Here is a 117,855-nt window from a genome sequence, read left to right on the forward strand (position 1 = left end):
GAAGCGATGGACTTTCTCCCGTCACTCTCTTCAATCTTGTGCTATCAAATCTCCTTTCTCCATCCAGTGACACAGGTGAGGCCGATAGCACAGGTTTCTGTCCCCTTTCAGTTATGAGAGCAGTCTTGTTTGATCATGGCTCTTTGGGTCCAGGTCTAAAGGTCCAGTGCAGGTCTAACCCCAGGCCCACATCTGAGCTTTCTTGCCTCACAGTCTCCTCCCTCCTGTCCTGGCTGCTCTGGGGGCAGGAGGGGCGGGGTGTGCACAGGCTGCGGAGGGAAAGAGGCACAGTCTCTGGAGTGGGACTGGATGGGTGTGAAGCGCCTTGGTGGGCAGGGATGGAGTGGCAGTGATGTGACAGGCACGAGCGTGGGATCTTTGAGGACCTGCAAGGACCTCAGCATGTGGGAACCCCTTGCACCCTGCCTTTCTCCCAACCCCTCCTCTGCTTCTCCCATTGGCCTCTGCCTCCACCTTTCTCCTGGTGGCTGGCTTCTCTTATGCCCCAACCCCTGAGGACAGAGGACAAACGGTCCCCACAGTGTCCTGATTGGGCAGCTTGCTGGGATCAGTGCCAGCTCCCCTCTCATGCACCTCTCAGTCTCTGCGAGACAGTCCCTCAGATCCCATCACTTGGCTAGACCTGAGGGGGCACCTTCCCCGATCCTCAAGGAGAGAAGGAAAGGACCCAGTCCCCTCCCCCAGGCAGATAGCACTCCCCTCAAATTCTCCCACTTCAAAGAACACTCTTGAACAACCAGTTTCTATTTTCAAGGCCAAGTCAGGTAGTGGGGGCAGGGTCCCTGGTTGGATTCCGTCCTCTGTGACAGGCCCTGCACAGGCCACCCGATGGCTCTGTGGTGCTCCTTGACCCTGAAGGTTCTTGTCATGTGCTTCTCTGGGCTGTGGGACTTCGGACAACAGGACCACTCTTCCCACCAGAACATGGCCAGGGTTGTGTCTGGAGACATCGTTTTCACTTGGGAAATGGATTGGAACAGCCGGGGGGTGGGGGTGGATGCTGGCTGGGCCTGGCCAGAGGACTGGAGGCTTTGTGCCTGGAGGCAGGAGTCCACCTAGAGCCCTTTGGATAAGCTAGGGGTGGGAGGGGCAGAAGAGGAAGATATAGTTCTGTTTTCCCTGGAATTCGGGGAAATTCCCAGTGTTCTAAGTGGCTCCAAGCCAGTCCCTGGCCCCTGTGTGGCCCAGATAAGGTGGCCCTACTCTGGCCCTGACTAACCTCCCCTTGCCACTTTCCCAGCCTCTGTCCTGGTTTCCTAGGTGTGCTGTGCACTCTGGGTCCCAGTCTGCAGCTCTCTAGGCCCTCCTTCACAAACAGGCACCTGTGAGCCCCTCTGAGGGCCCAGGTGCCAGGACGGGTCTCCAGTGCTGGGCCTAGTAGGTCCTAGTTCACAAAGCCCTTGTCCACCATCTCTCCTCTCTGTGGCCTGTGGCTGGGAGGGAGGAGGGGCAGGCCCAGTGGTTCCCATCTGCCCTCCCAGCCTTCCCTGCAGAGGAAGAGCCTGGGGCTCCAGGCCAGATTCCTATCTGCTGCCCACACCCCATGAGTGACCCTGACATTCCCTCCTCAACCTTCCCAAGGCCCAGAGGGCCTAGCAGGAGGCTGAGTCCTGTCCAGACACAGTAGGGGAGGAAGGGGAAATAGAGGCCATCGGGGCTGAGCGGGTCCCCAAGGTGGAGCAGGGCAAGCAGATGCTGATGACCATGTACATCCCTGGCGGCGTGCCCTCCACATTCTGACCTCACAGTGGCCATAGGACCATGCCAAGGGCTCTGACCTCATCCACATGGCTTCCCTGGGGCCACCAGAGTTGGGGCCCGAGAGGTCGGCCCTTCCCCTTCCCACGTACTGCATCCCGTATGTGTTTGCTCCCCCCACTTCCCGTCTGGGCCACTTGTGACCAGCCGGACGATGACGACAATAATTTCACAGAACTGATAATCATAAAATGATAGTAATAATAATGGCCAGGCCCACTTACTGAGCAATTCCACAGGCATCATCTCATGAGTTCTCCCCCTGCCTTTGAGAAACTTGTAGCAGCAGACAGCTCACACAAGCTCCTGCAGCCAGGAAGTGGCTGGGACGGATGTCAGCCCAGGCCTGACCAACCCGCAGGGCCCATGCTCCTGTCCCCCGCCATCCTGCCTCTCCTGTTATTCAGTCTGCTGGTGGGGGTGGTGGGTAGTGTGCGGCGCTGGGCCACTCAGGCCTGGCTCCTCTCCTTCCCAGGCCCCTAGCCGGCATGGACTTGAATGAGGGACTGTGAATGCCCTCCACAGCTTCTTCCTCATCCCTATAGCCAGGCTGTGTGCCTGGCATGTCACGGGTCTCCTCAAACCCTGACCCAGCCGTAGGAGGCAGCCCCATTGCTGTATCCGCTTTACAGAGGAGGAAACTAAGGCTCAGAGAGGCCCCCAGCTTGTGAAAGGAGCATCTGAGGTAAGTGTGCCTGACTCCAAAGCCCGAGCTTATCACCACTCCCCAGGACCCTGCTGGACCCCAGCCCTGCAGCGCCCACCCAGATGAGGCCCTGGGAGTAGCACCCCTGGGTGGGTTCAGCAGCTCCTGCTGAGTCTGGCCCCCTCTACAGCTGGTCAGGGGTGGGGTGAGGCTAGGAATACTGCCCAGTTCCCCACACTCACCTTTCACAACCCAACTGTTGGTGCCATGGAGCAAGAAGGGCGAGAAAGAGGCCACAGGAAGCAGCGACACTGTGGAGGGGAAGGAGGGGCGGGGAGAGGAGGCCGGCTCAGCAGAGCCTGTGACCAGAGGGCCGCACAGCTACAGGGCCAGTGTCAACAAGCTGGCCAAGGATGGTGACGCCCCGGGCCCTGGCCGTCCTGCTTCTCCTGCTTCTCCTGCACCTGGCCTCAGGTGAGCAGCTGGTTCCCTACCCGCTCCTGCCAAGCCTGGGAGACCCAGGCACAGAGACAGGGAAGGGTAGGGAGTGGGGGTGTCCAGAGCATGTCCTCTGAGGAGCCCACCCTGACAGCCTTAGCACCTTCCCTGACCTCTGGGTCAGTCCTGCTGTCCTGATAAAATGTGATCAGCACTGGGTCTTGGGTCCCCTTTGCTTCCCCACAATGCCCTGGAGGTGGGGTCCATGGAGACCGCTCCCCCACCCAGTCCCTCAGGCTGTAGATCCCTCACAGGCCTGGCTCAGGGTCATGGATGGGCCCCAGATAAGCTCTTCTTCAGCCGGCCTCTGGGCCCCCAGGGAAGGGGCTAGGGACCTTCTGGAGGCTCCCTGCAACACCTCCACCTGCCCCCCTGCCATGCGGGCTCTCCCTCCCTGTCCCCACAATGCCCTGCCTCATCCCTGCCGTCTTCAGTTACTCAAGCCAAGAACGAGACTCTTCCTGACCCTTCACTCTCGGCCACGCACGTGCCCATGTGGTGGTTCTCTAGGGCAGCTTGAGGACCCCAGGCCTTGGCCTTGCCTCTCTCTGGGGAAAGCTGTTCCCCACCCTGGCCCACCTGGCCAGCTCTCATTTATCCTTCTGGGCCGCTGGGTGTGCTGCCATCGGCGATGCTCCCCTCAGGCAGAGGTCGGTGCTCCCTCTGCGCTGCTCCCATCTCCGTGCCTTGAGTGCTCCTCCTGTTTTGCTCTTGATTCTGTGAGAAACTTTCATGCCTGTCCCCCACCCCCACCCCCTGTGTATGTGTTCAGCAGGGAGTCGTGTGGCTGTAGGCACATGAATCGACCTCTTTGGCCTTCAGAGAACCCAATTCCCTTCAAATGTTGGGAGACTCAGGGAAACACAAAGTTCAATCTAAGGCTCAAAAAGGCATGACAACCGGCAATGCCATCCTGGCAGTGAGGGGAGGGCCTGGGCACGGCAGGCCACCGGGCAGCCCTTGGTGGATTAATGAGCTTCACTACCAAGGGTGGCTCTCGGCCAGTCTCGGTGGGCGTCACAGGGACCTTGGTCCTTCACAAAACTTCAGATTCTCTGGCTGGGCCTTCAAGGCCTCCCCATGTGATGGAGTTTATCCTATGGTGACGTGGGTGCTCTGGTTCAGGCATTTGAATGGTGTGAGGAGCCCTGAGAGGTTTCTAGCTAGAGGTGAGTCTCCTTCCTTTGTGGAAGTTTATGGGTAGTTGCTGTGCATTCGTTTGCTCATTCATTCATTCATTTGTTCCAGAAGCACTGCTGGGGCTCTCTATGCAGTATCAGGCCCTGTGCTGGTACCATGTGGTCTCTGCCCTCAAGGGGCTCACAGTCTAGTACAGTGACAGGGGTGCTTCAAAGGAGTCCAGGGTGTGGTGGGGGCCCAGCAGGAGGCAGGCACACTTTTCAATAAAGGGACACTTTACAAGGGACACACCAGGACTGTCAGCAGGGAGAAGAGGCTGTGGCTGGTGGTAGAGAGAAGCAGGCCACTGGTGTTGAGCAGTAGTGATGGTAAGTACCGCCCTGCCCTCCTACCGCCCTCTGCCCTCTGGCCCACTCCCCATGTGAACCCAGATGGAGGTGGTCCTTGGAGTCCAGCCCCCGGGGCAGAGCAGGATGGAGACGTGCAGGGCGGGCCTGGAGGGGCGGAGGGGCACCATCTCGCACCCAGGGCTGGTTCAGGCTCTCCCTGTCTAGACTAGGTGCTGCTTCTAACATCTTCTGAAAGTAATGCAAATAAGATATTTCATAATCTCCGCACCAGGTACTTGCCAAGATCTTCACATATGCAAGGTCCTTGAAATTTCATGGCAGGCCGGGAGGGAGACTGTTTATATCCACAGGGTGCCCCCTGCACCCAGCGCCCGTCTGTAGCCCCCTCTGGCACGCAGAGGGCTAGGATTATAGAGTGGTACCTCCCCTCCAGCTGACAACTTCCTTCCCTCCTCTTCCTCCCTGCCCTTCTCCTGTCTCTTTTTCATCCTTCCCTCTTCTCTCTTGTCCTCCTTTGTTTAAAAAGCAAACATGCACCGTATTATATACATGCTCATCTATCAGATGCTTTTCCCATTAAACAATGTATCCTGAATATCTTTACAATCTAACAGAAAATTTAAACATTGTCACCTATAGATCTGATGTGACACGTAAAATCCAATCAAGAATGTTCCTTTTTTCCCTACATTTACTCTAATTTTGGTCTGCCATAATCTTTACCATGTATTTCATTAAAATTGAACTAGTTTCATCTACTGTGAAAATAATATTGCACATGATTTTTAAAAAATCAAACACTGGGGAAGGGTGTGAAAAAATGAAAATGTCTCCCTGCCCACCTCGCCCCCAGCACATCCCAGAGGTAGCCCCCCTCCACCCCCAGTTCCTGGTGTGCCAGTTGGAAACATAAAGGGGCAGATTGTCAATGACTCCCCACCCATAAAGGATATGACAAAGTAGCTCATGGAAAAAGACATATAAATTGATGCTCAAACTCCTTCTTAAATTAAAATGAAATTCAATTTTACCCCTCAGACTGGTAAAGATTTGAAACTCTGATAAAGTCTAGGACTATAAGCATGTGGGTAAGTAGTCATTCTTGCCCCCACTTATGGTGCAAGTGTAAATCGGGGTAGCCCCTTTAAGAAGGAACTTTGATGATAGCTAGCAATTTTTAAATGCTTGTACATTTTGATGCAGAGATTCCAAGGATAGGAATGTTTTCTATGAATTCTTAACATAAGCTGACGAAGACACAGGCAGCATTATTCAAAATAGTAAAAACAAGCAAAATAAACCCCTAAATGTCCATTGACAGGGGACCAATTGAAAAGTATTGCAACACGCATATACTGGAATAGTAGCAAATACATAAAGAATGAGATGGATTCACATGTGCTGCTGCGGAAAGCTCTTCAAGATGTATTGCTAAGGGGTCCCATTCATGTAAATTTTGTAATGACTTACATAAAGATACTTGCATATGCATAGCAATTTCCTGGAAAGTTGTGCAATAAATCATTGTAGACAGTGAGCTCTGGAGTGTGACCTGAGAGCTGCAGGGACTTTTACTTTTTACTTTATGTCCTCATGTACCGTTTAATTTTTTTAAAAAAACTCTGTGTATGTATTACTTTTGTTGAGAGATAAATATGTAGACACATCCATCCATCCAACATAAATACAGGAGTATTCACACAGTTTTACAATGCAATTCTCACCTCCCGGAAAAAGTAATCCTGGCTCTTTGAACACCTACAATGAGCTATGTCTTTAATGCATATGAGTTCTAATCCTCCCCACAACTATTTTTTAAATAACTTTCTTTTTTTTTAAATTTTATTTATTTTGAGGGGGAGGTAGGTTTACTTATGTATGTATGTACTTTTTAGAGGAGGCACTGAGGATTGAACTCAGGACCTCATGTATGCTAAGCATGTGCCCTACCATTTGAGCAATACCCTCCCCCCTTCTTCCGCAACTTGCAAGAAAGGTATTATCAGCCTCATTTATCAGAGAGTTTAAGTAACCAACCTGAGTCACACAGTTAGTAAGTGACCCAAAGCTTCCACTCCAACCCCTGTACCAGGTAAAAGGAGTCATGAAAGCTAATCTCTAGACCTGGAGCCTCCAACTAGCTGGTGACCTTGCTCAGTTGCTACGCTCCAGGGAGCCTCACTTTGTTGTATTCTCGACCCACTCGAGGAGGTAGCCTTGAGGATTGTACTGGGAATGTGGGAGAATGAGGCAAACTAAAACAGACTGTGTCCTAGTGTTATACCATGAGCCACAGTTGCAAGGGTTTGGAAAGTCTGATGTGGTACAACTGCAAAAATCCAGGCAGACTTCCTGGAGAAGGCACTAAAAGGGACCTGCACTAAAATGAAATCTTTTATCTACATAGCCATGTGCCAGACCTTTTGTACACTTTCCCCAAAGCATCCCACTGGCCCTGTGAGATGGGGGGAAGTATCTCCTTTCACATGGGAAACCGAGGTCTGGGGAGTGTATGAGTCCAGCTCAAGTTCACAGTTAGTGTGGATGGATGGAGCTGGGGATCTAGCCACACCACCAGACTCTAGATCCTGAGCTCCTTCCCCCCTACTCCCTACTCTTGTGGCCCACCCCCATGCAGCCCATTCACTTTCTGCATCCCTCCCTTAGGTGAGAAAAGATCCACAATCAGACATGAAATGCCACGAAATGTCTGCCAGGGGCGAATCAATAAAAACCGGTATGATGACTTCAGCCTTAAGGACACTGCTAAGTGCTTCCCAAAATGTACACAGTCGGGGAATGAATCCTGTAATCTGCGAGACTTGCAGAGGTAAAGGGCCCTCTGGACTGGAGAAGGGATGTGGGGCTCTGGCAGGGATGGGGTAGGGAGGCTGTTAGGAAGGGATAGCCCCAGAAAGTGCTGCCCTCATCTCACCCTTCCACCTTGTTTGACACCAGTGTTCCCCCTGACCCACCCACCGACCCTGTGGTCCAGGGGATGCAGACATGGGCTCAAATGATGATTTCCCTAGAGTGTGATCACACGTAAGGTGAACAAGATGCCAGTTTAGCTCAAAGGAGGGAAAACTGCTGAGGCTTCACAGAGGGGGTCACCCATGAAAGGGCTTTGAAGACTGCATAGGAGATCTCCAGTTGGATTCCAGCGATGTTAGGGGATACAGTCAGCAGAACTTCAGGGAGTACTGAGGGAGAACTACAGTGATTTGAACTGTGAAAGAATAAAGTGCTGGGGCTGGAGACAACAATGGAGAGATGGGGTGGGGGGTAGATAGGACTGGAAATATAAATGTGAAGGGTTGTGTAAGCTATAGCAATGCAGGAGGGACATGATTATTTTAAATAGGGGAAAAGCATAGTCAACTTTGAGTTTTAGAAAGGTTGCTCAGGCTTCGGGAAAGGATACGAGGGTGATGTTGTGGCCAGAGAGGTGAGCAGGTAGGATGCAATGGTCTGGGTAAGAGTGAAGTCTGAACCACCACCACCAACTGGCACTGTGCACCTGGATAGGAGGAACAGAGATGCTGTGAGACGTAGAATCAATGAAATTGAGAGACTGATAAAACCAAGAAACCAAGAGATATTGAATCGAGGGAGAAGAAATGGTTTAGATTGTTTACATCCATGAACCATCTCCAAAAATATCTTTGCCTTTCTTCCTTCCTCTCCCTTCCAATCAGTGCTCTTCTGGGATATTCAGAAAGGCTCATAGTTGGCACTCAGTACATAGTTGTTGGGGAAAATGAGTGAAAAGTTTACATTCCCAGACTTGGTATTAGGACAGCAAGTTGACTGAGCGGCATAATTTCAGTGGCTTGAAAATGCTTCCATCCCGACCTGAGCTCTAAGCAGCTGATCAGGAGGCTCCTCTTTGTGCTGCCTTACAGTGAGCAGAAGCACCTTGGCAAGAGTAGGGGCTCTGAGACGTGGAGGATGTAGACTCAGGTCCCAAAGCTATCACTTAACCAAGTTATCTCCTTTATTTTTACCATCCTATGAGGTAGGTCCTGTTATCAACCCATTTTTCAGATAAGAGAACTCCCATAGTTAAATAACTTGCCCACAGTTACCCAGCAGGTAAGCAGCAAAGTCAAACATGAACCTAGGTTTGGAGGGCAGTAGGTGGCGGTGTACTGGTGACTGCCAGTGCTCAAAAATGGAATCAGACTTTGGCCAGGTTGACTTTCCATGTCCTCATCTGTAAAATGAGGCTGAAATAACACCTGACTTCTGGAAATGTTGTAAGGATTAAATACATAATTCAGACACGGTAGCTATTATCATTGTTCCGCCAGCAATATCATTTTACTACTGTTCCAAAGCCTCTGGTCTTGATCTCTCTCCTATATCTTCCTCCTGGGCGATTGTTGAAATTAAAGGAAATAGTGCATGGAGGACTTATTAACAAATAGTAGGAACTTGATAAATTTGAGTGTTCTTTATTTTAATGACTTCTTCTGATTATAAAAGCAATTTATACTCCTCATGATAAATTTAGAAAGTGGCTTTAGAGAGGAAAATGGAAATTTCCCCTTCTTACTTTACAGAGATAATCATTATTTTCACACTGGTATATTTCTTTATATATAATTAAATAGACAGATAGATATGGATCGATATAGGTATAGATAGATTGTATAACTCATTTATCCATTCTACCATGCTAATGGGTATTTGCTCCAATCTCTGGCTCATACAAAAAGTGTTGCTATTAATATTCTTGTTCATGTATTTTGATGAGCATATGTATTTCTATAAGGTATATTCCTAGGAGTGGAATTGGTGGGTCATAGGATCGTCATGTGATTAGCTTTAATAGAAACTACCTAACAGTTTTCTAAAGTTCTTGAATGAAATTTCACTCCCACATTGTATGATAGTTCTAGTTGCTTCACATCCTTGTCAGCACTTGGTATTGTCTGCTTTTCCATTTTAGCCATTCTGGCAGGTTTGTACTGTATCATATGGTGATTTTAATTATATGTCCTTGATGACCCTTGAAGTTTAACACCTTTCATATGTTTACTGAACATTTTGATATCCTCGTTATGAAATGCCCTTTTTAGTCTTTGGCTTGCTGTTCTATGGGGTTGTTTGGATTTTTCTTAGTGATTTTTAGAGGTTCTTTACATATTCTGTATATGTGTCTTTGCAAATAGATACTCATGAATACATTCTTTCTCACTGTGGGTTACCGCTTCATTCTCTTAGTGCTGTCTTTTGACTAAAGACAGACATTCTCAATTTTAATGTAGCGTAGTATACCAGATTTTTACTTTATAGTTAATGCTTTGGGGTCTTATTTAAGAAATTTTTGCCTACCCCAGGATCACAAAGATACTCTTCTGTGTTTCCTTCTCAAAGATTTATTGCTTTCTCTTTCACGTTTGTCTCTATGAGCCACTAAAAAGAAGGAAAAAGACTGTGGAAAGCTCTACAGAGTTTCTGGCTTAGTGCCTCTCCAACCATAGAGTCTCAGAATTCTGAAAAATGTCTGGAGGAGAAAACAGCTGTACATTTGAGACCCTTCGAGTACCCAGGTTTATTTCTTCACCCTCCTCACCCCAACACCACCACTAAGACCCCCAAATGCTCTGCTTGTACTTGACAAAGCACTCTTGTGCCTGTTTGCCATCCAAACCTGGCTACAGTCAACCATTGATCTGCTCATCACTCTATAGGTTTGCCTCTTCTGGGCATTTTATATAAACGGAACCATACAACATGTTGTCCTTTGAGTTTGGCTTCCTTCACTTAGCATATTTTTAAGGTTCATTCATATTGTGACTAGCAGAGCATTTTTTGTGTGACCAGCAGTGACTTCTTATCCAGACGGAGCTCAAACTCCCAGCCTTTTGTCCATGCTTAGAATGAGCACATGTCCCCAGGGGAAAAAAAATCAACTGCAGATTTTCAGCTCATTTCTCTATGACTCTCCCTCTGCAGAATTTTAGCCCCTCTAGTCCTCACTGTTTCAGCAGTTCTCTGATGCCTTTAAACAAATTATTTCTGTATTATATCTAGCTTTTCTATGTGTCCTCAGTGAGAGCATTGATCTACCACAAATAACTCTACCCTACGCAGAAGCAGAAGTCCAAAGCCTGAACTTTTTTCTAAGAATAGCTATTTTGAGGTATACTATATATGACAACAAGATGCATACATCTTAACTGTACCACTTAATAAATTTTGCATATTTACATATGCATATTTTAACCACCACCTATATCAAGCTATAAAACTTTTCTAGCCTCCCAATCAATAGCACCCCATCATGGTAACCATTATCCTAACTTCTATAACAAAGTATTAGTTATACTTGTTCTCAAACTTAGTATAAATAGACTTGTTCAGTGCATACACTTCTGTGTCGGGCTTCTTTCCCTCATTCACATGCCTGAGATTCATCTGTTTCTTGTTTGTTTGTTTGTTTATGTATCAATACTTTGTCCTCATTTTTACCGTATAGAATCAATATACTGCTGTTTAGTATCTCTTCTACTGTCGAGCATTTCCATTGTTTCTGGTTTGAGGCTGTCTCAGTCAGTTCGGGCTGCTGTAACTAGTACCATCGACCAGCTGGCTTAAAAACACAGAAATTTGATGTTTGGGGGTTACATTCATATTTTAGCATGTATCAATAGTTTGTTCTTTTTTATTATTGAGTAATATTCCATTGTATGTACATACTACATGTTTATTCATTCACCAATTGATGAACATTTGTATTGTTTCCAGTTTGGGGTTCTTATGAGTAATGCTGCCATGAACATTTAAATTCAAGTCTTTGTAGACACACATTTTCATTTCTTTTGGGTAAATACCTGGGAATGGAATTGCTGCGAGATATGGTAAGTATGTTTAGCTTTATAAAAACTGCCAAACTGTTTCTTAAGGTGGCTATATCATTTGCTTTCCCACCAGCAGTGTAAAAAGGCTGTAGTTTCAATATATTTTTGCAGTATTATCAGTATTTTTGGTTATAGCCATTCCACTGAGTGTAGGTGATATTTTAATGTGGTTTTAATTTGCGTTTCACAAATGACTAATGATGTTGAGCACATTTTCATGTGCTTGTTAGCCATTTGTATGTTTTCTTTGGTGAAATGACTATTTAACTTTTCCCCTTTTTAAAAATTTGATTTGTTTTCTTATTATTGAGTTTTAAGAATTCTTTATGTAATCTGGATACAAGTCCTCTACCAGATGTATGATTTGCAAATATGCATTTGTTCCCCCAGTATATGTCTTGTCTTTTCATTTTCTTAATGGTATTTTTTTGACAATTAAAAGCATTTAATTTAGATAAAATCCAATTTAAATTTAAAGCATATCAAAGAAATGTTCATCTAGCTCAAGGTTACAACATTTTTCTTCTAAGTTTTCTTCTACAAATGTGTGGTTTTAGCTTTATAATTAGGTCAAGCATTTGGAGCTCATTTGTTGGGCACAGTGTGAGGTAAATGTCTAACTTTATATTATTACTGTTATTTTTCATTTGGATAGCTAGTTATTTTGGCACTATTTGTTAAAAAGACTATGCGTTCTCCACTGAATTGCATTTGGGAGAGCATTCCATTGAAGGGCTAAATGCAAGCTCCTGGAATGTCTTCTTCCCATTGAGATAGTTAACCAGAAATAAAATAACATCCTTGGGGGAAAATGTAGAGATTAATGCCACCATGAAAGGCTTGAAAGACAGGGGTGGTGGTGATACCTATCAGAACTCCATTTAAGTCACCAAAAGTCAGGTGGATCTTGGAGAATGACTGTGGACTATCATAAACTTGATCAGGTGTTGAGTTCAATTGCAGCTGCTGTCCCAGCTGAGTATGTTTACTCAAATAAATCAACGCAGCCCCTTGCAACTGGTAAACAGCTATTATATGGCTAAGGCTTTTTTCTCCATACCAACTTTCAAATCCTGCCAGAAGCAGTTTGCTTTTACTTGGCAGAGCCAGCAGTGTACGGCCAGGGCTTTCCTCAGGGCTATGTCTAGTCTCATCTTTGTCATAACTTGGTTATGAGAGACCTCATTAATCTTGACATTCTACAAAAGCATCACTCGAGTGCACTATATTAACAAGATTATGCTCATTAGATCTGATGAGCAGAAAGTAGCAAGTAGTGAAGATGCCTTAGGAAGACATACATGAACTAGAGGGTGGGAGATAAACCCCACGAGAATTGAGGGTCCCATCACCTCAGTGAATTTCTTGGACATTCAGAGGCCTGGAGAACATCAAGATATCCCCTCCAAGGTAAAAGCCAAGTTGTTGATCGCTTACATCACTTACAATGAAAAGACAGGCACAATGTGGAAAAATATGTATCATGCAAATATGAACCAAAAGCTATCTGAGTAGCTACATTCATATCAGACAAAGAATATCATGCAAATATGAACCAAAAGCTATCTGAGTAGCTACATTCATATCAGACAAAGAAAATGATCTTTAAATGGGTGTCAACTTTGTAATTAAAAAATCAACTGTACATCTATACTTTAGACTTTTTGAATATATGTTACTTTCCACAACTAAAATAATTTTTTAAAGTGTTCTGAGTACCAGATGAGGAAATCTTCCCTCAAGAAAGTAAATTCCTGGGCTGTTTTGTAAGGTCAAGGAATTTTTTAAGGGCATGAAGTGAGCTATGTGTATTGTGAAATTCAATTCACTATTTTTTTTTCATTACAATAAATATCACAATACTTCTTTGTTTAGTTTTTTTTAAAGATAAATAAAAGCTAGTATCAGTTGGTATAGCTCAATAAATTGATTTGGACAGTCTCATCCCACTGTTTCTGGCTGAATGTTGACCCATCCAAGCTCATTTGCACATATCTGCATGGTTACTTTTTATATTGTACAACTATTTTTTGTGTGGTTTCCTTGGGGATTTATTCCTTGGAAACTGTGACTGTTCAAAAATGGTGTCAAAACAAAAGCCTCACTTTTGTTTCCCTGGGAAGGCCCCCGTAGCTTCTCCTTTGCAACAGCCTTGACCTGGCTCTGTCTGCTCATGTTCACCTTCTCTCCCATTTCTACCTCAGCCCTCACCTGTTCAAAATTGCTTTTAAAAGGTGGACAACATGTCTTAGGACCCCAGGCTTAGGAAAAAGAACTCTGGTCATGGAGAAGTTTCAGTACCATGGAGAGCATGGGGGCAGGGATGAAGGTGGGAGAGGGGACTTGCCTCATCCTAGGTTTTTAGCTGATGGCAAGCGGGCTTCTGTAAAATAAATGACAATTAAATTTGTATCCAATGTGTTTCCAACACCAGCTCAGTTCCTGTAAGTCAGTTTGCATGCAACTCAGTTTTCAGTATTCAGTTAGCACTCAGTAAGTGTGACTTAGCCCTCACACTACACAATGATCATCTCATAGTTTAGAGTACTCAGAAGAATTTCTCCAAAGAAGATTTACACAGACCAACAAGCACATGAAAAGATACTTAACATCATTATTCACTAGAGAAATGCAAACTGAAACAGCAATGAGATACCACTTCACATCCGCTAGGATGGCTCCATTGCAAACTAACAAACAAAACAGAGTGAAAAATATCAAGTGTTGGCAAGGATCTGGAGAAATTGAAACCCTCAGACATTGGTGGTGGGAATATAAAATGGTGCAGCTGCTATGGAAAACAGTTTAGCAGTTCCTCAAGACATTTTTTAAAACTTTTTTTTTATTGAGTTATAGTCATTTTACAATGTTCTGTCAAATTCCAGTATACAGCATGATTTTTCAGTTATACATGAACATACATATATTCATTGTCACATTTTTTTCACTTTGAGCCAACAGAAGATCTTGTATATATTTCCCTCTGCTATACAGTATAATCTTGTTTATCTGTTCTATATATGCCTGTCAGTATCTACAGATTTTGAACTCTCAGTCTATCCCTTCCCACCTCGCTCCCCCTTGGCAACCACAAGCTTGTATTCTATGTCTATGAGTCTGTTTCTGTTTTGTATTTATGTTCTTCTTCTTCCTTTTTTTTTTTAGATTCCACATACGAGCGATCTCATATGGTATTTTTCTTTCTCCTCCTGGCTTACTTCACTTAGAATGACATTCTCCAGGAACATCCATGTTGCTGCAAATGACATTATGTTGTCGTTTTTTATGGCTGAATAGTATTCCATTGTATAAATGTACCACTTCTTCTTTAGCCAGTCATCTGTTGATGGACATTCAGGCTGTTTCCATGTCTTGGCTATTATAAATAGTGCTGCTATGAACATTGGGGTGCAGGTGTCTTATTGAAGTAGGGTTCCTTCTGGATATATGCCCAGGAGCAGGATTCCTGGGTCATATGGTAAATCTATTCCTAGTCTTTTGAGGAATCTCCATACTGTTTTCCACAGTGGCTGCACCAAACTGCATTCCCACCAGCAGTGTAGGAGGGTTCCCTTTTCTCCATAGCCTCTCCAGCATTTGTCATTTGTGGACTTTTGAATAATGGCCATTCTGACTGGTGTGAGGTGATACCTCATTGTAGTTTTGATTTGCATTTCTCTGATAATTAGTGATATTGAGCATTTTTTCATGTGCCTTTTGATCATTTGTATTTCTTCCTTGGAGAATTGCTTGTTTAGGTCTTCTGCCTATTTTTGGATTGGGCTGTTTGTTTTTTTCTTATTAAGTCATGTAAGCGGCTTATATATTCTGGAGATCAAGCCTTTGTTGGTTTCATTTGCAAAAATATTCTCCCATTCCATAGGTGGTTGTTTTGTTTTACTTATGGTTTCCTTTGCTGAGCAGAAGCTTATAAGTTTAATTAGGTCCCATTTGTTTACTCTTGCTTTTATTTCTATTGCTTGGGTAGACTGCCCTAGGAGAACATTTTTGAGATGTATGTGAGATAATGTTTTGCCTATATTTTCTTCTAGGAGATTTATTGTATTTTGTCTTATGTTTAAGTCTTTGATCCATTTTGAGTTTATTTTTGTGTATGGTGTAAGGGAATGGTCTAGCTTCATTGATTTACATGCTGCTGTCCAGTTTTCCCAACACCATTTGCTGAAGAGACTGTCTTTATTACATTGTATATTCTTGCCTCTTTTGTTGAGGATTAGTTGACCAAAAGTTTGTGGGTTCATTTCTGGGCTCTCTATTCTGTTCCATTGGTCCATATGGCTGTTTTTGTACAAATACTATGCTGTTTTGATTACTGTAGCTCTATAGTATTGTCTGAAGTCTGGGAGAGTTATTCCTCCAGCCTCTTTCTTTTTCTTCAGTAATGTTTTGGCAATTCTAGATCTTTTGTGGTTCCATATAAATTTTATTATGAATTGTTCTAGTTCTGTGAAATATGTCCTGGGTAATTGGATAGGGATTGCATTAAATCTGTAGATTGCCTTGGGCAGTATGACCATTTTAACAATATTGATTCTTCCAATCCAGGAGCATGGGATATCTTTCCATTTTTTAAAAACATCTTCTTTAATTTCCTTAATCAGTAGTTCCTCAAGAAATTAAACACAAAATTAGCCTATGACCCAGCAATTCTACTGCTAGGTATATATCCAAAAGAATTGAAAACAAATCTTAAAACAAAAGCTTCCATGTGAATACAAGCAGACCTTTTAACAATAGCCAAAAAGTGGAAACAAGTCAAATGCCTATCAATATCCATCAATGGATAAGTGTATAAACAAGATGCAGTATATGCATACAAAGGAATATTATTCATCCATAAAAAGGAGTGAGATACTTATACACACTACAACACAGATTAACCTTGAAAATGTGCTAAGTGAAAGAAGCCAGACACAAAAGACCAGATATATAATTCCGTTTATATGAAATATCCAGAATAGGCAGATTCATAGATTAGTGGCTGCCGGGGACTGGGAGGAGAGGAAATGCTTAATGGGTTCAGGGTTTCCTTTTGAGGTGATGGAAATATTCTGGAACTAGATAACCATGATGGCTACATACATTGTGAATGTACTTCATGCCACTGAATTGCACACTTTAAAATGGTAAGTTTTGTATTATATGTATTTTGTTACAAGAAAAGATAAACACATAAAATACACAGAGGGGCCACTGGCTGGAATCTCTCAGAACCAGCATGAATGGCTCCTGTGCCACCCCTCTTCTCCTGCAGTGACACCAGGGTCTTTCCTGTGATATTCTGGGTCACCCCTCCTACACCAAGAGCCTGATGATGGCTGCCCATGGCATGGCTCCTCCTGTCATCCAGGCGGGGGTCCAGGTAAGTGGGTAACTCAGCCTGTGAGACCCTATCTTGTCTGATCCTGGCCCTTTGTAGATACTGGCTGAACTTTGAGATCCATCTGGTGGAGGAAAGTCAAACAGAGACAGTGAATATGTCTTTTTTGAATGCTCTTGTCAAGAACATCAGCACGGACATCTTGGAAGACCTGCACTTCTCTCTGACCCCCTCTCAGGTGAAGGGTTCTCCCATCCCCATTGGCTGGTTCTGGCCCTACTTCCTCAGGCACATTCTTCTGGTCTGTGTTTGGTGCCTATCAACCCTCATCCTTCCCCTGTCTTGTTGGGAACAGGCCACTTGGCTAATGGGTGCTAGTGAGTTTACTGCATAAGTGGGTCCTGGTAACAGATTATCCAGGGTGCTAGGATGAGACACTTCGAAGCTCAGTGAATCAAAGGAGACTGAGTTCTAGCCCTGGACCTCCCACCACCTCACTAGGTGTTCTCCTTCTCCCTCTCTGTGCCTCTGACTCCTCATCTGTAAAATTAGCTCAAAGGCTGCTCCAAAGTCTGAGGTTCCCATGAGCTCTTCCACCCAGGGGATGCTTTAGAGACCAGGTAAACACAGACTTAGAGGTAATGCAAAAGGCCAAGAGGTAGAGTCTGGGTTTACACTGGTCTGGATTCAAATCCCAGCTCTGCCTCTTACCAGCTATTGTGATCTCGGGCAAATTACTTAACTTTTCTGAGCCTTGGTTTCTCTATCTGTAAAATGGGGACCACTTTCAAGGTCATCAGAGGAAGCAAATGAGATAATTCACAGGGACTGCTTGGTGCAGCGAGGGTACAGCCTCCCTTAAGGAGTAAAGCTGGTGGTGGAAATTTAGGCAACAGGCAAGTTGCTGTCATCAAGAGACTTAGGTCTGCCTAGAGAAGGGGAGGTGAAAGACAGATGGGGCCTTTCTCAGCCCTTTATCTTGTCACCCAAGCAGCTGAGCCCTCCACGTGGGGTGTGCACTGGCCTCCGAAATCACCCACATGTCTTTTTCACAAGGGTTTGGACTAGGAAGCAGAAAGTTGGGGCCCTCAGCTACAACTCTTAGGTCCCCCTTTTCTAATGCCCATGGGATGCTTTTGAGGCAGAACCAGGTGAGACCAGGCTGTAGCCCCAGGTCAACCGTGAGGTTGGAGGATGAACAAAACATGCTTGGAAGCTACTAGTGAAATTTATTTTCATATTTTGACTGTTCTTAGCTTTTAGAAAATGTGTTGTTGGGGGGAGGAGGCTCTCATACTCAGTGTGAATTCTTGTGTTCGCCCTCTTTGCCCTCGCTATCTCCCTTCCTGATGGCCTTACGTTTTCCGTTTATTCTTGAGTCAGAAGCCAGACAGACACTGTCACTACAGCCCTATGTAAGCACAGCGAGGGTCAGGACCCCAGCTGACCCTCCCTCACACTCGCAAATGAGCCTGTCCAGGTGTCACCCCTTCACACCCCACTTTCAGCCTGACAGGTGGCCACACAGGTGCCTTGCTAACTCCATTTTTATATTGGAAAAACAGAGGCTCCATGAGGGCCATCACTTGGCCAGGGGATCACAGCCTGGACAGAGCACAGCTTAGACTGTGCCTCCAGGTTTCCCACCTCAGTGCTAACATCGTCGGTGCTGCCCATCCCTGCAGCGTGCCTCAGTTTCCCCTCCCCCTCCCCCAGGGAGTGGCAGGACCTTTTGCTGGGGGCTAGAATCTTGGGTAAAGATGGGAGGGCTGGGTCTGTGGTTGCAGATTCCGATGCAGGTGACGGAGGAGGAGCACCAGCATCCTGACAGAGTCCGGCTGCCCAGAAGCCTTTTTGCATCCCTGCAGAGCCGGGGGCCAATGGTCCGGTTGGCCATAACTGTCTTGGACGTCGGTTCGGGGAATCTCTTCAAGGTGAGAAGAGGCCTAACGGTGGCTCTGAGGTTCAGTGCTCGGTCCGCCAGGCCAGGCTTAGGGATGGAGGAGGTGATTTTGGAGAGTGTTCCTAAAGCAGCCCGTGGTCACACCAGCCCCCTGTCTCTAGAGTCTGTGGATTGCAGGCTCACACTGATTATACACACTCAGCAATTCGGACCCCCACACCAGTGCCCTTGGGCTTGCATGTGTATCCTGTGTGTCCATGTCCCCCGTGTGTCCTTGTGCATGCACAAACATGCATACCCTTTCTTATTCCGGGTGCACACGTTATCACGTGTGTGCTGGTGTGACCATGTTCACACAAGGAAGTATGCCCAGATCCTTGCAAATGTGTACTGGTGTGTGTCCCCCTGTGCTTAAGGTGTGAATCACATTTGCTGGCCAAGCCAGGTCATGTGTCTGCTCTTGAGGCTGAGCTCACATGGGGACATGTATAGCCCTGAGTGTCGGTATGAGCAGGTGCTCACCTACCTGTGGGCACCCACTGCCCTCCATTTCGCAGCTGATCTTTCTTCTAACCCTGTGCTCCTCCAGTTAAGAGGGCAGAGGAGCCCCAGAGGCCAGCAACGAGAGCCATCAGGTACATGGCTTTGTGGGTAGTTCTCGTGGAGTGTAAGGGCTGCCCTGGCCTAGCCTGAGCGGGAGACTATGGGGAGCAGCAGGAAGAAGGTCGCTCATGACCCCTCACCCCTCTGGTCCTCTGGCCCCAGACTTGGCCCTCCAAGCAAGGGCCACGATTCTTAGAGGCTCCCGGGAGCCCCCACCAGTGTTGGGTTGGGCCAGCCCCTTGTGCAGCCTGGCCTCCCCACATCCCTCCACAGGGTCCCCGGATCAATCTGGAGGACGGCAGCCGCGTGTTGAACAGTCGCCTGGTGGGCTTGAGTTTGGGTCATATACCTGTCGCTGGCCTGGCTGACCCTTTGGAGATCACCTTCTCCCACCAGCATCAGCCTCCTGTGAGTTGCCCGCTCAGGCCTGGCAGTTACTGAGAAGCAGACACACACGAGTCTCTGCAGCCCCAACCCTTCCACATCCACCCGAGGGAAGTCCACTAATCCATGTGCCCGCAGACATCCGACTCTCCCACCCACAGCCCATACCTAGCCACCCCAACACGCTGACCCGGGATACATCAAAGCTTCGCGTTCCTGTGTGACCACTGGCTGAGCCTTGCCCTCTACCTAATGCACACAGGTGCTGAGACACGGAGCATGCTGTCCTCTCCCCCTCCCCTCCCCACTCTCCTCTCCCTTCTCCCAACCTCCCCTCCCTCTCCCCTGACTCTCATTCTCTGGTTTCAGAACATGACCCTCACCTGTGTATTCTGGGATGAGACTAAAGGTAGGGCCTGGAGGACCTTCTCTGGGTAAGATGAGGGGAAGGTATGGGTTCCTTAGGGGACAGGTCTCAACTGCAGGGTCCCTCCCCTTGGTCTTTCCTCTCTGACTCCCCCTCTTCTGTTTCCTTCCCCTCCCCTCCCCTCCCCTACAACCCATTCCCTCTCCTATGCTCCCCTCCCCTCCTCCCCAGGGTCAACAGGAGACTGGTCTTCCAAGGGCTGCTCCACAGAGCGCGGAGTCAACAGAACTGTCTGCCGCTGTGACCACCTGACTTTCTTCGCCCTGCTGCTGGTAACGGCCCACCTGCCCCGATCCCAGCAGTTCTGGAGGTGCCAAGGCTCCCGGCCCAGGGTCGGGGCCGCCTGGCAGGGGCCAGGGCCTTTGGGGTATGTGGGCCTGGCCTCCAACTGATGGGGCCCTTGTTCCGGACGATCACCCACAGAGGCCGGTTTTGGACCAGGCCACCGTGAAGGCCCTCACACTCATTTCCCAGGCTGGCTGTGGGACCTCCATGATCTTCCTGGCCTTCACCATTGTCCTGTACGCTTTCCTGAGGTAGGTCACCCCTGTCCCCACCCCGCATCTCCCTCCTGCCCTCAAGGGCAGCAGCCAGGCAGGGTAGTAACCACAAAACAGTGCTGCTGGTGCAGCCTTATACTGATATTTTCTCCAAACCTCAGTTTCCTCATCTGTAAAATGGGATTGGAGGCTGGAAAGTGCCTGGGCTATTTTAGTTACAAGTGGCAGAAACTCAGATTGGTTTAAACATAATAGAGAATGTGTGGTCCGTGCAATTGAAAAACCCAAAAACTTTGGGCGTGGTTGGATCCAGGGGCTCAAAAGATGTCCTTAGGACTTAGTGTCCCTCTGCCTCTCACAACTTTGTTTTCCCCTTTGTCGGTCATGCCAGGTAACTTCTCCACCCTCAAGGGCTTTGGGGAGCCCCAGGCTTGCATCGCAGCCTCTTAGCTGCCTAGACAGCTAATATTCTAAACTAAGCTCCAGAACTGAGGTCTCTAAATTTTTTTAAAATTTTGAAATAATTATAGACTAATAGGAAGCTGCAAAAATAGTACCTAGAATCCTAGGACTCCTGCATCCTGTCTCCCCAGCGCTGACATTTGCTGCAACTGCAGTGCGGGAGAAAAGCAGGAGGCTGGCGTTGGTACAGCGCTGCTGACGAGAACACAGAGCTCGTTCCATTTTCACCATTTTCCACACGCATTCAACTGTGTGTGTACGTGTACGTGTGTGTGTGTGTGTGTGTGCGCGCGCGCATGTTCACACACGCACACAGGACTAGCTATATCTTTCGTAGGGCCCAGTCCAAAATGAATATATGTGGCCCTTTGTTCAAACATTATTAAGAATTTCAAGATGGCGACAACAGAGCATTAAAACAAGCACTGAGCCCTTCTGAGTGCAGGGCCCTGCAGAGGTCACACACCCCAGGAAGCAAGCTGGCCGTGTGTGTGTGCACACGCGCAGTTCCATGCAGTTTCATCCCATGGATACCAGAGTCGGGTCTAACTAACACAACGTGCCCCTGGCTGAGCAGGCCACTGTGCTTAAGGTGTGAATCACATTTGCTGGCCAAGCCAGGTCATGTGTCTGCTCTTGAGGCTGAGCTAACGCAAGGGCTAACTGCACCCAAACTGCAAGGCTGAGTGTGGGGGAAGGTGCTCCTCAGGGAAACCTGGGGCTGTTTCTGGAAGAAGGAGGAGTGGGTGCAGGACAGGCAGAAACTGCTGCAGCCCGTGCCCAGGCTCTCCCAGGCCCCGGCCATAGCTGAGGGACCCACAGGAGCTGCCAGCCTGGAGGGGACTGTGGAAGTGGCCCTATGCTTGGCCTGCCTGTTCCCCAGCCTCCTTGCCCATGACAAACCTGAAGCAGCCCTTGGTCTCCTGACTCCCAGCCCAGGGCCCTCCTACTGCCCTTCTCCACATGCTGGCACCATCCGGCCCTGGGCTGCAGCCCCCACCAGCCCCACCTAGTCCATCTCAGACTGAACCGTGAGTGTAAGTGGTATCACCCCAGCCACCACCCCCAAGCCCTGGCCTAGGACACTGCCTCCATTCCCAACACACTGAGCGTGACCTGTCAGCGGGCTGCACTGCTGGACCCTGTGAGCTGGGCTTGGAGCTCCAGAAGGAATTGTCACCAACTCCCAAGGGTGGGGCCTGGCATCTCAGGTGAGGTGGACATTATCCCCCAACCCCCTTCAGGCAGCCCTGAGCTGCAATCCCTCCAGTGAGAGCCCTTTGGGATCTGATTTTCTAGGAAGTCAGAGTGAAAACTCCACAGAGAGGGAAGTGAGCCCTGGGCTGGGAGCCTGGAGCCCCTGCCCAGCTCTGTGACTCTGTGTCCCTGTCCCTCTCTGAGCCTCACCCTCCCTACTGCGTCCTGGGCCTTGCGCATCCATCCCCTGTCTGTCCACTCACTCAGCCAATGCACCTTGCTGAGCCAGGCCCGAGGTCACAGCACAGGGAGAGGCAGCAACAAGGGGAGGGTGGAGAGTTACATTGCACTGCTGGGAAACTTCCAAATTAGCTTGGGATAAGCGGCATTCAGTGACAGCCTTCCCAGATGAAACACCCAAGGGGAATTTGGAAGGTGCAGCAGGGAAAGGCATTAGGAGCAGAGGGGAGAGCGTGGGCAAAGTCTGGGAGGTGTGGAGAAGCAGAATGCTTTCAGGGAATCGCAAGTTACACAGTTTGGCTCAAGCACGAAGTCAAAGGATGAGGCCAGTGTGGATCCAGAATCCACAGGGCCCTGAGGGTCACAAGAGGGCTCCTGGACTTGAACCAGAGGGGGCTCACACCCTGGCTGCTGGCAGTGGTGGAACAGAGGAGGCTGGATGAAGAGGCCTGGGTGTTCCTTGCAACCTCTCGCTGGCCTTCCTTGCTCCAGATTCTCCCGGCAGAGATTCAAGTCTGAAGATGCCCCTAAGATCCACGTGGCCCTGAGTGTCAGTTTGTTTCTCCTGAACCTGGCTTTTTTCATCAATGTGGGGAACGGCTTGAGGGGGTCCAATGCCGCCTGCTGGGCCCGGGGAGCCATCTTCCACTACTTTCTGCTCTGTGCCTTCACCTGGATGGGCCTGGAAACCTTCCACCTTTACCTGCTTGTCATCAAGGTCTTTAACACCTACTTCGGCCACTACTTCCTGAAGCTGAGCTTCTTGGGCTGGGGTAGGTGCCGCCTGGATTGGCAGAGGGGCTGGCTGGCCCTGGGAGGGGCAGGAAGGAGGCCAGCCTAGCGGGGAGAGGCAGCTCCCTCTCTGATGGGCTCAGAGGTCAAGAGATGCACAGCTGGAGGGGGTTTGGAGGAGGACATGCCAAGGAGCCCCAGCAATGCCACACCTCCCCCCACCTCTGCCCCCAGGCCTGCCTGCCCTAATAGTCATTGGCACCGGGAGCGCCAACAGCTATGGCCCCTACGCCATCCGTGACAAGGAGAACAGAACCACACTGGAGCTGTGAGTGGCCGCTGTGGGAGCAGGGGTGATTTCAGGGCCCTGGGGATGCAGATCAGGGCCAGAGGGAGGTGAGGAGAGGAGGGAATCCTGGGAAGAGAGACGAGTAAGTCAAGGCAGAGGATCCTCAGCTCCAGCTGGCTCATAGCGCAGAGGGGTAGACTGAGGCCTGGAGAGAGGAAGTACAATGAGAGAGGCGAGGGAAGGAGAGAGCACTGGGGCAGGAGCCTGGGTCACCACCAGCCCAACTGACACCTTTGGGCAAATTTTAAAAGGTACCCTCCATCCCTCTGACCTACCAAGCTGGGTGCTCAGCCTGGTGAGTGGCAGGCGAGCTGGATTTCAGCCCCCACCTGCCCCCACCTGCCCCCACCTGCCCCCACCTGCCCCCCAAGCCAGGTGCCCTTGTGCCAGGCACAACCTGTCCCATATTTGCAGCAGCTCTGGTTCTATCCAGAGCTGAGTTGCCTCTGAGTTGCTATATGACTGTGGGCAAGCCCGTCACCTCCCAGAGCCTGGGTCTCCTCATTTGTACAACAGGAGGCTGATCCACATGTTCATTGGGGCCTTTCACTCCTGCAGGGCAGGGAGCAGTGGGACTGAGCTGAGCCTCTCCCTGGGTACCTGCACAGGCTCTGTGCTAAGATGGGCTGGTGAGGCCTTGGTCCTGTCCCCAGAGCCTCAACTGCAGGGGCTGTAGGAGCTGGGTGGGTAACATAAGTGCCTGCAGCAACCTGGGTGGGGACAGCAGCAGACTGGCAGTCACATGCCAGTCTAAAGGGCAGCTGATTACTGTCCCTCAGGAGGATGTGTGGTTTTATCAGAGAAGCAGAAATCTAGATGTTTATTCCACCTTTTAAAGGGCATTCATTCATTCAATTTTTTTTTTAACAACATAATGTGGGGCAAAGGAAACATGTCTTTGGGACCAAATTGGCTCTTTTGTGCTCACTGTTCTAAAGACACAGTAGCCTGGAGCTTCGGGACAGCTCCTTTCCCGAGATAGATGGACAGAGGCTGGGGAAGCCATCTTCTTGGTCAGAGAAGGTCAGGCAGGGGATGCTGCCGGGGCTGGCTCTCAGGTACTCCTTCCAGCCCCAACGGCCATCCACCTTCTCCAGCTGCTGGTTCCGTGAGGACACTGCCATCTCTGCCCTCTACGTCACCGTCCACGGCTATTTCTTCATCATTTTCCTCTTCAGCGCTGTGATTCTGGCCCTGGTGGCCTGGAAGATCTTCACCCTGTCAAGTGCCACAGCGGGCAAGGAGAGAGGGCAGACCTGGAAGGGGGTCCTCACCCTGCTGGGCCTCTCGAGCCTGACAGGTGTGACGTGGGGGCTGGCCATCCTCACACCCCTGGGCTTGCCCACCACCTATGTCTTTGCACTGTTCACCTCTCTGCAAGGTGAGGCTCCTGGGCCAGGGAGGTGGTGGGCTGCCTTGTCTGTGCCAGGGGGTGTTGCAGGGAGGGGTCAGTGGCAAGAAACAGGATTCCAGTCAGGCCAGCTCAGATCAAAGGTACTGATTTTAAATCTCCAGGGCTCTCCCAAGGACCCCACAGCAGGTAGCCTGGCTGACCTCATGAGAGCTGGTACCAGGCTCAGGAAAAGCCACCAAAACCAAAGCAGATAGTTTCTCCAACTTTTTCTCTGGAGTCACGTGTAGTGTCTCACCTTCCTCTCTCTATGGAAACTTCTTCATTCTTCTCTCTGCTGGCCCATTTCCTACCCATGGCTCAATATGGCCCCCTCATCCCTATGTGACCTTCCAAGTCTAGTGAACAACCACCACCTGGTTCAGTCTCTTCTACGTTCCTAGGAGAGTCAAGGATCTGACTGGGCCATCTTGGGTTAGGTGTCCATCTCTGGTCCAATCAGCTGTGACCAGGAGGGCAGTGCCATATGATGTGATGGCCACATGACATGACAGTCTCAAAGGAACTGTGGAGGCAGGAAGGAAATGATTAGTGGAGGAAATGATTGATACGTTTGCTCCCTTCCCCTATAGGGTCCTTCCTGTGATACCCAGCAAAGGGGCAGATGCCCAGGGTGTGTGGGGGACATGGTTTCCCTGCCTGCACCTGTCCTCTTTGCTCCTCACACACCTGCTTCATACACGCAACTTAAAGAAGCATCACAGCCCGACTGTGAGGGAAACATCCAAAAAGGGGAATGACCAGTGTGTGCTTTGATTTGGTCTCATCCTGTTCCAGAGCAGTCACTAGGAACCCAGGGGTCCTATGAGACTGTATGACATCATGACTGGCAGCACTGGGGACAGGCAGACCTGGGTTTGAATCCCACCTCCACTCACCACCCTAGCAAGTCACTAAGCAACTCTGATCCAGTCTTCTGTACAGTTGGGATAATTCCAGTATCTTTCTCACCAGATTTCACGATGAGTAACTGAAATAGTGTGTGTGTGGGACACAGTAGGCTTTCAATATATGGGAACAATGTTAATGACAGTGGGAATCATTATTATTAGGCAAATGGAGACTGTCCCCAGATGAAGAATCATGAGTCCACATCTGAAAGGTCCCAGGGCTTAAGACTTGGGGAGAGATGCACCTTGAAGCTGCAGATTACATCATTATTCTTTCAGAGGGTACCTGGAATGGTTAAGTCTGAACACTTAACCACATTGTGTTTTCTCAACTGAGTGTGAGCTACTCGGTACTTCTGTCTTCCTCCCAAACGCAACAGAGCCCTCAATCCTCTTTAACTGCCTTTGAACTCTTCTCAATATCTTTTATTGTTGTTTAAATTTCTTTTAAATTTTAGTTTAAACTTCTTTTAAAGACACAAAGTTTTTTACTTTTCTATCAATTGCTGTACTTACTACAACTCTTAAACCTCACACCTTCCCTCTTCTTCTTGCTGACGCACATCCTGTAATAATCCTTTATAAGAGGGACAGTGGTAGTTGTTTTGTACGTATTAAAATTCTTTTATTTTGTTCTTTCTTTTCTGTGATAGATGAATGTAGAGATTTTATTTCAGGGACTGTAGTCTTTATTCCAGAGAGACCTATTTGGTTCCTTTTCAGGAGTAGGTTTCATTTTTTTTTTTTTGCCTGATTTTTCTATAAATTCTTGAACATTTACAGTGGAGCTATTTCTCCTCTGGGCAGCTGCCAGTCCAGGCCCCATCCCAGTCTCACCAAGCCCCTCTCCTCCCTGACAGGCATCTTCATCTTCTGCTGGTTTATTGTTCTCTACTTCCCAAGCCGGAGCACCACGACCTCGACTTCTGGCACTGCCCGAGTTGACCAAGCCCACACCATGTCTCAAGCCTAGGGGGCTGCCAGGTGGCCAGGTGGGGCTGGCCCTGTGCTCTGGACTCAGCTGTGACTTGCTGTGTGACCTCGGGGCTCCCTGCTTCCTTCTGGGCCTCAGTGTCCTCCTCTGTACAGTGTGACTGGGGAACAAAGGGATGGGAACAAAGGGGGACCACGTGGCTTCAAAGGTCTTATCCAGACACACCTATGGATCTGAGAATTCACAAATCCAGGATGGCATGAGTCTAAAGTCCCCATAATCCTGAGACCCCCGCCGGGACAGAGTAACACCCTCACCCCGCCCCCACGCCCACCGCCTGCCTTCAGAACAAAGCAGTCTCTCTCTGCGTCACCATCTTCTGGTCTCAGAAAGAGCCTGAGCCCAAATGAGGAAGTCTGTCATTGGCCCAGCTTCTTGAAGTAGCCCCCAGCCGCTCCCCTTCCTTCCTTCCCCTTCACTGCCCTCCCTCTGCTCCACCCTCTGGCTGCCTGCACCTGAGGGGGCATTCAGGCAGCCGTTTCCGCCTCAGGTACCAGGGCAGTTGTTGCCTAGAGGTTTGTTTGGGAAGCAGTTGGTCCTCCCATCCAGCCTTTCCCTGGTCTTGGCCACTCCCATCAGGGCCCATCCTCAAGGAAGAGCCTCCACTGTCCTGGGGGCTGTCCTGGGGCACCAAATTTCAAAGAATGCCACTTACTCAGTGGGTGGTATACCTCAAGCAGGCCCTCCAGTCCCCATTCTGACCGCCCCCTGGGTGGCCTGACCTCTGAGCTGCTGTCCCAGTGGGGGGAGGACAGACGGTTCGGGCTCCATGTATCTGAGGGCGAGGAGCCAGTGCAGGGGGGCTGAGCTGAGCAGAGAGAGGGTGGGTGTTTCTTCTGGAATCTGAGTCCTATAGAACAGGGTTGGGGGGCACTTTGACAGCCTCCCTCACCGGTTCAGCCCAGCCTGAGGCCCTGAATAAATATTTGTTGGCCAGCTAGATGGATGTGTGAGTTTGGCACCAGCCTGACAGGGCCCTGAGCTCTGGAGGGCCTCAGATCAGACCTAACTGAGTTTGTCATTTCCAGTGGCTGGGCCTAGTTTTGCAACCACTGGTTTCCTTGGTAGGAAACAAAAAAGAGGCAGAGACAATAGAGATAGAGGTAGAGATACAAAGACAGATGGTGAGAGATAGAGAGAAAGAAAGGATTAACCGATAAACTGACACAAAGAAAGAAAAGAGAGAGAGAGAGATGCAATAAGACACCCCATCTCCCCCGTGGCCTGGCCTGACCAGGAAGGCAGGGCACTGGTATCCATCTGCCTTCCTGGACACCCACCCGGACCCACCGAGCCTGTTGGTGGCCCCCTCTAGCCTTAACTTACTCCTGAGGACGTCCCACCCTCCCTAACCAATCCCCACCCTCCCTGCCCAACCCCTACCCTTCCCAGAGTGCTTTGAAGACTTTGTTGAGCAGCTTTTGCAGGTGAGAATTTACTACTATCAGACCCTCCTCACAGCCCCTGGCTACCTACCTGCCTCCTCCCCGCAGATGCCCTGGACTGGATTCCCCTTCTCCCTCCTCCCACCTAGCAAACCATGAAAGACAGGAAGCCCCAGCCCTTGTTTTATGTAAGTCTCTGTGTTCCTGGAAGGGAAATCTTAAGAGTGTGGACATTACAACAGTTGAGCCACATTATCTGTCTTTGTGGATAGACTTGGTGGATTTGAAGGCTTAACATTATAGACATCTATTTCTCACACTGAAGGTCTCAGCTCCCTTACGCCAAAGTCTCAGGGTTAGTAATCTGTCTTCAGAAGAACAGCTGCTCCAACATCTGACAGGCCTGGGGTCAAATCCTAGCTCTGCTGCTCAGGGGCTGTGTGACCCTGGCCTGTGACTGCACCTCTCTGAAACTCAGTTTCACCCTCTGTAAGATGGGCATCATCAAGTCCTTGCCTCGTCCTGAGAGCTAATTTAAGGGAGGCGATAAAAGTAAAGTGCTCAGCACTGAGTCAGCAAGAGTTAGTTGGCTCCCCAAGGTCCCCCTGGGCCTAAAGAAGAACCAAGTGTAAAGTAAATTGTGAGCCTCTGCAGCCTGTTTGTAAACTAGGAGGACGTGAAGTTTAAAGCTCCTTTCCAGATTCCTTGTACAGCTTTGCCAAGTGGGCCAGCCCTGGATGGGGAGGAGGGAATGGAGGCCTGGGGAGGCCCAGCAACCTGGCCAAGGCCACCGTGCAAGCTGGGCTGGTGCTGGAGCTGGGTCCTCCCTGGGTTCTAGAGATTTCAACTCCTCCCTGACCCCTGAGTCTCAGGGGAAACTCTGGGCTGTGGCTTTTTCTTGCCTTTCCTACTAAGATGTGCTCAGTGGGATGGGGGATCAACAAAGCCACAAGTGCCGAGTGGGCTGGGTTTCCAGGTGCAGGTGAAGAAGCAGATTTGTAGATGGGAGTGTAGCTAATGGTGGGGATGTGCTTGCTTTCTGCCTGGCTCTTCACCCTGGGGCCAGTCAGGGGCAGAAGGGCTTGGGTCCCTCATTGCCTGGGGTCGCTGCAAGAGTGGCTCCAAGTGCCAAGTTGAATACATGCTGAGGCCAGGCAGGGTGATGGCAAAAATACACTCCAAGGTCCAGCGTGGACAGATGGGGTTTTCCTGTCATTGAAGCATCACAGTGGCAACCTAGGAGGTGGAAAGAGCCATGGTTAAGAGCATGAACTCTGAGGTCAGCCTGCCTGGTGCAAATTCTTTGCCTTCGACCAATTCCTCACCTGCTGAACCTGTAAAGCAGGGATGGCAGTAGCTGCCCGACAGGGCTGATGATTAAGTGAGATACTGGCTATCTGCCCCATGCATAGTCAATGCAGCCTTCATCAAGACAGATGGAAACCAGCGTGGGTCCTGGCATGGCTCCCCGTTGTGGTGGACAGAGCCAGGCTGCCTGAGTCCTGGTTCTAGTCCAGGCTGGACCTCTGATTTAGTACATAACTCATGGGACAGAGAAAACTTATGCATTAGCTGAGTGGCCCATGAAAATGTTTCTTTTTAATTTATTTTAAATTCCAAAGGAAAAATGAATAGATGGATAATGAACATGTAATTATGAGTCCATCCAGGATTATATTTGTTTTTGTACCAATACAGTCATAAAATGTAATTTTTTCTGTTTTGTTTTTGAAGGAAAGGGCCCATGAAACTTGTAATGCTACCCTGTGAGGGGTAGTGAGGTCCAAAGAGACACTGCAGGTATCCTCACAGGGTTATATAGTTGCAGTTACTGCATTGACCACGCATAGGGCAGAAGCAGTGGTGTCCTGGTAAATGTTAAACAACTACCTGATGAGAGAACAAGCCCTGATCTGGAGCATTTGCCAATTTCTGTGGTGTAAATAATCTCCTGGCCAGTGTTAAGCTATCAATGTGACATCACTGAACAGAAGTTGGAAAAACATGCAGAGTAGCTCACCATTATATAGTATTTTCATTGTACAGATACAATAGACATAAATAACCTCAGGAGCTTAGATAATAGTAAAATGCAGTGAAATGATTAGGAAGTGATGAGTTTTGAATATTTATTACCTTTGTTTTTAATATAATCTATTTACTTATGATTTTATAATTAAAATTTTAATAATGGCTGTGTTTGTCAATGGGCTTACAAACATTCTTGAAGTTTTAACAGTCAGCTTTTGCAAGCTGACCCAAGCAAGCTGGCTCCAGCCCACCGCTGGCCAAGGAACTTGCAGCAGTGGGTCTTCAGGGTCCAGGCCTCAGTAGTAGCATAAAACTACATTTCCCAGAAGCCTCCTCTCCCAGGACCTGTCCTCAGCGTTGAAAGCTGTTACCATGGAGACAGGCTAACTGATTGCTGGCGCTGTCCTCACAGGGGTGAGATGGGAGCAGGGGAGTAGAGTGGCTGAATCTTGCCTGGCAGGGGGAGGGGGAGGGTGCTGGTGGTAAGGGGGCGTCTTCTGCCTGAGGCTTTTAACCCCAAACTTTCTGGGAAAGTTTTCAGTGTGTGTGTGCATGTGTGCGTGCCCTGGGGGCTGGAGGAGGTTGCTGCTGGGGAGGGGAACGCAGAGAAGGGCCTGTGGGGTTGGGAGGGTCTCTAGGACAAGATCAGAGGAGCTTTGAGGAGGAATTGTCCTCCCCAGACTGCAGTGTAGCTGGCAGCTGGTGAGGCAGCCTGGTGTGAGGAATAAGTTTTGCGGGTTTGGGCCCAACTCCACCTCTAATGATGGTGTTCTGTGACCTTGGGCTCAGGGACCATCTCAGTGCCTGCCCTAGTTGTAACACTCTGCTGCCCACTGGCACTTTGGCCTTCTCCCCATCCTGCTTCTTTCCTGATCTACCCCGGCCCTGCCCTGCAACTATCCCTTCTAGGACTTCCACACCTTATTAGGCCCTTAAGTACATGGGTTTCAGAGCCAGAAATACACAGGTTCGAAACCCAGGTCTCCTATTTACTAGCTGTGTGACCTTGGATGGTGCCCTTAACCACTCTAGGCCTCAATTTTCTCATCTACAAAGTGCGTTTCATACTAGTGTCTGCCTCAAAGAGCCTGTAATGGAAACACTGATTTAGTTTCCTGCCTCCTCTGGTTCTCCTTTGTTACTCACACAGAATACTTTGCTTCTGACTTTTCTTGTCACCAAACATGTGGGTTTTCCCCCCACCAAGCAATTCTCCATGACACCAGCCGGGTGTCCTACAATTTAACTCAATTCTGACACTATCTACTTGGAGATAATATCACATCCCACAGGTTAAGGGCTCAGCCCCACAAGATTCTTCCCCACTTCAGATGCCAATTGCCAGTAGCAGGTCTCCAGGTTACGCACAACTTCTGACAGACTTGGGTACGAATTGGAGATTCCCATGACCCCCCCAACCCCGGCCCTCAGGTTCTATTAATTTCCTAGAGTGGCTCACAGGACCCAGGGAACACATTTACCAGTTTGTTAAAGGATCTGATAAAGGATACAGATGAACCGCCAGATGAAGAGGTACATAGGGTGGGGTCTGGGAGGGTCCCGAGCACAGGACCTTCTGTCCCTGTGGAGTTGGGGTGTGTCACCTTCCCAGTGTGTGAGTGAGTTTACCAACCTGAGAGCTCTCCAGTCTCCCTACTATTGGGATTTTATGGAGGCTTCCTCACATAACCATGGCAATTTATTAACTCCATTTCCACTCTACTCCTCGTTCTAGAGAATTGGGCGGGGGCTGAAAATTCCAAGCTTCTAATCACAGCGTGGTCTTTCTGATGACCAATCCCCATCTGGGAGCTCACCCAGAGATGCCTCAATAGAAAAAAGATGCACGTAGTGTTCTTATCACTCAGGAAATTGCAACAGTTTCCTCTGTGCCAGGAACTGCAGGCAGATAAACACACACACACATACACATATACATATACACATGCATACATACACACACTTTTTTTTCTCTTTTTTGTGGGGGTGGGTAATTAGTTTTGTTTGTTTGTTTAAATGGAGGTTAGATATTTTCTATCATCTCACAGAGTCATTGGAGGAGAAATGAGATTATCTCTGTAAAACTCTCAGCGTGGTGCCCGGCACACAGTAGGTGATCAGTAAACTGTAAGTGCCTTGGAATGGTTATTACTGCCTCCCCATGAAGGCATCCCCTCTGTGCCTAAGAGGCAGACAAATGGATCTGATCGCTGGGCCATGCTGTGTGGCTGGCAGGCTCAGCGAGAGGACTGCCTGTAGAGAACTGGGGTCCTGAATGGGCCTGCTGCACACAAGGCTTCAGCTGTGATGTTGACCACCTGGGACCTGGGTGGGATGACCTCCAGTAACGGGAGAGTTCAGCCCCTCCTGAGTCCCATAGAATGCCAGGATTGGACAGGAAACATCTGTCTCTCCTTTCCTATTGCAGAAGGGAAAACTGAGACCCAGAAAGGAGTAGCCCGAGGGCCCAGCAGGAGCTGCTGGCAGAGCCAGGCTGGTGGTCAGTGACTTGTCTCCTCAGGAGGCCAAGATGGCTCAGGCAGAGGTTGCAGCTGGGAAGTGGGGCCCAGCGTTTTCCTCCTGGTCCTTTATGCCCTCTCAGTCCTGGCTCCACCCTATAGGGTGATGACAAATCTGGGGAGACCCCTCTCTTTTCTCTCCAGTCCTCACTACTCCCCCCACAGCACATCCCCTGGGTTGGGTGGGTTTTCCTTCTCTCCAAACCATTACCCTGTGTGCTATAAAGAATCTAGATATTCGAGGTGGGGTAATGGGAAGGCCTGAGCTGGGAGGCGGGAGGCTGGTGGGTCAGCTTGGCTGGTGTAATAGGAACCTGATTTGGCCACTTAGACACACAGGGGCTGTTATTTCACACAACGTGCAGTCTGGAGGTGACACTTAAGTCCTCCATGGCCCCTCCTGGGACCCGGCTCCCCCATCACTCCACTCTGCCATCCTCAGTAGGCAGCTTTGGTCCTCATGTGTGCTTATCTCATGGTCATGCCGTGGCTGCCCCACCTCCCCTCCCCAGGCAGGAGGAAGAGACAGCAAAGGGTCCTAGCCGGCTGAGCCCTGCCCTTTAACATCCCACAACATTGATTCACATCTCATTGGCCAGAGCTGGGTTCACATCCCAGGGCCACCTCTAGCTGCATGGGGGCAGGGATACTGAACATTTCAAACCAGGCTGCCCCTCATATAATTGGGGTTCTGCTGTATGGAATAGGGTACAGATCTTTGGTGCACCTTAGTGAGGTTGGCTTTCTGGCCACAGACAAGGCCTTCCCTAGGGCACAGGAGCACATATGACTTTTTGGTGTGGCCCCCTGAAGGACCTCCACCCTGTGGGCTGGCATAGGGCTTATCCGGGAGACTGTGGGCTGTGTCACCCCCTCCCCCTGCTGTACCTTAGTGGCAGCCCTGTTCTTGCCTCTTCTGTGCCTCAGTTCCAAGTTTGGTGATGTTACCTTTTTTATTTTTTTAACTTACTACTATGAATAATTTTCTTTAAACCAATTTACTTATTGGACTTAATAAATATATTTAAATAGGAAACGTCATAATACTACAGTGAGTCCTATAGCATTAGCATCACCAGCCAGAAAGAAAAGGTAACTCTCAGAATAAATATATGAAAAGCAAAGCAATGTTAGTAAGTTTGGGCTAAACCTGCTCCAGCCCTGACAGTGGCTCTCAGTCTGTAGCCTGCTTTGTCCTTGTCTCCAAAGGAAATTCACAAATGTCAAAGGTGTTACAGACGTGCTAGCACCAGGTGAAGGCTTTCTCCTTGATGGAAAGGAAGTTTAAGAGGGACTCACTTCCTCCCTGCATGGTCTAAATCACCTAAAACCAAGGCCCAGGGATACAAGTGATCTTGGTGGCTCCTTCCCGGTCTGAAGTCGACCATTCTGAGTGCATTTATCCCTCCCGCAGAGATCCCAGCTCTAGACAGTCAGAGACACACCAGAATGGAGGTCCTGAAGGAAAAAGTGGAGGAGGAGGAGGCGGCCGAGCGGGAGGATGCGGCCGAGCGGGCCGAGAGGGGCGAGAAAATGATGAGGCTGATGGAGGTGCGAAAGGAGGAAACCACCATGACGCAGGAGATGCTCAGAGACCTGGAGAGGAAGCTGTCGGAGATTGAGGTCTCCATCCCGGAGAAGCCCTCGTGAGTGTTGGGGTGGGGGCTTCGGATCAGCAGCCTTGGCGAGGGTCAGACCAGGCTTGGGCAGAAGGAGAGGCAGGCAGAATGGTGGTTCCTGGGCTGGAAGGCAGGACCAGGACACAGGAGGTGGTTAAGAGTGAGGGCTGTGCTTTCAGACTGTCTCGTCTAAGTCCCCACTGTGCTCCTTACTAGCTAGTCATTCAACCTTTCTGTGTCTCAGTTCCCTCATCTGTTTAAAAGGGCAGCTGCTAGGAATGATACTTCCCTCCTAGGTAGTTGTGAGGACTAAATGAGGAAGGGGGAGGGCCCATAGCAGCTAAGGAGGAAGGAGGGTTTCATGTGCACCAGGCCTAGCATCACACAGACTGACGCCACCCCTCTCGTGGACACAGGACCTTTACCAAGGACACCATTGACATCTCCAAACTGCCCCTTTCCTACAAAAGCAACACGCCTAAGGAGGAACACCTGCTGCAGGTGGCAGACAACTTCTCCCACCAGTATAGCCACCTGTGCCCGGACCGTGTGCCCCTCTTCCTGCACCCACTGAATGAGTGCGAAGTGCCTGTAAGGCTGGCGGTGGAGGGCTGGAGAGCAGAGGGTGGAGGGAGGTGGGCCCAGCAAAGACCTCTCCTGGGTCAGAGCTTACATTTCAGGGGCAGCATATAAACTCAAATGCCCACGGGCCCCAGAAGGCTCTGCTGAGTCACCTCTGGGGGCAGGTGGTGGCTTGGAGCCCCCGTGCCTCACCTAAGGGGCAGCCAGACACCCAGCGTGGTCTCCAGTCCCCGAGACCAGCCCTGTCTAGGAAAAGGCAGAGAAATAAGAAAAGTGGACTGGGCCTGATTGCTGGTCTCCTTCCTTCTTGCCCTATGACCCAGGGCATGTCTCTGAGTCTCTCTGGGCCTCAGATTCCCCACCTGTAGATGGAATGACAAGGGATGAATCCAGAGGTTGCAAAATGGCAGCCCATAGGCTGACAGGGACTCACAGACCATTTTATTTGGCTCACGTGGTGACTTATAACCTTTGTATTAGCTCAGCATTGGAAACTCGGCCATTCCTGGACAGTCCCTCTTCCCCTCTTCTCTGGATCTGGCAACCCTAGGCCTGCATTTCCCCTGCAGCAATCAGCGGGGCTGCACGGGGGCGGCCCCTTAGCTTGGGGCCATGTGCGATCTGGTGCTGGTGGGATCTTGAATCCACAGGGAGACCCCAGAGGCCTGGCTCATGGGCCCCAGAGTAGCACAGCTGCCCCTCAAGGGCCCCGCAAGCACCTCATCCCCCACACTGGGCGGTGGCGTAGAGCCAGACAGACCCAGCTCTGCTACTGACGGTGAACCTGAGCGAGTCAGTGCACCTCTCAGAGCCTCAGTTTCCTCCTCTGTTGGTGGGACCTGCCTCACAGGTTGTTGGGGCATCAAGGGGTGATGCCCAGGTCTGGCGGCACTCAGTGGGGCAGTGGTGATGGCAAGGAGGCCCTGATCACATCCCTGGCTCTGGGGACAGCACAGGCTTACTCTGGGCCTCGGCTGGAAGGGCCTTGAGGGATCCCTTCCTCTAACTCCCAAGGCACCAACGGGGGGCCTGAGGTCCAGAGAGGCCTAGAGAGCCGCCGCCACCCCACCCCAAGGTCTCCGGCTTCCTAGGAACACCGTGGTCTCCTCCCAATTGAAGTGCCCTCCCCCAGGGCCTGCGGTCTCTCCCTTTGCAGAAGTTCGTCAGCACAACCATCCGGCCCACACTGATGCCCTACCCTGAGCTCTACAACTGGGACACCTGCGCCCAGTTTGTCTCAGACTTCCTGGCCATGCTGCCCCTGCCCGACCCCCTCAAGCCGGTAAGTGCCACCTGGGGCTGCACCCTTAGGCCATGACGGCTGGGATGGGAAGGCAGGCAGGTCAAGAGAAGGAGGATCAGCCAGCCTCAGGCCACAGCCCCACAAGTCTGTCTGGGCAGAACACCTCATAGACACCCTGACTGGTGGGAGCAGGCCCAGAGACAGGCAGCCACTTGCTTGAGATTGCACAGCAAGCTTGGTGTCCAGGTTCCCACCTCTTTGCCTCCCTTGCCTCTTTCTGCCTTCAGAGCCCTCCTTTCACAACTTCAGGAGGTGGGAAAGGAGAGAGAAGGGAGGGCCCTGCTGCCCATGGTCCGTGGCCCCATCTTTGGGCTTCTGACCATCTCAGTCCGACTCTCATTGAGAACTGAGGGAGGGAGGGAGATGGGGATAGGTCCACGAAGGAGAATTAAAAAAGAGAGAAGTGAAAGATGGGTGTAGAAGGTGAGGGGAACTTCAGAATAAAACCATAAAAGGACCAATCAGAGAGCACCTGACCAGAAGCACCGACATCCCAGAGGGTCTTTCCTATCAGGAAGTCCCTTAGAAATACAGGCAAATGTGGATTACACTTTCTGGAAATGGGGTCTGTGGTTTTTGCCCCATTCTTAGCAGGCTCCCTAGCCCGACAAAGGTGATGAGCCCTGCTGGGGTCCAGCCTGCACACCGGCCGGGTGGGGAGGAGATGGGAGCCGCGGGGTGGCTGTGCTGACCAGCCCGCTGTTTCCAGCCCTCGTACCTGTACTCCTCGACCACGGTGCTCAAGCACCAGAAGGGGAATTGCTTTGACTTCAGCACGCTGCTCTGTTCCATGCTCATTGGCGCTGGCTATGATGCCTACTGTGTCAACGGCTATGGCTCGCAGGACCTGTGCCACATGGACCTGACTCGGGAGGTGTGCCCACTCACTGTGAAGCCCAAGGAGGTACGGGAGGACTCCTGCTGTCCTTAGCATCCCGCGAGACATGCCTTCCTTAAAGTCCCTGCCCTGGCTCCATCACCAGGCAGCCCTTCAGCCTCCCCAGAGTTCATATTTCAAACCACTGGTGATTTCTCTGTCCTCAGCATCTTAACACACACAGCCCAGTTCTCCAAACTGACTGCCCCTCTCCGCTTGTTGTAACTCAGGGTCAGCTACTGTATTCCCTACTAGGTAAATTTTGTGAATGCCATAGGGCCAATATCTTAAGCCAAACTCTTCTAAATTTACCTTATGCATTTGATTAAAAATCCACAGCCATTTTTTCATATAAGGAAAAAGCAGACGAATGGACATTTAGTTCTGTCTTTTTTCCCCTCTCAGGTAAAAAGTTCCTTTTTTACCAGCAAAAAAATGTCACGCCTCCAGTAGGTGGTAGTTTTTATATATGTTGACTGAAAGTGTCATGATGACCGAAGGCTGCTGTGGACACAAGACACACTTCTTAAGTGGATTTAATTGCAGGAATTATAAAAGCATCTCTGTACATTTGGGAAATAGGCATACTGCAGGCAGAAAATGCTCTTCATGAACTGGATTGATTCCAGGATTCTGGGATCAAGGTCAGGCCCCTGTGGGTGTCTGCAGCTCAGGGGAGGGGATCCAGGGGCCTGGGGCATTGGCATGGTGCATGGGCACCTGTTACACTGGGGTGAGCTCCTGGGGGCCCTGGGCGGTGCTCTGTTGGAGAAGGATGGGTAGGCACCAGGTGAGAGCTCTGCTCTCTCAGGCCCAGCTCCCCAAGAAAGATGGAACAAAATCTCCATCACTGCTTCTGGCTCCAGAGACCTGTGAACTCACACACAGCTCTCTTATCTCAGTCAAAATTTTAATTATGAAAATGATATCAATCGCCAACAGATGCAGAGAACACTCTGGTTTGTAAACCACTTTCATGTCTGTTGACTTGCTTGCTCTTCTCACTAGTGCCCTGTGGCAGGTGGTATCACTCCTCTTTTATAGGTGAGTGTGTCAAGATGAAGTAGTTTTTGTGACCAAAGTCACGTAGCTGATAAATGGCCTGGGGACTAAGGCCAGGGCTCTCTCACTCTAAATTTCGTGGAAATTTGCTATTTCTCCCTCTTAACTGTGCCAGGCCCCCTTCCACAGCCTCTGTGGTGTTCCTTCCTGGACATTTTTCTTGCGACCTAGTACATATTTGTACACACACACACATGCTCGGGGCTCCAGGAGCTGCTGCGAGGGGCATGTCTGTTCCGGGACACTGACCCATTCTCTCTGATCGGGGGACAGACAGTCCAGGAGGAGGAAAAGGCACCACCTAAGAAGTACGCCATCAAGCCGCCCAGGGACCTGAGCAGCAGGTTTGAGCAGGAACAGGAGATGAAGAGGCAGGAGGAGATCAAGGCTGAGGAGGAGAAGCGGCGGAGGCAGGAGGAGGAGCGCCTCATGGTGGGTCTGCCATCCTCAGCCCTGAGCCCTGAGCCCTGAGCCCTGAGCCCTGGAGCTCTGCTCCGAAGGAGGAGCTGCTGGAACGGGGAATAGACATAGGTCATGAAAGGATGTGTTTATGGAGCCCCAGGCCCAAATCCCCTCCTCCATCCCTCAACCACCCTCCATCTCTGCCCGGCCACATGGGAATCTCCCAGTGCTGGGCAGCCAGCTTCCGATGATAGATTTCTAATGTCAGAGAGCTCTGCTGCCTGGGCGGCTTATTCTGTGCTGTGTAGCTCTCGTTCCAGACTCTCACTGAAGACTTACCTACATACACTCTACATCTGTCCTCCCATCTCTCCTTGCATCTGTCCACACTCTTCATCCCTCTCACCTTCTTTTCCTCCTTCCCTTCTTCCCTTTCCCTCCACATAGTATTTACTGAGGGTCTCTGCTGGTCCGGGCCCTGGGGATGCAATAATGAACATGGCACAGTGACCCTTTTCCCAGAGGGATGCAGATGAGGAAGCCTTATGTCATCCCTCTACCTTTCTTTGGATGAAATCTCACCCAGAATCACAACACAGAAAGCCAGTCAACCCAGATACCCTAGCACTCCAACAGGCTGAGTTTGTAAACCACAGATCGAGTTAGATCCTCCCATTTTATCTACAAGAAAACGGGTTCAGAGGTGAGGTGATGTCCTCAAGGTCACGAAGCCAGCCAGTAGTGCAGCCTGGATCAGAACTCAGCTCTCCTGCCAGTTCCCCAGCTCCAGGAGATGTTTGGGCCCCAATGGCCCCCCTCCCATCCATCTGGCTCATGGTCTCCCACCTTTCCTGTGCAGGAGGTGGACAGCGCAAAGACCGACCCCCTGCATGGCCTGCGGGTGCACTCCTGGGTCCTGGTGTTGTCGGGGAAACGCGAGGTGCCCGAGAGCTTTTTCATCGATCCGTTCACTGCTCGCAGCTACAGCACCCAGGATGACAACTTCCTGGGAATTGAGAGCCTCTGGAACCACAAGAACTACTGGATCAACATGCAGGACTGTTGGAACTGCTGCAAGGTGTGGGGTCAGGGCTGGGCAGATGTGGCAGGCACAGCAGGGGAAGGCGGGAGTGACCTGTGGGGAGGGTGGCCCCCAGGCCAGGAGGGCTTTTGGACTTTCCCTACAGCTGAGTCCCTGGGTCCCACTCCTTTGCCCATATATGACCATTCCAATATGATTATTGTTGTTCTCTTGGTTTGTGTATCTTTATAAAATGTAGATTGTTAGGTCATTTGATTTTTTTACAAACATCGTATTGAAGTGCAACATACATGCAGAAAAGCGCACTCATCCTAATGCACAGCTCAGTGACTCTCCGTGCATGCATACATATAAAAAACTCAGTGCCACTTAACGTGAGTTAAAAATACGTGCACACATTTAGGGGAAGGTCGTAACTGGATACTAGAGCATTTTCTGGGGGTGTGGGCAATGTTCTATTTCTCCATCTGGGGCAGGGAGCCAGGGAGCCAGGGAGCACCCAATTTATGGAAATTCATTGAGATGTATCCCAATCAAAAGAGAGGTAGTCTCCAGGCACCAAGTCCTGTACTCTTTTGTTATTTCCAAGTTCCTCCATTTCCAACCAGGCCAGTTTCCCAAAGGTAGATCCTGGGCCCCTCGCCCCCGTACTGAAGTGACCCTGTTCCGGGGTCTGTTGTTGCCCCGACATGGGAGGCGGGCAGAGTCGATGCATGTGCTCTGGTGCATCTGCCTTCAGTGAAGGAGACGCATCTACCCCCAGCCTCCCTTAGCCGCCCACTCCAGGGTTGCTTGGTCCTCACTGACTTCGCAGGGTTGTGGCAAGTAACATTCGGTAGATGTTTAGAATAGTCCTTTGCTCTTCAGTAAAGGTTAGCTGCTGCTACTCTCATTTTACTGAAAGAATTTCTGCACCAACAGATGGGGCAGAGCTGGGACTGCCCTCCCCCAACGCCCACGCTCCTAGCCGCCAGGGTGGTCAGAGCGCTCTGAAGGATAATGGCCCTCCTTTGCCCCTCTTCCAGGAGGAAGGTCCTTCAGCCTCCCCTCAGCACACCCTGCACCAGTGCCAGGTGGAGGAAATTTACATTGGGGATAACAGAAGTTATGAGATGAAGATAGAAGGGTGGCCCGGTGGGAAAGGGAGGTCTGGCGGGCAGTACCACACCACCAAGTGAGGCTGAGAAAGAGATCGGGACACTGGCTGTCACTTTTACTGCCCAGTGAGCACGGGAGCGGTTGCTTTGTTCCTTCAGAGAACCTTGAAATAGCCTTGGTGGGGGGAGCGATGGTGAGGCACTCCACAGAGACAGCAAGACACCCCAGGCTCCTGGGATATGGCAGTTGTCCATTAGTTTATGCCTTTTCTATAGAAATAGAATTTTAAGATAAAGCATCAAAATATCTAACTACTGCTTACTGCTTACAAAAGTGGCAGAATGAGGGGCACAATTTAAAGAAATTCAAACATCTGTATCATTTGATTCCTCTCCACAAAGTCTGGACTATTTGCTGTTAAATCTACAAGCAGTTCTTTCCCTCCCTACCTCTCCCCCTGCATGTCCTCCTCTTCTCTCCCCCCACCTCCCAGCTGGAGCCCTCCAGGACTCAGATAGGACAGTGAGGACTAGGGTTAGGGCCAGTGTCTGCAGCAGGGAGTTGGGGTTCATGCTGAAACTCCTCGTGAGCAGCTGTGCTTAAGGCTTTGAGTTCCCTCTGATTCTGGGGACGTTGGGGCCGGGGAGGGGGGGCACATCATCCGGGGAAGTATACTGGAATATGGTGCCCCCTACCTGCTGGGAGTTATCTGGCGGGTGCGCCTAGGCTCAGGTGGGCTGGGATGAGAAGAGGTGGAGGGCCTGTACCACGGAAGAGAAAGTCCCACTTCCCTCTTCTGATTGCCAGCCTAGTTCCGGTCTCACCAGCCTGGGGTAAGAACCATGAGGAAGTCTTTTTTCCCAATCCTGCCATTTCCCCCTCCTGTAAAATCTCGCTGGCTTGTGTTTGCTGTAAGCCGTGCCCAGGGTGCTCCCCTCCCCAGCCCTGACAATGCAGAACAACCTCCATTTCCAGGCCCATCCCAGGCCAGAGAGTTTCCAAGCCTCTCATAGAGACCAACACGGGAAGGGAGTTCCAGCCCTCTCAGGGCCTCAGTCTCCGTGTGGGGATGAGGAGGGCAGCTGTGGACTCTCGGAGGTGGCCTGGAGCCATCTTCTGCTCCCGTGAGACGTGGGCCTGGGTCCCTTCTCCACCCTGGGTGTGGCTGTTTCCCACCCTCCATGGAGCGGGAGCAGGTGCAGCAGCTGTGGGCTGCTCTCAGCCATCCCCTCCTCCATCAGGACTTGATCTTTGACCTGGGAGATCCTGTGATGTGGGAGTACCTGCTCTTGGGGACCGACAAGCCTCTCCTGTCCCCGACTGAGGAGGAGGACAATGGGGTGAACGATGACGATGCCGTGGAAAATCTGGTGAGTCTCAGGGCGTGGGGGACTGGGTAGGGAGCAGGGGGCACTTGACACCCTGTCTTGCTTCAGGCCAGCCTGACACGTGTCCCCACCACATATATGTGTTTGACAGTCCAGATAGACCAATTATAGATTCCTCAAAGTAGAAGGGCCTGGAACATGCCCTCATTTTACAGATAGGCAGACTGAGCCCAGACAGGTCTGGGGACCTGCCCAGGACCCCCAGGGCTAGGACTTGCATTCAGGCCTCCTGTCCCACACACAGTCCACCCCATTCAGGGGCTGCCCTGCGCCTGGAGCATGGCCCTTGGAGTAGGGTGATAAGACCCTCTCCACAAGCCTGAGGAACCCCAGGGCCAGCCATTCCTCACTTCCAGGCCTTCATGCACGGCCACCACGATCTGCACACACACTTCCAGGCCTTTCTTGTCTGTCCCATCAGCCCTTCTGATTTTGGCCTGGGGCCTTCCCCAAGTCATCCACGTCTCTTCTGTGGTCTCCTTATCAGGGGCCTCCCAGGCAGGTCTGCACGAGGCCTTTGCGTGGAGATCGGGGCCCAGAGGCCTTAGCCACTGGCTATGACATTTTGGGTAAAATTCCTAATTGCTGGAAGCTTCGGTTTCATCGTCTGTATATAGAAGGAAGAAGCGGGGTCAGTTATAGTCATGGTAGTAATAATTGGTGTCCTAACTGGCTAGAGGTGCCATAACAAAGTATCACAAAGTGAGTGGCTTGAACAATAGAAATGTATTTTCTCACAGTTCTGGAGCCTGGGAGCCAGGGTGTGGGCAGGCTTGGCTCCTCCTGAGGCCTCTCTCCTTGGCTGGGTAGATAGCGCCCTCCCCGTGTCCTCACCAGGTCTTCCCTCTGTATGTGTCTGTGTCCTACTCTCCTCTTCTTATAAGGACGCCAGTCATGTGGATTATGGCCCACCCTAATTACCTCATTTTAACTTAATTAGCTCTTGAAAGATCCTATCTCCAAATACAGTCACAGTCTAGGCTACTGGGTGTTAAACACATATGAATCTGCAGGGGGCGCAATTCAGCCCATAACAGTAGATCACGCTCGTACAGCCCTTTCTAAATGCCAGTAGGTGCTTAACTTGAATTAACTTGTCTAAAACTTCACAACCGCCCGGCGAGGATTATCGTCCCACTTCACTGATAGGAAGGCACACACAGAAGGGTGAAGTAACTTACCAAAGTGACATAGTAACAGAGTTGGGATTTGAACCTGGGATTTGAGTCTGGGTTCTCAAAGGCGACTCTGTTCTATGTTCTGGGGACTTCTTGAGGACAAAATGAGACCATATGTGTGATAGGCTTGGGACAGCTGTGTAGACCCACCTGAAATTGTGGGTCTTCCTTCTCTGGAGACCAGAGACTCCCGTGTAATAAATCCTGGGGCACTACCGCCCCCTGCTGGTCTCAAAATGTGACCAGATTAGGCGAGCAGGCATCAGTGGTCTGAGCAATTTGGTGGGGAGAAAAGTTTTACATTGAGAAAATCTTATCCAAGTTTCTGTGGTTATAGCCTACCCCGAGGACCATTTGATTAGACCAGGCCTTACTTTCCCGATGGGGAAACTAAGGCTCAAAGATAGGGAAAATAAAACAGTAAAAGCAGCCAGGCAGTGTCCCAAGCCCTTATGTGCATTTATCAGTTAATCCTCCCAAGGGGTCCAGTGTACATATAGGGAACCGAGGCTCAGAGCGTTTAAGGGACTTGCCTAGGACGCTCCGCTGGTGTTGGATGGAGGTTGGGGCGTGGGCCCACCTGACTCCAGAAGCCTATCTTTTAACAAAGAGCCTGGGGCTTTGCCTCATGCCTCTGCTGACAGAGGGAAGGCGGGGCGTGTGGGGCAGCAGCGATGCTGTCCTTGCCAGGTAGGTACTTGGGAGGAGCTGACTCCTCTTCTTCCACTCTGTCTTGGGTCAAGCCAGGTCAGAACTGCTCATGACCTCTGGCTCCCCTGGAGACCTAACGAGCCACCCTGCCTTGGCCCTGGGGGCCACAGAGTCTCTGACCACAACTCCTGCTCCAAGGCCCAGCCCTAACCAGAAACACTGGCCCCAACCCCTCCTCTCCAACAGGGCAAGGAGGACGAGGATAAGAGCTTCGACATGCCGAACTCGTGGGTGGAGCAGATTGAGATTTCCCCAGAAGGTACTGCGTGTTTGTGTTCACTGGTTCCCAAGCCTCTGGGGACATCTACAGCAACAACTAGGCAGGGGGATGTCAGTAGAGGCTAACGCGGCCCCTCATTTCCATCCTACCCCTGCTTTCTGCTGCACCCTGTTCATTTCTTCCTTCCCAACACACTCAGCTTTGCAGCCAAGGGTTTGGCAAACAGGAGGGGGCTCAGTTAGCACACCCTGGATGATGGAATGTGTCAGGTGATGGAGGACCAAGGACACAGCCCTTCCCCTCCCTCACCCCACCCTCCCTGGAGGAGGCCATGCACAGTCCCCAGAAGGCACAGGGGTATCAGAACCAAAAGGGGGCAGACAGGGGAAGGAGGAGGACAGGCATGCTCTTGCCCCATGCCAGCCTCTGCTGGCTGCTGAGGTTCCCATCGGAGAGGGCCTAGGCCATCCCAACGAGATGGTAAGGGCTACAGAGGGTATCATGGGAAGCCAGGGGGCTGAAGGCTGGGGGGCAGGTGGGCAGAAAGGGCTTCCTGGAAGAGGGGTCATCTGAGCTAAATTTTGAGGAATCAGAAGTCAGTCCAGTAAGGACATGAGGGGATGGTGCTTTCAGCAAAATTCTGGCAGCAAGTGTGTGGTGTGGCAGGGTGCAGATCCTCTGGTCGGACTCAAACTGAGATCTCCTCCAGGGCAGGAGCTGCCCCTGATGACTCTTCTCCTCTGCCTCCCTGGAGCGGGCTTGGGGGCTGGAGGAGCTTAGCAGACAGCACAGTGGGCAGAGGCTGATGAGTGGCTGGTGGGGCTGGCCCTCCTTTCCCCCAACCTGGGGAGGAAGGACCCCAGCCCACTCTGTGTCCGCAGTGTTCGAGACCCGCTGTCCGAATGGGAAGAAGGTGATACAGTACAAGAAGGCGAAGCTGGAGAAGTGGGCCCCGTACCTCAACAACAACGGCCTTGTGTGCCGCCTCACCACCTACGAGGACTTGGAGTGTAAGGGGGCGGCCCTGGCTGTGGGGAGCAAGGGTGCCGAGGCCCCTGACATGCTGTGGGACCTTGGTCATGTCACTGTCTCTTGGTGTTAGTGTGGACCCTGCTGGCCTTTGTGTGCTGGGAATGTGAGAAGGAGGCTGGGGGAGCTGGCCTGGCTGCAGCTAGCAATGATCGGACCCCACAGGTACCAAGACTTTGGAGATAAAGGAGTGGTACCAGAACCGGGAAGACATGCTGGAGCTGAAGCACATAAACAAGACCACGGGCCTGAATATTGACTACTTCAAGCCGGGCCACCCCCAGGCTCTGCGTGGTGCGTGGACCCCATTTCCAGGCTAGCTAGGAGCAGGGTGGGGGTCTTATGTGCTCCTTAGAGCAGCCTCCATGCAGCTGGCATATGGTGGGAGGAACCAGTATCCATGTATTGACAGGGTTCTTGGGTGGCAAGCAACAGAAATAGCCCCTGCCTCCCTAAGCAAAGCAGATGTGGGGGGGGTTGGGAGAAGCACAGAGAATCCAAGGAAATGTGACAGATGTTCCTCCAGGAAAGTCAAGGCAGGGCGACAGCTCATGCTGTGGTTGGGATTGGGGCACAGAGTGGGGGCCACATTTACAGGAAGTTAGGATGATGAGCAAGTAAACCAACAAGGGCAATGCAGAGGGCAGAAGTGTGGGATGTGGACATGGCCATGAGTCCAGAAAGCTGGAAAGGGAGAGAAGGACATGTCTTGGGAAGGGATTAACAACCCTAACGAAGAACACACAAAAGAAAAATGTATGGTCAATGGACGTCTAAGAACATGACCAACCTAATTTGATGGTTGAAAAAAAAAGACAAGAAACTGAATCAGTAATGGACTGTCTCATAACCATTATGTTGGCAAAGATGAAAAATTGGTCCTACCAGGTGTGAGCAAAGTGTGCAAAGCAATAGACAGACAGTCACTCCCTGTCACTACTGTAGGACAGCAAATTGGTACTACTTTTCTGGAGGGCAGTTGAGCAAAATAAAAATAGCTGTAAAGTATGTAGGCCTGTGATCAGCAGCTCTACTGCTAAGAATTTGTTCTGAGCAAATAACAGGCAGAAACAAAAAGTGCACAATGTAGATGTTCATTATGGTGTTTATAATAATGAAAAATTTGGAAGCAGCCTAAATAGCCAGCACTAGGGGATTGGTTACATGCCTAATGCTTCTCCCTGGGGCCTGGGGTCAGGTTATCAAGCCAGTGGCCAGAGCTCCTGGTGCTCACGCAGCCGTCTCCCTGCCCCCCTACAGTGCACTCATACACGTCCATGCAACCTGAGATGGACCGCGTCATGGAGTTTTACGAAAAGGCCCGCGTGGACGGCCTGATCAAACGAGAGGAGACGCCTAAGACGATGACGGAGTACTATCAAGGACGGCCTGACTTCCTCTCCTACCGCCACATCAATTTTGGGCCCCGGGTCAAGAAGTTGGTTCTGAACAATGCAGAGTCCAACCCCCGGCCCGTGGTGGTAAGCCCTCGCTGGGCCTGGGGACAGGGTGCCCACCCTCTCTGGCAGGTGAGGGTTCCTGGTGGAGGGGAAGAGCCCTAACTCTGGCTTCTTTACTGAGTGACCTTTCCCATTTGACTAAACACACGATCCTGGGGCTGTCTGATGCCAGACTGTGCCCTCAGCCACTGGGCCAGGGAGGTATTATTTCCTTACTGTTATAAAAAATACACACTTGTGTCTAAACACTCAGAAAATATGTAAAAGAGAAAGGTAAAAATATCTCAGAATGGTATCTCTCAGATATTACCACATATTAGTAGGTTTGCTGTTGGCAGTCTTTTCTAACTTAACCAAGGGGTGTGTGTGTGTGTGTGAGTGTGTAGGTGTGTGTGTAGGTAGAATTCCTGTATCAACCCTCTTAAATTTAAATTGTGCCATTTTTTCCCCATATCATTACAAATTATTTGACACCCATGTTTAATGTCTGAATACCAAAAACGCTCTTTCTAGCAGTAAGAGATGTCCAGTGATAGAGCAGGCTGCCTGGAGAGTTAGTGAGCTTTCCATCTCTGGAGGTGGGCAAGCAGAGTCTTGTGGAGGAAGCTAGAGAAGAAATCCAGCATCATACAGGGCTGGAACAGCCTGGCACTGAGCACCGCTGGGGCCTTGTGAGCCATTGTCTGGCTGGGAGGGGCTGTTTCGCATGAACCTACAAATGACCCCAGACCCTAGTGTCCCTGAGTGTCTTTTGCTCCTGCCCTCATGGCAGGCACAGAAACCCCCTTTCCCACCTCCCATCCTACACATGTGCCGGCCTCCCAGAAAATCACAGAGCGGTTCTTCCGCAATCCCACGAAGCCTGCGGATGAGGACGTGGCGGAGCGCGTGTTCCTGATCTTGGATGAGCGCATCCAGCTGCGCTATCACTGCCGCGAGGACCACATCACAGCCTCCAAGCGTGAGTTCCTGCGGCGCACAGAGGTGGACAGCAAGGGGAACAAGATCATCATGACGCCTGACATGTGCATCAGCTTCGAGGTGGGCCTGGGGGCAGTGGCTGGCAGGGACAGGCCCGGGTGGGGTGAGGAGAGCGCCCTAGGGCCCCCTGTCCTGTCCTAGCAACTTGGGAGAACTGGGATGGAAAGTTCTGGTTCTCAGCCTGGAAATTCACTTCTGCCCTGTGGGAAAATGAAGAACTCCCATCTGGGGACGCTTCTCTTTGAGCTCCTCTGAAAATCTCCTTTTCTACCAAGAAAGACTACCCAGCAGGCCAAGACTCCTCCTCATTGTCCCCACCCCTCTGCCCTGGGCAGAGCAGATGCTGGGACCGAGGCTGGAGTAGAAGATCTCACAACCTCCACAGGGCTGGCTTTCTTAGTTCAAATTCTCACTCTCTTGACACATTCTGTAGCCCCTCTGAGTCTCCAGTTCCTCTTCTATTATTAGCTATGTTTTTATAGATGATCAAACAGGCTCAGAGAGGTTAAGCAACTTGCTGGAGGTCACACAGCTAGAAAATGGCAGGAGAATATTTGAACCCTAGAAGTCTGGCTCCAGAACCTGCCCACAGCCCCAGCCACTGCTGCTTCTCAGTGTCACTATGGTGGTTATTCCAGGTGGAGCCCATGGAGCACACCAAGAAGCTTCTCTACCAGTACGAGGCCATGATGAAGCTGAAGAATGAAGAGAAGTTGTCCAGACATCAGGCCTGGGAGTCAGAGCTGGAGGTCAGGACCCATGGAAGAGTGGGCAGATGTGAGGGGGCAGGGGAGCAGAGTGTCTCCACCATGTCTGCCCCCACTTCCCAACTCAGGTGCTGGAGATCCTGAAGCTTCGGGAGGAAGAGGAGGAGGCGCATGTGCTGACCACCTCCATCTATGACACCAAGCGCAACGAGAAGAGCAAGGAGTATCGGGAGGCCATGGTGAGCTTGCTCCCTGGCCTGGGCCCTGGCCTTCCCTCTGCACCCCCTACCCCTGGCCCCAGCCTCCAAGGGGCTGAGGAAGATCAGGGATTCTGTGGGGAAGCCTTTATAGGGGATGAAATTATTGCTACCATAGTGGTCATCCTGGCTGCTGAGCTGACCATTTCCATAGATGACCCCAAAGAGCACTCAGGATCCAGGCCAGGATGCCCCACCTCCAGGGGCTTTGGCCAAGCCAAGACCTCTACTGCATAAGAATGGAATCTATGCACCCACCTCCACTTTGGGCTCCCCAGAGGTAATGACCTGGGCCGGTAGCCCCAGCCAGCTGACTCTGGTCAAAGGCCTGAGTTCTCCGGCCCCTACGCACAAGGCATTCACATTACCTGCTCAGGTTGTAAGACACTGTTTGGTTTTCAAGGCCAGCTTCTAAATCCCCTTCACCAACCAGATGGAGATTTCTAAAAATAGATTGAGGTTGGTGAGACAGGACTCTGCAGCAGATGTCTGGTTCTCAGATTCCCAGGGGTGGGCATCAGCCCCCACATCCGGAACTTCACTGGCCCCTGTCTGCCAACGCAGGATGTGAGGCCCCAGGGTGGAAGAGAAAAAAGGGACTTAATAGCAGTTTTTGATTTAACACCATTTATTAACTAACAGTTTTTGATCACCACCATTTATTACTATTTCTTGAGCAAGCACCTAAGTGTTAGGTATGTGCTGGGGCTCCGGTAAAGAGCTGAATTCACATAAGACATGAGAGATGGCTGTTACCAATAATCGTGGCTACAAGACACAGCACAGGCCCCTGAGGCCTCAGTCCCAGAGGCGTCAAGCCCTTCAGGATTTGAGGCCTGGTTTTGTGCTGTCACATGTTGATGAAGAGCTGGTTGGGAGGTGTCTGCAACCCCTTCTGTTCCAGCTGACCCCTCCCCCATCTCCACAGGAGCGTGTGATGCACGAGGAGCACTTGCGGCAGGTGGAGGCCCAGCTGGACTACCTGGCCCCGTTCCTGGCACAGCTCCCGCCGGGAGAGAAGCTGACGCGCTGGCAGGCCGTGCGCCTCAAGGACGAGTGCCTCAGCGATTTCAAGCAACGGCTTATCAACAAGGCCAACCTCATCCAGGCCCGGTTTGAGAAGGTACAGCCAGGGCCACGGCAGGAGACGGGACGTCAGCATCCTCAAGCAGAAAATGGGCCCAAGGCTGCTTTCTTAGCATCCCACAGACTTGTGAGGGGCTAACGAGGGGGGATGAATATGTCATTGCTTAGAGTGTCCAAATGACCAAGTTGTCCTTCCTCACACTTGTTCATTGGATTTAAGAACGGATGGAGGGATGGACGGAGGAATAGGGAGAATGGATGGAGGGAGGGAGCGATGGGTGGATGGGTGGATGGATGGATGGAGCATAACAACTTCTAGTCCTTCACCCATTTCTGTTGGTCAGGTGCACACCATATAGTTTCCAAGCATTATCTCATTTAATCTTTACAAAGAGCTCTATGGTGGAGTGGGTGTGTGTGTAAAATGACCCTCATTTTTCAGACAATTGGAAGCTCTGAAAATGTACCTTGTCCACAGCCACACAGCTGTCTCAGTCTTGACTCCTGCTCTGACCTCGTGGACATGATATCCCTCTAAACCTGACCCCAGTGGCTCCCTCAAAGACATTTTGTGACCCCTGCCTCTGCTCCTCTGGCTTCTGTGGGTAGGGGTAGTGGGGCTGACCCTTATAGGGCTGACTGATGAGTGGGATTTCAGCCTGCAGCCTGGGTAGGAATCAGCCCTCATCAACCCTCCTGCTCTCCCATCCCCATGCCTGCAGGAGACCCAGGAGCTGCAGAAGCAGCAGCAGTGGTATCAGGAGAACCAGGTGACCCTGACACCCGAGGATGAAGACCTGTACCTGAGTTACTGCTCTCAGGCCATGTTCCGCATCCGCATCCTGGAGCAGCGGCTCAATCGGTGAGCCAGAGACGACCCACTAGGAGGTTAGAGCACCAGCTTTGTAACCCCTCACCACCTGTTGTTCCTCCCTCTGATTTCAGACACAAGGAGCTGGCCCCACTGAAGTACTTGGCTCTGGAGGAAAAGCTCTACAAGGACCCACGCCTGGTGGAGTTACTGAAGGTCTTTGTTTGATGCTCCTCACCCCCAGTCTTTGGTCCTTTGATGCTCCTCCTGAGGCCTTGGCGAAGCTGCCAGAAACAGAAACCTCCCCCAATGCCTGGCCCCTGTGCTCCCAACACTCAGGTAATGACCATCTACTCAGCCTGGCCTCACTGCCACACCACCTCCCTGAAGCTCTGTCTGTTCCTGCTTCTTACGATTTTCCTGTTAATAAACATACCTGTAATTTGCCATTGGTACCTCATGTTTCACAGGCTCCAGCACCAGCCTTTTTCTCCTTCCCTCCTTTATCTATGGCCTGGGACCACCTTTACAAGTCTTACCTAATTTGATACAACAATACTATCCTCATTTCACAGATGGCTAATTAGTGGCTGATAAGGAGAGGAGCTGGGATTAAGTCCCTTGCAGTCTAGCATCATGACCCCCAAGCTCTGGGGCACAAACCTGGGGCCTGCCATTCCCACTTTGTGAGCTAGGCCACCCTAAGCCATGGAGGGGAGATAGAGGCTGGGGTTCTACACTGACCCTCATTTTACAGACAAGAAATTGGAAGCTCTGAAAATGTACCTAGTCTCAAGCTACATGGCTTTCTCAGTCTTGACCCCTGCTCTGACCTCATGGACATGACATCCCTCCAAACCTGACCTCAGCCAGGGCTCCCTCCGACATTTTGTGACCCCTGCCTCTGCTCCTCTGGCTTCTGTGGGTAGCGGCCCCGACTCATGGCGGGTTACGGCCCTTTCCTAAGACCACCCCACCGACATATCCCAAACGAAGTCGGCCTTTCTCGGATTCCCAGCGGGTGGTCCCCCTAAGGGTGCAACCCACTCATCCATTCGAGGCCGTTGCCATAGGGGCAGCACTCCCGGGCTCCACGACTGGCTCGGACCCGCAAGCAGACTCCGTTTGCCTCTAGGACTCCTCTGGGGAATTCAAGCCGACGACCGGGCCAGAGAAGAGGGGCAAGATCCTCAGACTACGGTAGCACCGCCCCCAAGCAAAGGGAAGAAGCAGGAATTAACGGAAAAGTGCTGACTAAGGCCTGGTCCCGGCTTCGCCCCACTCCAATATGGAAGGACCGCGGCTTCACGCTGCTCCCGATCTCCCCTTCCCATTGGCTACCCCGGAATTAGTTTTCCAGTAATACGGACGTTGATTGGTTATTGTAGGACGGTTGCTAAAGCGATTGGCGGAGCCGCCATTGGAGGGCGTCCCGAAAATTTTTAAAATGCAAACTAGGGTCGAGGAAGAGACGGAAAAGGGAGGAAAGGGAAAGCTTGAGACGGAGGCGGGACCAAGGAAACGGCAGCTCACATTGGTTTATTAGAGGCCGAGGGGCGGCACTTGAACGCTCCTTCCTCATGATTAGTCCAATTCAGGAAATGGGGGCGGGTACTTAGGAAAAGCGGCAGAAGCGCCTGCTTCTATTGGTCAGACCTGGAGGGCGGTAGAGCGCTCGCGGCGGCTGATTGGTGCGGGATATGAGGAAGGCGGGGCTCTGAGCCGGAGGTTTTGTTGTGAGGGTCGGTTGTCAAGCAGCGGCCAATCAGGCCAGGGGATGGAGGCAAGTGGGGGTCGCACCTGGAGCAGAGCCTCCGCGTCCGGATCCGCAGCTGCAGGTGGAGTGGGCAACGGGGCGAGGAGGCGAGGGGAGGATGAAGCCAGGACTGGGCCAGGCCAAGCTGCGGCGGAGAGGGCTCTGGCAGAGGAAGGCTAGAGCCCGTGCCCCGCAAGCTGAGAGGAGTGGGAGGATTAGGCGAGGCCAAGGGACCAGCCTCAGCTTCGGGAGGGGCGGGACCGGCGTGGAGGCCAGAGAAGAAAACCGGGGAGGCCGGAAGCAGAGCCGAGGGTCTGTAGGAGGAGGGGGTGATGAATAGGGATACAAGAAGCAAGAGAGCGAATGAATGGGGGATACTGATAGCAGAGAGGAAAGGGGGAGAAAAGGGAGTCTGGCGGGGCAGGAGCCAAGTTAGGGAGCTCAGGAGACAGGATGTGTACGAATGGGGTACACAGGCGGTCGGGAGGAGGAGTGAACGGAGGACTAGAGAGCAGAACTGGGAAACCTAGAAGGAGGAGAAGGTTCAAGGGAAAGAGGCTTGGAGTAAGAGGGTAGGAGTCTCCATGAGGTCGCCTTTTAGAGTTGGAAGAGTCATACCGACTCATGCCCAGACTGGAGACCTAGTTCCCGGCACTGTCCTTGGAAATTGCAGGGGCCTGGAGTAGTTCCCTTGATACAAACTGGAGCCCCAGGGCCGTCTTTGAGACTCTCCCCAGAGAAGACTTCAATGCCTGTCTCTAGGGTGCCTCTCATGGGCCCCTAAACTTAGCCTCTGACTCCACCTCCTTCCCATACGTCAGACAAAACAGTGACTCCCAGAAATCTATCGGAACTGCAGACATGTGGTCTTCCCCGCCCCACTGCGGCTGCTGCACTTCAGGCAGCCAGCCTCCTGGAAGAGTCTCCTCCCATCATCCTGGTCTCTGGAAGGACCTTCTTTTCCCCTGTGTTCCAGGTCGCCCTGCCTGAGGTACCCTCTCCCCAGATTCTCAAACCCATTTTGCAATGCAGCTCTTGGCTCAGGTGGCTGTGTTGGGTGTCTGTCTCTATCAAGCGGCCTTGGTGACCCAGAGAGCTGCAGCTGCAGTTCTATACACCCAGGCTCCCACTGAATGGTTTGCTAACAAGCTATCACCTTTATTTGTGTTCCAGCCCAGTGCTGAGCTGAGATGGCTCAAGCCATTCCATGACCCAGGATCCATACAGACACACATAGCCTGCTGCTGTGGATGATTTGAAACCACAAGGTGGTCCAGAGCCGGGAGACGAGACATTCCCTCTGCCTGGATGTGTGGAAACTCCCTGCCAACTTGATTGGTGGATCTGGGGGGGATCCACCCCCACCCCACGAGGAAAGCACAGTCTGTTTAGTGGGTGGAGCTTCAGGTGCCCGCTAGCTGAAGGATGGCCACCCCTGTGGTCACAAAGACGGCCTGGAAGTTGCGTGAGTGGATTTCTTGTTTTCTTTCTTATCCCGTTTACCCTGTTAGCTGTTTGTTGTGGGGCAACCTGAACACCCAGCTTTGTCTCCTGTGCTTGTCACAAGGGGAGACTTCCAGGCTTTGGAGTAAAATAGACCAAGACGCAGATCCTTACTTTGGCACTTCTTAGCTGGATAGCATTGGCTAGGTGACTTAACCTCTCTGATGCTTAGTTTCCTGTCTGTACGATGAAGTAATCATGCCTCCGTTCTAGAGTTGCTGTGAGATTCAAGTGAGAAAATGAACATAATGAGCACTTAGCAGGATTTCCAGTTAGGCTGGCAGGCGGGATGGGGCAAGAAATCCTGAAAGACGTTCTCAGCATGTTCATACATCTCACGGGTCAAGCTCCCCCGTTAGATGAGGGCATCTTGGGGCGGGGACAGGAATGAGAGGGTAGACAGAGGGGATGCTGCCCAGGCTCTGGAATGTACCTGAGCCCAGGCACCACCCACTCCCACCATTACTTTCTACTGACAACTCTAAAGTCTTTGCTTAAGACCCCTTTATACTCTTAGAATTTTTTGAGGACCCCAAAGAGTTATTGTTTATGGGAATTATATCTTATCAGTATTTACCATGTTAGCAATTAATACTGAGACATTTTAAAATACAAGAATGCATAATCAAACATGTCATTAGTAGTGATGTTATCATGTCATGTATCTTCTGGAAAACTCCACTGTATTCTTGTGAGCAAATGAGAGTATAAAAGTCAGATTCCATCTTAGTATTATGATAAAAGTAGTTTTGTTGTCTTGGACCCCCTGAAAGGCTCTTGAGGATCCCAAGTTTCCCCAGATCATATTTTGACCCTTTTCCCCCCCTTTTTTTAGGGGGGAGGTAATTAGGTTTACTTATTTAGTTTTTTTAGAGGAGGTACTGGGATCGAACCCAGGACCTTGTGTATGCTAAGCATGCGCTGTACCACTTGACCTATACCCTCCCCTCTCCCAGATCATATTTTGAGAACTGTTGCTCTGCACATTGGTGCCTCTGTGGGTGGTACCCCACCTGTAATAACCGGTTGGCATAGAGCTGGTGTGTCCAAACTGGTCACCTCTGCCGTGAGCTGTCCCTGGGCTATTTTCAGAAGCTGGGGCGAGGGCTCCTCCACTTTTTAACTGTGAGAACCTGGGCGAAACTGCTGAGCCACAGTGTCCTCATTTGTAAATGAGAGGTTTTGGCCATTTTCAAATTGTTCCTCAGCCCTAGGGTTCTGGGAAAACCTTGTTAAGGGCTCCCAAGGAGGGTGCACTTTGGATAGAGTGGCTTTGTATTTATTGGGGTTATGTATCTATACCTTCCTTCAACAGCTGGTTCTTCCTGAGAAACTAGGAAAGACCCAGGCACTGGGGAGACAGTGGGGGGCAAAATAGGCAAGATCCCTGCATAATGGGGCTCAGAGCCTGGGGAGAGCCACAGGCAGGAATCAGATAGCACCCATCTGGCTCTCTGATTTCAAACTGGACCATGTACTTTGAATCAGTTAATTAGATGATGGGGGTGGGAGGGTGGGGAAGGGGAAGTGCTGTAGGCTGCCTGAACAGCATGTGCAAAGATCCTAAGACAGGAAGTTTGATGCATTGGAAGGTCTCAGAGGAAACCATGGGCTGTGGCACAGAACTGGGGAGAATTTGGTGCCACATGAGCTGGTGAGGTCTTCAAGGACACATGTCCACAGGACCTCAGCCCCTCTGAGGCTTTGGCTTTATCTGAAAGGCAAGGGCAAGCCATCAGAGCGTTCAAGTGGGAGGTGACATGATCAGGCATATTGGACATCTGCTGACAGTTTCACGTGCACAGCAGTTTCCACGGGTATAAATGGAAGAGCGCAAGGCCAGATGACCTCTGGTTCCTTGTGGCTCTAGAGTCTGAGGAGGATCAGAAGGTGCTCAGCCAGCGTGAGGTCCTTAAAGCCTAGTTCTTTGCACCTTCTGTTTGGAATGCAAGTGCTCAGCGCCTCTGGTGGGAGTGCAGTGTTCCCCCAGCCCTGGCTGGGATGTGGGGCCCGAGTTGTGCCATCTGGGCTTGGGAAACCAGCATGGGCCTATGCCACAGGGTAAAGCAGCAGCCGTCAGCCTGGCTGCCAGTAGATGCTGTGAGGATTTTCATTTGTTTGCATTTATATTTGGTACCCAGACCTGGACCATTGGTGGCTGCTGTCCTTCAGGCCAGAGAGGGAGCTCTTGTGCCAGTGCTCCTCTGTGCCAAGGCCACCTCTGCCTGGTGCCTGAGGTGTGCTCCCCTCTGCCTGCCCCACCCCCTCATCCCTCCAGGGGCTCCAGTCAGTCCCCTGGTCAGGCTGCTTGCAGGGGAGTGGTCTGAGCCCTTCTAGAAGGGCCCAGCCTCCAAATTCTTCTTACCTCAAAGTCTACGGTTCTTCCAGCTGGATGGTCCCAGGAACCATCTGATCAGGTTGTAGCATGAAGACAAGAACCTTATTACCCTCATTCCCGGTCCCTCAGCACTAGGCCCAGAGCAGGCACCCAGGAAACGTGTATATAACGAATTAAGGGCTGTCTCTGGGGTCAGTAGTCCTGAGGCACAGAGAGGGGTAGCAGTGCTTCCAAGAGGCCCAGCCACAATTTTCCCGGGAAGGGTGAGAGCTAGGTGGGCAGTCAGCCTCTAGGTGGGTCACAGACACAGGGTAGCGCATACAGGGAGCTTCCTCAGCGACGAGGAGAGGGCCCCAGGCTGGGGAACAAAGTGCTTAGGGAGAAGGTGGTTTGCCCGCTTTCTGGGTTGGGCAGTCACCTTGGCCCAACTGAAGCTCTTGAACATATAAGTATCTGTGGCCAGAGCCCCGGAGCACTCAGGCTTCTGTCCCTACAGTGTCCAGAGGACAGAAGGCTACTTGGTTGAGGTGCAGACTGGAGAGAGGCCCAGTTAGATCCAATAGTGGGGTTCCCCAGGCCATGTTGGAAACTCTCACCCTGCTGGGGCTTGCCAGGCTGGGCCCTGAGGTGGGGCATCACCTGTGAGGTCAAGCCTGGGGCCTGTTCCCCTGGGCAGTTCTGATAGCCCCTCTGAGCCACTCTGCCCGGCAGGCATCCTTCCAGGGCCCAGCTGCCCAGCTCCCTGTGGTCTGAAGCTGGCACTGCAGAGACCCCCAGGCGGGGTGGAGGTCGGAGCGCAGGCAGGGCCCTCTGCAGAGCAGCTGCACCGCCTTTTCCCTCGGTGTCACCCAGGCCGGCCTCCCAGCTGCCTCAGGGCATCAGCATGTTGGGGTTTTCCTTTGTCTGTGAGGGGAGACCTGTTTCCTTGCCTCCATGTTCCCAGGAGGAACTACTCAGGCGCTGGCTGGGAAGCCCGGGCTGCCTCTTGGTTCCTTGCCCATGTTTTGTTTCCCTTGGCCCTGGCGGTACCCTCTGAGACGGAGGTCAACTGCCCCCCAGTCCAAGCCAGGGGCTCCTGTGGCTACCCCCAGTGACCTTACCTCCTGCTCTGTCCAGTCGGCCCTCATACCCAGACCCCTTAGTGGCTGCTTCCTGCCCCTCCTCACGCAGCCCACCCTCCTGTGCCCTCTCTCCATGGCCTCTGGTCCTTAGCCTGCCTAACAGCCACAAGCACTCAGCCCCTCACAGCAGCTCCCAGGCCTGTCCACACTGCCCTCAGCAACTCAGTGAGCCAGGCACCATCATTATTCCCATTTACCCAGTGAGGAACCCTGCGCTCAGAGATGGTGAGTGACTTGTCTAACGCCGCACAGCCTGCAGTAGCAGAGTTCAGAGCAGAACCCGGTCCATGATTCTGAAGCTGCGGGCGGAAGCCCTGGCTGAGCTCACCTGGCAACAGCTTGTCTGCGGTTGACCTGCTTAGTTCTTAAAGTGTGTTCCCCAAAGCAGGAACAGCGAGCAGCAACTGTGAAGCAATTAGGTGGTACATGGGTCAATATTTTTTATTTTTATAATTATTTTCATTTTTCTTTTTGTATCATAGAAGAAAATATAACAAACATACCAAATTTGTAATTTCGTGGATATTATTGCTTAAAAGACAGAGCTAAATAAAAATAGCAAATCAGTTTTAAAAATTGAAGGTACTAAGGCAATAATAGTACCAGTTGATAAGCAAAAAAAAGGAAAAAGATCATGAGGCCTGAGTGTGGGACGGGGTTGAGGACAGTCATTTCTGTCTCAGGCCCAAGCCCTGCCTTGTCAAACGGCTCATAAGGGGTGTCTGGGCACCAAAGGGGAGCCACAGGGGGCCGAGCCCTCCTGCTGGGCTTCAGGTGCCAGGGCTGGTGGCCACATAGGGCAAGGCCCACCCATCCTCCACGTGGTCCGTCGGGTTCCTGACTGCCTTCTCTCTCTGCCCTTTCCTGTTTAGAGGAGATCGTCGCCCATGCCAGCAATGTGTCCTCGCTGGTGCTGGGCAAAGCCTCGGGCCGGCTGCTGGCCACGGGTGGGGATGACTGCCGCGTCAACCTGTGGTCCATCAACAAGCCCAACTGCATCATGGTGAGGCTCGGCTGGCGGGCAGGCCAGGATTGGCGGTTGGGGGCTCCGTGCTGGTGGCTTTGCAGGAACCTAGCACATCAGCGCTTCCCCCAGCCGTCTGCTCACGAAGGCCGAGGACAGCCTAGATGGATGGGACAGTGGCCAGTCCTCAGGAGGGTGGGAGGAGGGGACACCTGGCCACGAGACAGAGCTCTAGAGAGCCCGTGTGAGAAGGCTAAAATAAGCCAAGTGTTAGCCACCCCTGCCCACTGGCGCATCTGTCCGTCTGTCAGTTACACGTGGGGCTATTTTGATTCATTCCCTACCTCATTCCACAAAAAAGATTTGAAGGCCCCTCGTTGGAGCTGGTTAAACAGCTGATTCTTTAATAGCGCTCTCCTCCTAGTTACACAACTATGTTCGATACCAAAAACCGTTTTCCAAAACAGGAAAGCATAAAGGAGGAAAAGATACAAAAATGAATTATATATATATGATTTGATTATCCAAACACCATTGCAGTTGGTACTTTGTTCTGTGCCTTTCTAGGTGCTGATACAGATACATATACATGTGCATGCCCCTGGTGCCAACTGGTACCTGTAGGTACACATACACAAATGCAAATACATCTGCGTGTACACACATATAAATATATAACAATGTATTTCCAGAAAACTGTCTTACTCATCTGTAGGCTGTTTTTTAAAATAACAATATCGTGAACATTTTCTTGTGTCAATAGATACCCTTTTACGACACGATTTTTAATGGCTTTGCAGTATTCCATTGTAGGGATGAGCTTGACCACGCCTGACTCCCAGCATGGAAGTCACTGCTGGGTTTTTGGCTCTGCTCAGCCACAGTGGGGAACGTCCTCATCTCCCTAAATCTTGGAGCACATCTGCAGTCATCACATTCAATCTGTGGGTGTGGACTTTTTAAAAAGCTTTCAAAACATATTGCCAAATTGCCCTCCAGAAGTCAATTTACATTCAAACCAGCAGGAAAGAAGCCTGCCCTCTTCCCCAACAGCCTTGCAACACAGGGCATTATTACTCTTTTGACTCTCAGCCAAGTAAAGATAAAGATAAAAAGTGGCAGAAGGTGTTATTTATTAGTAGAAACTTAACCAGCTCAGTGTTCTTGTGAGATTCAGTGGACAGCTGTGATCTGTCCCGAACCATGGCCAAGGTTAAGAACAGAATTGAGATTGGGTTAAGAACAGAACTGAAATTGTTTTGTTTCACTTTGTTTTAAGGTTCAAATGTGTTCCCCTCTACCCTGAAATACCAAAGTAACATATACCAATTAAAAACGAATCAACAAAGATGGACATGAAGTGACCCTCATGCTCTCACCCCCAGAAAAACACAGTGAACAGCTTGGGTTCTGGCCTCTAGATTCCGCTTCTTTCACCAGGTGCAGCCCGCAGGCCTGTCCTGTGCCTCTGTCCCCTCGCTCCCCACAGAGCAGGCCCTTCAATGCCTCAGGCTCACCAAGTTCTTTCTCACCCCAGGTTTCGGCCCATGCTGCTGCCTCTGCAGGCAGGCCACTGTTCCCTCTTGCTGTGTATTTTTGTGTATGAATGAACTCATATAGTTCAGCATCCAAATGGTACGGGGTAAACTCCTGACCCTCACATCCCTCCTTGGAGACAACCACGGCTCCTGATTCCTCTGGTCCTTCCAGAATTGTTTCATACATTTACAAGCACAGGTGTATGCCTGGTCCCTCCCCCTCCTTATTCTGCACAGATGCAATCATACTGTATATACTGCCCTCCGTCTTTTCCCGCCTCAGAGTATCATGGAGACTGGTCTTTGTCATATTCAGAGGGTCCCTCATTCATTTTTGTGGCTGAATGGTATTCCATTGCATGAGTGACCATGGACGGCCACAGCTTACCTGTGATGGGCATTTATATTGTTTCTAGTCTTTTGTCAGAAAGACTTGGGGCTGTGTTGTTCGCATATGCTGAGCGTGTATAGGGTCAGCCCTCAAGATGGAGTGGCTGGTGGGCGGGGAATTGTAAATGTGGACAGATTTTGCCCAGTCACCCTCCGTGCAGTTTGTACCCATTTGTACTCCTGCCAGTGATGCCTGAGAGTTGGATAAGCTGCTTGTAACTGTTTGGCCTTTGGGTAGTTCTGCTGAGGAGCAGTTTCCCCCATTGTCCCCAGTCCCCATGGGGAACGGTGTCTCAGCAGTGCTGATGGGGTCACCAGTGTGTGTTGGGGTGGCCAGTGCTGGGCAGAGAGTGACAGACACCGTGGATTTCGGATTCCAGCCTCCAGTCTAGGAAGCTGGAAATGCCGGCACTTCCCGCCTTCCTCCCTGGGCTCAGCCCTGCCCAGCTTTGGCCTGGTCTGCATTGGGTGGGAGTGGCTGTGTTTCTCAGCAGAGTCACTTCCAGGTCCTCTGGGCTCCAGAGCCCTGGCCTGAGGACATGGCTGGATCCTCAGTGGGGCAGCCCCCCGGGCTCCAGGCATCCCAGGGGCAAGATGTGTGCTGCCGCCCAGCCAGACCTCAGTCTGTCCTGATCTCCGCTCCTCAGGGGTGGGCCAGGCAGAGAGTGGAGATGGGAGCATAGCTCAGGTGGGCGTTGGTTAGACTTGGGACTAAAGGGTCGGCTGCTCCCCTGCAAGGGGCCCAGGGCCACTACTGCAGGTGACATTCATGTCAGGAGCACAGTGGGCAGTGTGTAGAGGGTGACTGGGGTCTGGCCCACTCTTAGCCCCGGGAACCGAGGGGTCTGGGTGTGGCTCCATGGATTGCTTTGCATGCATCCCCGGAATCTAGAATTTGGGGCCGCAGCTGGGGTGGGGGGAGGTCTGTCCACACAGAGCACTGAAGCTGCCACCCTCTCTCCACAGAGTCTGACAGGTCACACGTCCCCAGTGGAGAGCGTCCGTCTCAACACCCCTGAGGAGCTCATTGTGGCCGGCTCCCAGTCAGGCTCCATCCGCGTCTGGGACCTGGAAGCTGCCAAAAGTAGGTGTCCACGCTTGCCTTCCCCACATGCATGCCTGCGTTCATGCTTGTCCCTGGCTCTCCTGTCCAGTCACTTCCTGCAGGAAGCCTGTCCTGACTAGGGGCACTGACCAGATGGTGTGGCGACCCCCACCCCCATTAACCCAGCAGCAGTGACGTGCTTTGTTGGCTGAGTGCTGGCACCGAGGGGGCGCCCTGTAAATGTCTGAAGGATGGACAGCTGTGTGGATGGGCAGGTGGGTATCTGTGGAGTCAGAACCCAGAAGGACATCAAGTGCCACCAGGGGCCTCACACAGCATGCAAAGGAGTGAGGTGGCTGTGTGAGGAGAGCTGGGGGCATGTGCCCCGACCCTGGGGTCACCACTCAGCTACAGCTGACTGTTGCCTGCAAGAGTGGGGCTTGGGGTGGCCAGACCTTCAAATTCCTTGTGCTTTGTTTGTTTTAATTTCGTTTTCCTCTTTCTGGAAGTTATACATACCCTAAAAAGCCAAATACTTGTAGTTCTAAATCATCAGAAGGGCAAGAGGAAGTCCGCCCCACTGCAGGGGCCTCAGCCTCTCTCCTTTTTCCTGGGGATTACTAGTCTCCTCTGCTTTTCCAAATGACATGGTTAGACTGCAGTTTCTTTCTTTTCTTTTCTTTTTTTTTAAACACTTTATACATCAGCTTTATCTTCCTACTACGGAAGAGGAGAGTTGAACTCTCTCAGAATTACCCCCAACTCTGTCGCTCACAATGTTTCCCCTCCATCCTCCCCAAATCATCTTTTAAATATTCAGTGTTCATATTAGCAGGACCGTATTGATATTATTCAGAGCTGCTTGTATGTAAGCCAGAAAAGTAAGCCACTTCCTTGAGTTTACCACCAAACCCCTCTCATCATTGAGGTGTCTTTCCTCAGGACCTCTGTCCCCCAGGTCCTAGTGGCCTGGGAGCTCCCAGGCCTGCAGCCCAGCTGTCATCCTGGGCCCCTTGTCTCCTCTCCTGAGAACTCTGTCTCTCTGCTGCACCAGATTGCATGTTGTCACTTTTCTTGGTTTTCTCCCCTTTGATGGGGCACACTCTCTCATAGCTCACAGTGAAGGGTGCACGGCAGACCCCATTTTAGACTTTTCATGGCCGAAAATGGCTTTATTCTCCACAACCCCCCCCCCCCGTGCCTTTTATCTTGAAGGGTTCGCGTATAGAATTCTAGGTTGGGAATACTTTTCCCTCTGCATTTTGAAGGTGCGTCTCCACTGTATTTTTGGTTCCAGGGTTGCTGTTGGGAGATCAGTACTGTCTCATCCCAGATCCCTCTCATGGGACCTGCTTCTTTCCTTCTCCTGTCTCTCTCTCTCTCTGCAGATTTGTAGGGTCTTTGTCCCAGTGTCCCTGGGTTTCACAGTGATGGGCCTCGTGAGTCTCTTCTCATCCGCTGCTGGACTCTTGCTGGGATCTTTCCATCTGTAAACTCGTGCCCCCATTCGGGCTGAGTGGGGAGTCCTGCCTTCCCTAAAAGAGGGGCCACTTCTCTGGGTCTTGCCACACAGCAGCATGGGCACATTGTCGCCAGCTCTATGGATTTTTCAAGAGAAGCTGGGAATCTGGACATTTATGTGGAATCCACCCATTTCTGAAAGTTGACGGCTAATTCAGCGTATTTTTCAGAGCACTGTGCAGGCTGACACTGAGTGATGCTCATAAAACCTGTTTGCTCACTGCTTTTTGTTAGTCTCTAGTCTAGACCTTTTATCAGGCCAGGCAGGAGGCCATCCACTACTGGAAGGATGGGAGAAGAAATGGTGGCGTGGATTTTTGCCAAGGCTGCCTTTTCCAGAAGCGATGCCCCCTTGCCTGGCTGAGACTTAAGGGTCCTTCTGGGCCTCTGCTCCGGTACAGCACTACCTCTGCTGCAGGACAGTGGCTGTTGGACACACGTGACCAGTGGCCAGGTTCGTTCTCTTGTGCATGTGGTCCTCAAGAAAGATGGCACCCCCGAGCCTCTTGGGTAATGCTTGCCCACCTAGTGACAGTCTGTTTAAGAAAGACATGGCCCCAGTGCCTATAAAATAATAAACAAGGGCTGCGTGCTTAGCATCTCAGCACATGATCCTGTTGTCTGGACACACACAGGACCCAAGGAGTGCTGGGCGTGGGCACTGCCGGACTGGAGGGGGCCACGGAGGAGCAAGCCTGGGCTGGCTCTCCAGCTGAGAAAGCAGAAAGGCTCAGGCACAAGGTGGTTAGCTTCCTGGGAAGCCTCTACCTGGACCCAAATCCCAGAGGAGGGCACCAGCCATTCACCATTCACTGAGGAGCAAGGGAAGACAAGCCAAGGGCCATGATTTCTCTTCCATGCATAAGAGAAATTTATGAACTCCTTGAGGTGGGCAAAGAATGGAAACGGAAAACCTGGAATTCTGGGCCCTGAACTTCTGGGGTGGGCTGCTCTGCAAGGAGCTTGTTATGTAGCCTAGACCCCCTCCCAGAGAGCCTGACTGGGAAGTGTGACGGGCCCAGAATCTGGCTTTTGTAAACTTCTGATTGCTTCTGATGCGAAGCCAAGTTGGCACTGTCTCCTTATTTGACAGATGGGCAAACTGACAGATGAGCAGGCCCAAGGAAAGCCTTAAACTTAGTAAAGATTCTGTGGCTGGGGGTAGCGGAACCTAGGGCTTGAATCCTGGTGCCAAAACTCCCATCCCAGTGCTGTCCACCCTGCCATTGTGTGTGTGAGTGGTCGGGGGACGGGGAGGTTAGGGGCGGTTCAACGATGGAAGAGAAACTTGCCCTGAGCATCCTCCTCAGGAAGAGCTAAGACCTCGGGCCCACCTCCACCCCCACCCACCGCAGCATGAGTGAAAATGACTCAGAGGCAAACTCACCCCACGTGCAGAAAAGGGATCTTAAAAGGCTGCCTGACTGTCACATCAGTTGCCCATCACTGGCTGGAGGGTTCAGCTACTTGGCGAGGAGGGCTTGGAGGTTCCTGCATGGGGCAGACAGACCCCAGAGGCCCCTCCACTCTGCAGCTCCCAGATCCTATGACCAAGTCCAGCATCAAGATGCCAGCCGAGAGCCCTCCTGGGACAGAAGAGCAAGGGCAGAAATCACGCCAGAAGAATGTGGTCCTGCCTGCTTTCCACAGTGCAGCCAGAGGGTGAGGTGGGTCAGCCCGAGATCCCACAGGAAGGCGGCCTGTGCTTCATGAAGCCGGCCCACGCAGGGGTGGGACTTGCCACATCCTCTTGGGGTGGGGCAGGATTTTTGGAAGCCTGGCTGTGGGATGCAAAGCAGGTGGGCTGGCGAGAGCCGATGCAGACTGGAGCAGGAGCCAGTGTGAGTCTGCACCTTCCAGGGCCTGGACTGGGCAGCATGTGCCCAAAGCCCCATTGGCCAGCAAGGCAATGCTGAGCCCCTGATGGCATGTGACAACTACAGAGATGGGGGAGGGCAGCTGCTAAGGTTCTGGTGTGGTGAATCTTGTCCCTAAAGCATTAAGTCTGGAGTCTGCTTGAACACCTCATCCAATAGAAATCTCACTACCTCACAAAGCAGCCTGTTTGGCCTTGGCTCAAAAACCTAAGGATGGCTGGACTCCCACAACCCCTTGGTCCCAGCACTCCTGGGCTGATCAGTTTAATTCGAATAGAGGAATTAAAAATCTTTTAAAAAACAAGACACATGACGCCAGAGAGAAGAGGCAAATTTGAGTGCTACCAGAGAGTACTCTGAGACAGAAAACTCAAGGTTTGCTGCCGGGCTGGGCCTGGCCATGGCCCTGCCTGTAAAACCTTGAGGGATGGAGTCATGGGAGGAGTTTCCTGGGACAGCAGGAGAGTAACCCCACAGTCCTGAGGGTTCTGAGGCCCCAGTCATGTCTTCCTTGTGTTCTCTTTGTTCTCTTAGCGCCTCAGCTTGCCCTCACGGTCACCCTCAAGATTCCTTGGACAGGGACCCATGTAAGCAGCAGGGCCACCCCAGGCACATCCTCCACTTGTCTTTGGAGCCTTTGCTTGTCACCTCCCTTCACCTAGCATCCTCCCTCATCCTCTACTCACTGACAGCCTGCTCAAATACCACCTCCTCCAAAAAGCCTCCCTGGATTTCTCTTTTCAACCAAGAGCTTCTCCCTCAGCTTGAACCTCTCCTGCATGTTTCTCCTTGTGCCGTCTCGGGCATGGTGGGATGCCTAGCACACCATAAGCTGCGTGTCCGCGTCCACAGGGCCTGAACTGAGTGAGGTAGTTACCTGGCTCTGCTGACTCTGGGGCTTCACTCCCCTGAGAGCACTCTGGGATGAGCTATGGGGAGCTTACAGGGAGTTTTCTGGGGACTCAAGTAATGGTAGAACTGGCTGTCATCTCTCGGGAGAAAAATAGGGAAGTTAGTTCTTAGGGTGGTAGGACTCTGGTTGACTTTTCTCCCTGTTTTTATTTCTTTTTTAAAATTAATTAAATTAATTAATTAATATTTAATTTACTGAGGTGAAATTCACAATGTAGAAATTAACCATTTTAAAATGAACAATTCAGTACATTCACAGTGTTGTGCAAACACTACTTCTATCTAGTTCCAAAACATTTCCATCACCCAAAATAAAACCTCTTACACATTAAGCACTTTCCCTCTATTGGCACCCCCCTTCCAGCCCCTGGTAACCACCAATATGCATTTTCTGTCTTTGGATTTATCTATTCTGGATATTTCTTTTCTTCTTTTAATTTACATATATGTACTGTTCATTGTTTCTAAAAGCAGTTTAGAGCTTTATCTTTTTAAATTTACATAGTTATCAGAGAAGTAAAGCCAACCATAAAATAAGAATCAGCAGAATGCAGTAATCCAATCATAAAGGATAGTCAGGTGTGCTTACACATATTCAAAAACTCAGTTATCTAAGTTATAAATTATAAGTAGTTCATTTGTGTTCTTTTTTGTTTTTGCTGTTTTTTTAGATTCCACATGTAAGCGGAACATGGCATTTTTCTTTCTCTTTCTGGCTTAACTTCACTTAGAATGACAGTCTCCAGGTCCATCCATGTTGCTGCAAATGGCGTTATTTTATTCTTTCTTATGGCCGAGTAGTACTCCATTGTATATATATACCACGTCTTCTTTATCCAGTCATCTGTTGATGGACATTGGGGTTGTTTCCATGTCTTGGCTATTGTAAATAGTACTGCTATGAATGTTGGGGTGCATGCGTTTTTTTGAATTATATTTTTCTCCAGCTATATACCCAGGAGTGGGATTGCTGGATCATATGGTAAGTCTAGTTTTAGTTTTTTAAGGAACCTCCATGCTGTCCTTCATAGTGGCTGTACCAATTTATATTTCCATCAACAGTGTAGGAGGGTTCCTTTTTTCTCCACACCCTCTCTAGCATTTATCGTTTGTAGACTTTTTAATGACAGCCATTCTGACTGGTGTGAGGAGATATCTCATTGTAGTTTTGATTTGCATTTCTCTAGCTGTTAGTGATGTTGAGCATCTTTTCATGTGCTTGTTGGCCATCTGGATGTCTTCTTTGGAGAGATGTCTATTTAGATCTTCTGTCCATTTTTTAATTGGATTGCTTTTTTTTTGTTTTTGATATTAAGGTATATGAGCTCTTTGTATATTTTGGAAATGAGTCCCTTGTCGGTCACATCATTTGCAAATATTTTCTTCCATTCTGTAGGTTGTTTTTTCATTTTGTTGATGGTTTCCTTAGCTGTGCAAAAGCTTTTAGGTTTAATTAGGTCCCATTTGTTTATTTTTGCTTTTATTTCCATTACTCCAGGAGCTGGTTCAAAAAAACTTTGCTATGATTTATGTCTTAAGAGTGTCCTATGTTTCCCCACTAAGTATGAACATTAGCTATGGGTTTGTCATATATGGTCTTTATTATGTTGAGGTATGTTCCATCTATGCCAACTTTATGCAGAGTTTTTGTCATAAATGGGTTTTGAATTTTATCAAAAGCTTTTCTGCATCTATTGAGATGATCACACGGTTTTTATTCTTCAGTTTGTTAATGTGGTGTCACATTGATTGACTTGCAGATACTGGAAACTTGCTGCATCCCTGGGATAAATCCCACTTGACCACGGTGTATGATCCTTTTAATGCATTGTTGGAGTTGATTTGCTAGCATTTTGTTGGATTTTTGCATCTATATTCGTAAGTGATATTGGCCTGTAATTTTCTTTTTTTGTGATATCTTTGTCTGGTTTTGGTATCAGGATGATGATGGCCTCAAATGAGTTTAGAAGTGTTCCTCTGCAGTTTTTTGGAATAGTTTCAGATGGATAGGTGCTAACTCTTCTCTAAATGTTTGGTAGATCCTGTGGAGCCATCTGGTCCTGGACTTCTGTTGGGATTTTTTAAATTACTGATTTAATTTCAGTACTAGTAATTGGTCTATTCATATTGTCTGTTTCTTTCTGGTTCAGTCTTGGCAAATTGTACCTTTCTAAGAAATTGTCCGTTTCTTCTACATTGTCCTTTTTGCTGGCATGTAGTTGCTCATAGTAGCCTCTTATGATCCCTTGTATTTCTGTGATGTTGGTTGAACTTCCTTTTCATTTTTGATTTTATTAATTTGTGTCCTATCCCTTTTTTCTTGATAAATCTGACTAAAGGTTTGTCAGTTTTGTTTATTTTTTCAAAGAACCAGCTTTTTGTTTCACTAATCTTTTCTATTGTTTTTTCAGTCTCTATTTCATTTATTTCTGCTCTAAACCTTTATGATTTCTTTTCTTCTACTAACTTTGGGTTTTGTTTGTTCTTCTTTCTCTAGCTGCTCTAGGTGTAAGGTTAGGTTGTTTATTTGAGATTCTTCTTGTTTCCTAAGGTAGGGTTCTATTGCTATAAACTTCCCTCTGAGAGCTGCTTTTGCTGCATCCCAGAAGTTTTGGATCGTTGTGTTTTTGTGTTCATTTGTCTCAACGTATTTTTTGATTTCCTTTTTTATTTCTTCAGTGATCTATTGGTTGTTTAGTATCATATTGTTTAGCCTCCACGTGTTTGTAGTTTTTTCTTGTAGTTGATTTCTAACCTTTTAGTGTTGTGGTCGGAAAGGATGCTTGGTACAATTTCAGTTTTCTTGAATTTACTGAGGCTAGCTTTTGGGCCAGCATGTGGGTCGATTCTGGAGAATGTTCCATGTGCACTTGAGAAGAATGTGTATCCTGCTGCTTTCAGGTGGAATGCTCTATAGACATCAATTAAGTCCATCTGGTCTAATGTGTTATTTAGGGCCGGTGTTTCCTTACTGATTTTCTGTTTGGATGATATGTCCATTGATAATGAGTGGAGTGTTAAGGTCGCCCACTATTGTTGTGTTACTGTCTATTTCTCCTTTTATGTCTGTTAACAGTTGCCTTATATACTGAGGTGCTCCTATGTTGGGTGCATATATATTTACAATTGTAATATCTTCTTCGTGGATTGATCCCTTAAGCATTATGTAGTGTCCTTCTTTGTCTCTTGTAACAGTCTTTATTTTAAAATCTGTTTTGTCTGATATAAGTATTGCTATTCTAGCTTTCTTTGGTTTCAATTTGCATGGAATATCTTTTTCCATCCCCTTACTTTTAGTCTGCATGTGTCTCTAGCTCTGAAGTGGGCCTCTTGTAGACAGCACATATATGAGTCTTGTTTTTGTATCCATTCAGCCAGTCTGTGTCTTTTGGTTGGAGCGTTTAATCCATCTACATTTCAGGTAATTATCGATACGTATATTCTTATTGCCATTTTATTAATTGTTTTGGGTTTATTTTTGTAGGGTTTTTTTTCTCTTTCTTCTTTTTCTCTTTTCTTGTGGCTTGTGACTAGAGAAGTTCCTTTAACATTTGTTGTAAAGATGGTTGGGTGGTACTGAATTCTTTTAGCTTTTGTTTATCTGTGAAGCTTTTGATTTTTCCATCAAATCTGAATGAGAGCCTTGCTGGATAGAGTATTCTTGGTTGTAACTTTTCCCCTTTCATCACTTTAAATATATTGTGCAACTCCCTTCTGGCCTGTAGAGTTTCTGCTGAAAAATCAGCTGATGACCTTATGGGAGTCCCCTTGTATGTTATTTGTTGCTTTTCTCTTGCTGATTTCAGTATTTTATCCTTATCCTTAATTTTTGTCAATTTGATTACTATGTGTCTTGGTGTGTTCCTCTTCGGGTTGATCATGTATGGAACTCTCTGCACTTCCTGGACTTGGGTCACTGTTTCCTTTCCCAAGTTAGGTAAGTTTTCAGTTATTTTCACTAAAAAAAAATTTTCTCACATCCTTTTTGTCTTCTCTTTCTGGGACCCCAACCCTTCCTGGTGGTCTAGTGGTTAGGATTCAGTGCTCTCTTTCTGGGACCCCTATAATGTGAATATTAGTGTGCTTCATGTTGTCCCAGAGTTCTCTTAAACTATCCTCATTTCTTTTCATTCCTTTTTCTTTCTTCTGCAGTAGTGATTTCCACTAATCTGTCTTCTAGCTCACTGAGGTGGTGTTCTACCTCGTTTATTCTTGGTTCCTTCTGGAGTGTTATTCATTTCAGTGATTTTATTCTTCAACTCTGTTTGGGTATTCTTTATATTTTCCAACTCTTTGCTAAAAGCTTTGCTCTCCTCAGATAAATTGCTTATCTCCTCATTATGTATTTCTTCTTCTGGGATTTTATCTTGTGCCTTGGCCTGGAAGATACTCCTCTACTGCTTCATATTGTCTGTCTTTGTATTTGTATTTTTAGGTAGGTTAGTTATGTTTCTCAGCCTTGGAGAAGTGGCCCTCTGTGGGAGATGTCCTATGTGTCCCAGCAATACACTCTTGTCACCCACGGCCCTAGGCCCAGCCGGTCCCTGTGCAGAGTCTGCCCTGTGTTTGTGGATTCCTTCCACAGGCTTTGGGATTGTTGTTTTCTTATTTCTGGTATCTGCCCCCTGGTGGGTGAGGCTGGACTAGAGGCTTATGCAGGTTTCCTGGCAGGAGGAGCAGGTGCCTGCCCACTGCTGGGTGAAGCTTGGTCCTGGACCTCTGGTGGGTAGGGCTTTTTGGTGGCTCAGGAAATCTGCTGATGGGTGGGGCTGTGTTCCCACCCAGTGTGTTGTTTGGCCTGAGGCTTCCCAGCCCTTAAGGCTGTTGAGTGGGGCTAGGTCTTGGTGCTGATGATCCAGTCAAGATGTCGACCTCCAGGAAAGCTCATGTAGCTGAACACTCCTGGAATATCTGCCACCAGCTTTTATGTCCCCTGAGTGAGCCGCAGCTGTCCCCTACCTCCTCAGGAGACCTTGCAAAACCAGCAGCCAGGTCTGGCCCAGGTTCCTATGAAATCACTGCCTCTGCCCTTGGACCCGGCGCACTTAAGATTCTGTGTACGCTTCCCAAGAGAATAAAGTCTCTGTTTCCCCCAGTCCCGTGGGGCTCCTGGAGCTAAGCCCCACTGGCCTTCAAAACCAGATGTCCTGGGGTCTCCTCCTCCCCGGGCTGGGGAGCTGACGTGGGCTTAGAGCTGTCACTCCTGTGGGAGGGCCCCTGCGACTTAATTATTCTTCAGCTTGTGAGTCGCCCAACCAGTGGGTATGGAGCCCAATTATGTCGCAAGCACACCCCTCCTACCACCTGCTGCGGTTCCCTCTTTATGTTTCCAGTTGAAAATCTTTTTTGCTAGCTTCCAGTCTTTTTTGCAGTGGTTGTTTAGCAGTCATTTGTGGTTTTGTTGTAGTTGTGAGGAGAGGCGAGCTCCTAGTCCTACTACTCTGCCATCTTTTCCAGAAATCAGTTGCTGCTTCCTTTTTATTTTTTGTCTGTTTGTTTTAGTGGGGGGAGGTAATTGGGTTTGTTTGTTTGTTTATTTACTGGTGATTGAACCCAGGAGTGCTAAGCATACACTCTACCACTGAGCTATACCTTCCCCCTAGCTGCTGCTTCCTTTTAAATGGTATCTTCGTTTAGAGAAATAACCCGATATTGTGTGCAGGAGGGTGGACCCACTCTATCATGGGTAGCAGCTATGATTAATGTTTTGACCAAAGAAAACCTGGCATGTGTCTGATGATAATCGTACCTTTCTTTCCATGGCCTGTCCTGCCTCTGAGACCACCTTTGCACCTGTAAGTCTCACAACCACTGTGTGTTATATTTTATGACACGTGTCACCATTTGTGGGTTCGAAGCCTCAGGAGCTACCCACGTGGAATTAGAAACCAGCCCCGTATCTCTTCCTGGGGGCACCCTCCCAACCCAGGACCCTGCCCTCAGAGCACGTCCTACATTCCTCGCCACCTCCTCAGACTCTGAGGTGCCACCTGCAGCCGAGTCACCAGCCCGGCTGCGTCTCGGATGTCTGTGCCAGGCCCCCACCTTCCCTCCCCTTGGAGGATGCTGCTGTGCGGCTGCCCGCACAGCTCGGGGACCACCACTTCTCCGGGTTCTCCCTATTTTTAAAATCCGTGTTACTGTTCTATTTTTCCATGCAGTCAGTATGAAAGCTCACACACAAATGAACACAACAGCCATTCCTCCACCAGGCATCCTGTTAGCCTCTCACGCCACTGTCTCTGCTTTCTACCTTAGTCCTTCGCACACTTATGGGACACAAAGCCAACATCTGCAGCCTGGATTTCCACCCATATGGCGAGTTTGTGGCCTCTGGTTCCCAGGACACGAACATCAAGGTGAGACACCTCTCTGTGCCCTGGCTCTCCTCCCAGGCTGGCAGTGGGACTGGGACCATATGTCCTGTCTGAGGGGGTGGGCTTCTCTCTGCGTGGGGCATCTTCCCTCTCTGCCACAGCATCCACACCGTCCTAGAGTGGGGGACATGGGAGCATTCACCAGACATACCTGCTTGGGGTACCCAGCTTTAGTGAACAATTTCCAGACCCCTATCATTTTGGGGTGCACAGAGCCCCTCTCTGCTCGTGGCCCTGTGCTGCCCTCTGACCCAAGCTCCAGGACTGAGCTTGGCTAGGTGCCCCCAGCCTAGCCCAGCCCACCTTGTTCATAACCTGTCCTGACCTTGACTCTGCCCTTCTGCTTTTCTCCCCACAGCTCTGGGACATTAGGAGGAAAGGCTGTGTGTTCCGATACAGGGTAAGCAAGGCACCCTTCCACAAGCATGGAGCATAGGGTGGGGCCCAGACCCTTGGCAGGGGCTGGAGGGGACTGCTGTCCAACATGGGTGAGAATGTGAGAAACAAGAGTCCAAATGAGAAATGTGCTTATCTAGTGGAGCAGGTGTTGAGGGGGTGGTCCACTGGACCCCCAGCTTTCCATGACTCCCCACAGAACTGTGTTTACCAAACTGTGCTCCACAGTCTGCAGGAAGGTAACAGGTGTCATTAGGTGAAGGGGATTCCTGTTCATATGAGTTTGGAAGCACTAGTTTAATAAATAATTTGGGTGGAGATTTTTAGACCCTTTGATATTAAGAGGGGGCACTTAACTCTCCAAAAAGAGGCATAAGACATACTTTATCCCAAACTGTAAGACCGCACAGTCTTGATTTCCTGGGCACCCATAACCATGAAGGGGAGAAGTGCCCCTCTATGACATCTCCCGCACGTGGCCATCCACCCCCTCCTTGCCTGCTCCCGGGAAGCACTGCTTATGGAGGGCAGGGAGGAGGGGTTGAGGGAGGGAAGCCCACTGGGCCCAGGCCCCTAGGGTGCTTCTGCTCTGTCCTCTCCTCAGGGGCACAGCCAGGCCGTGCGGTGTCTCCGGTTCAGCCCCGACGGGAAGTGGTTGGCATCGGCCGCAGATGACCACACAGTGAAGGTGGGGCCTGGGTCCACTGATCACGCTCAGCTTGGGTTGTCACCTCCCTCCCACTCGGGATCTCATGTCCCAAGCCTATCCAGAGTGGGAGGTGGTTTGTGGATCAAGAGCTTGGGCAGGAAGAGAGGGAGAGCAGGCAGCTGCGAGCTGCTGGTCCTGACCTCCATTTGGCCCTGCTCCAGCTCTGGGATCTGACTGCTGGCAAGATGATGTCCGAGTTCCCTGGCCACACGGGTCCTGTCAACGTGGTGGAGTTTCACCCCAATGAGTACCTCCTGGCTTCGGGCAGCTCTGACAGGTGAGGCGGTTCAGGGCCCATTGCCCATGACTGCCATCCTTCACATCTCTTCCTACATGTATGTCTACCTGTCCCTAATCTGTCTCTGTCCTGGGGTGTCATATGCCTGATGATCCTACGTAGACTGAATTGACTGCCAGCCAAGCCTTTGTGTCCCGGGCCTTTGTGGCATCTCTGCATCCAAGGCCCATGTTCACCTCCCACCTGCTGAGTCCCTTCCCGCTGCCTACACAGGGCCAGACCTTGGCCCCAGGCATTGCTCTTAGTGGCCCTGACCTTGAGGTCAGGGGTGGGAGTGGGCAGGTGTCTGGAGAGAAGCGGGGTGCCCAGCACAGCCTGCCTTTCTTTGCAGGACTATCCGTTTCTGGGATCTGGAGAAATTCCAGGTGGTGAGCTGTATCGAAGGGGAGCCGGGGCCTGTCAGGTACGCTGGGCGGTGGGCCGGGGCCCTCCTCCTGGGCAATGGGATGTGGCTGTGGGTGGGTCTTACCCATCTCTGCTTCTGCCCCTTCCTGGGCTCCCCCTAGCCTCCTCGGGTTTCTTGGGACCTATAGCCCACTCCGGCCCACTCTTGCCTGGCCCAGGAGTGTCCTCTTCAACCCTGATGGCTGCTGCCTGTACAGCGGCTGCCAGGACTCTCTGCGCGTCTATGGCTGGGAGCCCGAGCGCTGCTTTGACATGGTCCTCGTCAACTGGGGCAAGGTGGCCGACCTGGCCATCTGCAACGACCAGCTGGTGAGAGAGCCACCACCCACCATCCACCCTTCCGCCCAGCCACCTACCTGCCTCGACCTGTGCCCCCCAATTCCCACCCAGTCCTGCGGGGATCCTGCCCACCCATCCCACAGCCACTGCTGTGAAGGGTCCCACCCCAGCTCTGCCACTTCCTGCAGATAGGCGTGGCCTTCTCCCAGAGCAACGTCTCCTCTTACGTGGTGGACCTGACGCGGGTCACCAGGACAGGCACGGTGGCCCAGGACCCTGTACAGGACAGCCGGCCCCTGGCGCAGCAGCCGCCCCACCCCAGCGCCCCCCTTCGGCGCATCTACGAGCGGCCCAGCACAGCCTGCAGCAAGACTCAGAGGTGGGGTGCTCGGGCCTCAGAGGGCACCGGGGGGTTGCAGGAGGCGAGCCCCCAGCCCTGGTCTCACCTGGGCCCCTGCCTTTTGGCTTCACCTTGACCCCCAGGGTGAAGCAGAACTCGGAGAGCGAGCGCCGAAGCCCCAGCAGTGAGGACGACAGGGACGAGCGGGAGTCTCGGGCGGAGATCCAGAACGCCGAGGACTACAACGAGATCTTCCAGCCCAAGAACAGCATCAGTGAGGCCTGGCCCCCTCCCCTCTGAGCCCCAGCATCCCCATTGGTGAAATGGAGGCAGATGGTCCTTTCTGGGGGTAGTGTCCGTGTTATTCTGCTCCCTTAGCTTAATTCCTAACCCACAACTGGGCCCCAGCGGAGGCCCGGCAGCCGCTCGGTGCCTAGTCCGCCCCGGGCACAGGAAGGCCCACTGGGGCAAGTGGGTGGGAAGGGACAAGCATGAGGGTTTGGGCCCCAGAACAGGTCATAGTCTGCAGCTGTGTGTGTGCCTGGGAACCACCTTCTGTCCCCTGCATTCTGACAGGGCCCAGGGCCCTCAGACAGCAGCCCCGGGCTGGCCAATGTGAGTCCCCAGCCCTCTTCGCCTCTGCAGGTCGGACACCACCCCGAAGAAGTGAGCCCTTCCCAGCACCCCCAGAGGATGGTAAGTCAGAGGGCAGAGCCTGGCCTCCCAGGATCCCCAGCTCCCTAGTCCTCCCTCCCTGAGAGCCACTGCCCTCCCCCAGGCCTCCCCACCCACAGCAGTTTCCAGCTTCTCTCCCACTGAATCTTTCCCCTCCACTCACCCAGAAGCATCTGCTCTGTGCGGGGCCCCATGCTAGGCCCCAGGGACTGAGTGTGAAGAAGGCAGGCAGTGCTCTTGTTAGGAGCTCACCCCCAGTGAGGAGTGCAAACAGCACACAGCCAGCCACCCAGGAGGAAAGAGCCGGGCATGGTGAGAGGCCACTAGGGCCTGTGTAGATGTGGGGCCACGAGGCTCTGAGGAGGCAGCCTGAGGGCCAGGTGAGGAGAGAGGAGGGAAGAGCCTCAGGTGGGAGTGGGCTGCAGGGAGAGTGGGGGCTTGGGGTCCCGGAGCAGGAGGCCGTGCCTTGCAGGCCCTGGTGAGGGTTCTGGGTTTTGTGGCTAGAAGATTTAGGAAGCGAGAAAACCTGATGTGGAAAAGAAGCTGGCGTGGGGCACCCTCGTCCTACAGCCCATCCCTCCCCTCCCCTGGCGTGCTCCTCAAGGAACCAGCTTCTCATTCCCCTCAGGCTGGGTTTCTGGAGGGCCTCTCCCTCCCACACTCACACCATCCACTCACCACCACCCCCAACGTGCACTCTATTCCTAGTGAGATGACAAGACCATGACTCCCTGGGTCCTGTCCACACACAGTGCTTGGCGCCTGCTTTCTGCCAGACCTGTGGTTGAGTAGGTGGAAAGGGAGGGGACGGGCCCAGCTCCTACCCCTCAGGCCTTGCCGCCCAGGGTCCCACCACTGCCTTCTCCTGACCTGACCCAGTGACCCTGTCCTGCCTCCAGACATGGCCATGGCCAAAGAAGCAGCAAAGCCCAGCCCAGCCACAGACACACAGCTGCCGGTGCCAAACGTATGTCCAGGTGGAGCGGGCATGGTGTGGGGCTCGTGGAGGGGCTGGAGTCCTGACCAGGGTCGGGAGGCCTATGCCAGAGTGGGGGGTGCACTGAGGGAGGCCTCAGGCAGGCCACCTGCTGAGCTTCAGACCCCTCCAGCTTGAAGTCCCGCCTCGGCCCCCCGTCGTCACTTCCACCCCTGCACCCAAGGCCGAGCCTGCCATCATCCCTGCCACCCGGAACGAGCCCATCGGACTCAAGGCCTCAGACTTCCTGCCCGTGAGTTGGGGTCTGGGCTGAGGGCGGGTGGAGGCCTGTGGGGTGAGGGCAGAACTTGGCCACCAGCATCTGGGCACCCATCCCACACAGGCCGTGAAGGTCCCCCAGCCGGCGGAGCTGGTTGACGAGGATGCCATGTCACAGATCCGCAAAGGCCATGACACCATGTGTGTTGTGCTCACCAGCCGCCACAAGAACCTGGACACTGTGCGGGCCGTGTGGACCACGGGTGACATCAAGGCAAGCGCCACCTCTGCCCTGGCTGGGCTTAGGGCTGAGCTAAGAGGGCTGCCTGAGGGGGGCACTGGGGGCTGGGCGGCTGCTGTCACTACGCTGTGCAGTATTAACACCCCACAATAAACCGCATCATACCCAGGCAGGGCCACTCTGTCCCCAGTCCCCTCTGACGAGTGCTCTTGTCTTCAGACATCAGTGGACTCGGCTGTGGCCATCAATGATCTGTCAGTGGTAGTGGACCTCCTTAACATTGTCAACCAGAAAGCGTAAGTGTCAGGGGCAGGGTCGAGGGGGCGCAGGCGTGGGTGAGGTGTGCAGGGCCAGGTGCTGACGGCACATGTCCCCGGCCCTCTCCCCAGCTCCCTGTGGAAGCTGGACTTGTGCACCACAGTCCTGCCGCAGATCGAGAAGCTTTTGCAGAGCAAGTATGAGAGGTACACGTGGGGAAGCTGCATTGCCTCACAGCAGGGAGAGGAGGGACCACAGGAAAGGCCTCCAGGGCCGGTGCCCACGTGAGGTGGCTGTGCAGCCTTGCTGTCCCCTCCAAATTTGAGAGGCCAGAGTAAAAACATGTCCCTGCTGCCTCGGATTCTTTGCCCCCCATCAGTGCGTACCTTGCTCTCTGTTTATCTTTTTGTCTGTGGCTCTGTCTGTTCCTCTGCCTCTGAAGCTATGTCCAGACGGGCTGCACCTCCCTGAAGCTGATCCTGCAGCGGTTTCTGCCACTGATCACAGACATCCTGGCAGCCCCACCCTCTGTGGGCGTGGACATCAGCCGGGAGGAGAGGTGAGGGGCCAGGCGGTGTGCATGTGGCTGGGGTGCCGTGTCAGTGAGGGCACACGGGTTTGGGGGACTAGCCTTCTTGTTGACCCCAGTGAAACTGCTAACAGAGGAGGTCATTGTGTCTGGGGTGGTGGCTCAGGGCGTGGGGTAGCCAGAGCCAGGGTCCCAAAGGCCTGGATCTGCCCTCAGCCCTGGTACAGCCTGGGTGGGTCCTGTGCTCTGGGCCTCAGCCTTCCTCTAGAAGAGGGGCGGGAGTGATCAGGTTGGCAGAGGCCCCGGGGTTGGGTGAGGGTCACATGTCCCTGCAAGGTGGCCACCTCAAGCTCAGCCCTTCTGCCCACAGGCTGCACAAGTGCCGGCTCTGCTACAAGCAGCTCAAGAGCATCAGTGGCCTCGTCAAGAGCAAGTCGGGCTTGAGCGGTCGCCATGGCAGTGCCTTCCGTGAGCTGCACCTGCTCATGGCCAGTTTGGACTGAGGAGTGTGATGGGTGGGGGCACCTGCAGCCCCCACTCCTATTATCTATGGGCCCACTGGCACATGAACCTCTGCCCGGCCTCCAGTGCTGTCCTGTGGCCATCCTGGAGGCAGTGGTGCCACTGGCCCCCTCCATAGCCCTGAACTTTAAGACAACTTCTCTCCAGCATCAGCTTTGCCCAACTCCTGCTTCTTGGGACAGTGAATTGAGCTCTGGGGTTCGTGCTGTAATTTATAAGGTGAATTTTATTAAATTTGTAACTTCACTTGTCTATTTGTGAGGGTCGCCGTCTTCTGGTCACAGGGGGAAGGGGGGAGGGGGAGGGGAGGACAGGACAGGATCCTTCCCGGACTGGAATTTTCAATTTTGGTCAGTCAAGCAAGGTAAGGCAGGTCAACCACACTGAATGATACTGTTCATGACAAATGATGTAGGTGCCCAGCCAGCAGTGGATTCCTTCACCCCACTACCCCAATTCAAGACCAACTCTTTCAGACATTTGTGTAAAAAGGTTATTTTAATAAGTAAAAATGGCTAAGCTTCCAAAAGTTCTTAAATAGGATTTCAGAGGGAGGAAAACATCGAGGCCAGCGAGTAAGGAGACAGCCTGGTGCCAGGCAGATGAAGGGAAGCAGCAAAGTCCCTGCCCACTGGCCTCCTGCCATAAATACAGCCCAGCCCTTGGCAGGAAGGGCCGCGCTCCTATGTACACCTGGGAACACTATGTACACACCCCGAGAGATGCACTACTCCCTGGGAGCCGGAGGAGAGTGGTTCCTGTGCCTTCCAGGGACTCCCCAGCCCACCCACAAGGGAGGCCTCCCACATACCTGCCCTTGCCATGAGGGCCCACTCTGATGGCGCAGGCCTGCCCTTCCAGCCCGTGCCATTTGTGCCCAGAGCCACAGCCGAGAGACACCTTTTCCTTCTGAACATGTTTCTCATCTCTGAGGGCAGACAGGGCAAAAGAGAAGCCTCTACTCTGGCCTCTGCCTCCTGGGCTCCAGGCGCTGCAGCAGGAGCAGGCCTGCCAGGCGTCAGGACCCTGTCTTTGGTCCGGCAGGGTGGATCTCTCCATCACACAGGCAACGGCCTCGTCTTCCCTGTGGGAGAGGGAGGGGAGGGGTTCGTCAGTACCAGGATTGTCATCCTCTGTCCCAGAGCAGGAGGGAGGCGGGCAGAAGCACATAGGCAGCAGGCAGCAAACGACAGACTCAGCCCTGAGCAGCCAGCTCCCGGCACAGCCCTGCAACCCGAGGCGGCCAGGCAGGCAGGAGGGCGGGCAGCCCTGGGCTGCTGGCCCCACACTCACCTGGAGACTCTACAGCCCCAGCCGTCAGGCTGAAATCAAAGCAACAAGCATCTCACTGGTGGGCTTGTCTTGGGCCATGACCCTGCTGCCCCCTATCCCTCTGAACTCAGAACATTTTCCAGGCCCTCCTGTGAGTAGGCTAAGCTGGGGCTGGAGCCCTGGATTCTAGCCCTGTGGCCTGGCTCACTCCTCATCTGGGACAGGTGAACCCTGTCCTTTCCAGCCCCGGGAGCCGAGGCCTGATTTGGAGGGTGTGTACGGCATGAGCCCAGCCAGCCCAGCCTCAGAGAATCGGAGAATTGTGTCCTGGGCCTCAAGTCAGCAGCCCTGCTGCGGGCATAGAGGGCTGGGCCCCTCCTCACACTACCCCGTCTCCAAGGGGGTCTTCAATTTCCTGTCTATAAAATGGATGCAGCACCATCTGCCCTATTTCCCAGGGCCAGGGAAGGTTGCGAGATTGTGCAACAGGTTCTGGAGAAGTTTCATAAACTTTTTTAAAAAAGGGAAAAAAAGAAAAAGCCTATTCAGATAAGGGCACAGCCCAGTGGCTGTGATTGGGCTGTGGGGGAGGCTACCCAACCCTGGCCCCCTCCCCAAAGACTCACCCGAGGGCTGCAGCTTCCTCCTGATGGAGCCTGGGCGGCTAGTGGTCCCGGAGCCTGGGGCGGAGTGGGCTCGAGCTGAGGGCTGTGGGGTCTGACAAGCCGGCTCCCACTGTGGGCAGAGAAGGGTGGGTGGGTGGGGCTACCCTGGGTTTGCCCCGCCCTCCGCCAAGTATTTCCCCTCCCCAGCCACCTGAAACTGTTTTCTCATCTGCAAGATAGGCATGATGATACAATAACTGTGGGGTGGGGGGAATTGTGAGATAATTTATATAAAGTAAACAAGTTAATCCTGAGCACCTGTGTGCCAGCCTGCACCCCCCCCCCACATCCCACCCACAACCCACCTCCATCTAGCCGATGACCCCCACAGGTACCTCTGAGGCCAAGGGGAAACACCTTGACTGGTAGCTACTGGGTTTGGGTTCATGTTCTGGCTCCACTCCCTCTAGTATCTGCCCTCCTCCACCACTCCAGGCTGTAGTCCCCTCCCAGCCCCCGGCTCCTGCTCACCCACCGCTGGCCCTGGCAGGCCTATGGCGGTCCTCGTACCTCTAGATGCTCCTGGCTGGACCAGGACCCGAGCTCTGCCCTGCGGGTTCCGGGGCCCAGCTCCACAGAGCGCACCCTCTCGGCAAACTTGAGGGAGTAGAGCGTCTCACTGGTATTCTTCTCCACGGGGGATACCTAGGGGACAGGAAAGTTCACTCCCTACCCAACCAGCTGGCTGCTCTCACAGAACTGGAAGGGGTACCAAAGCAAGCTCATGGCCAGGGGACTCTAGAAGGCTACCTGGAGAAGACTGAGGGAGGGCAACCAAGATGGCAGAAATGGAGGAACTTGCAAGCACGTGGCTGGATCTGACGGGGAGGTTGGGGGTACACATGTCACTAACTTTGGAGCTGATGACAAGGGGCCCTTTCCTGCACAGCCTAGGTGGGGGTACTTGGGCAGCAGGGGAAGGAGGGGGTCCCTGCTCTTAGACCTGGTTGAGCCCCTACATGTTGATGGCCACCCCGCCCGGCCCACCTGAGGCCCTCACCTGCACCACCATGAGGGTCTTGCTGTCCCCACTGAGTGAGTCCTGCAGCAGGTAGGTGAGTTTGGAGTTGCGGAAGGGCACGTGGCCCTGGCGGGAGCGCAGAGCAGCAATGACATCCCCCAGGGCCGACAGCGACTTGTTGATGTGCTGCGCCTCCCGCAGGCGGCTGCCCTCCGCCCCTGACTTGCCCACGCGCTCTGATCCGGCCAAGTCCACCAGGTTCAGCTTCCCTGCAGGGAGGGCACTGGGCAGGTCAAGGCCACCCTAGGAGAGGGGGGCAGGGGTGCTCAGGCCGGGCAGCCTGTGGACCTCACTCACCGGTGGTTCGGAGGCCCGTGCTGCAGTCCACGCCTCGCACTGTCACGATGAGCAGGGCGTGCGATCGTGAGCTGTGCTCATTCAGGTTGGTGAACTCTGTGGTACGATTGGTGTGGCCAAACTCGAACACCTGGGGCCAAGGGGCAGGGAGGGCAGAGGCACATGGTTTGGAATGGGGTCTTTGGAATCACCCGTCTGGAGAACCCCTGTGAGGGGCATCACCTGCCCCATAGAGGGGAGGAAACAGGCTCAGAGAGGCCTGGGAACCTGGCAGAGCCTGTACCCCCTATTCTGTCCTTCTCTGGAGCAGCTCTGCTGTGGGCGGGGCTTCCCAGCATTTCCCCGCCCCCGGCTCACCCAGCCCCACACCTTGTTGATGTCCTCCACACTCTGCACCTGGAACTCAGTCAGCCCTGGCACATACAGCTGCCCGCTGCCGTCTGGGCACAGCCGGATCTCCAGTTTCTCCTGGGGCTCCTGCCCCAGCAGGTCCCTGAGGGTAAGAAGGGCGGTCACTCCCTCCTCCTAGTTTGCCTTCGGCCCGCACTACACCTGCCCCCAACCTGTAATGTTCCCCCAACCATCACACCTCAAGAAGCCTTCTTGGACCAGGCTAAGCCCTCCTCCTCCCCCGCTCCCCCACCCCCTCCCCTGCACTCAGGCTCATGAAGGGCAGAGAGGCAATGCTGCTCAAAAGTCCTGTGGTGATGCTACTCCTGCCCCACAATGCACTACCCCCTGTAGGCAGGTGCCCCCAAGACCCCACTCTCACTTTTCACTACCTGGTGCAGCCTGTAGGTAGGGTGAGGACATCTCAAGGGGAGAAGGGGCGCCTCAGTTTGGGTATCCCAGGTGGGTTCAGAGAGCCCTCTCTCTCCTGCCTGTTAGTGGAGGGGAGGGGCCTGGGACCAGTGGAGCCCCTGGGCTCAGTCAGGACATTCTGCCCTGCCTCCCTTCTTCCCATCTCATGTGGTTCCATGCAGCTTTAAGGACTAAAAGCTGCCCAGGAGGTCTCATGCCACGGCCTCCCACCTGAGGGCCACCACCTGAGGACCTCCCACCTGAGGGCCCCTCACCTGAGGACCTCGTTGTAGATCTCGGCCGCGCTGACGGTGATGGTGTACTCCCAGTCTGATGCCTTCTCCTGCACCTCGGAGAAGAGCAGTTGCAGGGCCCGCTGGTTGATGCCTGGGTTCTCAGTGGTCCCCTGGGGACAGAATCAAGGCTCCAGTGAGCCAGGCCTCTCCCTACCACGAGGACTGACCCATGCAAATGCTCACATTGTGTCTGTGATTCCCACCTGCAACAAGCAGCTTCACCTCCTTGGGCTTCATTTTCCCCTTTAAATGGCCCCACCTGCCAGGACTGGGCCTGGGACGCGAAGCATCTGGCCCAGGCTGGCACACAGAGGCTTCTGATACACACCTGGCCTTAGTGGGCCACCTGGGAGGGGCACCAGGGATGTATGATTTCCCTGCCACTGCCTAATGGGGCTCGATGTCAGGTAGGCCATGAGCCAGGCTCCGTGGGTGGGGCAGGGGAGGCACAGGCAGAGTGGGCAAGCGACCCGGGGCCAGATGGGCTGGCTGGCCTTTCTAGAAAGAAATCTGGAATCCTCACCTGGGCCTCACTTTTGATGGCACCTCCCCACCTCACCCTCCTGCTTTTTGCCACTGGGGCCTCCTGGCCAGGCCTCAGTTTCCCCAGCATGCTCCAGCCTCGTAGCTTTGGCTCTGCTGTTTCCCCTGCCTGGAGTGTTTGTCCCCACACTCCTCTCTGACTGCCTTAGGTGTCTGCACCAATGTCACTTCCTCAGGGAGGCTTCCTCTCCCTGCAAACGCCCGATTCGTCCCTCACCGTTGCTTCCTCGTACCTGGCTGAATTTTCTCCCTAGAACCTGGCAGGACACTTCCTGGTTTGCTGTGTGCACTGCCATCTCCCTGCTGGTGGGCTGGCCCCGTGGGGGCAAGCACTCTGAGCTCATGGCTGTGCCCCATGCCAGGCCTGGTGCCTTGTGTACATGGGGCCTCAGCAGGGATGTGTTGGAGGACAGATGCCCCCGGTGGTCACTCAATTCTAAGCACCCAAGACAGAGCTGGGTACCGAGGAAGTGCTGCACACACTCTCTCCCTCTTCACCACCCCCATCTTGCTTGGCCTACTTCCCACTAATCAGTTTCATCAACCCCAGAATTGAGGGAAAAGAAGGTCCAGATTGAGGAAGAAAGGACCACCATGGCAGCCTCCCCAAAAAGTGCCTAACAGTCTAGACAGTAGGACACCAGGACACCTGCCCCTCTCCCCTACCCGGGGATCTCACAGCATCCCCTCAAGAGCCAGGGAAATCCTAACAAACCAAAGACATGCCTGGGGCCAGCTTTCCATTTTGATCTACAGTCAAGTTTCTTCTTCCTCTCAACACCCCCACTCCATTCCCAGCCACACCCACAGAGAGCGGGTGGCACAGGCGGGGAGATGAGGCCTGGTAAGAGCTAGGCGCCCATGACAGCCTTCACCAGCCCATCTCTCCTGCTCCTGGGGGATCTCCTTGAGAACCGAGACCCACCCTCATTCACCCTGACACCCACAGGGCCCAGCATGGGCAGCCACAAAGCAGGAGCCCAGAAATGTGTGTGGGTGAAATGAAAGCCAGTCCTGAGAGACGTCACAGTGATCTGCCCTGGACTCGGAGCCCAGGCCGAGACCCCTCTGAGGCCAGAGGTTATTGTCGGCACACCTTCCCCTCCTCTGTACCTACTGGGGCCATGCAGGTGTGCCTGAGCCAGGTGCCCCCTCTTCAGGCCTGGTGCCTGGGCTAACACGGGTAACTCTGAGATCCGCTTCGAGGTGGCTGTGAAGACCAGGTGAGGCACAACACGCCCCAAGCAGAACCTCAAGACCCATGAGGGGAGCCCCCATAATGGCAGCAAGAGGGTGGTCTTCACTCTCTGAACCCCTGCCCCATCCATTGGGTACCCACCTCCATCGTGTATGTCTTGCCAGCACCTGTCTGGCCATAGGCAAAGATGCAGACGTTGAAGCCGTCGATGCAGGAGGTGATCAGGGCCTGCACCTCCTGGAACACCTGCAGAGGGGCCGTGGGATGGAGGGTGCGGGGCTGCCAAGGCTGCTGCAATCAGGGGCCACCACCAGCATCTCCCCCTGACCACTCCCCACCTTCGGCAACAATATAGCACATGTTATTGTGGGCAACAGGGTCACTATGGAGGAATTTGTGACTAATAAATCACTTACACTAGAAATCAGTGGGCAATCTCATTGCTCTGCTGTTCTGAAAGGAAGTTACTATCCACCAGCACCTAAGAAAAGGGCCACCCAGCTCCGGAGCTCTGGAGCCCTTCCCCAGCTTCTCCCTTTCTCAAGGTGGGTCAGCAAATGAAGGCAGAGCCACACTCACATCCTGCTGTGAGGCCTGTGGGGAGAAGACCTTGTCCAGCTCAAAGGAGACAGGCTTTCCTTTGTGTAGTAAGTGAATGATGGAGTCATCGTCAGGATCAAAGGTCACAGCATTGGTCGACTCGGGCCCTTCCCCATCCTCTTTGGTGACTGGCCGGACACGGGCAATCACCCGGATGTTCCCTGGATTGGATGGGGGAGGAGAGAAGGGTACAGGAGAGGTCAAGACCAGACTGCCTCCACACTGGTGTCCGTAGCTGGCTAGTGGCTCAGGAGCCCTCTGCCTTCTAAGCAAGGCCTCCAGGACAAGGTGGTCACTCACACTATAGTATGAATTCACATATCAATATATTTTCTTGCTGAGCAAACTGGCTGAGGGTAGGAGCCTCATCTTGGGGACATGGAGGAAAAGTCAGTTGTGGGGCTCAGACATTGCACCCCGTTTGGGTGGGATACCATAATGGACAACTCTTTACACATCTGGACTTCAGTTTCCTCAGCTACACAAAGAGGGGCTTAGGTCCCAGTTAGCCAAGGGGCTTGTTCTATCACGCTTAGAAGGGCACTGGCAATGCCAGGACAGGGCTTGGGAATCACTTGGGCAGACAGGACCAGGCAGAGGGTGCATGACTGGTAGCACATGGAATGCACACAGGCAGCAGGGCAGATCCAGGGGTGTTTGGGGCACAGATCTGATCATGCCACCCACTTGGCTTCATGCCATTAGGTGGGATCCCAGAGCTCCTAAAAGGAAGAGAACACTCTCCACCACAACCAGCATGGCCCTGCCTTCCCTTCCCCTGTCCACTAGGTCTCAGCCCTAGCTTCCCCTCCTCCAGGAAGCCCCCCAGTATTCCCAACTGTCAGATACCCAGGGGCTCACAGAGGCCCTCCCCAGCCCAGGTAAAGTGGCAGTGATGGGGTTCTCTGGGTGGATAATGATCACTTTCTGCTCCCCCAGCTGAAATGAGTACCGTGAGGGCAGGGATGGGTTATGTGGGGCCCACAGCCATATCCTCAGTGTCTGGAACAGCACCCGGCACAGAGCAGGCACTCCCTAGACCTGTGTGCAGTGAATGGGTGGTGTCTCAAGCTTGACCAGGCTCTAAGTTACAAGTGGCATTCCAGCCACCCACCACCACTACTTCCATCCCCACCCCTCAGCCACCTGGTAGCCTGCCATGGGCATTGGGGCAGAGTTGGAGAGATCCCAGGTGGACCACTAGCCATGCAGTTTTGAGCAAATCCCCTGTGACTTCTCTGTGCCTTGGTTTCCTTATCTACAAAGAGGGAATTACAGTCGCTCCTCAGTGACAGGGCACAGTTCCATGGAGTGTTGCCGGGGGCCGTGGGGAAGGGCAGATCACCTCCGAGGCAGGTCAGGGGCCCCTCTGCTGGGCATCCCCCAGCCCACCCAGCAGTCACCTTTCAGCCGCACCAGCTCATTGTGGCACTTCTTACGCAGCTGCAGCTCCCGGCGGTATTTGCGCAGCAGCTCCTGGTTGTTGCTGTTGACCTCCTCGATGGCCTGGCCGATCTGGTAGGGGACGCACAGTGCCGTCAGGGTGTCAGCTCCATCAGCCTCGCTGGCCCAACTGCCTGTCCCCGACAGGCTGCTCACTGCCTCCCTCCCGCCTGGGCTGAGGACTCACGTCAGATTTTCCCAATAACCCCTCTGGGTAGGTACTGAGACCAGGCCCATTTTACAGATGAAGAAAATAAGCCCCAGAGAGGCTAAACCAATAGCTCAAGGTTGCTCTGCTGATGGGTAAATAGGACTCAGCCTTCACTCCAGAGCACCAGCACCTGGCTGACCACGTGATTCAGCTGGACCCAAATCCCAGCTCTACCCTGAGGAGCTGGGAGACCAGAAGCAACTGGCTCTATGGCTTCCAGCCTTTTCTCATCTGTAAAATGGGGATAACAACATCGAACCCGTGGATCTATAGGAGCTGGTAGGTAAAAATGGCCAGGTTACGTTTCATAAGGAAAAGAACAAGCTGCAGACCACTCGTACACCTGCTCCCCTCTGCTGGGTGAAAGGGAAGTGTGCATACGTGTACGTATCCGTCAGTAGTTTTCATCATGCTCAGAACACCCTTCAGGGGAAATACTGGGAGACCAGCTGCCTTCGAGGAGCAGGCTGGATGGCAGTGAGAAGCCTCTCCTTTCCTTTCTGTGGAGTTTGTACTTTCAACATGTCTGTGTATTATTGACACAATTTTTTAAAGGAGAACTGTTTTCGATTCCCAAAATATATCAGTCTCTCTACCCTGCAGAGCTGTCATACAGATTCAAGGAGCCGACGGCTATAAACAGCTTGGCACGTAGGAGGCACTTAAGAGATGCTGGCTATTCTCATACTGTGCAAGTACAGCTTGAAAAAGTTGAATTAAACCTAACAGATGTAAGAATATATGTAGCATGTTTGAGACATAAAGCTCTGCCCAGCATGTATGGGACATAAAGTGTATGTAACATGTTTGGCTTTAAGAGTCGTAACAAGACAGATGCCCAAATTACCTTCCCCCAACCAGACAGTTTTTCAAGCAGGGTCTGAGGACGGCAGTGTGTGTGGGAGGGGCGCTGCCGTCGGGGGAGCTCTGGCTGAGTGTGTGCAGGGAGCGCTGGGCAGGCGCCGCAGCTGCCCACGCAGCCGTGCTCACCTCGGCCTTGACGCTCCTGAGCGCCTCCTGTAGCAGCAGGGGGAAGCCGCGCACCTGGCGCTTCAGCCCGTTGTAGTCGTTGGTCAGGGTCCGCAGGGCGGGCTGCAGTGTCAGCAGGTTGGTCCGGACGCCTGCGGGGACACCAGGGGTGTGAGGGAGACTGGGTGAAGGGCTGCATCACGGGGCAGGCTAAGGTCCAGGCTGCCGGCTCACCTGCCAGGTTCTCGTGCACAGCCTTCATCTCCACCTGGGCTCTGGCAAAGGCCTCCTCGATGGCCCGGTTCTTGTCCTCCTCCAGGGACTGCATCTCCTCCAGCATCTGCCCATGTGCCCGCTCCAGCTCCGACTCGTACATGGCGATCTGGCGGCCAGGCCGGAAGCTCAGTGCCACAGCCACGGGAGGGAAAGAAGCCCCACCCCTCACACCTGGCACATGCGAACACCCACACCAGAGGGGAAGGGTGGCCATCTCTCCCTGAAAAGGCTGGGAGCTCCGTGCATCTACTACTGCCCAGCATTAGGCTGGCACCAACCTGGGTCCAGGCACATAACAGCTGCACAAGCCACGGCCCCAAGAGAGCAAAGGAGAGCATTCATCATGATACTGACTAGAGCATCCTTCTAAGAGTGTGTGTACTTGGCTCTGAGCAAAGGGCCTCTTGAGCCCCACTGGGAGGTGGGTTCTGTCGGAACCCAAGTGCTCAGCTGCTGCACCGAGCAAAGGCCGGCCTCTGGCCTTCGAACCCCATGTGCACATGCTCCCCTGATAGACATGCGCCCCCTCACTTGGCCCACGCACCTGCGCCCGGAGCTGCACAGTCAGCTGGTGAGAGCTCTGCAGCTGCTGCTCCATCTCCTTCAGCACCTGCCTCTGCATGGCCACCTGCTCCTGCAGGTGCTGGTTCCGGGCCTGGGACTCACTGAGGGCCTGCTTGGTCTTGGATGACTCCACCTCCACCGTCTTGATGACGTACTGTGGGGGGAAGGACAGATGGGTACACCAAGGTGCGTAGGTGCCTTGACCTCACCCTGGGGTCCTGAGGGGACCCTTAGGAACGTCCCACCAACAGCCTGCAGAATACTAGAGGAGCCATGAGGTCCTGGCTCTCCAGAACACTGCAAGGGCCGCCTGGAATCTTCTCATCTTAATGAGCCTGGCTGTGGCCGGAGACTGGGCACAGAACAGACAAGAAGGGCAAAGACAAGGGCAGAATCTAGCGATGCATCACGTCCATGCCTGTCACATGGGCACCTCAAGCATCAGTTGCTGGGTAACTAGGCATGCCTGGCCCTGTACAGCAAGAAGGGGAAGGGATAAGACTGAGTGCAGACCTGGAGGTACTCATGCCTACTTAGTCACCAAGACAAGCCCCTCCTATGTCCAGCGCATCCTGGGCTCCAGGGATCAGAGCTGAGGCACAGTCCAGGGGTGCACAGGATCCTGCATGCGGCTTCCTGGCCCCAGGCTCACCTTGACAGGTGGTGACTGGGCCCGCAGGCTGGCAATAGTCTCGTGGCTATCGCGCAGGCGCCGGCTGAGCCGCTCCTCCTCCTGTGCCTTCTCGGCCAGGCAGTCCTTGAGCCGCAGCTCCACCTCGGCCAGCCGGTCAGTCTTCTGCTGCACCTCCAGGTTCAGCTCTGACAGCATGCCTTTGTTCTCCGCCACCTCCAGCTGTAGCTGGGACAGCTTGTCACGGAGCTGGGCACTCTCCTGTAGAGGAGGCACGGGGGGCGGGACAGGTGTGAGGGAGGTAGATGGGGACTAGCAAGCAAGAGCCACTAGTAAGAACTGGGGTGACTGTTGGGAGTAGAGCCCCCCGGGACCACCCTGGTCCTGGGCTCACCTGGCTGTGCTCGCAGCCTGTGCAGGGGGCTGCCGGCTTGGCCCGCAGCTCCTGCAGCTCCGCCTCGCAGCGCCGCATCTCCTGCCTCAGTCGCTCATTCTCCACCATCAGCAGGTCCCGGTGCTTCTCCAAGTCGGTGCCTCCCTGCAGAGAGCCAGAGCCGAGTGGGGGCATGTGGTAAGGGCAGATCAGGGGGAAAGATGGAGCAAGGAGGCAGAGACAGTGCAAGGGCCAGGGAGAGAGGAGAGGTAGGGAAAAAGAGAGGAGAAAAGAGAAAGAAAGGCCAGTGATGGAGAAAAGACAGAAGGGGCTCCAGAGAAGATAAAGACAAAGATAAGACAGAGGAGAGGAAGAGACAGAGAAAGGTGGTGAAACCGGAACCGCTCCCGGCTGCACCCGCCCCTTTCATTCTATTTTCCTGAGTGTGAAAGTAACAAGGAAAGTCATATTTATACACAGAGTTCACACTCCACTTTACATCAGCAAACAAGAATTAACCTCCCTCCCCTTACGGGTCACACGGCCTCCGAGGGCACAGTGAGTGGTGATCGGCATCCAGGGAGTGTTTCTGGGATAGGATGCTGCCCCGCTTGGGTGGGACCTGAGGGCTTGGGAGAGATGGGGTGACACCCCTCACGTGGAAGGGTCAGTATGCACAGGGCCGGGCCAGCCCCCCTACCCTCTTAGGATGGCACTGTCGAGCTCACCAGCTCCGATCGAAGGCGGCTCACTTCCTGGGCCTGGCTTATAAGCTTCTCCTTCAGGTTTTCTACCTGCCAACACAAAGTCGGGGCACAGTGAGCTTTGTTCCTCACCTCCAGCCCACACCCCAGGCCTCCTGCCCAACCCCACAGCCCCAGCCCTCTCTTCAGGTGCCTGGTCCTGACAGCCCTCAGCACCCTCTTCCATCCCAGGACCAAGCCAGCCTGGGCTCTCAGGAAAGTCTGGGGAGCAAATGCAGCAGAGGTGGCCCTGGTGCCACCCAGGGTCCATGCCAGGTGCAGCGCACCGGGAGACTCAGGAGGCTGAACCTCAGGATGCCTGCCTTGCACAGGCCCCTGTCCAGGCTGCACCTACTTTTGTATTTGTAATTGTGTATCTTTTTTTTTCTTAAAAGGGTCTCCAAATTGTATAAACACCAGGCACTATGAGACCTGGATCGGTCCTCGATCAGCCCCTAGAATTTTCCACTTTGAGTTGTTCCTGGTGAGTCTGCCTGTGGAGACAGATCTACCAATTACCAGGGCACATCTGTGAACTGTGTCCACCACAGCTCCCAGTCTGCCTTCCCAAAGTGCCATGGCCAGTGGAGGCCATTAGAAAGAGAAGGAGTGTGTACCCCATCAGGGGGCAAGAGTGACCTGGCTCGGCCAGAACCCAGGGCAGGGAAACCAGCCCCGAGAGAGCAAGGTCCCCGCAGGCCAGGACCCTTATCCACATCAGCCCACCTCCAGGAATCTGCCCTCAGGAAATAACCCCAAATGCAAAGATTTTGGCACCAGCATTCATCAGAGCAGGTTTGGGCTTTTTTTTGCAGAACATTCTGTGGTGACCACACCGCATAATAGTAAAGGTACAGTGAGAGTCAGACTCACTCCATGGAGGATAAGGAGGTGCAGTTTACACGAGCAGGCCACGAGACACTGGGCTCTTATTGCCTCACATCAGGGAACAAAGTCCACTGCCCACAGGGGCTGGCCAGGTCAGGTGGGTGAGGGGCAGTGCAGGGCTGGACACCCTGCAGCCACCTGAAGGAGGCAGAGGACTGTAGCTGAGCAGAGACACAGGCTCAGTGTCGCCAAATTTCTCATCTTTCAAGAGAGGCCAGACATTGGGATTTTCAGGGTGTGTGTGGACATCGCTGAGATGTCATCAGCAGTCTGGGGGCTCAGAACCCACTGTCTCCTGGGGCTGGAGGAGGCCGCTGAATTGCAAGTCAGATGCTGCTTCTTTGAGCAGTTGGGGTGGGGGCAGTGGGCCACAGGCTGCATCTCGCCTCCAAGGGAAAGGCCAGTGACACCAGCGCTGCACACTTGTAGCTGGAGGGGTGGATTTCAAGACCCAAGACCCAGAGAGGGGCTGGGAGGCCCTAACTGGATGCCCAAGGCCTCCTGGTGGACAAGCAAGTGACTTGAGGGCTGCGACCGAGAAGGTCACTGTCACCTCCCCCACCCTTCCTGGTCCCTTCCTGGCAACGCGCTGGGCATGGACCAAGACAGCAGGAAAGCCTGTGCCGCTCCTCTGCCCGCTCAAACCCCCCTTCTGTTAAGAATCTGGTGCATGCAGGGCTCAGTTCCTTCACCCTAGAGGGCAGTGAGGGACAGTTTGAATAAGGCCGACTTCCATTCCTTAGTCATGAAATTGGGAATAACCTGAATGCCCAACATTAGGGGATGGTCAGTGAATTATAGTACATTCACGCATAGACTTAGTTTATCAGGAGTTTTAAATGATGTGGGAAAGGCTCCTCAACATATTAAGTCAAAGAAAAATCCAAAAACAAAATTGAGTATGCAATACAAAAAGCAGAGGGCCCTGGACTGCAGAATTGTTTGACAAATTCTTTACACTTTGCAGGGTAAAGAATATGTATTCAAATAATACGTATTCCTCTTGTACTCTCCCCATCCTCATACAGGTGGGTTCTACCTCCTTTCGAAAAGTTGCTGGCCCCCCATCTCCCTTCCCTCCCTCAGAAATCACCCCAGGGAGATTCACATGCACTGAGCTGGTTCCCCACACAGGCTGCCTCCTCAGCACCGGGCCAGGTGTGCTCTGACCTCTTCTGTCCCCAGTACCACTGGCACTCAGACCTCGATGCAGTGAAAGTGGGGTCTTCCAGTGTTTACTTGGGGGTCAGGATGCCTGCCTGCCGCCTGCCTGCAGTCAGTTCCTGTTCTCTTCTTACATCACAATTGGAACTCTAGGTGTTCCTAGCCTCTGTCTGAAACCTCTGAGGGGCGTCCCCAAAGGAGGTGGCTGCCAAGTGGGGTGGGCTGAGGGTGGCGCTGGGGGTTGAGGAAGAGGCTGCAAAAGACCCTTTTGGCAGACGTGTCTGACACTCAGTCAGCTCTGGCTTGTCTCAGGTAGTGGGGGGACACAGCCCACCAATGCTGCAGGGGGGTTTGTCAGGCACAAACCACCCAACGGTGCATGGTGACCGCGCCCCGGCTGGCTAGCTCCCTTTGGGGCTGGGAAATAAGAACACGTGCTGCCCAGGGGTGGGACCCTTGCCTTCCACCCAGAGGGATCGCTTTGGGAGGGCCAGGGGTCGGGGTGGGGGGGAGATGGCAGTTAGTCTCAGCCTGGAAGGGGGAACAGGTGGGAAAACAGTGGGCAAAGAGACAGAGAGAGAACCACAGCTGGGAGGCAGGCTCGGAAGGGTGAACCTGACCAGAGAGCAGCGCCTTCTGCGGGAGGAAGGCACCTCTTTCACCCTCCCGGCACAGCTCTGAGTCAGCCCTGGTACTTGCATCTGTATGCAAAGAGGGGAGGTACCTTCTCCATCAGCTCATCAGAAGGTGACCAGCACACAGCAGACAGTGAACCTGAAGCAACAGCAAGGGGGCAGCACACACGCTCCTGAGCGCAAAGAGCCAGGCCAAAGGGGCAAATGGGCTCCTGACAGGCTGTTGTGACAGTCCCAGGACAGCCTGAAGTCAACCCCAGGGTCAAGAAGGGACCAGGCTGGATTTGTGCAACAGCCCTCCCCAGTTCCTCCCCTCTGGCTCCTTGTCAGCTGGAGAAACTGAGCCACGGGCCTGGTGCAGGGGGTGCCCCCAGGGAAGAACTGGGAGCTGGGCCTGTCTGCTGACCGGACCCAAACCCACAGTTACATCTCCCAGGAGAAGCGGGCTCAGCAGAGGGTGGGGCTGCCCTGCACAGGTCTGTGTTTTCCCAGCTGTCTGCTCCTCTTGACACGGACAACCTGCTGATTACCTCCCTACCTCCCACCAAGCCTGGCCTTCCATCAACAGCCATCTTCCGAGGAACGGAGAGCTCTCCCAGGGACAAGACCGAGGCATTACTGAACTGAGAAGGCAAGAGGGTCTGGGATCCAGAAGGTCCCAAGGAAACACTGTCCAGAGGCCTGAGAGGCAGCCCAGGGAAGCACCCTATCCTGTCCCCAACACTCCCCCTCCTGGGATACCTGACTGCTGGCTACATACATGACCACTGACCAGGCCCATCTGGCCACGTCCATCCCATCCTGCTTCCACTGCCAACTTTTCCTTCTGCCATTGCGGGGCAGTTGAGAACATGGATTCTCAGGCCAGATTGCCCAGGTTTCTAATACAATCATCACGCTACCTGGCAGACAACCTTGGACACCAAGCCTCTCCATTTCCTTAACTGTGGAATGAGGCTGCCTCATTGAGGACATCTTGAAGATTAAGTGAGATTAAATGAGATAATATAGGTAAAGTGCTTACTTAGGACAGGGCCCCGTGTGTAAGAAGTTTTATTATTAGAATGAAAGTCTGTGAAGGCAGGGGCATTTGTCTGTTGCTTCAGCATTATACTCCCTGAGAACATAGTAGATGCTCAGTAAACGTGTGGAAAGAGAGCTGAATGCATGAGGGACCAGGAGAAGCAGGGTCTGTGAGTGAGTGAGCTGTCAGGCAGGGCGCGGGGCAGCAGGGGTGGTGGAGGCTGGGCACGCTGCAGGATGCTCACTTCCGCCAAAGGCAGGAGCTGCTACTGGGTGGCATGTGGGAACATCAGCCCAGAGATGCCACATCTTCCAAAATTTTATGACAAAAAAGGAAGTCCAGATTTTTATGGGAACTTAACTAAGATTTAAATGGTGGCAACTAATTTGATCATTTAAAAAAGCAGGCCAATGGGAACTCATAAAAAAAATACAGCAAAGTTGCAGGATACAACACATAAAAATCAGTTGTGTTTCTGTACACGAACACTGAACAACCCAAAAAGGAAATTAAGAAAGTCATTCCACTTACAATAGCATCAGAAAGAATAAAATATTTAGGAATAAACTTAACCAAGGAGGCAAAAGACTTGTACACTGAAAACTACAAAACTTTGCTGGAAGAAATAAAAGATGATACCGGTAAATGGAAAGACATCCTGCATTCACAGATTGGAGACAATACTGTTAAGCTGTCAAAACTACCCAAAACAATCTACAGATTCAATGTAATCTCTGTCTAAATCCCACTGACATTTTTTGCAGAAGCAGAAAAATCTATCTTAAATTTCATATGAAATCTCAAAGGACCCCTAATAGCCAAAACAATCTTGAAAAGGAAGAACAAAGTTGGAGAACTCACACTTTCTGACTTCAAAACTTACTAAAGAGCTACAGTAATCAAAACAGTGTGGTACTGGCATAAAAATAGATATATGGCTCAATGGAATAGAATAGAGACCCTCAAAATAAACCCTCAACTGATTTTCAACAAGGGTGCCAAGACGTTCAGTGGGGAAAAGACAGTCTTTTCAACAAATGGTGCTGGGGAAACTGGACATCCACATGCAAAAGAATGAAGTTGGACCCTTACATAACACCTTATATTAAAAATTAACTCAAAATGGATCAAAGACCTAAATGTATAAGCTAAAACTATAAAACCCTTAGAAGAAAACATACAGGAAAAGCTTCATGACATTAGATTTGGCAATGATTTCTTGATGTCAAAAGTGTAGGCAATAAAAGAAAAAATAGAGAAGCTGGACTTCACCAAAATAAAATTTTTTGTGCATCAAAAGACTCTATCAACAGAGTAAAAAGGCAACCCATAAAATGGAGAAACTATCTGTAAATTGCATATCTGATAAAGGTCAGAATATATAAAGAACTCCTACAATTCAACAACAACGTAACAACCGGATTCAAAATGGGCAAAGGACTTGAATAGACATATCTCCAAAGATGGTATACACATGGCCAATAAGCACATAAGAAGATCCTAAATATCACTAATCATTTGATAAATGCTAATCAAAGCCATAATGAGATACCATTCCAGACCCATTAGGATGGCTAACATTAAAAAAAAAAAAAAGGCAACTCAAAAATAACAAGCATTGGGAAGGATATGGAAAAATTGGAACTTTTGTGCCCTGCTGGTGAGAATGTAAAATGCTGCTCCCGGTGTGGAAAACAGTATGATAGATTCCTCAAAAACTTTAAAATAGAACTATCATATGATCCAGCAATTCCACCTCTGGGCACATATCCAAAGTTACTGAAAACAGGGTCTTAAAGAGATAGTTGCACACCCATGGTCATAGCAGCTTTATTCACAGTAGCTAAAAGGTGGAAGCAACCCAGCTGTCCACTGATGGATGAACAGATAAGCTAAATGATATATCCATACAACTGAACATTATTCTGCTTTAAAAAAGGCAAATTTGCCATTTACAGTATGAATGAATCTGGAGGGCATTATGCTAAGTGAAATAAGCCAGACACAGAAAGACAAATACTATGATTCTCCATAATGGGACATTCTTGGAACAGCTAAATTTATAGAGACGGAGTGGAACAGTGGTTACTAGCAGCTGGGGTACTGAAGAGTTAGTGTTTAACAGGCAGTTTCAGTTTTGCAAGATGAAAAGAGTTCTGGAGATGGATGGTGATTCAACAATGTGAATGTACTTAATAGCTCTGGACTGTATACTTAAAGATGGTTAAGGTGGCAAAATTTGATGAGTATTCTACTAAAAATTTTTTAAATGGTTAAAAAAAAGAAAAAAGCAGGCCAAACAAACAAGGCACATGTGAAGGCTTAGATCTAGTCTCTCACTCTGTGGCCTCTGGACATATTTTCTAAAGGTTCTATCTTGAGGTGCAGGGGCAGTAAAAGATGGGGTGCAGTCTGGGCATGTGTAACACTGGCAGGAGCCCTGGAAGAGTGGAGGCCACTGCTCCAGGGACATCCACAAGAGGAGAGGGGAGCTTGAGGCCACCAGGATGTGGCCAACGTCGAGGAGAGTCATCCGGACTAGCCAAAGTCTTCCTCAGTAACTAGATCAAGACTGGCATCCTAGGCAGTCTGGCTCAGCTGGGTGCCCCAAGACAGAGGACTTCTGGCCTGAGTGCTCCCCATGGGAGCACAGTGAGCTGCCGGTCAGTACAAACATCTCCATTGACATATCCATGTGGAGGCCTGAAAAGACTTCCAAAGCCCTCCCAAGGCCAGGTTCCAACAGTGATAATGGCAGCCCCATTTACTAATTCAGCTTTGCCAGCAGGGCAAGGGGGCTTCACCAGGTCATTGCTTTGAATCCCCCAACCTGTGAGGTAGGTACTATTATTATCCCCATTTTACAGGAAGAAAAACTGAGGTTCCAAGTAATTAAGCCTTGGTTAAGCAACTTGTACAAGGTCCCCTGACCACTAAGTGGTGGGCCTAGGATAGGAGCTCGGGTCTGAGGGACCTCCGCTGAGCCCTCAGTCATAACCAGTAGGCTACATGGCCTTTCAGGACGAGCGACGTGGGAAAGCAGCCATGTTCAGAAGGCGAGTCTAGACAAGTCTGGGGATAAGGTGAGTGTATCCCACTGTGGGCTTTTCTTAGAGAAGCAACACTCAGTGGAAGACCAGGAAGGTCAATCTGTGTCCAACCACAGCGACGCTGACAGGAGACCACAGCACACAGAAGTGACACCTCATGATGCATTGTACTTTATAGTTTGCCATCCATTTTTCTGTCCAGTTTCATAACTGATCTGCCCTATAACCACAAAGAAACATCCATTGGACCCAGTTTAGAGATTGGTAAATGAAGGCTGAGAGAGGAAGTGACTTGCGACAGCTGCACGGCCAGGACTAGAGCCCTGTTCACATGACTTCAAATCCAAAACTCTTGTCCCAGTGACCATGATGGTGGTGGCAGTGGTGACACCAATAATACTGGCTCATCTCATCAGGTACTGCTATTATGTCCATTTTACAGATGAGGAAACTGAGGTGCAGAGTGGTAATTCACTAGCCCAAGGTCACACAGCAAATGAGTAGTGCCAAAGTCAGGACCTGAAGCCGGCTCTGGGCCCCCATGGTTGGCCACAGCTCCACAGGGTTGGGCCCTCTAAAGAGTGGCTCAGAGACCTGGAGCTTCAAATGCATCTCCTGAGATAGTTTCAGAAAAGAGCTGGCAGTCAGAAAGTTCAGGAATAAAACATGAGCAAAGACCAGGAACCATTCTGAAATCTCCAAATCATCCAGAGGAGTGGGGGAGTGAGGGGAGGAGAGGGGCCAGGAATGTCTGGAGAGCTGTGGCTCCAAGACACCAAAAAGGCTGAGATGTTTGACCTTCAATTTCCCCTCTAAAAAGTAAATCAATTTTGCTAATTAAAGGGAAAAAATGTTTCTTAAAAATTTGTTTAAAGTCACAAAAGGCCACAGACTGTTATTTCATTTATATGAAATGTTCAGAAAAGGTAAATCCACACAAACAGAAAGTAGATCAGTGGTTGTCAGGGGTTGTGGGGAGGGGGACATGGGGAGTAATTTAATAGATCTTGGTAGGGTGATGAAAATGTCCTAAAATTAAATAGTGGTGATGGCTGCATCACCATCGTAATATACTTAAGACCATAAACTGTACACTTTAAAGAGGTAAACTTTACAGTATGTGAATTATATTTCAGTAAAGTTCTTTAGCAAAAACAAAAATAAAACTTGTTTCAAAAGTGAAGTGCTCATACAATCTAAACCGGGGAAGGTCAGGGAAGGAATAGCTCTCGCCACAGGCCAGACCTGTGTCCTGCAGGGAGGGCCCTGGACCAGCCCACAGTCCCACACGCCAGCCCCTCATGCCACGTTCCAGCTATATGAGCTGTGGTTCCCCCTGATACTCATTTTGCTCCTCATGCCACAGTCCCTTTGCACTAACTGTTCCCGCAGCTTAGAACAAATGCACTTCTTCTGCTCTGTGCCAAACCTCAGCTCCGGCATTGCTTTCTCAGGGAGACTGTCTATAACCTCCCTGCAGGTTCTGCTCTCCCTGACAAAGGCCCTGGTACAAGCCCTCACGCGCTGTGCGCGTGCCCACCTGCAGGGCACTTGTTACTCTTCCCAGTTTACATGCGTGCATGTGACAGACATCTGTCCTCCCCTAGACTGCAGTCTCCACAGGCTACGGCATGCCCATCTGCCTGGACATCCCTCGTGCTCAGCTGCGTGCCTGTGCATAAGACACTCAGCAGACATCTGAGGAAGGCAGGCGCGCGGGCACTGCAGGAGGCAACAGTGATAGAAAGCTGGTGTATCACACCTGCTGTAAGGAGCTCCCATTAGTTGGGCAGACAGGCCTAGAGGCAGCAAACAATGGGGTCAGTGTATAAGAGGGAGACACGGGGTGCTATGGATGCCCCAAGGAGGCTCACCCAACTCTGCAAGGGAAAGGTGGTCAGGACAGATAGTTCTTGGGGGAGTGGGGAGAGTAGACACAGGTACGAGAGACAGACACCGATGATCAGAGTGGGGAGCTAAGCCTCAGGAAAGGAGGTGGGGAGAAGACAGTGAATTAGCCAGGCATACGGAGGAAGGCCAGTGGTCAGCCCGAAGGGACACTGGAGCCCCCAGAGTCCCCCTGGCCAGTCAATGAAGGAGACGACACTGGCCAGCATAACCCTTCGCCTTTCTCTGGCTTCTAGAGATGTGAGACTCCCTTCTCTCCCATGCACATGTGCCAGACTCTCATTTTTTGCCAGTTTTCTGTGGGGTGACCTGTGCAATGAGTTGTGTCCACCTGGGTTGCCAAGCCAGGGCACCCTGGAAGCTCGGGTGGACTCAGTAACTAGCCTCAGGGCAGGAGCATCCCTGTGCTTTCCTGCTCTGCTCACATCTGCACATGCTGCCTGTCACTTCCGGAGAGGTAGGGCCTGGCCCCTGGTAACCACGAGGAATGGAGCATGTGGATGACCAGGACGGGAGGCCCTGGCCTCTGGTTCTTGCCACCTGGCCCTCTTGTGCATTCCCAGTCCAGGAGAGGATACCCAACCTGTCCACTATGCTGGGGGCCTGGTGGGTCCCAGGTGTCCTGGGTGATGGCCTGTTCCACGGTGGGCAGTGGCCGCTGCCTGTCCCGTCCTCCCCAGGTACCTGGTGCTGCAGCTGGGTGGATGTGGCTTGCCGATCACTGTCGCGGACAGCCAGCCTCTCCCGCAGCGCCACCAGCTCCTCCTGTAGCTGGGCTTTCTCCTCCTGCAGCTGGGACATGGCCTCCACCATTCTATGTACCACAGGGGCCGCACCCGGTGGCCCCGACAGGCTCGAGCGCCTCCCGCTGCCAAAGAGCCGCCCACCTATGAGCAAAGTAGCGGCCGATCAGCAGGGTGAGGAGAGGGAGCCTGTCATAGCAGGGCGGACCATGGAGACGGGGAAAGGATGCAAGCAGAGGGGTTGGGGGAGCCGGGCAAGGGCTGGGGGCAGCAGCAGCATGGGTTACCCGGGGGCCTCCGGGGCCTGCGTCGCAGGAACCACTTTAGCAGGCAGCTGCTGGGGAACCAAACTGCCTGGACCAGGACTTTGGAAAGCAACTTCCACTGATTACTCCCCTGAAGCCAGTGTTCTAGGTCTGATGGGCAATACCCTCTCCATGGCCAGCCTGCGAGGACTTGCCGCTGAGAAAGCCATGCCTCTGGCCACAGCTGTGCTCTTCCCAGAAAACACTATTCTTAGGGGAACATAATTTCTTTAAACTCCAAACTCTCTCCAGAATACAGAGAGGCAGGGACTCCCCAGCCTGCCCCCCACCTTCCACGGGGAGTGGCCCCCTGTACACAGAGAAGCAAGGGGAGGTGTGTGTGTGCGATGGACGGACAGACCAGGTCATGGGGACAAACACAGCACATGGGCAGGAACACAGCCAGGCCCGCTCCGGGGCCGACCCCTGCGCTCTGTGGAACTGAGCACAGGGACCACACGGGCAGGAGGAAGGGATAAATACCGGGGCGGGCAGGGCCTCAGCCTGAGTCCTCCTCCTCCCACGGCCTTCCACTGTCCGGTCACCGGGAGCAGGAGAGACACAGACACACGGACGAATGGAAGGACAGAGACACAGAAGCAAGGCCTGTGACTGCTGATGGGGCCTGGGATGCTTGCCATGGCTTGCTTTGATGGTACCAAGGATGGCCGTGGTCTCTGCAGCTGGGAAGCTGTCAAGGAGGTGGGGTAGTGGGGCAGAGGAGAGGCTGCAAGGGCAGGGGATCTGCCTCCCTCCTCAGGCAGCCCAATATGGGTCCTGGCCAAAGCCCAAGAGGCAGGAAAAAGTGTCCAAGAGTGAAGTATGGAGAGTGGCAACCACTGGCTGAGAGCCTCCACCATGCCTCAGAGCACCAGGGCGTCTGGGCTCCCCCACGCCAGGTCCGGGGAGCCGCAGACCTGTGTGGGCAGGATTGAGGGCGGTGTGGCCCAGACTCTGGGAACGAAGCCACCTGCACCTAAAGTCACACACCCCAGCTTCACCCACAGGGAGGCAGCAAGTGTGCTCACTGAGATGGTAGGGAAGCCAAAACAGCAGCCTGGCTTTTGGACTGGGCTGGAGTGGGGTGAGGGTGTGGATGAAGCTGCCTCCAGGCTGGGCGGGACATCTCAGCACGGGCCCCAGGATAGGTAGACAGTGAGAAGCTGCTCTCACTCTAAAGACAGCAGGCCAAGTATACACAGGCTGCCTTTTCCCTTCCTCCCAGGCCTGAGGGACGGCTCAGATTCAAGGCCCTCTGGACAGCAGGAACAGGGGCCGTCACCAGTTGGCTGGGGGCCCTGGCCGTGCGGCCTGCATGTGACACAGCATGCATGTCACACACCGTTGGCCAAGCTTCTGCTATCTGTTCTAGAGAGAGCGAGGTCAGACAGATGCTTCCAGGCTGGCACACGGGGCTGCCATGGGCAGCATGTGACCAGCAGGGCCCTCTGCCTTTGCAGACAGCCGTGGTGTAGCAGGAAACGCTCTGGACTCCAGGTCCGAGAGCTGGTTCTGCCACTTCAGAGACGTGTGGGAGGATCCCCTCAGGGTGTTTCTTTGTGAAACGGGGACAGTGGTCCTTGCCCCAAAGAGGCCACTTTGGGAAAGAGCCTGGAACCCATAAGGGATGCGCAGGTGTGAGTGTTATTTACCCAGCAGGACATGGAACAGCCCTTCTCGCCTGGGACCCTGCTCATCTCACACTGGTTCTGAGACACCCTCAGATGCCACTGCTAGGGGAGTTCATCCCGATCTGGGCACAGAGCCTGTGTGCCAAGGGAGCCGAAAGAGGGGAAGGCAGCTAAGGGAGGTCAGCAGAGGAGGGAGATATGAGCTCAAAGGGACACTTAAGGGTGAGGGACTGAGGGACCCTCCCACCGTCATAGTAGGTCACTGGTCAATTCGAGTTTTCCGAAGAGTGGCTCAGAGCCCCTGCCTGGGCACTGCCCCTCAAGGGCACTCAGGCTCAGGGAGGCCCCGCCCCACTGACAAGAGTCAGTCTTCAGGACTGGCTGGATGATGTCCCCACCATCCCAAGGCCTGTCAGCCCACACCCTGGCCAGACCTCAACACCTGCCCCAGCACAAGCACCCGGGGCCCAGACGGGTGAACGTGGCTCTGGAACAACCTCAGAGAAGGAGTGGCTCCTTGCCCCATCCAAGTTCAGATACACAAATCACCCTCTGGTGACAGGAGGAGGAAAACAGGAGAAAGGCCGGTTCCTTTTAACCCCCTTGCCCTTGGCCTTCCCCACAGACTCCTTGAGGATGCTTCTTCCCAGTGACTGCTGGGCTCAGGCTTCCTGCAGGGGAGCCCCACAGAGGGAGCCCACAGAATCTTCCAGAACCTGTCAGCCTCACCAGAGAAGAGTGGAGCCGCCAGCTCCTCTTTCCTGGCCTCGAGGCAGCAGAGTGGGTCCTGGATGGACCCACGGATACAAGAGGAGGGGGTCAGGCCTCTCCCTGCAGGCAGTGGCGTCTTTGAGGCTGCCACCCTTGCCCTGCTTTTGACAGGCACTGAGGAAAAGACAAAAAGCAGGGAAATTCAACCCCAGCCAGTACTGGCCAAAGCCTCTTATCATCACTGGGGCCTGGTGGCGCTGGGAGGAGGGTGTCCCTGGAGTGGGGATGGGCAGGCTGGGGTCTCTGAGTCACCCGTCAGGGTGTCCACCTCCAGGTGAGAAGGCCAGTGTGTGGGAAGCCTCCCCTCCGGCACTAGCCTTAAGCAGGGCTGTTCCAGTCAGCAGGCAGACTTCCTTTACCTGTTTTCTCTACATTCATGGCACCACCAGCTTCCTGGGCCTCCCCGTCCCGCCTGGGGGCCGGCGCCTGCCTCTTCGGGGGTTTCTCTTCTTTTGTCCCCTGACTCTTGCTCTTGCACCCCTTGTCCTGCAGGGCCTGCTGCCAAGACACAACCAGAATCCTCACATGAAGGGGACGGCAGTGGGGAGGGGACCCCCCCTCGAGCCTGAGGATGGTGTGCTTCTGGAGCTGGTGAGGACCCCAGATCCAGCGGGTCCACCCCTCACTGTGTGGGTGGGTAGGTGGGAACAACGAGGCCTGGAGTCTGGAAGAAAACATGCCCAGGACTCACAGCGGGATGGTGGCAATGTGTTCTTCTGGCCTCATCGGCAGCCAGCCATCTGTACCAGCAAAGAAGGTTCTTGGGCACTCAGACATCCTCAAGTGAAGTTCACTCGACTGACCTGCGAGGCCTGAGTCACCAGTGCAAGGGCCTCCTCGCTTCAGGGGTATTGTCCAGCTCCACCAGGCACAGGGCAACCCTCCCCTGATGTTAGCTGTCCCCATCCCCCAGACAGCATCAGCCTCGGACTGCCAAGGGCTGGGTAACACACAGGTCCACATGAGCAGGGGAAGGTCATGGCCTACCCACCCAGCATGGCTATCCGGGAACACAGGACCCTGTCTCCTGATCAAGGAGGAACCAAGGCAAAGAAGGCTGAGGCAGGAAGGTGGAGAGATGGAGGGGAGGAACAGAAAGAGTCTTGCATCCAGAGAAAGTCACCTGCAAGTCACACAGAAAGACGTCCCAAGCAAGCAGTAGAACCCCATGTAAGGTCCGATCCCATTTAAGGACAATGGAAATAAAACAGGCCTCGAAAAGAAAATGTGGGGAAATATACACTGTTCTTCTCTGGGAGGTCAGGTGGCGGTGGAGGGCCAAGAAGAGAAGCAGGCATCATTTAAACTTTGCAGGGAATAAAAAGAAACTTGGCCGAGAGAAAGTAGGAAGAAGGGAAAGGATTTACATTTCATTTTGAACCTTTTTGGCATTCCCATTTTTAACCTTATAAGCATCTATAGTGTTCTACTTTGTTATCTTCCATAACAGAAGCTGCCTGGGAAGGGAGATTACAGACACTTGTGTGTGTCTTGGTGCTCACCGTACTCAAAACAAAAAGACAAATGCTGTGTTTAAAAACTGCCAAGAACCCAGAGTCAGAAAGGCCCGGGTGCGAAGTTTGGCTCAGGTGAGCTGTGTGACCCTAGGCAAGTTACTTACCTTTCCTGAAGCTTCATTTCCCCATTCTTAAAACAGAAACCACTGGCCTCACAGAGCTGGTGTGAAGAGTCACTGAGACAATGGGGAGCCCCTTCATTTATTTTTAACTTTTATAATCAAAAAGCCAATAAGGAGAATGGACGAGCAGAGAAAAGGGGTATCCGAAGTTAGTTAGTTCACAATTCATTCCCTCCCTCTCAACCCCACTTTCTACTTGAGAAGCAGTGGTTGAGTCTCCTGTATTTAGGAAAATTCCCACCAACTTAATTTTGTCCCTACTCTTTGACCAACTGCCACACCAGCACGAGCAGCCCTGTCATTGGTGGCGGCAACGGCGGCAGCTGGAAGTTTCCATTTGCCGTCCAGAGCAAAGGTTACACTATTTCTGGCCCGCTGGCCAAGCCACAGGAAGGGTAGACAGGCCCCCCGGGGGGTTGGGAATTTCTGCAGCACCTCTGAAGGGAGTGTTTCAGGTTTTCATCACTTGAGAGGCTGGCGGGGGAGGTCCCCACTGAGTCACCTCACTGTGCCTGGGTCCCTACTTCAGTCCCACACCCCTAACCTCGAAGCTCCTATAAACATAATGGAGCTTCTTGGGGCCCAGAAAGACATGAATGTGAAAACTAGTTGCTGGCGGGAGCGTCTCAGATCCTCAGCAGATCTGCTGACCCCAGGACTCAGCAGCAACCACAACTCAACACCCCATAATCAAAATTCATGAACAGAGCCACCACCCTACTCAAGGCTGCCAGTTTCTAACCACCTCCCGATTTAACTACCAATGGCTCAAGTCAGATATAAAATGGGTTCTCCAGTTTCTTTAACTGTTCCTGTACCAGACCTGCTTTTCTCATAGACCTCAGAGATAAATGAAGGACCATTTGGTTCAGTTCTCAGATGAATCACAGAAGACAGGCTGAGAAAAACCCTGAAGCCCAGATTGTCCCTGAAGCCCGAGATTGTCCTTGAAGCCACAAGCAAGGGGTCCATGTTCAGATCCAGGCTCGGGCCACACAAGGGAGGATACACTCAAAGGACACATGTTTCCCACACTCCATTTGTATGTGTCCCTCCAAGGTGGACCCTCTCATGCACAGGCTTTCTTGGGGGCAGGGCCTTGGCAACAGCCCCGCAGAACTCTGGTCCTTCATTCTCTGCCACTGTCTCGATGGCCCTTCCCAGTTTGCTCATACATGTGTGATCATTTGATTACTCCTGGCCCCTCTGCTAGATTGCTGGGTCTATTTGTCTTCTTTGCTGTGTGCCAGCACCCAGCACACAGTAGGCACTTCATAAATATCTGTTAACAAATGCATTTGTTTAAAAAGTGCAGAGCCTGTACTGTCCTGAAATTGCTCAAAGCTATAGCTGCATAAATGCATAGGTATTTCTTTTAAGGAGCTCTTTGTAATCAGAAATAACACAGAGGATCAATTAGATAAACCCTGAAGTAGAATATTATGCAGCATTTTAAAAGAATGAGGTAGCTCTCTATATATTGACAGGCGCAAAGAAATCACCAAGAGTTACTGTTGAGGGAAAGAGATAGTCAAAGAATAGAAGATAATAATAAAGAAAAAAATTGTATAAATATAATCAAGTGGTTTTATCAGAAAGAGAAAGAAACAACAAACTCTTAACAGTAAATTTCTCAAAGATGCAGGACTACAGAAGGCATTCAGTTGCTAGATATTATATCCCAGCCCTGTGTGAATTCTTTACACCATATGTTATAAAGCTCATCACATTTAGTGGTTCAGATCACAGCTTGCTGTGTGACCAGTAGCAAGTTACTTGACCTCTCTGAGTCTTCATAAAACTCACATAAAACAGCAACTGCGTCTTGTTCTGATGTGAGATATAATACATGGCACAATGCCTGGTACAAGGTCGGTATTCCATAAATAGTAGCTATTATTATTGCTATCATGATGTATTATTTCTACAACCAAATACTATACATATATATGTAGTTTGTCTTTTAAAAGTCACCTGGTGATAACTGCAAGAGAAAAGAACCCAAGTTTTGACAAAGCCCTCTATCTAGCTTTAGATTCTCACTTTAACCAAGGAAATGCACTTACAGCCCCATAGTCTCTCATGCCCCAGTGGGAATAAACAGCTTCCCTAAAAACCATCTTCCTAACAGTTTTTCAAAGAAGGCCCCACATTTCTCACTTTAACACTGGAACCAGGGCGTGGCTGAAAAGCTGCTGTCATCTCCTGTGAGATTTCCCCCGAGATAATCTAATAAAGCAAATTGCCCCATCCTCCCAAGCTGAGGGCGGATGTGCTCTGAGGAGCTTAGCAAAGAGGCACAAGGCAGGTCGCAGGTCTCCCTCAGTGCTTCCTTCCCCAGGGAAGCCTGTCGGAGACCCAGCTGCTGCAGCTCAGAGGGCCAAGACACATTGGCTGGGCTTGACCCCCAGTGTTTCTGAAGGCCCCAGGGCTTACCTGCACGGTCAGGTAGAGCTTGTGTGGGCTCCCGGGGCCAGCCCAGTCCACGCTGAGGGCTCGGCACTGAGCTAGGGCCGGGCGGGCTGCACTTCGGGTGCCAGAGTCCTCGTCACCGCCGGCCGGGGTGTCTTTTCCACGCCCTGTCCCAGGACAGAGGAGACAGGTGAGACGTTTGACATTGGCTGGAGGTTGCTGGCCAGGGACCACTGGCCAGGGCTGCGGCTGAGCTCCACTTTCACACACTCCGGGCCGGCCCGGGCACTGCCAGGAGGGACTCACACGCCCTCACATGCCTGCCCTACATAGAGGGAAGGCCTGGCACTGGGCAGCGGCTGGGCTCTCTCCTAACCAAAAGCTGCCCGCCCCCCGCCCCATCCTCTGCAGGAGGTCGCCCAAGACCCTGTGGGGGGTGGGAGGGTTTCCTCCCTCAACAGTGGCCTTAGGGCTGCCCCTGAGCACCCTCCACAGACAGCAGCAGAAGGAAGCCAACACCACCCTGGCTGCACTAATCTTCACAGGAGGTGCACCCTGGGGCCGCAGCTTCATTATCAAGGCTGCCTCTAGGTGGCAATTTCTCCCCTGCCTTCATAAAGACCAACCTCACACTGGGTGGCCTGGTCCCTGAGGCCTCCAAAAGCACATTCAGGACCAGTTAAAGCACATCCTCTCGAGGAAGTACAGCCTCCCTCCCTGGATGAGGGGAGAGAGCCAACTGTGGCATTGACACCCCATCCACTGCCCCCCTTCCACCTCCCACCACAGCCTGTGGGGTAGGACAGGGGTGGAGGGGGGCTCGCCTCACATGGCAAGCTGCAGAGCCATCACCCTGGGGTGAAATCATATCCTAAATGCCAGCACTGGGTGAAGGGCTTCCCAGGCCTTAATGCCCTCCTTGATCCTCAGTTGCCTTGTCAATACAATGGGCATAAGGAACAACCTCACAGTCCTGGGTGAAGGCTAAATGGGGTGACACACGTAAAGTGCTCACACAGAAAGTGGCCACAGATGCAGGCTGTCAGCTCCTCAAAACAACTTTGAGAGGTGGGAAGTGGAGGCCCCAAAGGGTTAATAAGGCGCCCAGGGTCACATGGAGCCGGTATTCCCAACCCATGTGCTAACCCACCCTCTGTTTGCCTGCCTGGCTCAAGATAGATAAGAGGCCAGTGGGGGTAGAGGGGCCCAGAAGCAACCATACTGGCTAAGACCACCCAGCAGCAGGCACTATGTTTACAGCATTTCATACACAGTATTTCACAGAATCTTTGTTTTACATTTTAAAAGTGCATAAAAGTCTGTCTGGTCATATAATTTTCATAATACTCATTTAATAGACCAATATGCTCACACATAAGACTGTAAGGAGCTGTATAAAATATTTACTGACAAGCTTATAGGTAATTTTTATTTTCTTTTTTATACTTTTCTCTGTTCTTGTTTTCTTGTGGGTTTTTTTGTTTGTTTGTTTTGCTTTGTTTTTTAGTGTTCCAAGAGAAGAGGTTTTTGGTTTTTTACAATTGTTGTTTTCTTTTTTTTTAAACCAGAATAGCAATACTATTCATTCATATTACATTACATTTGTAATCCTTTGGACAACCTTGTGGGGTATAGACCATGTTCAGTCCCTCCCAGACAACTGGGGTTACCTGACCCAAAAGCCCAAGCTTTTCCCTAAGGCTTCCAGGGTCATCCCCAGCCTTGTTATCTCCTGCAGAGAGACTTTAGAGGGCAAAATTCTGGCTGCCACAACACAACCGAGGTGGGAGAGAGGGAACTGGAGTTTGAGGTGTACCCTCTCTGGGCCTCAGTTTCCCCTTCTGTACAATAAGGGGCTTGGACCTGATGGCTTGGAGGGACTCTGATAGCTCAGACAGGCTGGTAATCTAAACCCCTCTCCTGGTAGATCAGGAGCAGTCAGACAGCAAACCCCCAAGGGGATCTTCCCTGAAGATCCCTTTCTCCCCAAGCACTTCCAGGATGATCTGCCCAAGCCAAGGTCAGCAGTCATGGGGCAGCTCCCCGGTCTGATGATCCAGCCCCCACCCGGACTCAGAGGAGCTGCCCACTTCTTGATGTTGGAGGCACCAGGGGACATGACCCAGAAAGGAGAGCTGGTGTTGACAGCTCCCCCAGGGGGACAGCAGGGGCCTAGACTCCCTCACTGCCCACCTTCTGTCCGGCCTCCCTGGGTGGCACCTAAAAGGAGCGCGTGGCGCCCACTCCCTGCCAGGTCATGCTCTGAAGCAGCCTCAGTCCACTCCTTACACTACCCGCGCTGCGCGGGCGAGTCGTGGCGGAATCAAGTGTCAGCGCTGCTCAGGGCGCCCGGCAGCACTTCACCTACCTTGTTTACCAGCCGCGGGCAGAAACCGGAGCGAGACCACGAGCACTCCGCCGAGGACCTGCGGATCACAGAGCCACAGCGACCTGGCCGGGTCAGGGAGCGCGTGGCTGTCCGCTGCGTTCCCCCCTGCTCCACAGACTGCGTTAACGTTTAACTCGGCGTCCCTGGCTTCTCTTTACAGACGGGCGCGGGGCAGGAGTGCCCAGAGAAATTGACGCCCTGACTCCACGCCCGGCTCACGGCTGCCGGTACCCTGTAATTACCTGACAGCTCTGACTGAGCCTAGGAACTTGATAGAAACCCCGGTCTCATCGCTGGTATCTGGAGGAAGGAAGGGAAATAAAGAGGCATTTTAAAAATGCGGACTCACCAGTTCTCAACCTCCCCGGGCCGGTGTGTGGGAAAGGGCGGGCGGCCGGGCCAGCTGGGGCGGGGCGAGCCATCCTCAGCTCCGGCTCCCCGGCCCGGCCCACTCGCCACAGGCCGCGCAGCGAGGGCGTGGCTCCCAGGTTCCAAGTCCTGCGAGAGGGGACCATGGCCCGGCAGGGCTCAGCAGCCTCCTCTGGACGCCGGGCAGCCTGCGAAGAGAGCAAGAAAGATGAGATTGAAGCCGGCACCCCTCAGCAGATCGGAGCCGGCCATCTGGAAGGGTCCGAGAAACTGGGTCATCTGTTACCCAGAGACCCAACTCCAGTGTCCCCTAAGCACCCCCTGGACTCACTGGATGAAACAGGGCCTATCACCGTTTCAGGGTGATTATTAAGGAGAAGGGAGGCTCAGAAGTGGCAAGGAGCCCATCAGGTGTATCTGTAGCACATGTGGAGACCCCACATCTCAACTCCTCCACTCTGAGCCTGGCAGCATGAAGACAGGTCACAGCCTTACATGGAGGAAGCACCAGTCAACAGCATCTCCATGAATCTATTCAGAAGGGGCCCTGACTGGGGCCAGTGACAAGTCAGTTATATATATATATATATATATATATAATTTTTTTCCCTCTTAAAATCAGCTCATTCATGTATTCCAGTAGCCCTCACTCCGCACCTACAACTGGCAGACAACAGGCTAGCAGTTGAGATACAAAAATTCATTCATTCTTCATTTGATAATTATTTATCCAATACCTGCTCTGTGCCAGGTACCTGCCAGGGTTCCTCTTTGATCAGGAAAGACATAGCCTCAAAGCTCCCTATCAGGAGGCGGGTAAACACTTCAACAGACCTTCATAATCAGAACAAGATGCAGGGAAGAACCAGATGTTATGGGAGAACAGGGGTGGGGGTGGGGAACACTGGTCCAGGTAGAAAGCCCCATTGGGCCCTTATGAACTGAGCAAATGAACAGAACAGACTTCAATTACTGTCCAAGTTTTTACTGAGCACCTATTGTGTGCAAAACAGCTTTGAGATCATTTAAGGTGACACCAAGCTATAGTCCTAGACTTGGACAATAAGTGACACCATTTTCAGAAGAAGCCACGTCAGCTCAGAGAACCAATGTGCAGTTTGCTTTTGGTTTTAAATGTAGTTGGAGGCACCCAAAGAATTCCTAATGGCGCTACCTGGGCAGTACACTACTTTCCCCATCCCTCAGTGCACTGACCAGTTTCTACCAGGCAGTAAAGATATTTATTTGAATGGTATCTACCTCCCCTGACCCTCTATATCTCCCTAGGGCAGAGCTCATAGCACCCTGCCTGGAATAGCAGCTACATCCACACCAAACAGCTGGCGATGGATTCTTGGGTGAATGCCCCAAAATGAATGCACACAACAGTTCAGACTGAAGCTTGGAAAAGAGCAGGGCTGGAGATGGAGAAGCAGAGCTGGGAGGCTGATGGGGGTCACTATGCCACAGATAACAATGCGATCGCCAAAGGTGGTGCAGGACAAGAGGCAACCAGGGAGGACAGAGCTCACTCCAGGTGGGAAGAAAAGCTGGAGAAGGAAGATCAGAGGTGGCAGAAACACTAGACAGGTACAGAGTCCTCAGAGGTGATGAGAGTGAGTGGGAAGGAGAGGATAGTCAGTTCCCAGGGAACCATGCCACAGAGAGATCAAACTGGAAGAAAGCACCTGGGGGATTCTTAAGGGAAAAGGTCAATGGAGCAGGGCAGTGGGCAGACCTGGTGAGGCCCAAGGGACGGGCTGGGGCTAGAGGAAGCTGCCACTTCCTTCTCTTTGGGGAGGGATGGGAAGGAGAGGATGTGGTATTTACAATAGGAGAGATTTGAGCATACCAGGTCACAGAGGGGCAGGAATGATTGAAGCATCAAAAGGCAAAAGAAGTAAGAGTGCAAGGATGGGTGGCCCCAAGATCTGGTGACGGATGTTCCCAGAGCTGAGCCCTGGAAGGATGCCAGGGTCCTGGCTAGGGAGTCCTGGTCTCTGCCTTCTGTGACTGAGGAAGAAAACTTGAAGGAGGAGGCTCCTGGGTACAATCTCTCTGGGAGGAGGACAGGGCTGTGGGCCAAATGTTGGGGTGGAAGCTAAGCCAATATGTGGGCAGTGCCACTGAGGAAATGGAGATGGACCAGTGTGGAGTGGATGACCTGGGAGGAACAGGCAGATGTCCCCTTCTCCAGGCTGCTCAGCACAGAGCTGGACACACAAGCAACCCTGAGGACCAGCTGAGGGCTCCACCTGCATGCCGAGCCACTGGGAAGGTGAGATGGAGGTTGATTCCACAGTTGAGGGAGAAGAATTTTAAGGAGATAGCTAAGTCTGAGGGGCAGGAGGGGACAGGAGGACACAATATTTCTGTGACTTTCAGGAAGGGAAGTTGGAAGGCAGTCAGAAAGATATCAGGAAGAAAGAGGAAGGATGTGTGCAAGATCCTGAAGAGGAAAAAGCAGCTGAATTTAGCAGCTGGAGGGGTGTGAAGGTCAAAAGAACCAAGGACTTTCAAGTAGTCCAAGGCTGGAGACTCAAAATCCTTGTTCGTGGGGCAGGGGGCTGGGGAACAGAGTGGTCATGACCAAAAACTGGCTAAGAACCCAGCTGTGCCACTCACTAGATGTGTGACCCTGGGAGAATTACTTTGTCTCTGTGCCTCAGTATCTCCATCTGTGAAATGGGGAGAACTCTACCTTACAGGGTTGGCGTAAAGTTTACACAATACATGTATACAGTGTTCAGAACAATACTGGCATATACAAAGAATGCCCAAATTTTATTTTTCATTGACCTCCCTCCAGTGATGGGTGAATGCAGAGGAGCTGGCTGTGGGAGAGGGGCATCTGCCTCTCCAGGTTTAGGCCAGGGTGGTAGAGCTGCAGCCCCCCCCCCTCAGACCAGGGATATTGCAGTGATTGGGAGACAGACCTGACAACTGCCCAGAGACTGCTGCCCGGGAGGCTCAGTCTCCCTGGGAGAGCAGGCAGAAGGTCAGCAAGGTTGGCAGGGGCTGGGACCTCCCTTGCACACAAGTCACAAGTCCTGGGTTTTGCAGGTCAACCCCGTTTCAAAGCCTCTGCTCCTTGCTGCCCATAAGGATAGCAGAACTCATCACTTTTAAGTCCCTTAAGTCCAGTCACTGCAAATACAGGGCTCCATTCTGAGACTGCATTCCTTGCAAATGACTCTCTGGCCAAGGAAATGGCTACTTTTATCAAGGGCATGGGGGACAGCCTGGGCCAGGATAGGTGCCTCAGGCAGACAGAAACCCAGGGAAGGGGAAAGGCCAGGGGTGGCGATGATTCCTAACCTTGAGACAGATGTGTTGGGGGGTGGGGTGGCAGCAAATGGTACTTCAGAATTTAAACGCAGCTTCCTCTTTAAAATCTGCCAGGACGAGGCCCTCCAATGCACCAGAGTTCTGCTCTAACTCACAACAGGGGTTGAAGGAGGTGGCTTCTAGCTCGCCCTCCCTGCTGGGACCCTCCCCTAACCACCCCCCCCCCCAGAGCCTGCCGCTGTCAAAGGCTCAATTAATTCCCCACTGCCCAGGAGGGGACCGGCCCAGACCCTCCTTCCTAAACTCGAGGTTGGCCTACCCGACCTCAGCCCCGGGAGGGAGAAAGCGAACTGCCCAGGGGACGTACGTGGTGGGAGGGCCCGAAACGGTAGCCTTCAGGGGAGCCCTGCGGATGCGGGGAATCTCTGCCAGGGGAGGGGGCGGCGCTGACGGGCAGGCGGTTCCCGGTAGGGTCCAGCTTTCCCGGGCCATTGAAATTGAGAAGGGGATCATGAGGCTGCTCTGATCCCAGGGGACGTGCCGCCCCTATGCCCTGCTCGGCTTGAGTTGGACCGCGCCAGGGGCAGCAGGGGGACAGGATAGCGCAGGGCTGGATCTCCCCGCGCCGGCCACGGGGATCCCGGACGTGGCACCCCAACCACGGGCTGAGCGGACCCTGAGAGCTCAGCCCGGCCCCTGCTCGCCCGGGCCCCGGACTCACCGGCCTAGCGGAGACAGGACCCTGGCGTAGCCGCAGCGCCCCGGGCTCGGCCCGGCCCGGCCCGCCGGCGGGAGGCAGCTCCACGCCTCCGCCTCCTCGGCCCGCCCCGCTCCCGCCCCTCCCGCACTCTTTCCACAGGAAATGATTAACTCGGTCCGCGGCGCGTTCCCATGGCAACCGGCTCCGACCCCGGCGGGGGGGCAGCGCGCGCTCCCGCACACACTCACACTCACACGCGGGGCCGCCCACTCCGCTCAGACCTTCCCGCTAGGTCTCTCCACGCCCCGCACACGCCCGCGCACACGTGCTCACTTATCCCTGGCGCACACGCACCGTCATTCGTGCTCACACACAGTACACATGGCTCTCACATGTTTGCACACACACTCTAGTGAGTCCACACGAAAGCATTCATGTTCTCACACACATTCCCGTGTTCATTCCTACATGCATGCTTTTGCTTTTAAACTTACACTTTCATACGCACCTTTTCAAATCCTAATACAAAACTTTCACACGCACGCAATGCACCGGTTACTACTCACACACGCTTCTCACAAGTGCTCCCTCACACGCTCTTGCGAACTCTAGTACACGTTTTCTTGATCTTCTGCATATGCCCTTACACACTAGCTAGTACACGTGCACACTTTCACATTCTCACACAATTTATACCTGCACTCACATTCTTGTATGACGCTTACTTTCCTATAAATGCTGCACACATTTCTTAGTACACACACCACTTGCACTCACACACATGTTCTCACATACTCTCTGACACGGTCTCTCAACTCCAGCCTACACTTTATTTTAAACCCCAGTACATGCTTTCACGCACGCTCTAGTTAGCACACACACTGTCACACATTAGCACACAGGTTTTCACACACATGTTCTCACTAGCTCTAGTAGGAGCACACAGGGCAGGGTGCCTCCACAGCTGGGGCACCACCTGCTGCCCCTTGCTCCCCTGACCACTCTCTCCCCCACCACGCACACACCCTTGCTCAATAAATTAACGTCTTCCCAGCAGGAAAGCTGTTCGGGATTTTTTAAGGTAAAATATCCCTTTAAGCTCCAGTGAAAACACATTCAGAATGCAGAAGCTCCCAGGGTAGCCCCAGAAGGCGCTCCTCATAGGATGCCCTAGAAGAAGCCTGGGGGAGGCCAGAGAGCCGCCAGCCAAGGAGAGAGAGCTGACCCAGAGGAGCCACTCTGTTCTTTGTCTCCCAAACAGAGGCAGCATTTTACTCCAGAGTCAGCAGCAATGTCCCCACTCCAGGGTGCGGTGCGGAAGGAGAGAGAAAAGAAACTCAGAAGCCAGCTCAGTGCAGGCTGATGTTTCCACAGATAATCTGAGGAGGGTGGGCACTGGGCCCCGTCCTGCTCAACAAGAGATGATGGCGGAGGAGCAAAGAGGGGACTGGAAGAGGGCGTGCAACTCCAGGTGGGTTCTGTCTCCCGCTGCTGCACAGGGGCTGGGCTGGTGGTAAAGAATCTCAGCCACAGACAGAGCCCAATTTCTGGGCCTCAGATTGTTCTGGATGCCAGACCAGGGTGCTTACAATTCCCCTCCTGGAAGTGGGCTCGTGTGTGTTTTATTTTCTAACTGAGATGTCAGAGTGAAGGCCCAGTAGAGGATGAATGTCACCCTCCTGGAATGGTTCCCTGGAGAGTTAGATTTCTAGCTAAGAACCTGGGATAACCGTTCCAATGGGAGAACAGGCCATAATTTGAGAGTTACCTTCTCTGAATCCCATCCCCTCCTGCCCTCCAGACAGCAGTGGTCCCAGAACTGCAAGGTTGGATAAGGGCTAAATTTCTCTAGATTCCTGACCAAGTATCTCCCTTTGTTATGTCCCTAGCATTTGATTGGGGCAGTGGGGTGGGGGTCGAGAGAAATCTATCTTTAAAGTCCTGGTGTAGAACCAGAAGCCTTTTCTTACTTGCAGCTGGTATGTTGACATTAACTGCAGGTTCCTTCTGACAAAGCCAAAGAGAGTTTTAAATTAATAATAACATTTATTGTTCTTTTTCTTTGATCGCAAAAGTAATAGATGTTCATTGTAACCATAATCCCACCCACTAGAGACAAATGCTGACGACAGTTTAATAAAGTCTTTTTCCCCCCTCTTTGCACATAATAGCTACCATTTATCCTCAGCTAACACTGTGCCAGGCACTGCGCTGAGCTCTTTAAAAAACAAGATCCTGTTAAACCCTGAACACCCTGTAAGGGGGATACCATCATATCCTTCATTTTCAGGAGGAAGTTGAAAGTTCATTCACAAACCCAGTGTGTGCTGAAGCTGAGATATGATCCCAGTGGGGCTGTGTGTGTAGCACATATAGTATTATCATACATATATATACAACATACATATCAAACATATAGTACTATCATACATATATAGGTGTAAGAATTTATTAAGTTCAAAGCACCTATGAAGGAAAGAGAAAATTGAGACATTTGAGGAAGAATTTTTCTGAATTCCAGCAAAGCTCTGACTTAAGTGCAAAACTGAATTGCTTCATGACTGTTGGAATTTAAGATTGCACAATGCCACCAGGAACTACATACCAAAGAGTTCAAAGTCACTTCTATCCCAGAAACTTCACTGATGGTTTGATATGGAGGCTGCCAACTCTCCCTGGTCACAGAAAGGTGGAAGATTTGCCAGGACCTCCGTGGTGAGGTCCTGAACCCAGGAGTGAGGACTTGGGTTTAGCCTTTGGCCTTGACCTCCTGACTACCTCCTGGAAGAGGCATAGGTGTCCCAGAGAGGGCCACGAAAATGTACTGGCCAGAACACAGCAGACCCATATCTACATCTACCCCATCCCCCAGGCAGCGGGGAGCAGCGCCATTTTTGTTCAAAGAGCTTGAAACCCCGTAACTCTCAGGCATCTACCCAAGAGGTAACCAAGGGCCCGAGAGTTCTGCACAGAGGGCAGCAAACAGGGGGCAAATAACAAGCAGACTATGTTTGCTCCGTTTCTCATAGCAACCCAGAATAAAACACCCAGAAGATGTACATGATTTTCCAGTTTTAATGACTCAGGTTGAGAGTGGATCACCTCTAGGCCTTTACAATGCTGTTCTCCCTGCCCATGAGGCCTCTCCACTCACCTCACTCCCTTCTGCCTCCACCCACCTTTACCTGGCTGGGTCTTACTTGTCCTTGAGTCCTTCAAGCCTAGAGGGTCACCCTCCTTGACCCTCCCAGGCACCACAATCCCCTGACTGCTCCCACCACCCCTGCAGCAGCCCCTACTCTGGATTGTAATGGCCCTGCCTGTCTACACCATCATCTCCTTGAGGGCAGAGCTCTTTCCTGACTTGATCACAGGGAAAGCCTCTGCCACAGACTCAGCTCCTACAGGCACGAGGTGCCTACATCCCATCAGTTTTCACATATAATTCAGAGGGGAAGAACAGGGTGCATTAAGCACACCCAAACAGACTTCCTTCCCTTGTAAATTAATGATTATGCTTATCAAAAGGAAATAAGTGAAAGGATCCTTAAGGAGCTATTTCACTGTGGTCGGTAAGGAGCACCCTACAGCTCTGAAAAGTGTGGATTGGTGCAAGATTCTGGGTAATAAACAGTGTGTTGAAGTCAGAGAATACATCTTGGACTGAGTCACATAGTAAGTGATCCTGACTCAATTAACTGCTGTTTTGAAGCCACATTTTCCAATAGCCCTGAAACAGCACATCATGGAGAGCAGAAGAGCAGCGAGGATCCCAGGAGGAGACGGGTGGGGCTCTGCTCCCAGTCCTGCGAGCATGAGTTTGACTCACCATCTGCGGCAGGACACGGACCCCCGACCTCTGAGAATATTGGAGGGCTGGCTCTTGGCTCACACCTGCCAGCTCTGAGGGAGCCACACTTCTCAGTGGACATAAAGGGGTGGAGTCTTGGGGGACCCCGGGCTGGACTGTAACTCCTGTCTCCTCTGCTACAGACCCAGCTCCCATAGGCACTAGGTGCCCGATAGATATTAGAATGAATGATACCTTTCTCTCCCCTCTCCCCTTCCTGCTCCCTCTGTGCCCTCCCCATCACTGTCCAAATGACCTTCTTTCTAAGTTGTGTTAGCAGGGAAAACAGTCCTCCCATTTCCAGAGGTCTCTGCAGGGAACCCAGGAAACCCTCTCCTCAATAAAACCACCTTGCTCTAAAATCTCTAGACAGCAACTTTCCCTTTCCTCATGGGCCAGGGAGATTGGGTGCTTCCAGGCTCCCAGGTGAGGGCAACCTGAAACCTCTTGATGACCTGAGGAAGAATTTGGCAGAGACATCCTCTCCTAGCATTCCAAGGTGGAAAGCAAACAGAGGACTTTTTTTTTCTCTCCTTATCATTTCCTGCAGTCTGAAAAATGAGAAGAATGCAAACACTGAGGAGTTATGTACTTAAGCACCAGGTAATAAAAATATTTAGGAAGGAGGGCTCTGGGAGATGAGCCCCGCCCCCGGCTCCTCTGAGTCAACCCTTCCCTCCGATCTTCCAGAAGCCTGGGCTCCCTCTCCCAAAAGCTCCCTCCCTGGCTTCTCTTCTTGTTCCTAAATCATTCCATCTCCTTGTTCTAAGCCAAGACATGTATTATTAACATCATTCCCACTTTATTTCAACTTCTCCATTTATTTTTCCCCATCTGCTGCAAATTCTAGATGGCTGTTTTATTTTTTTAACTTTAATTTTTTTTCTGCACAAATGTAATAGGAACCAAGAGAGGAAAAAGCACCAGCCCCCCTAAATCCCACCACCCTTCATTTATTGTCACTGGCCCAGATTTTCTCTGATATTTGACCTTGAACAGACATTATTTCTGTATTAAGGGGAGATAGGCTAGAGCAGTAGTTAAAACTGAGTTTGGGGGCCACGTGGTCCTGGGTTTGAACCCTGGCTCAGTCACTTCCTCCTGGGACCGTGACAATGGGGGTAGCACTAGCACCTAACTCACTGCATTGTCGTGAGAAGTAAACAAGAGCAAACACATAACACCCAGAGCCCAGCATCTGACGCACCAGCTGTCGTTACAGTGGGAGGCAGATCGTGGGTACAGCGTTCTCCTCTGCCTTTTTCTCACTTTAAATCATATAATAAGCATTCTCCAAGTTACTTTTTCCTACTAAGGCCTGCTCTTTTCTGAACTGCAGGCCCCAGACTAAGGATGACGCCCAGATCCAACTCAGCATTGGGGTCCCAGTGCCCCCTAAGGACCCCCTGGACTCACTGGATGAAACACCCAGCACCCTGTACAAATGACAGAAAAGAATAAACATTTTAAATGGCTGTATAATATTCCTCTGAACAGCCCTGCCCAATTCCAGGGGTTCAGATATGTGAATAGA

General features: G+C 52.0%; 4 protein-coding genes and 1 long non-coding RNA gene across 17 annotated transcripts; 4 read left to right on the forward strand and 1 right to left on the reverse strand.

Moving 5' to 3' along the window:
• Positions 1 to 2,207: 2,207 nt before the first annotated feature.
• ADGRG3 (adhesion G protein-coupled receptor G3) lies at positions 2,208 to 30,190 on the forward strand. The gene is made up of 13 exons (XM_072967452.1): positions 2,208 to 2,464; positions 2,703 to 2,899; positions 7,081 to 7,243; positions 16,723 to 16,861; positions 18,411 to 18,557; positions 19,403 to 19,537; positions 19,883 to 19,922; positions 20,112 to 20,212; positions 20,364 to 20,476; positions 22,832 to 23,112; positions 23,306 to 23,399; positions 24,518 to 24,801; positions 26,582 to 30,190. Exons 2-13 carry the CDS (start codon positions 2,839 to 2,841, stop codon positions 26,692 to 26,694), a joined length of 1,671 nt encoding a protein of 556 aa, XP_072823553.1. The 5' UTR covers positions 2,208 to 2,464; positions 2,703 to 2,838; the 3' UTR covers positions 26,695 to 30,190.
• Positions 30,191 to 30,467: 277 nt separating this feature from the next.
• DRC7 (dynein regulatory complex subunit 7) lies at positions 30,468 to 50,912 on the forward strand. Of its 5 annotated transcripts, XM_072967440.1 has the most exons (20): positions 31,334 to 31,664; positions 32,180 to 32,240; positions 32,560 to 32,631; positions 34,065 to 34,296; positions 34,686 to 34,860; positions 36,008 to 36,133; positions 36,864 to 37,058; positions 38,367 to 38,525; positions 39,355 to 39,573; positions 41,877 to 42,005; positions 44,099 to 44,171; positions 45,014 to 45,142; positions 45,327 to 45,455; positions 46,422 to 46,642; positions 47,447 to 47,662; positions 48,241 to 48,351; positions 48,438 to 48,548; positions 49,495 to 49,689; positions 50,375 to 50,514; positions 50,598 to 50,912. In XM_072967440.1, the coding sequence occupies exons 4-20, from the start codon at positions 34,100 to 34,102 to the stop codon at positions 50,689 to 50,691; spliced, it is 2,619 nt and encodes an 872-aa protein (XP_072823541.1). In that variant the 5' UTR covers positions 31,334 to 31,664; positions 32,180 to 32,240; positions 32,560 to 32,631; positions 34,065 to 34,099; the 3' UTR covers positions 50,692 to 50,912. The 5 variants fall into 5 exon arrangements, with proteins under 5 accessions (XP_031536503.2, XP_072823541.1, XP_072823540.1 ...); XM_072967439.1 differs by lacking the exon at positions 32,560 to 32,631 and having other exon boundaries at positions 32,180 to 32,258; XM_072967438.1 differs by lacking the exon at positions 32,560 to 32,631.
• Positions 50,913 to 52,146: 1,234 nt separating this feature from the next.
• On the forward strand, positions 52,147 to 77,898 carry KATNB1 (katanin regulatory subunit B1). 2 transcript variants are annotated; one of them, XM_006214506.4, is made up of 20 exons: positions 52,147 to 52,301; positions 53,393 to 53,684; positions 58,054 to 58,184; positions 61,040 to 61,157; positions 71,687 to 71,787; positions 72,164 to 72,205; positions 72,806 to 72,889; positions 73,072 to 73,187; positions 73,540 to 73,611; positions 73,772 to 73,922; positions 74,081 to 74,271; positions 74,376 to 74,506; positions 74,878 to 74,928; positions 75,807 to 75,874; positions 76,017 to 76,136; positions 76,227 to 76,376; positions 76,563 to 76,639; positions 76,733 to 76,807; positions 77,044 to 77,160; positions 77,501 to 77,898. In XM_006214506.4, the coding sequence occupies exons 2-20, from the start codon at positions 53,645 to 53,647 to the stop codon at positions 77,631 to 77,633; spliced, it is 1,968 nt and encodes a 655-aa protein (XP_006214568.2). In that variant the 5' UTR covers positions 52,147 to 52,301; positions 53,393 to 53,644; the 3' UTR covers positions 77,634 to 77,898. The 2 variants fall into 2 exon arrangements, with proteins under 2 accessions (XP_006214568.2, XP_072823555.1); XM_072967454.1 differs by lacking the exons at positions 52,147 to 52,301; positions 53,393 to 53,684; positions 58,054 to 58,184; positions 61,040 to 61,157 and adding an exon at positions 69,271 to 69,365.
• Positions 77,899 to 78,131: 233 nt separating this feature from the next.
• KIFC3 (kinesin family member C3) lies at positions 78,132 to 112,602 on the reverse strand. Of its 8 annotated transcripts, XM_031680646.2 has the most exons (22): positions 112,493 to 112,602; positions 108,464 to 108,671; positions 105,750 to 105,892; positions 102,034 to 102,172; positions 98,909 to 99,111; positions 89,541 to 89,606; positions 88,834 to 88,977; positions 88,461 to 88,700; positions 87,789 to 87,962; positions 87,203 to 87,350; positions 86,990 to 87,120; positions 85,749 to 85,860; positions 84,325 to 84,506; positions 83,887 to 83,991; positions 81,984 to 82,114; positions 81,277 to 81,400; positions 80,908 to 81,037; positions 80,590 to 80,819; positions 80,100 to 80,234; positions 79,551 to 79,659; positions 78,946 to 78,974; positions 78,132 to 78,736 (listed from the first exon to the last, which is right to left on the reverse strand). In XM_031680646.2, exons 2-21 carry the CDS (start codon positions 108,627 to 108,629, stop codon positions 78,970 to 78,972), a joined length of 2,817 nt encoding a protein of 938 aa, XP_031536506.2. In that variant the 5' UTR covers positions 108,630 to 108,671; positions 112,493 to 112,602; the 3' UTR covers positions 78,132 to 78,736; positions 78,946 to 78,969. The 8 variants fall into 8 exon arrangements, with proteins under 8 accessions (XP_031536506.2, XP_031536505.2, XP_015103605.2 ...); XM_031680645.2 differs by lacking the exon at positions 78,946 to 78,974 and having other exon boundaries at positions 102,034 to 102,169; XM_015248119.3 differs by lacking the exon at positions 78,946 to 78,974.
• LOC140698134 (uncharacterized) lies at positions 110,636 to 116,646 on the forward strand. Its single transcript, XR_012075658.1, has 3 exons — positions 110,636 to 110,761; positions 113,733 to 113,942; positions 116,184 to 116,646. It is a non-coding gene; the product is annotated as an uncharacterized lncRNA (long non-coding RNA).
• The last annotated feature ends 1,209 nt before the right edge of the window (positions 116,647 to 117,855 follow it).

Source organism: Vicugna pacos, chromosome 9 (assembly GCF_048564905.1).
Source record: "Vicugna pacos chromosome 9, VicPac4, whole genome shotgun sequence".
Classification (NCBI taxonomy): domain Eukaryota; kingdom Metazoa; phylum Chordata; class Mammalia; order Artiodactyla; family Camelidae; genus Vicugna; species Vicugna pacos.

What these genes read in the sequence shown, in the direction of transcription:
- KIFC3 (XM_015248119.3), bottom strand. Translation starts at nt 108,629, where the DNA reads ATGGTCCCCTCTCGCAGGACTTGGAACCTGGGAGCCACGCCCTCGCTG. An exon ending in CCCGGGGAGGTTGAGAACTG is followed by an intron (nt 105,893 to 108,463) that starts GTGAGTCCGCAT and finishes GTCCTGGGACAG; the next exon opens with GGCGTGGAAAAGACACCCCG. An exon ending in GTGTGGAGGACATCAACAAG is followed by an intron (nt 81,038 to 81,276) that starts GTGTGGGGCTGG and finishes CCTTGGCCCCAG; the next exon opens with GTGTTCGAGTTTGGCCACAC.
- DRC7 (XM_031680643.2), top strand. Translation starts at nt 34,100, where the DNA reads ATGGAGGTCCTGAAGGAAAAAGTGGAGGAGGAGGAGGCGGCCGAGCGG. An exon ending in TCACTGTGAAGCCCAAGGAG is followed by an intron (nt 37,059 to 38,366) that starts GTACGGGAGGAC and finishes ATCGGGGGACAG; the next exon opens with ACAGTCCAGGAGGAGGAAAA. An exon ending in ACTGTTGGAACTGCTGCAAG is followed by an intron (nt 39,574 to 41,876) that starts GTGTGGGGTCAG and finishes CTCCTCCATCAG; the next exon opens with GACTTGATCTTTGACCTGGG.
- KATNB1 (XM_006214506.4), top strand. Translation starts at nt 53,645, where the DNA reads ATGGCCACCCCTGTGGTCACAAAGACGGCCTGGAAGTTGC. An exon ending in AAAGACGGCCTGGAAGTTGC is followed by an intron (nt 53,685 to 58,053) that starts GTGAGTGGATTT and finishes TTTCCTGTTTAG; the next exon opens with AGGAGATCGTCGCCCATGCC. An exon ending in GGGGAGCCGGGGCCTGTCAG is followed by an intron (nt 73,612 to 73,771) that starts GTACGCTGGGCG and finishes TGCCTGGCCCAG; the next exon opens with GAGTGTCCTCTTCAACCCTG.
- ADGRG3 (XM_072967452.1), top strand. Translation starts at nt 2,839, where the DNA reads ATGGTGACGCCCCGGGCCCTGGCCGTCCTGCTTCTCCTGCTTCTCCTG. An exon ending in AATCTGCGAGACTTGCAGAG is followed by an intron (nt 7,244 to 16,722) that starts GTAAAGGGCCCT and finishes GGCCCTTTGTAG; the next exon opens with ATACTGGCTGAACTTTGAGA. An exon ending in ACTGTTCACCTCTCTGCAAG is followed by an intron (nt 24,802 to 26,581) that starts GTGAGGCTCCTG and finishes CCTCCCTGACAG; the next exon opens with GCATCTTCATCTTCTGCTGG.